Below are 144,179 nucleotides of genomic sequence, written 5' to 3'. Positions count from 1 at the left end.
AAGATCCATCTTCATTTCCGGTCATTTCCAGACAATCTTCAAAACTCCCAGTTAAATATATGTTTTACGATGGGCTATCCTTATCACCTCTTCAGATTCCTTTTTAACTCCTAATTGGTAATTTCTAGGTTCATTCATTTATCAACCTTAATTTCTACTTTCATTAATTATCTACCAGCCAAGTTTATTTAGAAAATACAAGCAAGTTTTTGCCATAGGTATTTGATGGTTAATGTCTCTTCGGAAATGCCAACTTTTTAAGTTCAATCCCCCATTTTGTCGATTCCCAGGTTTTTTGCAATCCTTTGCCATCCATGGGACATCTCCATGGAAGCTTGTAGAGTTTTCGGTTCAAAACAACACGGAGGTCAATTCTGTGAAGTTATCCCCTATCTCCCCCATCCCGTATTTGCAAACAAACTTGAAATTGACAACTTTAGAAATAATTTTCAATACCAAAAATTGAACTACTTCTATCGATTTTCGACAACTACTCTTTCCTCATGGTGCCTAGCTTTCCATTTTAGGAAGCTAGAAGATCGTCCGATAATTTATGAGTCTTCGAGCTTCCATTAAAGCTTAAACCTAAAATACAAGGTAGTCACTAAAGCTTACACCTAAGTGCAAAGTTACCATTAATGCTTAGCTTAAGAGTGCAAATCTACCTTTGAAACTTAACTTAATGATGCATAGATACTCTTAGCACTTAACCCTAATTGCGATGTTTCCATTAAAGCTTAAACCTAAAATACAAGGTAGTCACTAAAGCTTACATCTAAGTGCAAAGTTACCATTAAAGCTTAGCTTAGGAGAGAAAATCTACCTTTGAAGCTTAACTTTATGATGCATAGATACTCTTATCACTTGACCCTAATGCGAGGTTTCCATTAAAGCTTAAACCTAAAAATGTAAGGTAGTCACTAAAGCTTACATCTCATTGCAAAGTTACCATTAAAGCTTAGCTTATGAGTGCAAATCTACCTTTTAAGCTTAACTTAATGATGCATAGATACTCTTATCACTTAACTCTAATTGCGAAGTTTTCATTAAAGCTTAAACCTAAAAATGCAAGGTAGTCACTAAAGCTTACATCTAAGTGCAAAGTTACCATTAAAGCTTAACTTACGAGTGCAAATCTACCCTTGAAGCTTAACTTAATGATGCATAAGTACCATTAATACTTAACCCTAATTCCAAGGTTACCATTAAAGCGTAAACCTAAAATGATGCACATAAACCTTCCTAGTATTAAAACACATGGATTAATTAATCCTACTAGAAATGAATATTACCTCCTCTAAACAAGAGGGAAGTGGGGTTGAAGTCCTTCTTGAAGAGATGTGAGGCTCAAGGAGTTAGGAAAGGGATTTAGGATGAAGAGGAAGGAGAGAGGAGCTTCTTCACAAAACCCTCAAGGGTTTGGCCTTCAAGAGAGGGAGAGAGCAAGAGCAAGGTTTAATGGAAACCTTGATTTACTTAAGCATAATCTTGAGCATGGCAAGTATGCAAGTAGCTTAGCAAAATGCGTGTGTGTAAAATTACAAAGGAGAGGGGGTGCTTATATAGGAAATGGTGGGTATTCTTTTCTCAATTCCTATTGGAACCCAATTCTCCTCTCAATTGCTATTGGACCCCATTTCTCTTCTCAAATGCTATTGGACCCCAATTCTATTCTAATTCCTATTGGACCCCAATTCTCTTCTCAAATGCTATTAGACCCCAATTCTCTTCTTAATTCCTATTGGACCCCAATTTTTTTCTTAGTTCTTATCTCTTAACTTTATCTTTCAATCAAGTTAGTCCCTTTTTCTCCCAGATCCCGATCTAGATCAGTTCCCACGCGGATTTTGACAAAGAAGTATAAAAATAGCCTTAATCTTTTTGGAAAAATATAGGGATTATGTAATTTCTTATCCAAAATATCCTTGTCTTTTCATTCTGGAGTAAAGTCTCATTGTCCGCATGACTTCTTTGTCGGTCTTGCTTTTTCTAAATTATTTTCTAGGCTGAAAAAAGTTCTAAATGGCTCTAAGGTTTAGGGAGGGACCTTACAGGCTCCTCATAGGTCTTTTTTCAATATGCCCTCCTTCTTTTGCTTGGTCAAATCTTCACCCAACATGCTCTCTACTTCTACTAAATCCACACAGCAGACCAGAAATTGCATACCTTTGTTGGAATCAAGGGATTTGTGTGGTGACCCCCAAAAAATGTGTGTCACGCTTCATTAGGTCCTTATCACTCTCTTCCTCCTTTGTAATGGAAGAGCCTTCATCATTGGTTTCCTCTGACTCCTACTCATGATTGGTGCTCAAATCTTCTTTATCACCTCTTACCACATGATAAAAATTACTTTCTCTTGTCTTCAAATTAAGCACCACCTGCCTACCATTCTCTTTGTTGACAAAGTTAAAACTCCCCTTTCCCAATCTTGCTTAGCCCCAATTACAAGCAACCATGGCCTCCCCAAAATGATAGGGTAAGCATTCTCACCTGCTTTTATCCCAAAAAAAATAATAAGGCATTGAATTTTGCTCACCTTTAGCTTCACATCCTAATCCATCCCCAAACACCTCGCCTTGGCATCATTGGCCATTCTCATTCTCACATTGGACTTGACCACGACTTTGATGCTAATTTCCTTCATGTCAGCCTCTATTAGGAAACAAACTTGTTCCCCTCCATCAATGTACTCTTGCACTTACATTTTCTTCTCAATCAGAACATCCACAAGAGGAAGCACATTCTGTGGAATCCCTACACGTAGAGCTAGATTTTATATTGCATGCACATCACCTCAAACGTGTGGAAGCCTCATACTAAGACTCGTAGACCACTACCTCCTCAACTTGGGAATTAACATCAAAAACCAACCAAATATAATGTTAACCTTTTGGTTTTGGACATTACTCACCAGATCATACTCCGGATGACCTGGCCCAAGCTGAGAGTTTGACTCCTAAATCTTGTAAAAATGTATCCTCTTGCCTGTATTTGGTTGCTCTCTACCTTCATACACCTTCTCTTTGCCATTACGAGACCTTGTCTCTTGTTTAGTCTCTGTCTCCCTTTCTTCTTTGGCTGTCTTGTTAGCTAGAACATCCACATATTGCCCATCCACATCAGCAATATTAACTCTAGGAACTTCATCATTACCTGGCGAAGTGGGAGGTACCGGATTCTAAAGCTACAGTTTTCTCCCTCTGACCATTGGACTGCCCTTGTCCCCTACCTCTACCAAACAGTGGATAAATGCCTCCTCTTTCCCTTGGTGGATGTAGGCAATCTGGAGCATAATGCCCTTCTTCCACGTAGTTGTAACCTCAGCCATGCAACCACCTATAGCTCTACCACTACCTGCCCTTTGTCCATCACACATAAAACAAGCTCTTTCATTTGCTCAAAAAAATCTTGAACAATGCATACCCAATGTTGTGGAATAATTGCCATGAATCAATTCACTTGATTCTCTACTCAGACCTCATCTCTTGGACTCTGGAGCGGGCAAAGAGAGATAGCTTCATACCCTAGTGTTCCTTCCTCAATCTTCTTCTTGATTTTACTACTCTTTGCCCATGCAATTGCAATTGCAAAGTTTTAAATCTTGAAATCAACCTTTTCTCACACTTTGGGATGCAAACATGCTATGGATTTGTCCAGGTTGAAGTACTCTCCATTGGCCAATTTCATAACTGCTGCTCACTTTGCCCATCATTCTTCAAGGAGGTCAAGAAAAACACCAAACTATTCACTTATATCTTGCTTTAAAGCCTTCAATTTTACATCCATCTTGATAGGTGATACCTCCTTGCGGAAATCCAACAAGAAGCGGGCTTGCATGCCCGGCCATGCTTGCCTTGGTTCACTTTCTAAAGCATCAAACCATACTTTTGCTTTACCATGCAATGTAATTTTTTGCATCTTGCTATCTTCGTTTGGTATACATAGTGATGAAAACATATACAACTCAAAATTGGCCATCCATTCCTTCACATTCTCTTCACCGATAAAGATTGGCCCGTAGCTTCTACAATCACTCATTGTTGAAAACATCACCTCTTCAAACCAACTAATGAGCAATCAGATGCTCCTCAATGGGGCCACTAGAAGATGGAGAGGGAAAATGGGAACACACCCGATTGCCTCTTTATAGCCCAAGGCATTCACAACACCCCACCCCTTTCAAGACACCTTTAAAATGACACACTTCCAAAAAAATGGACACTTGGTAACATGCCAATGAACACACATACTTTGGTTGAAAAAAACACTCAATACACCATCCACACTGCTTTTATCTCACAAACCACCATCACACAAAATCTCTCTCTCTCTCTCTCTCTCTCTCTCTCTATATATATATATATATATAACACCAAGTCTAGCGCTTTAGGTATATGAGACCACAATTTATTTTATGCCATTACTCCAACAAGGACTATTAAAAAACCTATGAAGTGGAGGAGATATCAACAATCTCCATAGTTGGCAAATGCCCACAACCATAGACTTCAATAAAAGGCTAAAGAAATGCTAATCGATGCACACTTACACACTCTCATTCTCCTCTTAGATCATGATACAAACAAAGTACCCAAGCTAAATCATATTTCTTACATATTATTCATCTCTTATTAGTTGGATTGAGAGATATTTGGAAGGATAGCTCTATTACAGAATTCTATTGTTAATGTCACTTGAAATCCCATTAACAATCTCTTCTCATAAGTAATATTTGCCCCAAGAAAATATCTCACTACAAATTTTAAGATATACCTCTATATTTCTAATTAAGAGGTGTAGAACTTACAAAATAAGATAGCTTTAGTGCAAATACCTTCAAATATACTTGATTAACCTATTAAAAAATCCACATTTATGGTTAAGGAAAAAGCTATAACAGTTTGCACAAGGCATTATGTTGCTTCTTTCGCCTTTGTCACCGAAAAGTATTGACAGCTACCATTCAATACATGTTGTAAAAATATCAAGAAGATTGATATGGAGCATTGCAAGACTCCCAACATGACAGAAAGAAAACTAAAAAATTGAATATATGGGTTCATCATCTAGCCTTACCAATGGAATTTATGAGATCTTAACATTGTGGCTGAATGGATTAGTATTTCACTCAATTTATAGGGTAAATTGTTATTGTGTTAATGTTGAGATAGCAATTTTGGATCATCCATCAAGGTGACCACTAACAAATTATCAATCATAGGTTCAAATGGACCAACATGGACTTGAACTTGTTAAGTAGCTCATGATGAATACATAATTCTAATTTATCAAGAGAGTCTCAGCTTAAGATGGTGTTTGTATTATTGTGTGCTTCAATTTTTGCTTTGGACACCTCTAGAACAACATCCCCTTCTTGGTGAGATAGTAGAAACTTATGGTAAAATGAATTAATCTATGCCCATTGCTATTGGAAATAAGGTCAAGGAATTGACTCCTTGCAAATAATGAGTTGCATCTATGGATAAGGGTTGTTGTTTCAAATAATTTTTCTTGAGAATCATATAGCTTTAGACTTTTAGAGGTCATCAAAAGAGTGATCTTCCTATAAGGATTGGACTAATTCAAAGTGTGAATTTTCTCATGCACCTTTTGTTACCTTTAAAGAAGATATGCAGCTCCTTTACCCATTATTGGACTATGCTTGGCAGGTACAAATTCCAATGAAGCGCCTCTATTATATCTAAGGAATTGCACAAAATAATCTTAGATTTGGACCATTAGAAATCTTTATGGTTGGATGAGCTCACATTGGGATTTCTTGGAGGACTACAAGACTGAGCATTACTCATGATGGTTCATGCTTAGATAACACAAGTGTTGCCCTCTCCATGGCAAGCGGGACATTTGAAACCTTATCCTCAATAGAACACTTTGTGAGTCCTTCACTCATTGGAGGCCAATTACTCTTAGGACTAAGAGTTTCAAGCTTTTTTGAAAAAATATTGGTTAATGGCCATCATTTTAAAAAAAATCTTAAGACAATTTGTGTCTTTTGCAATATGTTTTTATCCTTGTTGGCAAATCGCTAATAACAAACCAATGCTAGCATAATAGGAAATTATTAAGACAATTTGCATCTTTTGCAGTATGTTTTTATCCTTTTTGGCAAATCACGAGCAACAAACCAATGTATTTTGGGATAGCATGTTTAAGTATATCTCACAAGATATTCTCATTTTTTGAGTCGATATCAAAAAAGCATTTGACTCTCGACATTTGGACCTTCATAGCTAACATTGTGGAAAAAACATTTGGTCCTCAATTGCAAAAGTGTAGTATACTAGGTTTCTTATTCCATTGTTTAAGAAGTGAGCTTTATGGTAAACTCACTCAAGCTAGGCCCCTAGGATTATTTATACACCATTATTTTCCTTAAAGTCATTGTTGCATGACATTGCTTCTCATCCTTTGTTGCTTTATATGGATTATGATTGATACAACTCGGCTACATGAGTGGTTTGAATAGTAAACATTTGGGGATCAAAAATATGATGAGAACGTTATCTCTATGTTGAGGAATAACCTATATGTGACTATGTAAGCATTGTTTTTTGTAACTCAAAGCTTATTGCCTTGAATGTGAAAAATTGGTACAATTGTATGATTCAATGTTTATGCCAAGAAGCCCAAAAGTAGCCCCTTTGATGTTGATGTAACATGAATGCATTGAGTGTTTATGCTTTTGTAGTTGGTTTAGCAGTGATTGAATGATGCATTTTTATCAGCTATTTTATGACATAGTTGTGTCTCATGCACGGTCACAGGTGCACCAATTATTTGTCTTATATACAACTATACAAGGTTTTCGGAAACTATGCCGGTTTTGGCATAGTTGCATCAGTAATATGTTATCAATAACTAGTACATGCATGACCACATCCTTTTTTTCTGTGTGTGAGTTTTTCAAGTCTTGAGCTTATTGCCTTCAATGGCAGATATTGACACATTCTTTTATGGCTTGATCCGAAAATGCAACCTACTGACATATTTGAGCATTCTTTTATGGCTTGATCCGAAAATGCAACCTATTGACATATTTGAGCATTTGGGGAATCTTGGCTTGGACAAATGCATCTTCTTGACAAGTGGAATGGGTGCTTTAGCCCATAGTCAATATTCTATTGTTGCTAGAAGCTTTCTACCTAGCTTTTGTGTGTAAGATTACAAATTGTACAGCATTTTTGTAGCATACCTGTGATTCTTGTTGTTACTATTCCATTGGTTACTTAGTCACATTGAAGCGTTATGTTGGCAGGCATCTTGGAAAACTATAGAAGATTGACATCATGAGAAGGATGTGTGGTCCCCCAAGAGTTGGTCTAACAGTAAGGTTTTGGCTTGTCAACCTACAAGTTGTGGGTTCAAATCCCCCATTAGGTTCCATCTAAAGGGACACCTTGTGCTCACTTAGTGTTCACATTGCTAGGGCTCTTGCCCTTGAATACTCAAGTGCATCCTCCTCCTTGGGTGGGTCACTCGAGGAGGAGATTTTTAGATTGCTGCTATGAGCTCTCTCTATTATTTCTAGTACATGTGGTGCATCAATTAGGTTTCATGGTGATGCCTATGCATGGCTCTTTGTTACCATATACATGAGGTAGTGATGTGTGTGAACACACTTAGGACTGCCGGGGTATTTTTTCCCTCACTAGGAGGTTTTTTTCCTCATGCATTGTATATACGCCCATCACTCTAGGGCTATCGTTTCTTTATATAGCACACTAAGTAATACACTCTTTGTTGTGTGCCTTGAGCTTCCTTTGTCTTCTCAAAGCTGTGTGTGTTTCCCTGCAACCCTAATTCCAACAATTGGTATCAAAGTAGGTTGCATATACGCCCATCACTCTAGGGCTATCTTATCTTTCTATAGCACACTAAGTACTACACTCTCTATTGTGTGCCTTGAGATTCCTTCATCTTCTCCAAGCTATGTGTGTTTGCAACCATAATTCCAAAAATTGGTATCAAATCAGGTTGCGTCCTCCCGGACTTAGTCGCCAGTAGCTCTAGCACACGCCTGCTCACTTTCTTTAATTTTTGTGAGCTTTGGCAAGCATCAGACGGGTGACAAATACTTTGGACTCATTTAAGGCTCCGCTACTCAAATTTTCATTTGGGCTCATTTTGGCCTCTGTTTCCACTACATGCAATACTACACAAGCTATTTCATCCTTTTGTGCAAAACTTGTATCAATGTCGTTTTCTGCATGATAGGTCTCTTACAGCTTCTACAGTTTCTGCTATATAGCACATGTTTTTCCCGCTTTGTTTCTTCTTTTTTCGGGTTTTCACATCAGGTGTAGAATTTGCTATGGCTAACAACAACACAGATGTGTTCAAGATGTTTGTTGTTGAGAATAGATTGGATGGGGACAATTACCCTATGTGGGCTTATATGATGCAGCATGTCCTTGTGTCAAAGGGCATTTGGAATATTGTGCAGGGAATTGATGTGCATCCTAGTTCTAAGGATGTAGGCGATGTTGAGGATACTGCAGGTTTTGCTGCAAGGATTGTTGCTATTAGGATTGTTTTGCATATGACTGAGCAAGCTTGTTGGGATAAAAGAGATGCACAGTCTTATGCATTGATTTTGTTTTTTGTAAAGCACACTATTACTCTTCAAATTCGTTTAGCAAAATCTACAAAACAGGCTTGGGAAATTATGGTTGGTCTTTATGCAAGTCGCAATATGGCTAAAATTGCATTGCTACATAAAGAGATGGAGTCAAAGATTATGCATGAGAAAGATGAGCTGAACACTTTCCTTGCCGTTGTCAAGGATATCAATAAGCAACTTATTTCTGCAGGCGAAGTCATTTTTGACAGTTTCCTTGTGCAAGCTATCCTTGATGCTTTGCCAAATTCTTAGCAAACTTTTGCTAGTACTTGGAGACTTATGACTCAAGGAAATCTAGAAGTTGTCAAGTTTGATGCATTATGCACATAGCTATTGCAACAGTCACTTTCCAAAAAAAAAATAGGGCTAAACAGCATGCAGTTGAATTTGCCTTTATTGCTACTCAAAGAGAAGGTGTGTTGGTTCCACTACAAGTACAGCTATTGTTGACTCTTCTATGAAAGGAGATTGTGATGCTGTTGTTGATGTAGAATGGGCCTTTAATGCAAAATGCACTTATGATCCTTATGTCCATGATGTATGTATGTCAGTTTTTATAGATGCTCATGTGTGGTACTTTGACAGTGGTGCTATGTTGGGGGTGCCATTGTAGCATAGCTCCAATGACCAATAATAATTGTCAATCCGGAGGGATGAGCTACCCAGCTAGAGCATGGAAACACTCACCAATTAGTGAGATAATCATGGCAACACAAACAATAACTCAATGAAGTGGGCTTCACAGTCTATGGAGGAGCTAAGCCACGATGTTTGGCAATCTCCACATTGACTTATCTCTCACTTGTTCCAGTAGCTTGAGGCTTTGCATCATCCTCAAATAGTCTTTGACTTTAGTCGGGCCATTTTTATGGGTTTATACAAGGTCAAGAACTTTCTTGTATTCATTGACATCTACATCTTGATACGCATATGTGAGCTTGGTCACATGCAATTTCTTGAACACTATTGGGTTGCCTGGATTTTGGCTTTGACTTGTGGAGATCAGCTGAAACTTTTGTCCTTGATGATCTTTATACAGGCATTGTGATGGGATCTAGGTCAATGGGAAACTTCCAACAACCATATAATCTTTCAATGGTTTTTGCTTTGAAGGGGTTTGTTGGCTAGAAGTTCTAGGGCTTCTAACTGGTGTAGCATTTTTTGGTTCTAGAGCTGAGCTTGATGGATTTGTAGCTCCCCCCTTCCTAGGGTGATCACTATAGCCTGCTTCATTATGAGGGTTCAAAAATGTTTGGCTCTAGTTTAGTCTCACCTTTTGGAATTGTGAAGGCACACTTTGGGTAGCATTGTTGAGGTTTGGCATTTGTAAACCATCTGCATAGTTTCCTATCTATCTCCGTGAAACATGACAAATTATTATCCAAGTTAAGTTGTAGATAGTTGTCTTCTCCTTGATATTGTCTATCCCATGGGTCTCCTATGATATGAGCTTATGTGGTTTCAGAACCCAAGGCATCATAGATTTTAGACTCTCACCTATATACATCTATTTTGATCAAAGTATATGCTCGTTTGATCACAACATCGAAGCTTGATTTCCGATGGAGAAGAGTTTGGCTCTAAACATATTTCTGGGTTCACTCGTGTAATGTCATTTAGCTCTAGAGAGGATGGGCTATAATAGATTCTATCCTCTGAAATGAACCATCATTTTTTATATATCACTAGGCACACTTCTATGATCTGGTATGTGGGCCGTTCAGACAATGGTTGATCCTTTTTGTACAATTTCCCTTTTCGGTCTACATAGTGTGCATATGAATTATGTGTACCATACAATGCTAAAAGCATTTGCTTTGATGTGTCCCTTAGACTTGTGAATAATTACACACTTATGACAATGGATGCAGAATCATTTGCAACCCTAACAGTATTTTCAACATTCGATGATATCTAGACTCTTTGACCAAATTCACGCAGAAGTTTGTTGTTCAAAGAATCAATTTTAAGCTTTTTAGGTGCCTGTGCATCTTAATGTTGATTTTGAACTTGCAGTGCTTTTATTGGTTCTTCTAATGGTAATGCATGAACATCTTATTGCACCAAAAGTGATGAGCTAGATGCACTCACATCGAGATTCGCATTTCCAATTTGCTCCATGGATGCTTTGATTTGAAATGGCCATGTCCCTGTTGATTGGGTTTCTTGGACAATATTCTGGAAAATTTCCACCTTTTCTTCCACAATCTAAGCAATACGCCATGACTGGTGGTATTTCAAATGGCTCTGTCATGTCAAGCTCTTGCAGAGGGGTTTCTGATTCTATATTGGCCAAGTTGTTGATATTGTCTTTGAGAACACTGAGCATCAAGCTATAGACTGCTCCGTTTTGACCTTTATATTGTCTTTGACCTAGTTCTCCAATCAGACTGGCTTCTACAGGTTGATATGTTGGATTTTCATTTCTGGCTCTTGACTACAGATCTGACCACTGTAATCCATGTACAATGATCCTTATTGCATATGCACCAACTGGATGGTTTGTTGGCTTGTGCAAACATTTGGATCTATTTTTTGCACTTCATCTTTGAGCTTGCAATACCTGACTCACTGAAATTTGTGAACATCTAGGGGGTTTCTAGATCAAGCTTTACTCTGATCAATAGTATCGTGGCTCCAATGTTGCATTTATTTCTCATAAGATACCTATGGCCTTCTGAATCTTCATATAAGGCTTTATTTCCATTGTAATCATATAGCTATAAATTATGCTCTATTGCATTTGTGCCTGTGTTGCCACTGCTATTGGCTTGCTCTGTTGTACTTAAACTCTCAACTCATTTTGATTCCATGTCGATTCATTTTGTAAAAACTGTCTCCTATCAGATTTTGACGTTGCTTAGCATATTAAGGACATTGAGATTGATATTGAGACTGTGAATGCTCAAATCTCCAAGATTTTGAGCGCAGAGGAGTTCATTGCAAAGCTGATGATGATGGATTTCAGAGGCACTTGATAGTTTATGCTTTGACTCTATTTACGATGACTGCAATAGGGCTTTCATTTTTCTCTTTATAAAAAATGATGTCCCAATACGATTGGACGCACTTGAGCATGAAAGCGGGCACGCGAGATCCGGTATTGAACCCGGGTGCCTGTGAATAGAATCATGGCATGTCATCATAATCGTCCCTCCATTAGCACTTTCTCCTTTAGTGCTCTACATTTTGGACCTGTCAATCCCTTATCTTTGTCCCATTACAGGGACTTGTCCTTTTATCGGGGCCTTTATCCTAACTCTAGCTCAAATATGTTAGACTTGACTGCAGTCCTTTGAAATGATAAAAATATGTGCTTGTACTAGCCTAATCTACAATCTACTGTAATTTGTGTCTTTGTTCGTCCAATTCTCGACCCAACTTGCAACGCAATTACTTGTACTTGCTAATTTGTGGTCGGCACGGTAACTTCTAGCTTCCGACGTTCTTTGACTGAACTGTGGGAACAATGTCCAAAACTAAGCTAGAACCGTGATACTCTTGGTTGAAATGATTAAGCCCCAGTTTGCAAGGGTTTTCCCTAATTTTAGGTTAATTTTTAGACTTTGACGAGATTTACGACTCAAATTTTTGCCATTTTTTGTCCAAAATAGGCTAATCTCAACCCCGGTTCGCAATTTTGTGTGTGAATAATGCCTAACGGCCAAAATTTTATGCAAGATTCAATTTGAAATTGAGTTTTCATGTGCATGTTTCCTAGCCATTCGGCTTCTGAAGCAACTTTGATTTTTTTATAAATTTTCAAGTTTCTAGACCGGCTCACTGCTTGCTCCGCTTAGTTTTTTGCATTTTTTGTTATTTCTAGCTTTTTGGCTTTTTGCTCGATTTGTTTCTTTCGCTTTTGCGGAGCACGAATTTTTTCTAGCGATGTTTTTTGCTTTCTTCGCACCTCTTTCGACTCTTTCTCTTTTATTTTTATTTTATTATTATTACTATTATTAAATTTTTTGGATGTATTTTTTAAAAGTTTTGATTTTTTGATATTTTTATGATTTTTACTAGTTTTTTTTTTAAGGATTTTATTTGTAATCTTAATGAATTTTTATGAGAGTTTTATGAATTTTTTTCATTTTTGTGATTTATCTTGTAAATTTTTGAATTTTTTGTGAGATTTTAGGTTTTTTATCTTTTATGAATTTTAAAACTTTTTTTCTTACTTTTTTAAAATTTTTGTGTGACATTTTTTATGTTTTATGAATTTTAAAATCCCTTTTTTTTAAATTTTAATTGCTCTCTTTGATTTTTAAAGGTTTTTGTCCCTTTTTAAAAAAAAGACAAATTTTAAAAAATAAAATAAAAATTAAATTTGAAATAATAAAAACATTAAAACAAACCTTCTACCCCTACTCACTTGACGATGATAGCGATAATGAAGACGGTCAGTGCCGATTTCGGGCGTGAGCAGCATGAAGGATGTGGCGCGCAAAGGTCTGCATGTTGCAGCAGAGAAAATGGGACAGAATAGAGGGAGTCGTCAGCCCTGTAGCGCATAGCCGAGAAGGAAGGGAGGGAGAGAGTGCCTGTGGTGTGTGTGTGTGTGTGTGTGTGTGTGTGTGTGTGTGTGTGTGTGTGTGTGTGAGAGAGAGAGAGAGAGAGAGAGAGAGAGAGAGAGAGAGAGAGAGAGAGAGAGAGAGAGAGCAGCATTGTAGCGCGCCGTTGAACGTGTGTGTGTGTGTGAGAGAGAGAGAGAGAGAGGGCGGCGGGACCTACCACAGAGGAGAGAGAATTAAGGGGTGTGGGGCTTCAGTCAGCACACAAATCGGAGTAGCTCAGTCATAAGAGGAGGCGAGGGCAGCGAAAGTCTTAGAGAGAGAGTATCCTGAGCGTGCGAGGCGAGGACTCAGAGAGAGAGAAATTTGGCACTGTCAAAGAGAGAGAGAGAGAGAGAGAGAGAGAGAGAGAGAGAGAGAGAGAGAGAGAGAGAGAGAGAGAGAGAGGAGTTATTGGTGTGTGTGTGTGTGTGTGTGTGTGTGTGTGTGTGTGTGTGTGTGTGTGTGTGTTTCTAGCTTTTGGAGCCTCATAGTGCTTTGTATCCTTTATTTTTATGGGTTTTCCTCGCTTTGAGGTTTCCCACTTGTAAATAATCAAAGCAGATTTACAAAAAAAAAAAAAGTGTGTACGTGTGTGTGTGTGTGTGTGTGTGTGTGTTGGTGGGGATTTGAGGAGAGAGCACGATGAACGTGGGTCTTATTGGACACACACACACACACACACACACACACACACACAGAAGAGAGAAGAAAAGCCGTTGTGGTGCGCTGTCGTCCAGGATCAGAGAGAGAGAGAGAGAGAGAGAGAGAGAGAGAGAGAGAGAGAGAGAGAGAAAGAAGCCCTTTGTGCCAGTGGGCAAAGAGAGAGAAAGAAAGAGATTAATTGACCTTCTAAAGCGCCTAAAAGGCAGCAAGAGAGAGAAAGAGGGAGCAAGTGAGAGAGTATCTTTGGCGGAGAGAGAATAGGGAAGAGAGAGAGTAAGGTGGGGTGAGAGAGAAAGTGCAATGGAGGAGAGATACTATCTTTAGCACGCCCAAGATGGGCAGGGGAGAAGGATTGTTTTTATTTTCACAAATCTCTAATGAAGCATGACCACAACACAAATCAACGATCAAATATGCAAAATCATTAATGCACACATTGATTTTTAGGTGCACACACAAGGGTTAAATTAAGCGTACACACACTCAGTTAGAATGCACACACACTTGATTTTAGTGAACACACTTGCAATTGACCAAAGCATGCAATTAGGAAAATTAACAATGCACATTAGCACATGAAACCATCAATTTGCACATTCAATTCTATAATCATTTTGGCATTACGACAGCATGCAAACTTGCAAAATCAAAAGTTCCAATTCACAAATTGACAATGGTTAGGCATACCAAACAAATGTTGAGTCCATAAGCACCATCCAATTACAAATTACACAATGTGTAGGCCGATTTCATCATGCTCCAAATCCCTAAACTTGCGTTCCAAAATCAACAAATCATAAGCAATTAGCACAAACTGGCAATGTTAGAATGCAATTCAAGCCTCTAATTAGGCAAATCTCAAAGCATAAGCACAAATTGTTATTCCAATTAGTAGAAAATAAGTGTGTAAGTTAGCAAAAATTAGTAAAATTAGCAAGGTAATATCAAATTAAGGAAAAATGAACACATTTCTTCATGTGCACACATCCAAAATCCACAAAACCATAAACACACAAGGAGAATTAGTGAAGAAATTAGTGAGAAAACTATTCGAGTATGCCAAAATATACTAGCGTAGGCCATCGCTCCCCGAGAACGACGCCAAACGTTGGGGGTGCTATCGTAGCATAGCTCCAATGACCAACAATAATTGTCAATCTGGAGGGATGAGCTACCCGGCTAGGGCATGGAAACACTCACCAATTAGTGAGCTAATTATGGCAACACGAACGATAACTCGATGAATTGGGCTTCACGACCTATGAAGGAGCTAAACCCCACTGTCTGGCAATCTCCACATCCACTTCTCTCCACCTCAGAAAAACCCAATCACACATACTAACGATTGCAAGACGCACACATTTTTAATCCTATCATACAACACACTAATCACAAGCACGCACACACACACATAGATCTATCGAGCATCTGCACTCCAATCAAACCTACATGCCCACACAAAGATTAGAGGGCAATCACACAAGATTAGAGCGGGATTAACTTCTAATTAGTTACTATCTAGCTAATCAAAGCATCATTAGCAATCACAAGAAGTATGAGAGAGGCATAGTGAAAGATAATTAAGCCTTGATTAGTGTTAATCAAGTCATATGAGCAAGGACTCCATAGCCACACGGGTCCTCATGAGGTCTCACCAAAGAGTGGTCTCAACAAATGAGGCTAACAACCCTAATTTCATTCACACTACTGCCTTATATACCTAGGGTAAAAATATGCAATATCTAGGCGCCCCAAGGCCTTTAGGGCTCCACATATTACTGAATTTGCAACCTAGGCACACAAACTGACCGATTCTTTATAGCTTGGAACTCCCATTGAGCCCATAGTACATTAAACAGATTACAATGGCTTGAAATAAATCGGGAATTTACAATACATGGCCATTTTGGAAAATGTAAAAAATGTGTAGTTCCAATATTCACTGCTTCTTTGTATTCATCCTCGATATGCATTTGTACGTCTTTGGTCTATAGCAGGTTCTGTTAACTGACGTCGGCTCAATTAACATGCTACAAAGCACATTACCTCTCATCGTGACTTGTTTACCTCTATCGAGGATGTCCCTCATGGGAATTTAGTCACTTGTGCCAACAATGTCTCTTATCCGGTTAAGGGAGTTGAAAAGATTGTGCTTACTACTGCTAATGGCAATTCTATCACACTTGTTGATGCATTGTATGTACACGGGATCAAGAAGAATATTTTGTTTGTATTTGCACTTGCTAGACTTGGTCTTGTAGTCAAATTTTTGGATAACAGATGTACATTACATGATCTCAAATTTGGTGATGAAATTGTTGTATCTGGCATTTTATGTTGTGGGTTGTATAAGGTCACTTTGTAAGACAAGTGTGGCTAGAATTTTGCAAATGTTGTTGTGGATTCGAACGTTGTTTCAGATGCAAAATTTTCTCATGCACGTTTTGGGTATCTAAATTTTGTCAGTTTGCTGCGTTTGCAAAAATTTGATATGGTTGCTTCTTTGCCACCTCTTGAAGCACTTGTCAAACATGTTTGTGAAGGCTGTATTTTGGGTAAGATACAACATTCAAAGTTTCCAAAGGATGTCTCAATGAGGGACACATTCAGGTTGCAGCTTGTGCATAGTGATGTTTGTGGACCCATGCAAACTCCGTCCTTTGGCAGTTACCTGTACTTTGTGACTTTCATTGATGGTTGAAAATGTTTTGAAATGTACTATGGGCACCCTCCGTAAAGATCGAGGGGGGAGTATATGTCTCATGAATTTAATGCATTTTTGGCTAGTCGTGGGATAAAACACCATGTATAGTTCCCTATATACGGCTCAAAAAAATGGTGTTGCTGAGAGAAACAACATGTCACTTACAAAAATGGCACAATATATGGTCAAAAGTCAAGCTTTTTTGCATTTGTTTTGGCTTGAGGCCATCATGTGTGCCACTTGTGTACTTAACAGGTGTCCTAAAAAAGCTTTGCAGTCTATGACTCCATATGAAGCATGGCATGATAGAAAGCCTTCCACTGAGCACATGCGTGTTTTTGATTGTTTGGTATATGCTTTGGTGCCACAAATGCAGTGCAGAAAATATGATGACAAGGCTATCAAATATATTTTTGTTGGTTATAGTGTTGAAAGCAAAGATTACAAGTTGTATCATTTGCAAACAAAGCATATCTTGGTCTCACGAGATGTTGTGTTTGTGGAAGATTCTTTTCAACCCTTGTTGTCATGTATAGAGACAGTAATGTAAGAATACAGGACATTTATGACACTTTGTTGCCTCTTTTCAGTGGTGGAATTTTGAATGTAAATTCCAATGAGGCAAATGTATAGCCTATGGGGGGTTTTGAAAATATTACAGATCAGCCTATTACTGATGCAAATGTACATGATGTACTTGATGAGGAAAGGGTTGAGAATGACTATGCTAGAGGTATGCCAAAATGGCTGGTGCATACTTTGTGTGACAATAAATTGGATGCACTTTTGTCTAGGCATACTCGTTTAGATTCTTGCCATGCATCTTATACATCAGATTGTTATGCTTTGGTTGTGTCTAGCTTATGTGATGTTAAGGAACCTTAGTCTTTTGATGAAGCACAAAATTCAAAAAATTGGATGCCACCATGCAATTAGAATATGATTCACTTATAGAAATGACACATGGACTTTATGTGATTTTCCTCCTGGCATAAAGGCCATTGGTACAAAGTGGGTTTACAAGTTGAAACGCAAGCGGATAGTGAGATTGATTGCTATAAGGCTCGACTTGTTGCAAGGGGTTATGCATATCAAGAAGGCATAGTTTACGAAGAGACTTTAGCTCCCTCTTGTCATATGACTACTGTGCATTTTCTATGTGTTGAGACGGTCTGGGACGGGCAACAAGACAAGCGACCTCTAAACACTCCTCAAGGCTCTTGTGCTGCTCACTTGGGGCTGGGGCGACTACAAGCACACAAGAAGACAACAAACCCACAGCCAATCCAACAAAAGAAAGGGGCACCACCTAGTTATGGATGTGATCTAGGATACAAATAGTATGTAGCCCAATGTGCAAAGAGAAGAATGACAAATTGCCACACAAACACAATCCTTCACAACCGTAGGGATTTGAAAGAGAGTAAGGTAGAAAGTACAAATAAACTTGAACAACTAGATCCTAGCATAAAATATTAGATGCTTCCAAGCTTAGAAATATTAGAGAGACAACACAAGGCTTGATCTTATTGCCATTTTACCATTTTATTAGGGTTATAGGAGCCCTCTCACCTTATCACCCTCTTACAATTAGTCATAGGCAAACAATTCAACAAGCCCCTTAAAACCACCAAGCATGAAAGCATACAAATAATCTTGAGGACAAGTTCACCTTATACAAGCCATTGAGCCAAATTGTTGAGTTGATTTTTGAGAGAAGAGGCCTAGCCGTTGTACAAATTGCACCCCAAACTACCAATCTTATTTATGAGCAAGTGGAAGCTACAAATGTGATGGAGAGTAGGACATCACTCAATTCCTCTCAATAGCCTCAAACCATCTCTATGCACATATGAGTATAATGTGATAGAGAGCTCTCAAAGCTTACAATTTCCTCACACAACTAGGGTTGGAGAGTGCTATGTTATGTGTGCAATTTCTCTTACAAAGAAGAGAAGGGCTCTATTTATAGGTTTTTGGAAGCCTCAAACGTAATCGATTTTATTAAGAGTAACATGGATTATGAAAAAAAAAATTATTTCAAATGAGAGTGGGTCTCTTTTTCCTTTGAGTCACATGAATGTGGACTCAAGGAGAGAGAATTATTGAGGTTGAAAGAAGAGAGGTTTGAGTGAATTATTTGGAAGTGCCTACTTTAGTGGATAGTAGAGCATACAACAAGGTTAGTGGTTAGTGTTAGTGATCACTGAAAAGTTAGTGGTATAACTTACAATGGGTAGAATGATTTTGATGGTTAAAGGAGATGATGAATGAAGTGGGGATCCTTAAGATGGTGAAGCCTTGAAGAATCTTGGACTTACCTTGTGTAGATTGTCAAGAATGACTGTTAATCTTCTTCTTATTCTCTTCTTTTCTTTACACCTTCGTTTTCGATGTCAATCACCAATTATAAAAATGATGATTCGGTGACAAGATTTCCCAATTTTGTAGAGGTTAATCATGTTCTACATGCTAAATTTTATGTACATACAGAAGAGGTAAGATGAATTATGAGTTAGAGGTAATAGAGAGAGACATAGATAGGGTGTATATACATGTAGAGTTCATATGGGAGCTAATGGAGGTGAAAGAGGAGGTTAGTGGTGAAGAGGGTGAAAGAAATCATGAAAGTTGCACGTTTGAGTGAGAGATGGAGAGGAATGAGTGTGTGTGTGTGTGTGTGTGTGTGTGTGTGTGTGTGTGTGTGTGTGTGTGTGTGTGTGTGTGTGTGTGTGTGTGTGTGTGTGTGTGTGTGTGTGTGTGTGTAGAAGTGTGAAGGGAGGTGAGAGAAGACTAGGGTGACTTGTGAGAAAAAGTGGACAGACTGGGGTCCACCATAAAATTCATATCTCACTGATGGTACCTCCAAAGTTATGCAAAAAATTGAGGTGATTATTGCGCTTGTGAGATACATTTTGAGAGTTGGTCACTTCTTCAAATTCAGAGCAGAGATAGACACCAAAAAATATCACCAAAAAGCCTATTTTTTATGCCTGTAAAAGTCTTTTAGTGGCCCCCTCCTTTGTTGAATTTGCACAGTGCATCCAAGAGTAAGCCCCTCCTTTGTCATATCATGATTCAAAGAATCCAAGTTATCTTTACACATGCATGGAGGAGGATATTGGTGAATAAAAAAATATATACATGGTGGGACTAGTGTGTGGACTATTCACGGATTTTAGCTTAATGAGTACATCGCGTTAGAATAATGAGTACATAATGAAAAAATATAGATATGAAAAAAGATATTGGAATCATATGATATGGTCCCTCTTTTGTATTATTTTGGGTGAAAGAGGAAAAGTATGCACGTAAATGAGACTTATATAATAAATATGACTAAGGGAGTAGGAGCTGATTTTTTGTTTTCACAAGGGTGAGGATAAAAATGTGGAGGTGATTTGTATAAAAAATATATATGTTTATGAAATTAGATAATTTACACATTGGCAACAAAAATATACTTATGGTGGAAGAGGATGAAAGAAGGCATACATAGCCTAATAAAACACACACCTAGGTATAAATATTTAAATAAAACACCAAAATAATTATTTAAAAATCCCTATATTTAGGCTCTATATACAATAAAATATTTACACACAAAGAGGCCATAATATACTTTTCTTTTTTGTTTTATTTATTTTTTTGGCTCAATTAGCCCAGTGACTAGCTAATTGAGGGTTTTTAAGGAGATATGGAAAAAGTTTCCTAATTCACACGTCTATGTATAGTGAAAGGGTGAGGATAACCACAGTGTTTGAGTGATTTGATAGCGTGAGGTAGCTCACTATGGCAATTTTGAATAGCCGAAAAATGGCTATCATTAGCCCTCCCCCAGGATGATGGTATATTCATGTACCATCATAAAGCATCTTTTCCAAAGAGAGTGCTTTTGAGTCCTTGACAAGATTGTCATTGTTTGGCCCCTTGGCACTTTGGCTCAAGTTACACTCATGCTTCATGCAACAAAACTTACATGAGATAGTTACCTTTTGACAGATCTTTGGTAGATCCTTTGGTAGAAGGCGACTCAAATAAGGCTTTAGCCCCGATACCCATTTACCTAAGATAGGATGCTCCTTGCCATCTAAATCCATGATCTAATAGTAACACTTATGTGCCAACATAGGACAACTTTGCAGATATTTTCACAAAGGCATTGTCACGTGAGAAGTTCAAAGCTTTTTGCAAATCTTTGGCCTTATTCCCCTTGGTGTATTGATCATGTCCTCAGGGCATGGCACTTCCCTATACTCTATGTGCTAGCTCTCATTCACTGCATCACTCCCAGGGGGAATTTGTTACCATATACATGTGTTAGTGATGTGTGTGAACACAATTAGGACTGTCGGGCCATTTTCTCCCTCAATAGGAGGTTATTTCCCTCATGCATTATATACGCCCATCACTCTAGGGCTATCTTATCTTTCCATAGCACACTAAATACACTCTCTATTGTGTGCCTTGAGGTTCCTTTGTCTTCTCCAAGCTGTGTGTGTTTCCCTACAACCCTAGTTCCAACACTCTTGCTCGATGGTACGTGACTCTTGCCTGACCATGTTTCATGACTAATATTTTGAAGGCATAAGCACCTCCCCTTGTATGCCCTCGAGTGTGTGTTAAAAAAAAGGGATTTGTGTCTTTTAGCAATGGAAAAATGTTAGTACTCCAAAACACCATGGAAATTTCAATGTGGCTGGCAAATGCTGTGGACAAAAATCTCGTCTTGGCTTGGGTAGCACAGACCTAGAAGCACAAATCTACGTCCAATGAAGCCACCAATGGTCACTGCACTTGTCATTGAATGGTATAGAGCAATAACACCTCTAATCAAAGCTTGAAAAACCCCATCAGAAGTAGTGTGCCCTCCAAGAAGTCTCAGTCATTTCAAAGTAGTTTTAAAGATTTTTTCCATATCCTTGTATCTCAAGACAGATTGGTCAAATCACGATTGGATCTCGCATGAATAAATACAATAGAAATTTGTGATTAACATATGCACACTATGTGAGTAGCTTCAAATCATGCCACTAGTTAGTGATTTTATCATGGGAATCCAACTTACAACCACAAAGCCAACCCATCAAAAGTAGTGTTCCCTCCAAGAAGTCTCAGTCATTTCAAAGTAGTTTTAAAGATTTTTTCCATATCCTTGTATCTCAAGACAGATTGGCCAAATCACAAATGGAGCTAGCATGCATAAATACAATAGAAATTTGTGATTAACATATGCACATTATGTGAATAGCTTCAAATCATGCCACTAGTTAGTGATTTTATCATGGGAATCCAACTTAGAGCCACAAAGCCAATGCTTTGTGACATTTCGCACATGATTTTACAAGCCTCTGTGCAAATACCATTTCAACTTTTCTTTTATGCAAGCTAGCCACATAGAATGTCCCACACATAATTCTCCATGTGAATTCTCCCCATGACTATGATCCCCTTCATATCCATCTTCTTCGTCACACGGTCTCTTCATCTTTTATACCGTCTCCCATGTCTATCATGCCCCTGCAGTGTCATTCATCATATCAATCATGCTTACTACAATCTACATCATCATCTTTTCTACAAATTTTGCGTTAGGCAAGGTGGTTTGAAAGCGCTTGTACCGCTACGCATACCAAGAAATTTTCCAATGGGAACGCATGAATAGTGACCAAAGATTTGCAAGTCACACGGTCTCTTCATCTTTTATACCGTCTCCCATGTCTATCATGCCCCTGCAGTGTCATTCATCATATCAATCATGCTTACTACAATCTACATCATCATCTTTTCTACAAATTTTGCGTTAGGCAAGGTGGTTTGAAAGCGCTTGTACCGCTACGCATACCAAGAAATTTTCCAATGGGAACGCATGAATAGTGACCAAATATTTGCAAGTCACATTACCAATATTTTTTTTAAAGTAATAAAATTAATGGTATATCAAATATACACTTTAGCATCGGTAGCTTGCAAAATTCTACAAAGTAATAAAAATAATGATCCATCAAATCTACATTTTAGCATGGGTACGCTTGCAAAAAGCTACACCAAATAATAAATTTATTTGCACATGAGATGTAAAGACAAGAGAAAACATTGACGATATTATTGGCTTTAGAGATTTATAATGATTGAGGACTTCTCCATACTACTTTGAGCACCTTTGAAAAAATCTATTTGCAATGGTTCGGCAAATCAGTCCGCCTACCTTCTTTGTCACATTCACAAACGGTGACCGCAGTTAAAAACCATTGCAAGAGGTACTCAAAAGCTTGTCTAAAACCAACTTATAAAGCAAGACAAGCCACTACATTTACATGACCTTATAAGAGGAGATCATGTTACATGTGCTAGATACTATAATCCTAGAATACCATGCTTAAGAAAATTACTAAAGCGAACATTGCATTTATATGGCCACATTTAGGATTTCTTCTTTGTCACAAAGTGCTAATCACGTGGTACTGAACTAGACCATGGGTTGCTTTTTGGGTAAAATATGCACCTATTTACAATGGAGAAAACAAAGAATAAATCACTAATTTTTATTGACATTTACTTATCTTGTGACAAAAGAAACATTCTTGAGCATCTGAAGTCTATTCAAACACATCTTCACACACACATTAGAGAGGGGGAATGGGGAACACACCTAGAACACACACAAATGCCTCTCTATAGCTCAGGGTATTCACAACACCCCTATCCTCTTAAAAAAACCTTCAAAAGATACAATGCTCGTATCATCATTTCTGACACACACCACATCTCAATTTCACTCTCTTTGCACAACAAAGAGGTCCACGGGAACACACCTCTATCAACACCGACACATACACAAAGAGCAAGAGAAAAGATAGGGGAAGGGGAAAACAAAGCCAAAAACGGGGAGGAATGGCTTGATATTTCTTATCATAGCATCCTTACAACCATCACAATGCCTAATGGCAAGCATGCACAAAAACCGCCCTTAAGACTCTTCACTTGGCTCTCATAGGTCACAAACTATGCAAAAAGCCCCAAAAAAAGACTACAAAAAACCGTTTTAAAGGGGGCCTATGCCCGTTTTTGAAGCTTTGATTTCATTGAACCCTTTGGACTCTTTATTTTGTAACTTAGACAAGCTTGGAGGCCTTCATAAATCCACCCTTCAACTCTCTCTCTCTCTCTCTCTCTCTCTCTCTCTCTCTCTCTACCACGCTCCCATGAGCTCGAGGACGAGGGGGCATTGCACTAATGCTAGTGCCTCCTATACCTTAACCTTAAAAGGGGGTCCTTAGGAGTCCCCATCAAGAGAATACACCCTTACGGGCCTATCTGCCACATCAACACCACCATCAAAGCCGCCAACACCATCAACATCTGCACACTTCACCATCTCGTGCCTGCTACCGTTGCACATGGGCCAAAGGCCGCTCACATAGCACCACCGTGAGGAGAACAATGGACCACACCTCTCATGTGATGTCCTTAGAGGGGGCATTCATGCACTATATATGCCCCAACCCCCATCTCCTAAAATTTTCCTATGGGTTCATTGAATTCCATATGACGTGCCACGGTGATCCAACCCCTTGAAACCCCAAAACTCCCCACAGCATGGCTTTTAAAATAACCCTTTTTTGCACCACTTTGGAATTTCCACCATTTAATGAATGTGACCCTTATGTGCAAGCCCTACAAATCGATCAAAACATCACCATGTTGTCTCCAAATGCCAAGGTTCTTGGTGCATTTTGGTTTTCCCAAGATCATCAATCGAGGCCACAAAAAATGCAAAAAGTTATTTGGCAGCTTTCCTCTGGCAACAAGACACTACTTCCACCTGGCATATCTTGGCAATCACATCTCCAATTGACAATCCGTTGATCTTGTCAAATTCACACAGTATGCCCTATCTTTTGGATCTTTGGCAAGGCTAAGCGACCTTTAGATGACATGCCTACCGATGTGGTCAACTTGGTCCATAACTGGCCCTCGACAAATCTTCTATTGACCATAACTTTTCCATCCAAGCTTCTTTTCATCATCTAGGAAGATCAACATGCTCCACAACTTGAGCACTTTATGTCTATTGACTCACACTAGCTCTAGCCACCTATCTCCACTCCCTTGTCCGTCGAGAATCTACCATGCATTCCATATTTGAACTGCTATATCTTTTACACCGTAGCTCCGATTGAGGAGCCGTCTAGACCAACTTCTAGGGCATCTTGAGCACTACATTCCAAGGCATCATTCTAGCACTTTGGACACTTTTCCTTGTCAACCTAATTGGTCCCTTTTGGAGCCTTTTGGCGTAGAAAACCGCATCAAGCATACATCCCAACCACCACTTGTCTGTTGAGGGCCTTCACATTTGCTTTAACACTATGGCATGCACCTGTATGCACACCTAGCACTACTTGGAACCACGTCTAGCCTCGACCAATTTTGGTTGCACCATCATTGCCCTCCCTCATTGAAAATTCATCTTTAATCAAAAACATATTTAAGAACTTAAAAACTGCCACACCAAGATGACAGCCAAACATTCGTGGAAAACCACAACCATATGTACAGGATATGTACAAGCTTCATCTCCTCCGTACACTTTCTCTTTTAAATGGGTTACCCACCCCCTTTGCTACAATCTAATACACATCCAGCACTAGAACTCTGTCAAAATATATCTTGAGCCACACACCATTCACCATGTGCCTAAGAAGCTTACATTTGCTCTCACCAATTGATAGGTCCCATTAAGAAATTCCTTATGTATCTTATACAAACATGTCCACTTCTTCTTGAGATTCTTCTGAAAAGTAAAATCCAAGTAGCGTTCGTACTTCATCACCAGGTCTCCCTCCTGTATCTTTTTGTCCAGCAGACTTTGATTGACCTTTGCAATCCGCAGTTCTCTCACTGCTTCACATAGTAGTCTTATTTTGCCTCTCTATCCATTTGCAAAGCTTCAATACTAACAATTGATCTTGAAAAACCTCCTGTTGAGTGGAATTGAGGTTCCGTATACCCTTCAAAGCACCTAGTTGTGCATGCATTGGCAGCACTGCCTCATTACCATAGACCAACCCGAAAAGAGTAAAATTGGTAGCCACCTTACAAGATGTCCAATGCGCTCATAATGACTTCTCTAGATTCATCTCCCACCATGTCTCCTACTTATATACGTACTTTGTCAGCATTCTAATGATCTGTCCATTGGCACTCTCCATTAGACTATTGCATTGGGAATGATAGGGTGAAGAAAATCGATGGCTAGTGCTATATATAAGCCCATAACATCCACATATACCATGCTACTGGTTTGCCTCTTGGTTTTTTCTCTCTTGACATGCTTAAATTGGACCTCTTCAACTTCAACACCTTCTTAATGGCAAAAAACCAATGCTTCAAGGAATCCCATTTTACATGCCATTAGCCTAACAATTGCTTAATGGCCAACAATGCATCACTTTTCACCACCAACTTGGAAATAAATTTCATGCACTACTTCAAACCTAAATGAAGGGCAAGGTATTCCACCTCATTGTTGGTGTGAAAATCATCTAGATCATAGGCCTTCAAAAAGATGATTGTGCCATGTGGGTCCTATATCACCACACCACCTCCTGACTTTTGTATCACCCTCCTATATGCGCCATCAAACCACATGATAAACTCTCCTTCCAAGTCTGGCCCCTCATGGGCTTCATATCACACCACCCTTGGATAAACTGGCAAATCAAAAACCAAGTGATACTGACTAGTGTGGTTAATCTTAAACTCGAAAAACTCTTGCAGCTCCAACGGCCACTTGATTATCCATTTCCCTAGCTTCAAATGCAGCATCACTTTAGGCAATAGATTGTTATCCATCAACAAATAAAACGTTTGCACAACACTTTGAACTTCCTACAAGCAAAAAAAAATGCCATCACCCACTGCTCCGCTTTGGTATAGGTCGTGTCCCTGGGACTTACCGGCCTACTTTCAAAGTAGATAGGCTTATAGCTTCTCCCTACTTTTCATAGCAACACTGCTCCAATAGCCACCATACCCACCATTATGGAAATGTAGAAATCATCCTCTTGTTTGGGAGGACACACCATTGGTAAATGACACAAGATTTCTTTCACCCTATCAAAGGCCTTTGGAGCTTCTTCATCCCACTTGAAACCGTGCACCTGCTAAGCCGTCTTCTGAAGAGGATATACATACTATGACAACATCCAAAAAAACTATGATAAATACTTTAGCTTATGTACAAATGACGCCAAACCTTGAGCATTTGAGGGAGGCTCCATCAAGACTAGAGCATTGACTTTCTTCGGATTAGCTAATTTCATTTTTCGACACCACATGACCCAATAACTACGCTCAAGGTTGTGCTAGCTTGCACTTCTTAGGGTTTAGTTGACCACCCTCTTCATCAAGCCTTTGAAAACAAAATTGCAACTTTGACAGGTGCTCCACCCTAGAGCTATAGCAATTGATATCATCCATAAACACCAATGGACAATTTTAACTAGCGAAGAGAATTTGAACAAGTGGATTGTGGACTTTGAAGCTATGGGTCTATTTATAATGGCAAAGAGAATGTGTGCATCTATTCGGACAAATACTATATGGTACGCACCCAATTTTATGGCACAGTTACTAAACCTCGGTTCCCATGGTTCTCCTCATGAACAGTATCTAGGGGACTCTGAGGTTGGGTAGGAATCACCAATTCATAGACCGATACACCTTGCCCAATTTTCTTCTTGATCTTCTTGCACTTTGCATATGTAATCACCATTGTATCATTGTAATGTTTTGGGCTTTCAAAGTCAAACTTTTCCCTCACTTTAGGATGCACGCACACCATGAACTTGTCCAACTTGAAGTAGTCGTCATTAGCCAACTGCAGGGTTGCCGCTAATTTTGCCCAACATGCTTCAAAACGTTCTAAAAATAGAATGAAATATTCACTTACATCTTGCCTGAGAGTTCAAAGCTTCACATCCATCTCGACTGGGGACGCCTCTTACAAAAACTGTGAAAAATTTGCAATAGTAGAGTCAGCCACCAGGCAAGCCTCGGCTCACCTTTCAAAGCTTTGTACAACACTTTAGCTCTACTATACATCAACAGCAGAAAGGTATGCATCTTGTTGTCCTTGTTTGGCATACGCAGCAATAGCATATACAGGTGAAAGTCCACAATTCACTCATCCGAATTCTCTTTGCCATTGAAAATTGACGCATAGCTTCGTGATGCCATGTCCACGAGTATAAAAGCCTGCACCTTCACTCCAAACTAGGAGCACCAAAAGATGGAGAGGGGGAATGGGGAACACCCATCACGCACACAAATAACTCTCTATAGCTTATGGTATTCACAAAACCCCTATCCTCTCAGAAACACCTTTAAAAGATACAACACACACTAGCAGAGCACCACCTGCACACCTCTCAATCCACACACACTTAGCAAGACCGCCATTCAACACAAACACATCATGTTTTCTCATTTCATCACTTCCAACACACACCACATCTCAAATTTACTCTCTTTGCACCACCAAATGGTCCGTCGGCACACACATGTCGTCCGAACCAGCACATACACAAAGAGCAAGAGAAAAGAGAGGGGAAGGGGAAAACGGTGCCAAAACGGGGGGAAATGTCTTGATATTGCTTAGCATAGAATCCTTACAACCATCACAACACCTATATGGAAAGAATCCACAAAAACCGCCCTTAAGGCTCTTCACTTGGCTCTCACAGGTCACAAATTGTGCAAAAGGCCCAAAAAGGACTACAAAAAAGTGTTTTATAGGGGGCCACTACCCATTTTTGGCGACTTTGATTTCATTGAACCCTTTGAACTCTTCATTTAGCAATTTAGAGAAGCTTAGAGGCCTTCTTGAATCGACCCCTCAACTCTCCCTTTCTGCCACACTCCCATGAGCTCGAGGGGCGGGGGGGGGGGGTGGGGGGGGGGGGGGGGGGTCTTAGGTGATCTCGTCGAGAGAATACACCCTTACGGGAATGTTTTCCATGTCAGCACCACCATCTGAGCCACCAATGGCACCAACACCTGCACAGTCCGTCATCGCGCGTGTCAAGAGTGTCCATGAGTGAAAGGCCGTTCACACACCACCACCACTAGGAGAACTATGGGGACGCCATCGCTCAAAGATCCAAGAGGCCAGGCCTCTCATATGATGGCCTTAGAGGGGGCTCTCATGTGCTATCTATACCCCAACCCCCATCTCCTGAACTTCACATGTGGGTTCATTAAACACCACATGGCATGCCACAGTGATCCAACCCCTTGAAACCCCAAAACTTCCAACACCATGCCTTTTAAAATAACCCTTTTTTGTACCACTTTGGCATTTCCATCATTTAATGCGTGTGAGCATAATGCCCGAGCCGTAAAAACCAGTCAAAACTTTGCTATGTTAACTCCAAATCCCAAGGCCCTTGCCACATTTCCGCTTTCCCAAGATCGCCAATTGAGGTCGCAAAAACGGTAAAAATTTATATGGCAACAACACCTTACTTCCACCTGCCATATCTTGGCAACCGCATCTCTGATTGATGATCTATCAATCCTCTCAGCTTCACACAGTATGCCCTATCTTTTAGATCTTTGGCAAGGCTAAGATGCCCTCATATGGCACACCTACCGATGTGGTCAACTTGGCCCATAACTGACCCGACAAATCTTCTATTGGAAATAGCTTTCCTATTTGAGCTCCTATTGATCATCTAGGAATACCGGCATGCTCCACAATTTGAGCACTTCATGTCTATTGACTCACACTAGCACTAGCCACATGTCTCCACTCGCTTGTTCGTCGGGAATCTGCCATGCATTCCCTATTTGAAATGCCATATCTTTCACACCGTAGCTCCAATTGAGGAGCCATCTAGACTGGCTTCTAGAGCATCTTGATCACTACATTCCAAGGCATCATTCCAACACTTTGGGCTTTTTCCTTTGTCAACCTGAATGGCCCCTTTTGGGGGCCTTCTAGACTAGAAACCGTATCAAGCATACATTCCAACCACCACTTGCCTACCCAAGGCCTTCACATTTGCTTTAACACTTTTTCATACACTTGTATGCACCCTCAGCATTGCTTGGCACCACTTTCAGCCCCAGCCAACTTTGGTCGCACCAACACATGTAAAAAACATAATAGAAAAAAATGCAGATTTAAGTTCTCAAAGCCACCATTTCAAGGGATTACAATCCTTCAGCCATTAGAAAATCCAAATTCAACTGATATTGAGAATGCAAAAAACATTTTTAACTTTTTGGAGACAAGTGAAGAAAGTGGTGCACGACTTCAATTTGAAGGCTTTATTAGAAATATGCACATCATATGCAAGAAGCATATACTAGAGAAATCATAACAACCATCAAATATCTAGTATTATTTCAAAAAGAAATATACAAAACATTGGAGCAAATGCTTTTACAAAGCATGTTATCAATATTTGGGAAGCAAATATTGACTCTCAAATCATTTTAGAGCCTTAAGCAGCAGTGTTATATTGTACATCTTATCTAGCAAAAATTGACAACAACTTAACAAAAAAACTCCAACAAATTCTCAAGCATACAAAATAAAGCAACTCAAGCATAGTTTCTTGTATCATGCAATTAGGATTGGCATTATTAAACGCACAACAAATGTCTGCTCAACAAGTATTTAATACTTTCTTTGCCTCTCTTTCATAATTCATGATAGTTTCAATTTATCAATACATCAATGAGAGAACCAATTATAGAAAAGTAAAAAAGAAGACTTTCACATTTAGAAAAGTGTACACTAGTTGACATTGCTGCAGAATATGATTGCATCAAAAACTTTGCAAAGCTGGAAAAATCAAAAGTCATTAGAACAAATAAATATAACAAAAAACATGACCCTAAGAACTTCCACACAGTACACTTCTTTTACATGTACCTTTTCGAGGGAGCGAAGAAAACTTTCTACAAAAATTCTCAAATTGGAGAGATGCATTTCAAGTAGAAAGAGACCAAATCAAAGAGAACTATGACAAGTACAACTACAAAGAAAATGAAACAATTAACGAACAATTTTCTAACATTGACCAACTAGCTTCTGACGTAGATAAATACAGTTTAAACGATAATGAGATGGAATTGACAAGAACTACATCAATGTCACAGATGCAACAAAAATTGAGCCATACAACATGGCCCTCGATATTGCTTAAAAAAGACACATCAACACTCAACAATTCCAATATACTCAAAAACTAACATAAATCTTGAAACAAATGGACCCTACAATAAAATAAACAACTTCAACATGTTGTTAAGTATGGAGCCTAATTTAACCCTTGTAATTTTCAGTATTAAAAATGCACATTTGTAAGGCCTCTGTTATGAGGAGAAGCCATTGTGCATGAAGATAAATCACTCGCCGAAAACCAAAATTTTCACAGCTAGTCGACTTTGAGCTTCGCTCGAGACTGGCTTTGTTGGAACTTTACAGTCGGATGGGGCCGAAAAGTGGTCAAAAGACAGCCAATCGGTTGGCCAATTGTTGATAGTCAGTGGCCGATGTCCGGTGGGCATAATTCTTTGGCGGTGGCCAAATTCAGTGGCCAGTGGCCAATGTCAAATCGGACTTGTCTTCTCAAGGGCGGCCACACATGGGCACATGGGAGAATTCAACTTGAACTTGTCTACACAAGGGCGGCCACACACGGCGGCCTCTCATGAGAGAGAGTAGCCCTTTTGGCCTGTAGAAGGAGGCCTTTTCTACACACAAAACCGGACTGAAGAGGTGAAGCATTGTGGTGCATTGTGAAGTTGATGCAACAAGGTGTGTGTGAGGTGGTGAGAGTGAAGCAAGGCGGGAGCTCCAAAAGGGTATAGTCCGTTTGTAATTTAATTCTTGTTTGAAGCACTAAATACATTGAGTGGCTGCTTTCCCGTGGACGTAGCCCACAATGGGTGAACCACGTGTATGCTCTCTCTCTCTCTCTCTCTCTCTCTCTCTCTCTCTCTCTCTCTCTCTCGTGTGTGAAAATTATCTCTCTCCATTAAGTAATCTACTTGATTATCTACTTATCTATGTCCTATTTTAACAACTGGTATCAGAGCAAGGTTTTCTCGTAGCTAAATTATCTCAAGTAAAGGATTCTTTGAATTGAGTGGGAGTAACGGCAGAGGAAGAGAAGCTCAAGATCGAGAGAAAGATGCAGATTGAAGACTATCTCTACCCGAAGGATCTCTATTTGCCACTAGGCGGTCTTGCAAAGAAGCCCGCAACAATAACAGATGGAGCATGGATTGTCCTTGATCGAAAGGCATTAGGACAATCCGGCTAAGCTTGGCGTCAATGGTGTCCTTCAACATTTTAGAGGTGAGGACCACGGAGGACTTGATGAGGTCACTTGATGGTCTCTACCAAAAACCATAGGCATCAAATAAAGTATTTCTCATAAAGCACTAGTTCAATCTAAAGATGGCAAAGAATGGTTCAGTTACAGAACACCTAAATGACTTAAATATCAATATAAGTCAACTTCAATCGGTAAATATCAATTTTGATGACAAAGTGCGAGCTCTCCTTATACTATCGTCTCTACTGGATAGTTGGGATAGCCTTGTGATGGTTGTAAGTAACTCTATCTCTGCCACAAATACTCTTAAGTTTGATGATATTGTGGGTGTTCTCCTAAGCGAGGAAATGCAAAGGAGAAGCACATGTGAATCATCAAGTGCTACACTATCAGTGGAAACAAGAGGAAGGCCTAAGGAGAGGTTCAAAAACCAAAAGGATCATGATTACTCAAGAGGGAACAAGTTACACACAAAGTCAATTCTTGAATGTTGGAACTACCACAATAAAGGCCATGTCAAGAAGGATTGATGATCTAAGAAGAAGAAGGAGTCAGAGTCTCAAGACAACAAGCCAACATTGGAGGCCAATGTGGCAAGTAAAGTGGAGCAAGATGCACTAATTCTCTCATTAAACAATGTGTTTAATTCCTAGATAGTAGGTTCCAGGGCTTCATTCCATGCGACACCGCACAAAAGCAGTGTTTCCAAGATTACACCAAAGGTAATTTTGGGTATGTATACTTAGGAGATGATGAATCTTGTGAAATTGTCGACAAAGGTACTGTTTGTGTCAAAATTGCTAATGGAAATGAATGGAAGCTTAAAGATGTTAGGCATGTTCCTTCTCTTTGCAAAAATATGATCTCTACAGGACAATTGGATGATGAAGGTCACAACATTGCATTTGGAAACAAACGGTGGAAGATTCCAAAGGGATCTTTTGTGGTTGCCAAAGGAGAAAAGTTTGGTACACTTTACTTGTGTACTGTCAGCACACAATCTTCAACTTGTGCAATAGCTACAGAAGTCGACAGTGCCGTGTAGCACTACAGGCTTGAGCATATGACTGCCCAAGGAATGCAAATCCTTCAATCAAAGAAGCTTCTACCAGGTTTGAAAGAAGTGAACTTAGAGTTCTTTGAAGATTGTTTTTATGGTAAACAAAAGAGGGTAAAATTTCTAAAAGCAAGAAATGAAAGAAAAATAAAAAACTTGAATTGGTTCATTCTTATGTTTGCGGTCCTGCAAGTACACCATTCCTTCGTGGCTCATTGTACTATGTAACATTCATAGACAATGCAACTAGAAAAACATGGCTTTATGTCATGAAGAATAAATCCGATGTGTTTTCCATATTTCAAAGGTGGAAAGTCTTTGTGGAGAATGAATTAGGTACCAAGGTTAAATGCCTCAAATTTTACAATGGAGGCGAATATTGCAGCCAAGATTTTGCGCTAGCAATGGAATTTGGAGGCAAAGGACAATCCAAGGACAACTCAACAAAATGGAATTTTTGAAAGGATAAACAAAAAAATCATGGAGCGAGCACGAAGCATGCGGCTACATGCAGGCTTAATGCTTGAGTTTTGGGTAGAAGCAGTAAGTACGTATGTGTACTTGATCAACCGGTCACCCTCAACGGCATTGGATGGCGGAGTTCTAGAGGACGCATAGACCGTGAATTATTCATTTCTCAAAGTGTTTGGGTATGAGGATTTCATGCACATAGATAGAATCCTAAGGTCAAAGCTAGATGCAAAGTCCAAAGTGTTTCTTCATTGGCTATGGAGAAGGTGACTATGGATATCGCCTATGGAATCATGAAGATGGTAAAATCTTTAGCAGTAGGGATGTAATGTTCAATGAACAAAATTGTCTGTGGAATCATGAAGATGGTAAAATCTTTAGGAGTAGGGATATAATGTTCAACTAACAAAATAGATTACTTGGAAAAAAAACAAACAAAAGAAACAAGTGATGAGTACAGGGAGCTTGAGGACGGTGAAGACTCAAGGAATACAAACGGTGACAACGTGCAACAACGTCAACCAAATGAGGAGTTTCAACCTATTCCCCGAAGATCTACAAGAGCAAGTAGACCTCCAGAAATGTTTGTTTCTTCCTTCATCCATCTCTTGGTCACAGATTTTGGAGAGCTGAAATCATACAATGAAGCTATGCAACACGAATCCAAAGACGAATGGGTGAAAAGCATGCAAGTGGAGATGGACTCATTACATTGCAACCAAACATGGGAGTTGGTTGAGTTGCCTAAAGGTAAGCGGGCACTTCAGAAAATGGGTGTACAAGCTAAAGGAAGAAGAAGGTGGGAAGAAAAGGTACAAGTCCGGGCTTGTGGTAAAAGGGTTTTCTCCTATTGTAAAAATAAACTCAATTAGGCTTTTTTTAATCCTTGTGGATGCTCATGATTTAAATCTTGAGCAAATGGATGTAAATACGGGATTCCCTCATGGTGACTTAAAGGAGGAAATTTACATGATTCAACCAAAGGGGTATGAAGTAAAAGGTAAGGAGAACATGGTTTGCAGATTAAAGAAGAGCTTCTATGGTTTAAAGCAAGCATCAAGACAGTGGTACTTGAAGTTCGATCAATGGATGTTGGATCATGGATTCACAGATGCAACTCAGATCACTATGTCTACACAAAGAATTTGGGAAATGGGAAGTTCATCATCCTAATGTTGTATGTTGATGACATGTTGATTGCGAGTGCTAACATGCAAGACATCAAAGACCTAAAAGAGGAGCTATCTAAATCTTTTTCAATGAAAGATTTAGGTGTTGCAGAGAAGATACTTGGTATGAAGATATCAAGGGACTGGATGAAGAAGACAATAAATCTATCTCAAGAGGATTACATCAAGAAGGTACTAGAAAGGTTTGCAATGCAAAATGCAAAAGCATTTTTACACCTTTGGCTGGTCACTTTAAAGTAACCAAGGATTTGTGTCCAAGTACACAAGAGGAGATAGCCTGTATGTCTAAAGTTCCATATGATGTAGTGGTATGTTCTCTTATGTATGGACAAGGCCAAACATTGTACATGTAGTGGGAGTTGTAAGTAGGTTCATGGACAATCCAAGTAAAGAACACTTGCAAGCTGTGAAGTGGATACTTACTATCTAAAAGGGACAACAACAAATGATTTGTATTTTGGAGGTACTAACATTTTCTTGCAAGGAAATGTTGATGCAAATATGGCAGGTGACAAAGATACTCGAAGGAGCACTACTAGATATGTCTTCACAATTGTACGCACAATAGTAAGTTGGGCTTCAAATCTACAGAAAGTGGTCCCACTTTCTACCACAAAAGCAGAGTATGTAGCAATGATAGAGGCAAGCAAAGAAATTATGTGGCTTCACAGATTCTTAGAAGAACTTAAATACAGGAAAGACAATTGTGTCTTGTATAGTGATAGCCAAAGCGCTATCCATCCAACAAAGAATTCAGCCTTTCATTCAAGAAAAAATCACATTGAGGTGAGATATCACTTCATACGCACTCTTTTGGAAGAGGGACAGCTAAAGCTAGGAAAGGTGCATACAAGTCAAAATCGTGCAGACATGTTTACAAAGGTGATCGACAAGGAGAAGTTGAGATTTTCCTCATCTTTAATAGGCATTCAAGGATAAGAAGCCAGGATGGAAAGCAGTCACACACTTGGTTTGAAGATCAGTCTCCAAGTGGCTGATTGTTAAGTATGGATCCTGATTTAACCCTTGTAATTTTCAGTATTAAATACGCACATTTGTAAGGCCCCCGTTATGAGGAGAAGCCATCGTGCATGAAGAAAAACCACTCGCCAAAAACAAAGATTTTCACGAGCCAGTTTTGAGCTTTGCTCAAGACTGGCTTCGCCACGATTAGTATGGCCGGAGGGCGGTCGAAAAGTGGTCGGAAAACGGCTGGCCGATTGGTCGGTTGGCGAGTGATGATTGGTAGTCAATGGCCGATAGCCGGTGGGCGAAAGTCTTTGGCGGTGGCCGATTTCAAATCAGACTTTTCTTCTCAAGGGCGGGCACACATGGGCGCATGGGGAGAATTCAACTCGAACTTGTCTACACAAGGGCAGCTACACACAGCTTCCTCTCATGAGAGAGAGCATCCCTTTTGGCCTATAAAAGGAGGCCTTTTCTACACACAAAAATGGATTGAAGAGGTGAAGCATTGTGGTGCATTGTGAAGTTGATGCAACAAGGTGTGTGTGAGGTGGTGAGAGTGAACCAAGGTGGGAGCTCCAAAAGGGTATAATCCCTTTGTAATTTACTTCTTGTTTGAAGTATTAAATCCATTGAGTGGCTGATTTCCCATGGACGTAGCCCACATTGGGTGAACCATGTATATTTTGCTCTCTCTCTCTCTCTCTCTCTCTCTCTCTCTCTCTCTCTCTCTCTCTCTCGTGTGAAAATTAACTCTCCATTAAGTAATCTACTCAATTATCTACTTAGCTATGTCCTATTTCCTAACACATGCAACAACGAGCTTTCTTTGATGATGTTCTACACAAAATATAGTATGAGCCACAAGTGCGGCTCTTTGCTTTCATAACTAGAGGAGCTGGAACAGGTAAAATAGTTCTCTTGAAAGCTATTGCAGAACAACTTGCTAGAAGTGTGTGATTCACTAAAACCAAAGATCTTGAAGCTAGCTTACACTGGAAAATCAACATACAATGTCGATGGAACAACAATACATTCAGCTCTACATATACCAATAAATCAAAAAACATTATTGCAAATTTTAGATACGCAACTAGATATCCTTTCAAAAATGTATAATGAGCTAAGAGTAGTCATAACAATTGCAAGCCATTTTGGAGGTTTACATATACTGTGTTATGGAGATCTTTATCAACTACCTCCAACAAGAGACAAGCGGATTAATGCGAATGTCGATCCTCTCAATAAAATTATTTGGCAAACGTACTTCAAGCAATATGAACTAGCACAAGTAATGCGCCAAAACAATTATTCCATTGACATAAAAAACAGAGTTAGAAAAAATGAACAAACAAAAATTCACATTCAAACATTGAACAATGAATGCTTAAAGGAAATCTTTTCTTGACACACACAAACACCTCATTTATTCTATTCTCAGAAAAAGATATCTAAACACAATAGCAATGTTTTTGAAACCATGAAAGGGCCAACGCACATATGAAATAAATTAATGATCTCCCAATTACATTAGATTTAATTTAAAACGACACAAACAAAACAGCTGGTTTACAACAAGTCCTAAAGATCAAACCTCTTATGCTAGTTGAATTATGTGTAGGAAGCTATGACATAAAAGATGAACTTGTGAATGGAGCAGATGGCTACTTTTAAACCATAATCACTTATAAGAGTAATAAAATCATGTAGACTGAATTTTCTAGCAAAAGAACAGGACAAGAAACACGTCTAAGACACAAATTATTTATATAGCTCATACATAAAAACCACATAGACATATATATTTCCGAGTAAAAGAAGAATTTTCTAGCAAAAGAACAGGACAAGAAACACGTCTAAGACACAAATTATTTATATAGCTCATACATAAAAACCACATAGACATATATATTTCCAGTAAAAAAAGAATCTCAAGTAACTAAAAATACAAGTAAAAAAACATACAGAACTCAGTTCCCATTCAACAAGCCTTTGCACGAACCATACACCATTCTCAAGGACTTTTATTCCATTCAATGGCATTCTCGGATCTAAGCACAGTTTGACGTATACTACACTTTTGAGTTCAAATGAAATAAACTTATTTTTACTGGTTTGTTTAGAGAAATCAAATTCTATAGTCGATGATTTTGTAAGAGAAGAACACTGTGGACTTGTTTCAATGGCCCAATGGACATTTTCAATCCCATATTTTAACTATAGAAATGAAAACACCATCAAAATCTTCACATCAAATCTCAGATTGCTACCTAAATATTGAGGACTTAAAGTTGCATTCACTTGATGTGGCTTTTCTTCAATAAGTGAACACATATTCCACACTATCAATAGGCTTTCAAAAAAATTAAAGCAATCTCAACACAGAGCAAACATAACACAACCATTTTATATTACTCTTTACTAAATGTTACCACACCAAAAACTCATGCACCAATATACTATGATATGATTGAATTTACATTGTACATCAACAACTCTAGGCCTCTACAATTGATTACATTATATCGGTTTCCAACAAGTAACAATATTCAACCATTCTTCAATGACCTAGAAAAAGTTTTAGAAATGAAAATTAGCCAAAACATGCTTATTATTATTGGTGACTTTAACATTGACATGCTCACACTATCTTGGCCGCAACTACATTTACAACAAATGATGAAAAAACATAGCCTACCCTTTGCAAACACACTTTTCACAACAGCAAATAAAACTTTACTTGATCACATTTTGACCAATAAAACCCTGGTCGACATTGTTGTAAACTATATTCAATATGTTGATCAGATCATGATGTTGTACTTGTTTCTGTAAAAACATAATACTTAGCTAAAAAAGACGAGAATAAAACTTGTATAGAATCCAATAGTGATTCCTTAGTTCACTAAAACGTCTGCTTTCAAAGCAATAAATGCTTAGTGATGCTCGTGTACTTATGGATCCTACCAATGAAACTAAGATGGACACTCAAAAGTCTAGAGAAATTTGTAAAACTTGTACTGCACCTTTAGAGAACTTGAAGAACAATACTATTGGTCCCTCAACACAACCATTTTCATATTGGATGTCCAAAACTGCAGTTCTTTAGCTCAATATCAAAGCTCAGAGTACATTGATATGTTACCATATACATGTGGTAGTGATGTGTGTGAACACACTAGGACCGCCGGGGCATTTTTTCCCTCTTTAGGATGTTTTTTTCCCCCGTGCATTGTATATACGGCCATCACTCTAGGGCTATCCATCTTTCCATTACACACTAAGTAACAAACTCTCTATTGTGTGCCTTGAGCTTCCTTCGTCTTCTCCAAGCTGTGTGCATTTCTATGCAACCCTAATTCCAACAATTGGTATCAAAGCAGGTTGCGTCCTCCCGAGCTTAGTCACCAGCTCCTCCAGCACACGCCTGCTCACTTTCTCCGATTTCAGTGATCTTTGGCAAGAGTTTGCAGGTCGACAAAAATTTCGGGTGAGCTCGTTGAGCTTAGTCTGCTTAGACTTTTTATTCGGGCTCATTTCGGCCTCCGTTTCCACTACAGACAGTACTGCACATGCTATTTTGTCATTTTGTGCAAAATTTTTGTCAGTGCCATTTTTTGCATAACAGGTGCCTTACAGTCTTCTACATTTTGTGCTATATAGCATGTGTTGTTCTCGCTTTGTTTCTCCTCTTTTTGGGCAGTTTTCACATCAAGTGCAGCATTTACCATGGTTGACAACAACACAGATGTGTTCAAGGTGTTTGCTGCTGAGGCCAGGTTGGATGGGGGCAATTACCCTATGTGGGCTTACATGATGAAACATGTTCTTGTGTCAAAGGGCATCTGGAATATTGTGTAGGGCATTGATGTACGTCCTGGTTCTGAGGATGCAGGCGATGTTGAGGAATTTGCAGGTCTTGCTGCAAGGATTGCTGCTATTAGAGTTGTTTTGCCTACGACAGAACAATCTCGTTGGGATGTAAAGGATGCGCAGGCTCTTGCATTGATTGTGTTGTCTGTGAAGCGCACCATTGTTCCTTACATTCATTCAGGAAAATCTGCAAAACAGGCTTGGGATATATTGGCTGGTCTTTATGCAAGTTGCAATGAGGCTAAAAATGCTTTGCTGCGTAAAGAACTGGAGTCGAAGATTAGGCATGAGGAAGATGACATAGACACTTTGCTTGCTGGTGTCAAGGATATCAATGAGCAACTTATTTCCACAGGTGAAGTCATTTCAAACAGTTCCCTTGTGCAGACTGTTCTTGATGCCTTACCAGATTCATACCAGACTTTTGCTAGTACTTGGAGACTGGTGACCCAAGGAAATCCTGAAGTTGTCAAAATTGATGCATTATACACATTGTTGTTGCAAGAGTCAATTTCCAAAAAAAAAACAAGAATAGGCAGCGTGCAGTTGAACAGGCTTTTATTGCTTCTCAAAGAAAGGGTGGTAACAGCAATGCAGCCACCTCTTATGCTTCTGCTGCGAGTGGCAAAACTTCTGTTCCTAATGCTTCTACTGGCAGCAATTCGTCTGGAAATTTTGGTGATAAGGGCAAAAAGAAGATGCGTTGCCATTATTAAAGCTAATGATCACTTGATCACACAAAGCACATTGTATGTAAAGCGTGAGGGTGATGTACTTCTCATTGTGGTTCTTTATGTTGATGATTTGTTGATCACTGGACCAAATGAGAGACATATTGTTGAATTTAAGGCTGATTTGAATGCTACTTTCAAGATGAAAGATTTGGGGTTGTTGCATCATTACTTGGGTATACAGTTTAAGCAGTGTGATGGTGGTATTCCCTTGTGTCAGTTAAGTTACATAGAGACATTGCTATGTAAGTTTGGACTTGAGGATTGCAAACCTATTGCCACTCCCATGAAAACACGTATGAAGTTGAGTCTACATGATGCTGGTGATCCTGCTGATGTCACTCTTTACCAAACTGTTGTTGGCTACCTCATTTATGTAAGCAACACGAGGCCAGATATTCAGTTTGCAGTCTCACAGGTCAGCAGATTTATGCATAGCCCAGGGTCTAAGCATTGGTAGGCTGTCAAGAGGATTTTTCGCTACCTTAGTGGCACTTTACATCTTGGCTTGTTTTATCCCAAGGGGGGGATCATTGCCGCTAGACTTACATGCTTTTTCGGACTCAGATTGGGCTGGTTGTTTTGACACGCGAGTGTCCACATGTGGTTTTTCTTTCATGCTTGGCAGTTCATGTATATCATGGTTGAGCAAGAAGCAACCTATTGTGGCCACTTCGAGTTGTGAGGCTGAGTACAGGGTAGTATTCACAGCTATGGTTGAGTGTGTATGGCTCAGACGCCTTGGTTGATTTAGGTGTTGGACAGGACACTGCCAACACTATCTACACTGACAGTAAGAGCGCATTGGCAGTTGCGAGGAACCCAGTTTTTCATGCTCGCAGAAAGCACATTGAGGTGCATTACCACTATGTCAGCGAGAGGCTCTCAGCATGAGAGATCGGCTTGGCCTATGTGCCAACACATGACAACCTTGCAGATCTTTTCACAAAGGCATTGTCTCGTGAGAAGCTCGAAGCTTTTCGCAAAGCTTTAGGCTTACTCCCCTTTGTGGACTGATCATGTCCTTAGGGCATGGCACTTGCCTTTACTCATGTGCCAGCTCTCGTTCACCGCATCACTCTAGGGGGGATTTGTTACCATATACATGTGGTAGTGATGTGTGTGAACACACTAGGATCACGGAGGCATTCTTTCCCTCTTTAGGAGGTTTTCCCCGTGCACTGTATATACACCCATCACTCTAGGGCTATCCATCTTTCCATTACACACTAAGTAACACACTCTCTATTGTGTGCCTTGAGCTTCCTTCGTCTTCTTTAAGCTGTGTGCGTTTCTCTGCAACCCTAATTCCAACATGATCAAGGAGTAAGTAGCGCACTCTCATTTTGCAAAGATAGCAATAGTCTAGTGACATGTGGCCTTAATGGTGCTCGTACCTGCTATATGAAGGTTCTATATACAAGAGTGCTTTGCACAAAAGATTCATTTTTTAGGCTCTTGCAAGACGTTCCTCTATATGGCATGAAAGTTTTTAAGCAATCAGCTTCTCTTCATCGTGTAGCATACATAACCCCTGGTATCCAAGTACCTATTATTCCTCAAATAATGGCGTTTAAGCTTTATGTGCTTTGGAGTGACTTTGTTCTCATAGTGCTCTTCCCAATGTTCAAAAAGTCTTTATCAAGCTCATAATGTAACATTGTCTCAACCTAATCATCAAGCAAAAAACCAGAGATAGAAATTGAAGTAAAAGAAAGGAAGCTATCTAATTCTTTAGCATTCGACGTTGGTGCTCAATATCTACCTAAGTAAAATAGAGAAAAATTTCCTTCATAGAGCATGTCTTCGGATTGTGGCCCATGTATACCAATAGAATCAAAGGAGATTAAGTATATCAATCATGGTGCTCTATCTTCATATGCCCAGCAATGCCTACAACATGTATTTCATTATTGTGCAACTGCCCATTTGAATCTTCTATTTGTAGTAGAGAAAACTTCCACCCAATGTTGTTTGTGATTCAAGTAGACAATGAGTAAGAGATCTTTTGTCATTGTGGTGCATTCTAAAGAACTTGTCAATGTTCCTTCACGTATATTTCTTTAAGGTTCAGAACCGCTGATAACTTGAAAGCTATCCTATTTTGAAGCCAACTCAATTTGAGGTAAACTAAGTTTCGTGATTTCTTTGGTCTTTTTTTATGTGAGACATGTAGGTTCATTCTATTGAAAGAGATTTTTTCTTCAGTTCTTTTTAGTTTATCTCTACAAGATGTTTCAAATTAGTTTTATAAGAATAGCAATCTTCTTTCTCGGATATATTTTTTAAGATAATGGAAAGCAAAACTTTTCTTACCTTCCTTATTTAATTCTCTTGTAGAGAATTTGAGTACCACCATTCTCCACCTGGAAAATAGACTACAAAAAGGTAGCTATATGCCAAATGAACATGGGCATGGAAGCTACAACCTAAATTGAACATGGACATGGAAACTACAGTTTCAAAATTGTAAAAGGTAATGTAAGAGAGAAACAATGTGTGTGTGTGTGTGTGTGTGTGTGTGTGTGTGTGTGTGTGTGTGTGTGTGTGTGTGTGTGTGTGTGTGTGTGTGTGTGTGTGTGAGTGTGAGAGAGAGAGAGAGAGAGAGAGAGAGAGAGAGACAAAGACAGAGAGCGTCAGGTATGCAAGTGGATGGTGACATGAAACAACATCTTCCAAAGAAGAAATCAACTCTGCATATTTGCGACCATGGAAATATACACAAGGAAACACTTGACAAACAAGTATAATCATTGAGGTGCAAAATATCAATCCAGTCATTCCTCTCAAATTAACATTGAGGTCTTTTAAAGATGTCTCCCGTCAATTCAATTTAAGAGGCGGTCACTATTGTAGCAAGGAGTCATGTAGACAAAAAAACCATGGATTCATTAATTGGGAGAGAAAGCAAGCAACTCACACGCAAGTATATGACAAACTTTCTTTGCTACTAGTATATGACACAATATATGTTACGTACAAAAAGCCAACAAAGCATTTCGCTAGACATGTAGAAAAAGAGTATCAATCATATTTGTGGACACTTCCAATCATATGTTCCAAAAGTACCATGAAACCAAGGTCTTCCCACTTTCTATTTAGCTATATTGTAGCACTCCTCTTAACTTTTACTATGATTTTTTTGGGGCTTATTAATGCAGGTGGGAGAAACGCAACTATCTAGAGGTCAAAAAATAGTGGTTGAAATTGTCCCCCTTAAACAAACATCGAGTTCTTTCAAGAGCTTCTTTCTCCATTCCAATTTGAAAGATGGTTGCTATCGTGGACAAGAGTGACACAACAAAAAGTGCTAGGATGTCATTGGTCAATATCGTCTATGATTCCCATTTTTATTTTTTAAATGCAACTCAAAGACAAGCCTTTTGAAAGCTTTTCCTCGCAACCGACAAAGAACACTATGTATATCACACATACAAAGCCAACAAGCGTTTTGCTAGAAGGTGCAAAAAAACTCTACATGTTAATATGAGCAACTTATTTATTGTTGTTTTTGTAGAACTTTCCATGCCGATATTTCTTTTAACTTTTAACAAAATTCACTCGTTTCTCATTGGTGCAGGTGGAAGAAAAAGCGAGCTATCTGGAGGTCAAAAAAGGAAAAGAGAAATTTTAAGAGCTATTAAAGCAAGCAAGGCAACTGGTACTCCACGGGTAATTACATTTCTAACATGAGTATTCTATAGTTCACATTGCATGTATAAATTATAATTGACATAGTTTTTGGTGCTACCAAAGACATTGTTGTTTGTAACAATTCAACTTCTTATAAAAAAAGGTGGCTATATGTGTGTAACTACATGCAGTACGTGTCCAGAAGAAGACAACTCTAAGCCTTTGCCCTTTGAACAAGCCAAAAACATTGATGTATATATATATTTAGCCGCCAAGGCCAGTCATCCTATAGAAGCCTTGTTTGCTAAAAGCATAATTTCCGATGGGCAATGTAGATGTTGTAGACATTCTGAAAAGACTAATGTGGGATTGCACAAGGGGTTGCAAATAGCTTGACCTTTTCTTGGAGCCACAAGAATAGAGAGATCAAGAGAGAGCCTTCAATCCTCCAATGGCCACTTTTGAGCAAGTGGATTGTCCTTTCTTAAGAAATTTGTTTCAAATTTGCTAGTTTTGGTCTCCTCTACTTGGTTGGGCATCTACATCATTACCATGGACTACTCATGGTAACTAGGGCACTTCCAACCTCATTGTCAATTGTAAAACTCCTCTTTGTGGTTAGCAACATATGGGACTTCTTCGGCCGCACATTAATTACAAAAGATGGTGTTTGACCTGTGTGTTTGATCCATGTTCCTTTTCCTTGAGGCCTTGCACAGGTTTTTAAGTGTACTTATTTTCACCATATCTTTACTAATTGGGTTTTAACTTGCTCATGGAATTTCCAAGGATCAACTCCAATGGCATATCATAGGGTCTTTCCAGCCCTAGTTAATGAACATTGTTTTCTTACTTTTTAGAGAGAGAGAGAGAGAGAGAGAGAGAGAGCTGTAGTAACATCTCAAGGCCAACTATGAGACGGAATGTACATGTGTGCATCCTCTAAACATCCAAAAAAAGGGACAAGACCGCTAAAAATAAACATGCAACAAACTAAAATGGACTGATGTGGTGGTGTGTATACATGTGTATGAGGGATAAGGGGCATGGAACTCTGACTCTTATGGATGTGAAACTATATGCGCAAGGGTATACAACCATGATATGCAAAACATTAGCTAGCTCCATCCAGTACCAAACCGGGGATGTAGTATGTATGGGTTGTGCATAAGTGGGTGGGTAAATTGGGGTTTGGGGGGGGGGGGGGGGGGGGGGGGGGGGGGGGGGGGGAAGTCCACAAGATTCTGCTCATTTGTTTATGGGAATCTCAAACCATCGAAACTCGTGTATAGATAAGCCATCACTCATCAAACCCCAATAAAAAACACACGATACAATATGAAAATCAATGCACCGGTTCCCCTATCAATGAATACCTTGAATCAAAAAATATAACAAATATCAAGTCCTCCATGTTCTCTGGCATAAGCTAACAACACTTATTGCAAAGAATTTTGAGAAAGAAACCCACCAAGAAATCGCAGCCGTGTCCAAGTCAAAAATCTGCATGAATTTGGGCAAGACCTGGCATATTGTGAATGTGTACATCTTTGCCTTTGTCGCCAGCATTAGAGCAATGGGAGTTAGACCCTATGGGTTTCATGATAGGGGATCTCAACAATGCATGGCCCCTCAGCAAATCAGCTTCACTATCCTTATACATCTCCTCCATACATTGAGTGCTTACATCTGACACACCATCATTCTCCTTCAATTCAACCTGTGGAGATGCTAGAATATCAAATTGTTGCGAACTAACTTGGCGTGCAATACTCTGCTGCGCCTGCTTTTGTTGCTGCTGTTGATAAAGTTGCCTCAATCTGTGCAATTCATTCTTCAAGGCTTCATTGTGGGCTGAAATAGTAAATATGTGACATGTCTTACTTCAAATGTAATGTGTAATGTAATAAGGCAAGACACTGAGGACTTTGATGTAACAGATGACATCATGAAATACAAACATCATTTTTACCGTGTGTGTGTGTGTGTGTGTGTGTGTGTGTGTGTGTGTACATTCATAATTTGTAATGTGTGATATAGAATGCCTTCGTAACAAATGAAGCAAGACACTGAGAACTTTCAGGAGGTTCACCGGCTATCTTATATGCTAATGAAATAGAAACAATCATTTTTACCAGATATATCTACGTGTGTGTGTGTGTGTGTGTGTGTGTGTGTGTGTGTGTCTTCAAAATAGCGATATTCCTTTGTCAGTCTGAAAAAAAACAGAATTGGTGGAAAATACCCACAGCGATGAGCATCAAAGAAATCAAGAAAGCAGTTGGACAAATGGAAGCGTAGGGCCTCAGAGATATTGGTGGATAAAACCATCATCAAGCGACCAAGGAGGCCATCAAGAGTAGCAAATATCATCAGATTTATGCATCACAGACCCAGGCCCTTCACGCAAAGCACAACCGGAGACCCCAATCAAGAAAGCTTGCAATATTTAGAAACATATATATATATATATATATGATAGAGAGAGAGAGAGAGAGAGAGAGAGAGAGAGAGAGAGAGAGAGAGAGAGAGGCATCCTATAAGAGGACAAACACAAAGAGTGCTACCCGTCGTGCAAAATCAAGTGCACATCACAAAAAATTACCATACAAAAGAAAATGAATACAACTAAGATAACTAATCAGAGCTTAATGCATTGCTATAACTTAAGCTATTACAATGATTAGGGTGTTCTCGAAGTCCGATCGTCTTCGAAAAAGCGATATTCCTTTCTCGTACTGGGAAAAAAAGAAATTGATAGCATCAAAGAAATCAAGAAAGCAATTGGACATAAGGAAGGGTAGGGCCTCAGAGGCCTAATACCCCCAGGAGGTTCGGGGACGCAAGGGGACCGCTGTACATGTGATCTGGCGCATTTTCAGGGCTGAAAACAGAGAATTCAGCGTGCTGCAGATTCTCGCCAGGTTTTGCAAAGTGCCCGTATGCGTCGGGAAAGTCAGTCAATGCGTGGGAATACTGACTGTGAAGGGTTCTAGTACAATTATGCTGCCGAAATCGGGCTGGGACAGTGGAAATTCAGCCGAGTTTGTGCGGGGCAGCTTGTAGGGAACCACAGCGTTTATTCCCTCTTTTGAACAATAAAGAAATACCGAAAGGGGCGCCTAAGTTAGGGGCTAATCTGGTGTCCGTCTACTCATACAGGTGCAATCTAGCAGCCTGTATCCCTCTCCCCTTTGTTGTGTCTTGAAAGTATAGGTAAAATAGACGACTAATAATGGGTGAAAGCTAAATCAAGGTTTGAAGTAAAGTCTACCGCCCTTTTTGGATTGAACAGGCCGGTTTCATGGTTCCATCGACGGGATTAAATCACTTTTTCCCATAGAAGTGAGCCTTGGTCAGTTTTGGGCTTGAAGACACAGGGGATCATAGACCAAACACAGGGAATTGCAATTATGGCTGACAGACCAGATGATGTGACTGAAGAGGTTTCCTCTTCACAGGGTCGACAGACGCATGAAGTGGGTGAGTCCTCAAGACCACCACAGACAGATGACGATATATTCAGGACCCAATTGGCTACTGCTATGGCTATGTTCACACAAGTAATGCAGAACCCGAGGTTTTTAGCCTTTCTGCAACCTCCTGTTCCGTCTCAGCAAGTTGGGTCACTGGATCATATTCAAAAGCCTGTTAAGGCTCGAGCACAGGTGATTCATACCGCACAGTCAATGGAAACACTTGTACACTTGACGGAGAACATGCAGTCTCCACAACCTATGCCTAAAGTGCAAGAACAGGTGGCTGAGATGCCAGTCTTTCAAGCTGTACCAGTTCAGCCCGCCACCTTTCAACAGCCTATAGCTGGTTCTAATGGACAGGGAAGCAACCTACAGGCTATGCAACAGGTCTTCCCACTACCTTCAGTACACCCTGGCTATTTTGGAGGTGGATCGGTATTCCAGAGCATGGCTGGTCATGCACCTGGAAATCAGTTTTACACGCCAGGAACAGTGTTCGGGAGTGCTCAAACGATGATGCCTAACCCCATGTACAGTGTCATGGGTATGCAACCAGGGTTTCAGAGCACTCAGGGCCAATTTGGGATGCCACAGGCAAATTTTGGTATGGCTGGAATTACAAATCAGCAGCCAAATATGGCATTTCCAAGTCAAGTTAATAGCGGCCAAGGAACACAGATGAACCCTAATAGTGTTCCCATGTTTCAGTCACTTCCATATGACAATTTAACGCCGCTGGAGAGGCCAACTCCATACAAAGAAGGTGGCAAAGGTGTGTCATTCACGACCTTTACAGGGATGATGACAGGAAGAAGGCTCTCTCATTCCTCCAGCAGTTTGACAAGGCCTATGCAGGGGGAAACTTTACAGAGGCTTCAAAGGTCCGCAAGGCAGCCACTTTCTTGACAAGGAATGCGGGACAATGGTGGACAACTTTATTGCTTCAAGGGCAAGCTCCGTCCACATGGATTTACTTCAAGCAGATTTTTGCAGCAGCATGGTTATCTGATGACTTTGAAGCAGATGTCATGACAGAATGGCACCAGCTAAATGCTGCCACTTGCAGAAATCTGGATGATTACAATCGAAAGTTTTGGAAAGCTCTACTTCCAGTAACTTCCTATAGGTTTGTGCCATTGACAGAACAGATTGAAAAATACTGTTGTGGCCTACCTAAAGGATTGAGAAAGTACTGTACGAAGACAAAAGTCACTACTTTGACGCAGCTCATCGAGGTAGCAAACACTGGTAATGGTTTGCTCAAGGGAGAAGATTGTGAATTTAACACTGGCGTCAAGGCAGGATCAGGCAAGAAAAATTCAGCCAAGAAGCACGTTCCCAATGAGGCTCCTAAAGGGACTCAGGAGTCAGCCAACGCAGGGAAAGATAAAGCTACGGCTGAATCAGAAAAGGGACCAACGAAGAAATGGAAAAGACGTTTTCCTCGCAAGTCTGAAGAGCAAAAGAAGGTCCTGAGGACAGAGAACAAATGCTTTATATGTGAGCAGCCTAGCCACATTGCTTACAACTGTCCTACAAAGAAAAGGCCAGCTGATTCTGAAGACAAGGAGGACAGGAAAGGAAAGAAGCCCATGGCTGGTCTAGTGCCAGATATGGTGGGCGACAAGCCAAATTCAGATGCAAGTGAGCTTTGCAGAGCATGGGGAAAGGTCAGGGATCAAACAGTGCTTATCTTCTTTGATCCAGGTGCCAAAGCCAACTTCATTTCCCCAGAATTGGCTTCAAAGTTGGGAATCAGACCTGAAGAGATGGGGTATACAGCAGAGGCAGGTTTGGCATGTCCTGGCCATACAGAGGCTGTGACACCCATCATTGGAAAGTTGCGTCTACATATCCAGTCCTATGTAGATGCTGAAGAATTTTACATAATGCCACTGGACGGATGTGATGTGTTGTTAGGTATTCCTTGGTTGTTTCGTGTACAGGGAATCATGGATGCCTACAACAAAAAGATCACTGTACAGAGCAAGGGAAAGACTCACATTCTGGATGTAAAGCTTAAAGGGGAGTCTATTCCTACTGTATCAGCTGCTACTATTACTTCTGTAATGAAAAAGCATCTTTCTGCGTACTTGGTTTTTGCACGTGAAGTGTCAGATTGTGATGAATCAAATTTATCTGTGCTAGATAAAGAAAGGTCAATGTTTTTACAACAGTATAGTGACTGTTTTTCCGATTCATTACCGTCTCAATTACCGCCAGAGAGACCCGAGGACCATGCGATAGATTTGGTGCCAGGCAGTAGCCCACCAAATAAGCCTCCGTACAGGGTTAGTGCGGCTCCACAGAAAGAGATAATGGGCCAAGTACAGGAGCTGTTAGAAAAGGGGTTGATTCAGCCCAGTTCATCTCCATTCTGTTCTCCAGTGTTGTTGGTGCAGAAAAAGGATGGCTCATGGCGTATGTGCATCGACTACCGTGCACTAAACAAGAATACCATCAAGAATAGGTTCCCTATACCTAGAATTGATGATATTATGGACAAATTAGAAGGAGCAGCTATGTTTAGCAGGATAGATCTAAAGAGTGGGTACCATCAGATCCGCATTAGATCAGAGGATGTGCACAAGACTGCTTTTAGAACGACGTTTGGCCTTTACGAATTTTTAGTGATGCCCTTTGGTCTCACAAATGCTCTTGCTACGTTCAATAGGATGATGGACAGAATTTTCCGTCCACACAAGCAGTTTGTTGGTACATTCTTTGATGACATGATAGTCTACTCAAAGAATGAAGAGGAGCATAGGCATCACTTGGCCATTGTGTTCAAAGAGCTACGCAGTCATAGATTGCTCATCAATGCAAAGAAAAGTGAGTTTTTTCTAGAAGAGATTCACTTTCTGGGACACATTGTCTCAAAGGATGGTGTCAGAATGGATCCTGCAAAAGTTGAAGCGATCAAGTCATGGCCAAATTTGAAGACGGTGCATGATGTCCGAAGCTTTTTGGGACTATGCTCCTATTACATAAGGTTTATCCGAAATTTCGTTGAGATTGCTTCACCTTTACATGCTCTTCAAAAGAAGGCAGTCACTTTTAGATGGACACAGAAAGAGATTTCAGCTTTTAATCTCTTAAAAGAAAAGATGACTTCAGATCCAGTCATTGTGTTGCCAGATCTTAGGAAGTCATTTGTGGTCCAGTGTGATGCCTGCGGTAGTAGCATTGGTGCAGTGCTAATGCAAGATGGCAGGGTAGTAGCCTATGAGAGCAGAATTTTGCAAGGGCCAGAGATGACCATGCAGGTCTATGAGAAAGAGTTACTCGTTGTGATTCATGCGCTCTTAAGTTGGACACTACCTGCTAGGTGCAGACTTTGTTGTCCAAACGGACCATCAGACCTTGCGATACTTCTTGACACAAACAAAGTTATCTGAAAAGCATATGCGATGGGCAAATATCTTGTCCATGTTCCATTTTCAGATTGTGCATGTGGAAGGCAAGAAGAACGTTGTGGCTGATGCCTTGTCAAGGAAGCCACAAATTTCAGCTGTGTCGATTCCTTATCATCATGAACTTGATGATATGAGAGAACAGTATGCAAATGATGAAGATTTTGCAAGGGTCTTCGAGCAACTAATGGATGGACAACGTCATGAACACTATCTTCTTAAAGACGGGTTCATGATGATGCATGGCAGATTGTGTGTCACAAAGCCATTGCGACGCAAAGTTATGGAAGAGAGTCGTGTCCCACCGAATGCAAGGCATCGTGGCATCGATGCTACAGTTAAAGCGGTTGAGACATTCTTCTATTGGCCTACATTGAGAAGGGATGTGGATGCCTTTGTGCGAGAATGCCTAATATGCCAAAAGGTCAAGTTTGACAAGCAAAAGGCACCAGGGTTATTGCAACCACTACCTATTCCAGATAAACCATGGGAAAGTATTGCTATGGATTTTATCTTTGATCTTCCGAGAACGCAGACAGGAAACGATGGTATTTGGACCATTATTTGCAGATTCAGCAAACAGGCTCATTTTATTCCTGTCAGGACGAAGATAAAGCCAGATCAGATGGCACGCTTGTTTATGAGCAATATTTTCAAGTATCATGGCATGCCACAGTCGATTGTTAGCGACCGTGATCCACGCATGACAAGTTTGTTCTGGAGAGGCTTGTTTGAGAATATGGGCACCATGCTCAAATTCTCTTCGTCATTTCATCCTCAAACAGATGGGCAGTCAGAAGAGGCAAATTCTACTGTCCTAGATCTGCTGAAGTGCTATGTGTCAGAGCATAAAAGAAAGTGGGAGCAGTATTTGCCATTGGTGGAGTATGCATACAATAATACAGTGCATTCATCAACTGGCAAGGCACCCTTTGAGATAGTTGAAGGTGGCAAGAAAGTTCCTCCCATATTGCATACAAAGGACAAGATATTTGAAGCAGATAAGTATGTTCAGGACATGGATGAAATGTACAAGAAGGTCAAAGTGGCCTTAGAAAGGACTCAGGCAAAGCAAAAGAAAGCAGCTGATCGTCACCGCCGTGAAGTGGTATATTCACTTAGTGATTGGGTGCTTTTACGCTTTGAAAAGGCAAGGTTAAAGAAGATGAAGGGCAAGGAAAGACTGTTTCCAAAGCTCAGCATGCGTTACTATGGGCCTTTTCAAGTGTGCGACATAATCAGTGATGTTGCATATAGGCTGAAATTGCCTGACAGTTGGAAGATTCACAATGCGTTTCATGTGAGTCTTCTCAGACCCTATGTGGGTGATGTGCCAGAAGATATGCCAGCTGAAGATCAGCCGAAAGTCGAGGAACTTGACGAGATCTTGGTCCCGGAACAGATTTTGGCACACAAAGAAAGGAAAGTGAAAGGCAAGGTTGCTAGGCGTTACTTGGTAAAGTTCAGAAACTATCCACCAATGGATACTAAGTGGATGGAAGAAGGTGAACTTGCAGAATCACCAACTGTGTTATCACTTTACCTGGAAGCCTTCGATTTGCAACCTACCTTGACCCCTTGAGTTTCAAAGCTACATGGATTGTCAGTGTGACAATGGCTTCTGAAACAAATGATGTACATGGTATTTAAAGTGAGCTCAAATGAAATACCTGTTACATGAATGTTAGAGCTGTACAGATTGTCAGTTTGGCAATTGCTCTTATGGAATGTCCAAAAGTTTGGTTAGTGCTATAGAAGTGAGTATTTCTTGTCAGTTTGTCAAGGATACAGTGATTACTTCTATTCAAGAGTACATGTGTAACTGCATTCTTAAACTGTCGGTTTGGGTATGCTCGAAAGTGTTACGGGATCCAACGTGTACTATAAGACAGTGGCAAAATGTGCAGCTACCATTTTGTCATTGGAAACTTAGTGACTCAAAGCAATGGCAGAGCGCCAAGCTACCACTATGTCATTGGGACAGGGTTCACACCCAGGCAATACATGAGTCGACGAGGTGTTGAATACACCAAGGTTGACAATGAGCATGTATGTGTCGTATATGTGTCGACAGGTGTTAAATACATCAGTGTTGACAGTAAGCATGTACGACATAGATGCAAACGAGGACGTTTGAGATTTCAAGAGGGGGGTATGTCACCAGCGTGTGACTACTATCTATCCTTTTTGTTGATTTCTTTCTTATTATCTATTTACTTTCACTTTTTGGAAACACCCCTCGGGAAATCTAACTGCCCTGCATTGCATAGCTAGTGTGGAACTGTCCAGAGGGAGTCCAGGCCTGAGGGCAAGAGAGCACTAAGGTTGGACAAGGACTATGGTTAGCCAAGTGGGGTCATTGACTAGCCAAAGTGGAATCCTTTGCTACAGAGGCTACATTTCAATTCTGGGTGTGGCCGCAGTGTACAAAGAGGGTCGGATGACCTAGAAAGATACAATGGCAATATCTCCTAAAATTTAGAGAACTGCTATTTTGGGACCTAAAAATGTGTTGACGTCATTACCTCCGGAATGACAAGGGGAACATTTTCTTACTCTGCCGTGAAGTCAATTGGGCAACCGGTTGGGAGATTTTTAGGCGGCAACCCCGAGACGGGAAAATGCTTGTAAATGTGCCAAGTGGCACATTCTGGTGCACTTGCCTCATGCAACAAGAAGTGGCGCTGAATTTAGCAGGGGGAGAGCCTCATTTTTCAGATTTGTCACAAGTTAAGAGCTATGGAGTGCTTGCTTTCCCTCCTATGTACAGTGCGGTGCCAGGAGTGATGCCCTGCACGCTACGCATTGCCCTCTCTCTCCCCTTTGGCAATATGTTATGCCCCTCTAGTGGGCTCTTCATTTGACCAATGTACAGTTGTGTGGGTTCATGCGCGATTGCCGAGGCAAGAGCCTCTTGCACAGGTACTGGATTAGCTAGCGGCTAATCCCCCGCAGGTACAAGTGAATTCGGAGAGGTTTCACGCTAGAAATCTCATCCGATTCAAAGGGCAAGTAGCCCTACAGGTGCGGGAGCTCGAGGACTTGCTACGGATGCGACCGGCACGCGAAACGGAGCCCGAAACAGTAAATTACAGCCTGCTGTGTATTTTTGCAGGTTTTGGCCCTAAACGGACCCTAATACCCCCAGGAGGTTCGGGGACGCAAGGGGACCGCTGTACAGGTGATCTGGCGCATTTTCAGGGCTGAAAACAGAGAATTCAGCGTGCTGCAGATTCTCGCCAGGTTTTGCAAAGTGCCCGTATGCGTCGGGAAAGTCAGTCAATGCGTGGGAATACTGATTGTGAAGGGTTCTAGTACAGTTATGCTGCCGAAATCGGGCTGGAACAGTGGAAATTCAGCCGAGTTTGTGCGGGGCAGCTTGTAGGGAACCACAGCGTTTATTCCCTCTTTTGAACAATAAAGAAATACCGAAAGGAGCGCCTAAGTTAGGGGCCAATCTGGTGTCCGTCTACTCATACAGGTGCAATCTAGCAGCCCGTATCCTTCTCCCCTTTGTTGTGTCTTGAAAGTACAGGTAAAATAGACGACTAATAATGGGTGAAAGCTAAATCAAGGTTTGAAGTAAAGTCTACCGCCCTTTTTGGATTGAACAGGCCGGTTTCAATCACTCATTCCCAATAAAACCTAAAGACTTTTGGCCTTGAGCGCACTTTACAATCGGGCAGTGCCTGTCCAAAAAGCCTTACCTGGCAACCGCCGCAACCGCCGTGTGGTCAACAAAAAAAAACACAAAAGAGTGGTCTCCCTAGCTCCGGCCCTTACCTCAAGTGACACGGGATCCCAATCATGGGATCAAGGCCTCTAGGGTAAAATCAAGAGCGCTCACATATCTCGTCCCTAGAAAGGATAAAAAATAACATCGGGATCCTATGAGCACATCATACAAAACTACCATACAAAAGCAATTAAATACACAAGTTCAATCATCTTCAAAATAGCACTATTCCTATGTAGATTTGGAAAAAAATAGAATTGGTGGAAAATACCCACGGCGATAAGCATCAAAGAAATCAAGAAAACAGTTTGACATATGGAAGGGTAGGGCCTCAGAGATCTTGGTGGATAAAATCATCATCAAGCGGCCAAGGAGGCCGTCAAAAGTAGCAAATATCATCAGATTTATGATTCACAGGCCTGGGCCCCTTCGCACAAAGCACAAGCAGAGACCCCAATCACGAAAGCCTCTAATATTTACAAACAAACACACGAGACACACACACAGAGCCATCATGTAAGAGGAGGGGAACAGGGTGCGTAGCCTCAGAAGCACCTAAACAAGGAAGAGGCAACTTCATGGACGACCATCTCTGATGACACACACCATTGTTGCCTTGCTCACGGGGTCACTCATTACCAATAAAACTTATAGACTATTGGCCTTGAGCGCACTTCACATTCAGGCGGTGCCTGTCCAAATAGCTTTAGCGGGCGGCCGCCGTAGCCACCATGTGGTCAGCCAAAAAAAAAAAAGCAAAAGTGCTCTACGTCGCTCCGACCCTTAGCTTTAAGTGTCACGGGGTCCCAACCATGGGATCAAGGCCTCTTGTGCAAAATCAAGGGCAGTCACGGATCTCGTCCGTCGACAGGTAAAAACTAACCTACCGATCCTAAGTGCACATCATACAAAAATACCATACAAAAGCAATTAAATACAACTAAGATCGTTAAACAAGGCTTAATGCATTGATATAACTTAAGCATCTCAAATAATGATTTCATTGATTAGGGTGTTCTCGAAGTCCGATCGTCTTCAAAATAGGAATAATCCTTTCTCGTTGTGGGAAAAAACAGACTTGCTGGAAAATACCCACAACGATAAGCATCAACGAAATCTAAAAAGCAATTGGACATAAGGAAGCCTAGGGCCTAAGAGATCTTGGTGAATAAAACCATCATCAAGCGGCAAAGGAGGCCGTCAAGAGTAGCAAATGTCATAAAAATTTATGCATCACAGGCCCGGGCCCCTTCACACAAAGCACAAGTAGAGACCTCCCAACCATGGGATCAAGGCCTCTTGTGCAAAATCAAAGGCGCTCACAGATCTCGTCCCTCGACGGGTAAAATTAACCTAGAGATCCTAAGTGCACATCAAACAAAAATCAAAGGCATTCACAGATCTCGTCCCTCGACGGGTAAAAATTAACCTAGCGATCCTAAGTGCACATCAAACAAAAATACCATACAAAAGGAATTAAATACAACTAAGATAGTTAATCAGAGCTTAATGAATTGCTATAACGTAAGCATCTAAAATAATGATTTCAACGAATAGGGTGTTCAATCGTCTTCAAAATAGCGTTATTCCTTTCTTATTCTGGAAATAAACAGAATTGATGGAAAATACCCACAGCGACAAGCATCAAAGAAACCAAGAAAGCAGTTGGACGTAAGGAAGGGTAGGGCCTCAGAGATCTTGGTGGATAAAACCATCATCAAGCGGCCAAGGCGGCCGTCAAGAGTAACAAATATCATCAGATTTATGCATCACAGGCCCGGGCCCCTTCAAACAAAGCACAAGCAAAGACCCCAATCAAGAAAGCCTGCAATATTTACATACAAACACACACACACACACACACACACACACACACAGGCATCCTGTAAGAGTAGGGGAAAAGGGTACGTAGCCTCATAAAAGCCCGAACAAGGAAGAGGCATCTTCATGGACGACCATCTCTGATGGCAAACACCATTGTCCCCCTCCTCACAGCATCACTCATTCCCAATAAAACTTAAAGACTTTTGGCCTTGAGCGCATTTCACATTCAGGGCGTGCCTGTCGAAATAGCTTTAGCGGGCGACCGCTGTAGCCGCCGTGTGATCAGCTAAAAAACACCAAGAGTGCTCTTCGTCGCTCCGGCCCTTAGCTTTAAGTGTCAAGGGGTCCCAACCATGGGATCAAGGCCTCTTGTCAGGGCCTCAGAGATCTTGGTGCATAAAACCATCATCAAGTAGCCAAGGAGGCAGTCAAGAGTAGCAAAAATCATCAGATTTATGCATCACAGGCCCGGGCACTTTCACACAAAGCACAAGCAAAGACCCCAATCAAGAAAGCCTGCAATATTTACAAGCAAACACACACACACACACAAACACACAGGAATCCTATAGGAAGAGGAGAATAGGGTGCGTAGAATCAAAAGCATCCGAACAAGAAAGAGGCATCTACCTGGAGGACCATCTGTGATGACACACACCATTGTTGACTTCCTCACGGGCTAACTCATTACCAATAAAAATTCAAGACTTTTGGCCTTGAGCGCACTTCACATTTAGGCGGTGCCTGTCCAAATAGCTTTAGGGGACGGCCGCCGTAGCCACGGTGTGGTCAGCAAAAAAACACCAAGAGTGCTCTTCGTCGCTCCGGCCCTTAGCTTTAAGTGTCACGGGGTCCCAACCATGGGATCAAGGCCTCTTGTGCAAATGCAAGGGCGCTCACGGATCTCGTCCATCGAAAGGGTAAAAACTAACCTCACGATCCTAAGTACACATCATACAAAAATACTAAAAAAAAGCAATTGAATATAGCTAAGATAGTTAATCAAGGATTCATGCATTGCTATGAATTAAGCATCTAAGATAATGATTCAATGATTAGGGTGTTCTCAAAGTCCGATCCTCTTCAAAATAGCGATATTTGTTTCTCGTTTTGGACAAAAACAGAATTGGTGGAAAATACCCACAGCGATAAGCATCAAAGAAATCAAGAAAGCACTTGGACATAAGGAAGGGTAGGGCCTCATAGATATTGGTGGATAAAACCATCATCAAGCGGCCAAGGAGGCTGTCAAGAGTAGCAAATATCATCAAATTTATGCATCACAGGCCTGGACCCCTTCACACACAAAGCACAAGCAAAGACCCCAATCAAGAAAGCCTGCAATATTTACACACACACACACAGGCATCCTGTAAGAGGAGGGGAATAGGGTGCATAGCCTCAGAAGCACCCGAACACAAAAGAGGCATCTTCATGGACGACCATCTCTTATGACACACACCATTGTTGCCTTCCACACGAGCTCACTTATTCCCAATAAAACTTAAATACTTTTGCCCTTGAGCGCACTTCACATGCAGGCGGTGCCTATCCAAATAGCTTTAGGCGGCGGCCGCCGCACCCAGTGTGTGGCCAGCAAAAAAACACCAAGAGTGCTCTCCGTAGCTTCGACCCTTAGCTTTAAGTGACACGCGGTCCCAGCCATGGGATCAAGGCCTCTTGTGCAAAATTAAGCGCGCTCACAAATCTTGTGTGTCGAAAGGGTAAAAACTAACCTCGGGATCCTATGTGCACATCATACAAAAATACCATACGAAAGCAATTGTATACAGCTAAGATAGTTAATCACAGTTTAATGCATTGCTAAAACTTAAGCATCTGAAATAACGAATACAATCATCAGGACGTTCTTGAAGTTCAATAATCTTCAAAATAGCGATATTCCTTTGTCGGTTTGGAAAAAAATAGAATTAATGGCAAATACCCACAGCGATAAGCATCAAAGAAATCAAGAAAGCACTTGGACATAAGGAAGGGTAGGGCCTCAAAGATATTGGTGGATAAAACCATCATCAAGCGACCAAGGAGGCCGTCAAGAGTAGCAAATATCATCAGATTTATGCATCACAAGCTTGGGCGTCTTCACACAAAGCACAAGCAGAGACCCAAATCAAGAAAGCCTGTAATATTCACACACAAACATAGAGCCATCGTGTAGGAGGAGGGGTGTCACAAAGTGATGACGTGGCGGACAACAAAAACCCTAAAATTCTTGCAAACCCTAATTTCCGAAAATCGCGGAGACTTTTTTAAAAAAAGAAAAAAATTTATAATGACGAGCGACGCGAATCTTGCTTTTTCTCTACGCCATGAGAAAGAGAGAGAACTGTTTTTTTTTTTTTTTAAGAGACTCTAAAAGAGAGAGAACTGATGCTTTTTATTTTTAAAAGCTTTTGGGGCTCTGCTTTTGGGCATCCCTTGTAACCTTTAAATTAGTGGTGAGGGCCTCACTTCTCAGAGCATCTGGACGCAGAGTCTGAGAGTGAAACCCTAGCCACTCTCTTGTACTTTGATCTGATTAATATAAAAAGAAATACCGACATGGGCGCCAGTCTTTGGGGCCAATATCTCTAGGCACATAACTCCGTCGGGCCAATGCAAATCTATTGTGATCTGTGAATTGTTTTGAAGTGGTTATTTGGTGCTGTCGCGGTTGATTCTTGACTTGGAGTGTCCAAGTCTGTTACAGTGGTATCAGAGCACGGCCGATTTCTCTTCTACGGGAAATCTAATCCCCGAATTTTTTTCCCCGCGGCACCTATGGCTTCAGGCAATGATCAATCGACTCCCTATGCATCTGGAGATGCGGGCAGGGATCACAACGAATATTCCGGTAGAGAGTATGGCCCGCCTTGGCCTACTTAGGCGGAGTGGCGAGAGATGGAGCGTCGCTAGTTGATCGGCGATGCAACAAAGATGATGCTCAATTTTGCCAAGGACCCGAAGATGGCAAAATATATGAACCAGACCTCTTTGGAAGAGGTACAAATGGAGTGGCAGAGAACCACAATACCACTCCCGAAACCCGCTCTCAAGAAACCTTCTGCCTCCAAGAAAATATACAGAGAAGGAACTGGAGAACGTAGTTGATGCACGGATTGCTCAGCTTTTTGACGCGCAAAAGAAAGCCAAAAAGCACGGCAAAAAGCAGAAGAAAAGCACTAACTTTCCAGGTTATTTGGGTCGTCAGTCTACTTTTGACAAGGCAAAGAAACGGAAGAAGCGTGTTCGATTTGAAGGAGTACCCAGTTCTTTTTCTTCTTCTTCGGACAGTTCTTCTAGCTCCTCGGATTCGAGCGAAGAAGACAGAAAAAGCAAAAAGCGAAACAAGACACAAAGCTTCGGAAAGGGCAAGAAAAAAGGCAAAGAAGGCTACATCTCGCCCAAAGACTGACAGTTCTACTGAGGACTCATCTACAGACAGCTCAGATTTCGATGACGGAAAGTTTTATGCGAACAAGAAGAATTTTTACAAAGCTAACCAGTATGACTTTCTCGAAGATAAAAGCAAGAAAGTCCGAGAGTTTAAGGAAGGTGGCCACTCGATCAAGTTTGATACTTTTTCAAGATACTCACATGCTTCGAAGGCTTTGTCTTTTATACAGCAGTTTGACATCGCTTTCGTGGGAGGACGCTATTCAGAGCACTCCAAGATTCGGAGAGCTGCCTCTTACTTTAAGAGGAATGCTCGTACTTGGTGGTCCACACTTCTTTTCAACAAGACTGCACCAGTTAAATGGCTGAAATTTAAGAAGCTTTTTATTTCTTCTTGGTTGACGCAAGAATATGAACGAGATATACGAGCTGCTTGGAACCATCTTCGGATGACCAAGAAAGATACAATCAATGCTTATTGTGAAAGATTCTGGAACTCTTTTCTACCCGCCCCTTCATTCAAGAAGATCTCGTTCAGAGAACAGATTGACCGGTTTACCTTGGGTCTACCTACAGAGATCCGAGATCACTGCTTGGAACAGAAGTCAGCTTCTATTCAGGAGTTGATAAGTCATGCGAAGCGGGGCTTTGCCATTCACTCTGGCAGTCTGACCTACCCCACAGATGAGGCCATGACACAACGAGCCAAACAGACTTCTGGGAATGAAAGTAGAAAGAAAAAGAGCAACCCAGAGAAAAAGGATGCACGACCCAGGCTTACTCCTGAGGAGAGAGCTCGCTTCATCAGAGAGGGGAAGTGCTTTGGATGCGGTGAACATGGACATATCTCCGCGAAGTGCCTTAAAAGGCACAGAAAGAACAGCATGATAAAGACGACGACAAGCCTGAGAGTTCGAGAGCAACTGAGGAACGTGGCAGAAAAGGCAGATAGAAAAACAGAACTGGTACCACATGGCGTGGGACCTGCACCAAATCTAATGAATGAAAGTACAAACTTTGCCGCTTTTGGGGCAAAGTGAAGGATCAGGAAGCTCTTTTGAAGGAGCCAAGGCCAACTTCTTTTCACTTGGAATTGGCGGCTCGATTTGGAAATTACGCCCGACAGACTGACGCCACAGGCAGAGGTAGTTCGATTGGCACCCGGATAGGATGTTGCCATTACACCGAGCATTGGCAAACTTCGTTTGCAATGACAGGGGTGTTCAAGGCACGCGAGTGACGTTCTACTCAGGATCCCTTGGTACCACAAGAACTACGCCGTGATTGACTACCGGGCCGAGAAAGCGACTTTGATAAATGAAGGGCTTAGAGATTGTACTTTTGATGAACTTCAGTTTCTTACTCATTCTTTTGGGAGAGAACTGAACGCTGGATAAAGGTTGAATATGTTTTGACCTGATCAAAAGAACCCCAAGATTTTTCTCCACACTCATGCCGATTGCTTTTGAGAGGGCTTGAAGATCAAACCATTGATCTGATACGTGGAAGCACGCCACTGAATCGGCCACCTTACTGTGTGAGCCGAGTACAGAATGAAAAGATTATGAACCCAGTGAAAGACCTCTTGGAAAAGGGTCTTGTCCAGCCTAGTACTTCACCGTATTGCTCTCCAGTGTTGTTGGTTTTGAAGAAAGACGGATCTTGGAGAATGTGTATCGATTATAACACTCTCAACGAAATCACCATCAAGAACAGATTTCCGATTCCTAGGATCAACGATATACTCGACAAGTTATAGGGATCCTCGTGCTTTAGCAGGATTGACTTGAAGAGTGGATATCATCACATCAGGATAGCACCAGGAGATGTCCACAAGACAGCTTTTCAGACGACTTTTGGGTTATTTGAGTTTTTGGTGATGCCTTTTGGCTTAACCAATGCTCCTGCGACATTTAACCGGATGATGGATAGGATTTTTCGAGAGTACAGTCTATTTGTTGACACTTTCTTTGACGACATCATTGTTTTCTCCAAGAATGAGGCAGAACACAGAGATCATCTGCTTCAAGTCTTTCAGGCATTACGAGATCACAAGTTAGTGATTAATGCAAAGAAAAGTGAATTTTTCCTACCAAAGATACACTTTTTGGGACACATTGTGTCAACAACAGGAGTGCAAATGGATCCGACCAAGATAGAGACTATCCGTGATTGGCCCAACTTGAGGAATGTCCATGAAGTTGTAGCTTCTTGGGACTGTGTTCGTACTACATGCGGTTCATACGAAAGTTTGCAGAGGTTGCTTCCCCTTTGCATACCTTGACACAGAAAGGAGTACCTTCTTCGTGGGGACCCACAGAGGTGACTGCCTTTTGGACATTGAAAGAGAAATTGACTACGGGACCTATTTTGACTTTGCCGGACTTGCAGAAGTCATTTGAAGTATATTGTGATGCTTGTGATCGTAGTCTGGGTACGGTCTTGATGCAAGAAGGCCATGTCATAGCTTACGAGAGCCGTTTGTTCTCTAGGCCGGAGATGACAGCACAGATTTATGAGAAAGAGCTTTTGGCGGTTATCCATGCTCTTACTCAGTGGCGGCATTACCTACTCGGAGCGGATTTTACTGTCTTTACAGACCATCAGAGTTTGCGCTAGTTCTTGTCACAGAAGCAGCTTTCGGAAAAGCAAATGCGGTGGGTGAACATCTTGTCACGGTTCCACTTCCAGATTGTCCATGTGCAGGGACAAAAGAATGTGGTGGCAGATGCTTTGTCTCGAAAACCGTTGGTTCTGGCTGTTTCCGCGATACATCATAGGAGCTTCGAGGATATGGTCGATCAGAATGCCACAGATACAGATTTTGCAGATATTTTCACACGGATACGGGATGGGGAGACAGTAGCTGGATACTCCCTTCGGGAAGGCTACTTGATGAAAAAGACTATGTTGTGCGTTACACAACCGTTGAGGGATAAGGTTATGACTGAATGCCACTGTCCACCTTTTACAGGTCACCGCGGCATTGCTACCACCATGAAGGGGTAGAGAGATACTTCTTTGGACCGAGACTCAAAAAGGACGTGGAAGAGTTGTGCACAGTTGCTTGGTATGCCAGAAGGTCAAGTTTGACAGGCATAAGGCACAGGGATTGTTACAGCCTTTACCCATACCCACCCACCCCTGGGAAAGTATTGCAATGGATTTCATTTTTGATCTCCCAAGAACACAAAATGATCACGATGATTTTCCGATTACATGGCACGTCTGAGACGATTGTCTCAGACAGAGACCCCAGATTTATGAGTTTGTTTTGGAAGGCAATTTGGGAGAACATTGGCACGCGGTTGCAGCTCTCGTCATTGTTCCACTTGCAGACTGACGGGCAATTTGAGATTGCCAATTCAGTGATTTTAGATTTATTGAAGTCTTGTATCTCGGATCAGAAGACTCAATGGGAAAAGAACTTATCTTTAATGGAATTTGCCTACAAAAACACGATACACTCTTCGACGGGGAAGACGCCATGTGAGATTGTTGAAAGTGCTGCAAAGGTTCCATCCTTCCTAAGCACGAAGATTAGATATTTGAAGCGGATGAATATTCACGAGATTTGGATACAGCTTTTGCCAAGGTTCGCGAGACTTTGCAGGAGTCTCAAGAACGACAGAAAAAGGCAGCGGATCGCCATCGTCGCGACTTGACATTGAAGGAGGATGATTGGATGCTCTTACGTTTTGAGAAGCACGCCTACGAAAGAAAAGGGAAAGGAGAGGCTTTTTCCAAAGCTTAGTATGCGATACTACGGACCTTTCCAGATCACTAACAAGATAAATGATGTCTCCTTCCGATTGAAACTGCCAGATACTTGGAGGATTCATAATGCATTGCATGTGAGTCTCTTGAACCCTGTTAAGGGTGATGTGCCTTATGATGGGGAGCCTGATGAGCAACCCGAAGTGGAAGAAAACGAGGAGATCCTTGTTCCTGAACAGATTTTGGCACATAACGATACGAAGAAAGGTAAAGTCCAAAGGCGGTTCTTGGTTTAGTTCAAGAACTTTCCTGCATTTGATGCGAAGTGGATGGAGGAGGACCTAGAAAATACTCCTCGGATTGTGAAACTTTACCTCGATGTTTTGGTTTAGCATAGTCTACTTCAAACGGAAACCAGAAACTCAGCTTGGCAGAAGATCTGGTGCAGTGGGATACACAAGAGGGGAGTTACTCCGCTCCTTTGTCAACAGATGCTTCGATTTTGATACTAAAGTCACTGATGTCTCTTTGAGCTTAGGGATACTGAGAGCTGACAGTATTCTGCTGGATGCCTTTATGAAATGGAATTCCTGATAATGATACTGATTTGTTCTTGACTTCTTTTGAGTGCAGGAACTGATAGCCGAAATGACTACAGCATTTTGGTCTGATTGATCTCGAATAAACATGGTTGCAATAGGGGTTAGTCAATCGGACATCGATGAGGTCCCGATTGGACCTAGATGTGATTGCTAGCTACATTGCCGATAAATCATGGTCTAAGATCCAAATGAATGTTGAATGTCATCTGATGTCCTGTGATGTGACTGTCGATTTTGTACATGTGCTAGATGTGTTATCCTAGTACGTAGGTACTAACAATCAATGTCTACTAAGACGGTTTATGGCTTTTGTCGATTTTGCAAGCGTAATCGCGGTCGATTACAATGCTTTCAAGAGGGGGGTATGTCACAAAGTGATGACGTGGCAGACAGCAAAAACCCTAATTTCTGCCAAAAACCCTAATTTCTGGAAATCGCGGAAGCTTTTTTTTTTTAAAGAAAAAAAAATTATAATGACGAGCCACGCAAATCTTGCTTTTTCTCTACGCCATGAGAAAGAGAGAGAACTTGCTTTTTTATAAAAAAAAGAGACTCTCTAAGATGGAGAGAGAACTGATGCTTTTTATTTTGAAAAGCTTTTGGGGCTCTGCTTTTGGGCATCCCTTGTAACCTTTAAATTAGTGGTGAGGGCCTCACTTCTCAGAGCTTCTGGACGCACAGTCTGAGAGTGAAACCCTAGCCACTCTCTTGTACTTTGATCTGATTAATATAAAAAGAAATACCGAAAGGGGCACCAGTCTTTGGGGCCAACATCTCTAGGCACAGAACTCCGCCGGGCCAATGCAAATCTATTGTAATCTGTGAATTGTTTTGAAGTGGTTATTTGGTGTTGTCGCGGTTGATTCTTGACTTGGAGTGTCCAAGTCTGTTACAAGGGGAATAGGGTGCATAGCCTCAGAAGCACCTGAACAAGAAAGAGGCATCTTCATGGACGACCATCTCATATGACACACACCATTGTTGCCTTCCTCACGGGCATACTCATTGCCAACAAAACTTAAAGACTATTGGCCTTGAGCCCACTTCACATTCACGCGGTGCCTGTCCAAATAGCTTTCGCAGGCGGCCGCCGTAGCCACCATGTGCTCAACAAAAAAACAACAAAAGTGCTCTACAACGCTCCGGCCCGTATCTTTTAGTGTCACGGGGTCCCAAACATGGGATCAAGGCCTCTTGTGCAAAATCAAGGGCGCTCACAGATCTCATCCATCGACGAGTAAAAACTAACCTCGCGATCGTAAGTGCACATCATACAAAAATACCATACAAAAGTAATTAAATACAACTAAGATAGTTAAACAACGATTAATGCATTGATATAACTTAAGCATCTAAAATAATGATTTCATTGATTAGGGTGTTCTCCAAGTCCGATCGTCTTCAAACTAGCAATATTCCTTTCTCGTTGTGGAAAAAAGAGAATCAGTGGAAAATACCCACAACGATAAGCATCAAAGAAATCAAAAAAGCAGTTGGACATGAGGAAGGGGAGGGCCTCAAAGATCTTGCTGGATAAAACCATCATCAAGCGGCCAAGGAGGCAATCAAGTGTAGCAAACATCATCAAATTTATGCATCACAAGCCCAGGCCCCTTCACACAAAGCACAAGCACAGACCCCAATCAAGAAAGCCTGCAATATTTACAAGCGAACACACACACACACACACACACACACACACAGAGGAATCCTATAAGAGGAGGGGAATAGGGTCCGTAGAATTCAAAGCACCCGAACAAGGAAGAGGCATCTTCACGGACGACCATCTCTGATGACACACACCATTGTTGCCTTCCTCACGCGATCACTCATTCCAAATAAAACTTAAAGACTTTTGGCCTTGAGCAAACTTCACATTCAGGGCGTGCCTGCCGAAATAGCTTTAGCGGGCAGTCATCGTAGCCACGGTGTGATCCGCAAAAAAACACCAAGAGTGCTCTTGGTCGCTCCAGCCCTTAGCTTCAAGTGTCCGGGGGTCCCAACCATAGGATCAAGGCCTCTTGAGAAAAATCAAGGGCACTCACAGATCTCGTCCGTCGACCAGTAAAAACTAACCTAGCCATCCTAAGTACACATCATACAAAAATACCATACAAAAGCAATTAAATACAACTAAGATAGTTAATCAGAGCTTAATGCAGTGTTATAACTTAAACATCTAAAATAATGATTTCAATGATTAGGTTGTTCTCGAAGTCCGATCGTCTTCAAAATAACGATATTCCTTTCTCGTTCTAGATAAAAATAGAATTGGTGGAAAATACCCACAAAGACAAGCATCAAAGAAATGAGGAAAGCACTTGGACATAAGGAAGGGTAGGGCCTCAGAGGTCTTGGTGGATAAAATCATCATCAAGCGGCCAAGGAGACAGTCAAGAGTAGCAAATATCATCAGATTTATGCATCACAGGCACAGGCCCTTCACACAAACCACAAGCAGAGACCCCAATCAAGAAAACCTGCAATATTCACAAGCACACACACACACACACACACAAGAATCCTATTAGAGGAGGGGAATAGGGTGCGTAGAATCAAAAGCACCCAAACAAGGAAGAGGCATCTTCATGGACCACCATCTCTGATGACTCACACCATTGTTGCCTTCCTCACAAGATCACTCATTCCCAATAAAACTTAAAAACTTTTGGCCTTGAGCGCACTTCACATTCAGGGCGTGCCTGTCGAAATAGCTTTATCGGACAACCGCCGTAGCAACCGTGTGATCAGCAAAAAAACCCCAAGAGTGCTCTTCGTCCCTCTGGCCCTTGGCTTTAAGTGTCAGGAGGTCCCAACCATGGGATCAAGGTCTCTTGTGCAAAATCAAGGGCGTTCACAGATCTCGTCCATCGACGGGTAAAAACTAACCTAGCGATCCTAAGTGCACATCATACAAAAATACAACACAAAAGCAATTAAATACAACTAAGATAGTTAATCAAAGCTTAATGCATTGCTATAACTTAAGCATCTCAAACAATGATTTCAACCAATAGGGTGTTCTCGAAGTCCGATCGTCTTCAAAATAGCATGAGTCATTTCTCGTTCTAAAAAAAAACAGAATTGGTGGAAAATACCCATAGCGACAAGCATCAAAGAAATCAGGAAAGCAGTTGGACATAAGGAAAGGTAGGGCCTCAGAGATCTTGGTGGATAAAAGCATCATCAAGCTGCCAAGGAAGCCGTCAAGAGTAGCAAATATCATCAGATTTATGCATCACAGGCCCGAGCCCTTTCACACAAAGCACAAGAAGAGACCCCAATCAAGAAAGCCCGCAATATTTACAAACAAACACACACACACACACACAAAGGCATCCTGTAAGAGGAGGGGAATAGGGTACGTAGCCTCAGAAGCACACGAACAAAGAAGAGGCATCTTCATGGAGGACCATCTTTGATGACACACACCATTGTTGCCTTCCTCAAAGGATCATTCATTCCCAATAAAAATTAAAATCTTTTGGCCTTGACCACAATTCACATTCAGGGCGTGCCTATCGAAATAGCTGTAGCGGGCGGCCGTCGTAGCCAACGTGTGATCAGCAAAAAAACAACAAGAGTGCTCTTCGTCGCTCCGGCACTTACCTTTAAGTGTCAGGCGGTCCCAACCATGGGATCAAGGCCTCTTGTGCAAAATCAACGACGCTCATGGATCTCGTCCGTCGACGAGTAAAAACTAACCTAACGATCCTAAGTGCACATCATACAAAAATTCCATACAAAAGCAATTAAATACAACTAAGATAGTTAACCAAAGCTTAATGCATTACTATAACTTAAGCATCTAAAACAATGATTTCAATGAATAGGGTGTTCTCGAAGTCCGATCGTCTTCAAAATAGCGTTAGTCCTTTCTCGTTCTAGAAAAAAAACAGAATTCATGAAAACTAACCACAGCGACAAGCATCAAAGAAATCAGGAAAGCAGTTGAACATAAGAATGGATAGGTCCTCAGAGATCTTGGTGGATAAAACTATCATCAAGCAGCCAGGGAGGCCGTCAAGAGTAGCAAAAATCATCAGGTTTATGCATCACAAGGCCAGGCCCCTTCACACAAAGCACAAGCAAGACCCCAATCACGAACGCCTGCAATATTTACAAACAAACACACACACACAAACACATAAACACACACACACACACACACACACACACACACACACAGAGGCGTCGTGTAAGAGGAGGGGAATAGGATACGTAGCCTCAAAAGCATGCGAACAAGGAAGAGGCATCTTCATGGACGACCATCTCTGATGACACACACCATTGTTGCCTTCCTCACGAGATCATTCATTCCCAATAAAACTTAAAAAACTTTTGGCCTTGAGCGCACTTCACATTCAAGGCGTGCCTGTCGAAATAGCTTTAGCGGGCAACCGCCGTAGCCACCGTGTGATCAGCATAAAAACACAAGGAGTGCTCTTCGTCGCTCCGGCGCTTAGCTTTATGTGTAAGGAGGTCCCAACCATGGGATCAAGGCCTCTTGTACAAAATCAAGGGCGCTCACAAATCTCATCCGTCGACAAGTAAAAACTAACCTAGTGATCCTAAGTGCACATCATACAAAAATACCATACAAAAGCAATTAAATACAACTAAGATAGTTAATCAGAGCTTAATGCATTGCTATAGCTTAAGCATATGAAACAATGATTTCAACGAATAGGGTGTTCTCGAAGTCCGATCGTCTTCAAAATAGCGTGAGTCCTTTCTCGTTCTAGAAAAAAACTAAATTGGTGGAAAAGAGCCACAACGACAAGCATCAAAGAAATCAGGAAAGCAGTTGAACATAAGGAAGGGTATGGCCTCAGAGATCTTGGTGGATAAAACCATCATCAAGCGGCCAAGAAGGCCGTCAAGAGTAGCAAATATCATCAGATTTATGCATCACAGGGCCGGGACCTTTTACACAAAAGACAAGCAAAGACCCAAATCAAGAAAGCCTGCAATATTACACACAAACACACACACACAAAGGCATCCTGTAAGAGGAGGGGAATAGGGTACGTAGCGTCACAAGCACCCGAACAAGGAAGAGGCATCTTCATGGACGACCATCTCTGATGACACACACCATTGTTGCCTTCCTCACAGGATCACTAATTCCCAATAAAACTTAAAACCTTTTGGCCTTGGAACGCATTTCACATTCAAGGCATGCCTGTCGAAATAGCTTTAGCAGGCAGCCGCCGTAGCCACTGTGTGATCAACAAAAAAACACCAAGAGTGCTCTTCGTCGCTCCGGCCCTTAGCTTTAAGTGTCAAGGGGTCCCAACCATGGGATCAAGGCGTCTTGTGCAAAATCAAGGGCGCTCACAGATCTCGTCCGTCGACGGGTACAAACTAACCTATCAATCCTAAGAGCACATCATACAAAAATACCATACAACAGCAATTAAATACAACTAAGATAGTTAATGAGAGCTTAATTTATTGCTATAACTTAAGCATCTCAAACAATGATTTCAATGAATAGGGTGTTCTCAAAGTCTGATCGTCTTCAAAATAGCATTAGTCCTTTCTCATTCTAAAAAAAAACAAAATTGGTCGAAAATACCCACAACGACAAGCATCAAAGAAATCAGGAAAGCAGTTGGACATAAGGAAAGGTAGGGCCTCACAGATCTTGGTGGATAAAACAATCATCAAGCGGCCAAGTAGGCCGTCAAGAGTAGCAAATATCATCAGATTTATGCATCACAAGCCCGGACCCCTTTACACAGAGCACAAACAGAGACCCCAATCAAGAAAGCCTGCAATATTTACAAACAAACACAAACACACAAACACATAAACACACACACACACACACACACACACACAGGCATCCTGTAAGAGGAGGGGAATAGGGTACGTAGCCTCAGAAGCGTCCGAACAAGGAAGAGGCATCTTCATGGAAGACCATCTTTGATGACACACACCATTGTTGCCTTCCTCACAAAATCATTCATTCCCAATAAAACTTAAAAAACTTTTGGCCTTGAGCGCACTTCACATTCAGGGCATGCCTGTCTCAGAGATCTTGGTGGATAAAACCATCATCAAGCGACCAAGGAGGCAGTCGAGAGTAGAAAATATCATCAGATTTATGCATCACAGGCCCGAGCCCCTTCACAGAAAGCACAAGCAAAGAACCCAATGAAGAAAGCCTACAATATTGACAAACAAACACACGCACACACAAACACACACATACACACACTTGAACGAGGTGAATAGGGTACGTAACCTCAAAACGCCCGAACATGGAAGAGGCATTTTCATGGACGACCATCTTTGATGACACACACCATTGTTGCCTTCCTCACGAGATCACTCATTCCCAATAAAACTTAAAAAAACTCTTGGCCTTGAGCGCACTTAACATTCAAGGCGTGCCTGTCGAAATAGCTTACGCGGGCATCCGTCGTAGCCACCGTGTGATCAGCAAAAAAACAGCAACAGTGCTCTTCGTCGCTCCGACGGTCCCAACCATGGGATCAAGGCCTCTTGTGCAAAATCAACGGCGCTCACAGATCTCGTCCATCGACGAGTAAAAACAAACCTAACGATCCTAAGTGCACATCATACAAAAATACCATACAAAAGCAATTAAATACAACTAAGATAGTTAATGAGAGCTTAATGCATTGCTATAACCTAAGTATTTAAAACAATGATAACAACGAATAGGGTGTTCTCGAAGTCCGATCGTCCTCAAATAGCGTTAGTCCTTTCTCGTTCTGGAAAATAATAGAATTGGTGGATAACACCCACAACAAAAAGCATCAAAGAAATCAGGAAAGCAGTTGGACATAAGGAAGGGTAGGGCCTCAGAGATCTTGGTGGATAAAACCATCATCAAGCGGCCAAGGAGGCCGTCACAAGTAGCAAATATCATCAGAATTATGCATCACAGGCCCGGGACCCTTCACACAAAGCACAAGCAGAGACCCCAATGAAGAAAGCCTACAATATATACAAACTAACACACACACACACACACAAACACACACGCACACACACACACACATAGAGGCACCTTGGCAGAGGAGGGGAATAGGGTACGTAGCCTCAGAAGCGCGCGAGCAAGGAAGAGGCATCTTCACGGACGACCATCTCTGATGACACACCATTGTTGCGTTCCTCATGGGATCACTCCTTCCCAATAAAACTTAAAAACTTTCTCGTTCTAGAAAAAAACAGAATTGATGGAAAATAAGCACAGCGACAAGCATCAAAGAAATCAGGCAAGCAGTTGGAAATAAGAAAGGGTAGGGCCTCAGAGATCTTGGTGGATAAAACTATCATCAAGCGGCCAAGGAGGCCGTCAAGGGTAGCAAATATCATCAGATTTATGCATCACTGGCCCGGGCCCCTCTCACACAAAGCACAAGCAGAGACCCCAATCACGAAGGCTTGAAATATTTCCAAACACACACACACACACACACACACACACACACACAAACACGCACACACACACAGAGGCATCCTGTAAGAGGAGGGGAATAGGGTACGTAGCCTCAGAAGCGCGCGAACAAGGAATAGGCATCTTCATGGACGACCATCTCTGATGACACACACCATTGTTGCCTTCCTCACGGGATCACTCATTCCAAATAAAACTTAAATACTTTTGGCCTTGAGCGAAGTTCACATTCAAGGCGTGCCTGTCGAAATAGCCTTAGCGGGCGGCCGCCGTAGCCACCGTGTGATCAGCAAAAACACACCAAGAGTGCTCTTCCTGGCTCCGGCCCTCAGCTTTACGTGTTAGGGGTTCCCAACCATGGGATCAAGGCCTCTTGTGCAAAATAAAGGGCGCTGACAGATCTCGTTTATCGTCGGGTAAAAACTAAACTAGCGATCCTAAGTACACGTCATACAAAAATACCATACAAAAGCAATTATATACAACTAAGATAGTTAATCAAAGCTTAATGCATCGCTATAACTTAAGCATCTGAAATAATGATTTCAATGATTAGGGTGTTCTCGAAGTCCGATCGCCTTCAAAATAGCGATATTGCTATCTCGTTCTCGAAAAAAATAGAATTTGAAGAAAATACACACAACGACAAGCATCAAAGAAATCAAGAAAGCACTTGGACAAAAGGAAGGGTAGGACCTCAGAGATCTTGGCAGATAAAACCATCATCAAGCGGGCCAAGAAGGCGTCAAGAGTAGCAAATATCATCAGATTTATGCATCACAGGCTTGGGCCCCTTCACACAAAGCGCAAGCAGAGACCCCAATGAAGAAAGCCTATAATATTTACAAACAAACACACGCGCAAACACATAGGCATCCTGGGAGAGGAGGGGAATAGGATACGTAGCCTAAGAAGCGCGCGAACAAGGAAGAGGCATCTTCATGGACGACCATCTCTGATGAGATACAGCCATTGTTGCCTTCCTCACGAGATCACTCCTCCCAATAAAACTTAAAGACTTTTGACCTTGAGCGCACTTCACATTCAAGGCGTGCGTGTAAAAATAGCTTTAGCAGGCGGCCGGCAAAGCCACTGAGTGATCAGCAAAAAAACACCAAGAGTGCTCTTCGTCGCTCCGGCCCTTAGCTTTAAGTGTCATGGGGTCCCAACCATGGGATCAACTTTCAAGGCCTCTTTTGCAAAATCAAGGGCGCTCACAGAGCGTCCATCGACGGGTAAAAACTAACCTAGCGATCCTAAGTGCACATCATACAAAAATACCTACAAAAGCAATTAAATAAGCAAAGATATTTAATCAGAGCTTAATGCATTGCTATAACTTAAGCATCTAAAACAATGATGTCAACGAATAGGGTGTTCTCGAAGTTCGATCGTCTTCAAAATAGCGTTAGTCCTTTCTCGTTCTGGAAAAAAACAGAATTGATGGAAAATAACCACAACAACAAGCATCAAAGCAATCTGGAAAGCAGTTCGACAGAAGAAAGGGTAGGCGCTCAGAGATCTTGGTGGATAAAACCATCATCAAGCGACCAAGGACGCCGTCAAGAGTGGCAAATATCATAGACTTATGCATCACAGGCCCGGGCCCCTTCACACAAAGCACAAGCACAGACCCCAATCATGAAAGCCTGCAATATTTACAAACCAACACAAACACACACACACAGAGGCATCCTGTAAGAGGAGGGGAATAGGGTACATAGCCTCAGAAGCGCGAGAACAAGGAAGGGCATCTTCATGGACGACCATCTCTGGTGACACACACCATTGTTGCGTTCCTCACGGGATCACTCATTCCCAATAAAACTTAAAAACTTTTGGCCTTGAGCGCACTTCACATTCAGGGCGTCCCTGTCGACATAGCTTTAGCAGGCAGCCGCCGTAGCCACTGTGTAATCAGCAAAAAAAACACCAAGAGTGCTCTTCGTCGCTCAGGCCCTTAGCTTTAAGTGTCAAGGGGTCCCAACAATGGGATCAAGGCCTCTTGTGCAAAATCAAGGGCGCTCACAGATCTCGTCCGTCAACCGGTAAAAACTAACCTAGCAATCCTAAGTGCACATCATACAAAAATACCATACAAAACCAATTAAATATAACTAAGATAGTTAATCAAAGCTTAATGCACTGCTATAACTTAAGCATCTAAAACAATGATTTCAACGAATAGGGTGTTCTCGACGTCCGGTCGTCTTCAAAATAGCGTTAGTCCTTTCTCGTTCTGGAAAAATATAGAATTGATGTAAAATACCACAGCCATAAGCATTAAAAAAAATCAGGAAAGCACTTGGACATAAGGAAGGGTAGGGCCTCAAAGATCTTGGTGGATAAAACCATCATCAAGCTTCCAAGGAGACAGTCACGAGTAGCAAATATACCCAGATTTATGCATCACAGGCCCGGGCTCCTTCACACAAAGCACAAGCAGAGACCCCAATCAACAAAGCCCGCAATATTTACAAACAAACACACACACACACACACACACACACACAAAGGCATCCTGTAAGAGGAGGGGAATAGGGTACGTAGCCTCAGAAGCGCACGAACAAGGAAGAGGCATCTTCATGGAGGACCATCTTTGATGAGACACACCATTGTTGCCTTCCTCACGAGATCATTCATTCCCAATAAAACTTAAAAACTTTTAGCCTTGAGCGCACTTCACATTCAGGGCATGCCTGTCGAAATAGCTTTAGCGGGTGGCCGTCGTAGCCACCGTGTGATCAGCAAAAAGACAGCAAGAGTGCTCTTCCTCGCTCCGGCCCTTACCTTTAAGTGTCAGGCGGTCCCAACCATGGGATCAAGGCCTCTTGTGCAAAATCAAGTGCGCTCACAGATCTCGTCCGTCGTCGAGTAAAAACTAACCTAACGATCCTGAGTGCATATCATACAAAAATACAATACAAAGGCCATTAAATACAACTAAGATAGTTAATGAGAGCTTAATGCATTGCCATAACTTAAGCATCTAAAACAATGATTTCAACGAATAGGATGTTCTCGAAGTCCGATCCTCTTCAAAATAGCGTTAGTCCTTTCTCGTTCTAGAAATAAAACAGAATTGATGAAAATAACCACAATGACAAGCATCAGATAAATCAGGAAAGCAATTGGACATAAGAACGGGTAGGGCCTCAGAGATCTTGGTGGATAAAACCATCATCAAGCGGCCAAGGAGGCCGTCAAGAGTAGCAAATATCATCAGATTTATGCATCACAGGCCCGAGCCCCTTCACACAAAGCACAAGCAGAGACCCCAATCACGAAAGCCTGCAATATTTACAAACCAACACACACACACAAACACACACAGAGGCATGCTGTAAGAGGAGGGGAATAGGGTACTTAGCCTAAGAAGCGTGCAAACAAGGAAGAAGCATCTTCATGGACGACCATCTCTGATGACACATACCAACACATGCAATATTTACAAACCAACACACACACACAAACACACACAGAGGCATGCTGTAAGAGGAGGGGAATAGGGTACTTAGCCTATATTACTATCTCGTTCTCGAAAAAAGTAGTATTGGTGGAATATACCCACAGCGACAAGCATCAAAGAAATCAAGAAAGCACTTGGACATAACGAAGGGTAGGGCCTCAGAGATCTTGGTGGAAAAAACCATGATCAAGCGGCCAAGGAGGCCGTCAAGAGTAGCAAGTATTATCAAATTAATGCATCACAGGCCCGGGCCCGTTCACAAAAAGCACAAGCAGAGACCCCAATGAAGAAAGCCTACAATATTTACAAAGAAACACACACACAAACACAGAGGCATCCTGGAAGAGGAGGGGAATAGGGTACGTAGCCTCAAAAGCGCACGAACAAGGAAGAGGCATCTTCATGGACGACCATCTCTGATGACAGACAGCCATTGTTGCCTTCCTCACGGGATCGCTCCTTTCCAATAAAACTTAAAGACTTTTGACCTTGAGCGCACTTCACATTCAGGGTGTGCGTGTAGAAATAGCTTTAGCAGGAGGCCGGCAAAGCCACCGAGTTATCCGCAAAAAAACACCAAGAGTGCTCTTCGTCACTCCGGCCCTTAGCTTTAAGTGTCAGGGTTCCCCAACCATGGGATCAAGGCCTCTTGTGCAAAATCAAGGGCTCTCACAAATCTCGTCTATCGACAGGTAAAAATTAACCTTGCGATCCTAAGTGCACATCATACAAAAATACCATACAAAAGCAATAACATACAACTAAGATAGTTAATTACAGCTTAATGCATTGCTATAACTTAAGCATCTAAAACAATGATTTCAAAGAATAGGGTGTTCTCGAAGTCTGATCGTCTTCCAAATAACTTTAGTCCTTTCTCGTTCTCAAAAAGTAGAATTGGTGGAAAATATCCACAGCGACAAGCATCAAAGAAATCAAGAAAGAACTTGGACATAACGAAGGGTAGGCCCTCAGAGATCTTGTTGGATAAATCATCATCAAGCAGCCAAGGAGGCAGTCCAGTGTAGCAAACATCATCAAATTTATGCATCACAGGCCCACGCCCCTTCACACAAAGCACAAGCACAAACCCCAATCAAGACAACCTGCAATATTTACAACCGAACACACACACACACACACACACAAAGGAATCCTATAAGAGGAAGGGAATAGGGTGCGTAGAATCAAAAGCACCTGAACAAGGAAGACGCATCTTCATGGACAACCATCTCTGATGACACACACCATTGGTGCCTTCCTCATGGGATCACTCATTCCCAATAAAACTTAAAAACTTTTGGCCTTGAGCGCACTTCACATTCAGGGCGTGCCTATGGAACTAGCTTTAGCGGGCGGCCGTCGTAGACACCGGGTGATCAACAAAAAAACAGCAAGACTGCTCTTCGTTGCTCCGGCCCTTAGCTTTAAGTGTCAAGGGGTCCCAACCATGGTATCAAGGCCTCTTCTGCAAAATTAACAGCGCTCACAGATCTCGTCCGTCGATGGGTAAAAACTTACCTAGCGATCCTAAGTGCACATCATACAAAAAGACCATGCAAAAGCAATTAAATACAACTAAGATAGTTAATCAAAGCTTAATGCATTGCTATAACTTAAGCATCTAAAACAATGATTTCAAGGAATATGGGTGTTCTCGAAGTCCGATCATCTTCAAAATAGCCTTAGTACTTTCTCGTTCTGGAAAAAAACAGAATTGGTGGAAAATACCCATAGCGACAACCATCAAAGAACTCGGGAAAGCAGTTGGACATAAGGAAGGGTAGGGCCTTAGAGATCTTGGTGGATAAAACCATCATCAAGCGGCCAAGGAGGCCGTCCAGAGTAGCAAATAACATCAGATTTATGCATCACAGGCCGGGGCCCCTTCACACAAAGCACAAGCAGAGACCCCAATCAAGAAAGCCTGCAATATTTACAAACAAACACACAAACACACACACACACACACACAGGCATCTTGTAAGAGGAGGGGAATAGGGTATGTCGCCTCAGAAGCGCTCGAACAAGGAAGAGGCATCTTCATGGACGACCATCTCTGATGACACACACCATTGTTGCCTTCCTGACGGGATCACTCATTCCCAATAAAACTTAAAACTTTTGGCCTTGAGCGCACTTCACATTCAGGGCGTGCCTGTCGAAATAGCTTTAGCGAGCAGCCACTGTGCGATCAACAAAAAAACACCAAGAGTGCTCTTCGTCCCTCCGGCGCCTAGCTTTATGTGTCAGGGGGTCCCAACCATGGGATCAAGGCCTCTTGTGCAAAATCAAGGGCGCTCACAGATCTCGTCCGTCGACGGGTAAAAACTAACCTAGCGATCCTAAGTGCACATTATACAAAAATACCATACAAAAGCAATTAAATACAACTAAGTTAGTTAATTAGAGCTTAATGCATTGCTATAACTTAAGCATCTAAAACAATGATTTCAACGAATAGGGTGTTCTCGAAGTCCGATCGTCTTCAAAATAGCGTTAGTCCTTTCTCGTTCTGGAAAAAAACAGAATTGGTGGAAAAGACCAATGGTGACGAGCATCAAAGAAATCAGAAAAGCAGTTGGACATTAGGAAGGGCAGGGCCTCAGAGATCTTGGTGGATAAAACCATCATCAAGCGGCCAAGAAGGCCGTCAAGAGCAGCAAATATCATCACATTTATGAATCACAGGCCCGGGCCCTTTTACACAAAGGACAAGCAGAGACCCCAATCAAGAAAGCCTGCAATATTTACAAATAAACACACACACAAACACACAGACAAAGGCATCCTGTAAGAGGAGGGGAATAGGGTACGTAGCGTCACAAGCGCCCGAACAAGGAAGAGGCATCTTCATGGACGACCATCTCTGATGACACACACCATTGTTGCCTTCCTCACGGGATCACTAATTCCCAATAAAACTTAAAAGCTTTTGGCCTTGAGCGCACTTCACATTCAAGGCGTGCCTGTCGAAATAGCTTTAGCGGGCAGCCGCCGTAGGCACTGTGTGATCAGCAAAAAAACACCAAGAGTGCTCTTCATCACTCTTGGCCCTTAGCTTTAAGTGTCAGGGGGTCCAAACCATCGCATCAAGGCATCTTGTGCAAAATCAAGGGCGCTCACAGATCTTGTCCGTGGACGGGTACAAACTAAAATATAAATCCTAAGTGCACATCATACAAAAATACCATACAAGAGAAATTAAATACAACTAAGATAGTTAATTAGAGCTCCCTGCATTGCTATAACTTAAGCATCTCAAAGAATGATTTCAACGAATAGGGTGTTCTCGAAGTCCGATCGTCTTCAAAATTGCGTCAGTCCTTTCTCATTCTAAAAAAAACAAAATTGGTGGAAAATACCCACAACGACAAGCATCACAGAAATCAAGAAAGCAGTTGGACATAAGAAAAGGTAGGGCCTCAGAGATCTTGGTGGATGAAACCATCGTCAAGCGGCCAAGGAGGCCGTCAAGAGTAGCAAATATCATCAGAATTTATGCATCACAGGCCCGGCTCCCTTCACACAAAGCACAAGCAAAGACCCCAATCAAGAAAGCCTGCAAGATTTACAAACAAACACACACACAAACACATAAACACACACACACACACACAGGATGCCTGCATCCTGTTTGAGGAGGGGAATAGGGTACGTAGCCTCAGAAGCGTCCGAACAAGGAAGAGGCATCTCCATGGACGACCATCTCTGATGACACACACCATTGTTGCCTTCCTCACGAGATCATTCATTCCCAATAAAACTTTAAAAACTTTTGACCTTGAGCACACTTCACATTCAGGGCGTGCCTGTCGAAATAGCTTTAGCGGGCAACCGCCGTAGCCACCGTGTGATCAGCAAAAAACACCAAGAGTGCTCTTCGTCGCTCCGGCGCTTAGCTTTATGTGTCAGGAGGTCCCAACCATGGGATCAGCGCCTCTTGTGCAAAATCAACGGCGCTCACAGATCTCATCCGTCGACGGGTAAAAACTATCCTAGCGATCCTAAGTGCACATCATACAAAAATACCATACAAAAGCAATTAAATACAACTAAGATAGTTAATCAAAGCTTAATGCATTGCTATAACTTAAAGCATCTAAAACAATGATTTCAACGAATAGGGTGTTCTCGAAGTCTAACCTCTTCAAAATAGCGTTAGTCCTTTCTCGTTCTGGAAAAAACCGATAGGTGGAAAAGACCCACAACGACAAGCATCAAAGAAATCAAGAAAGCAGTTGGACATAAGGAAGGGTATGGCCTCAGAGATCTTGGTGGATAAAACCATCATCAAGCGGCCAAGAAGGCGGTCAAGAGTAGCAAATATCATCAGATTTATGCATCACAGGCCCGGACCTTTGACACAAAAGACAAGCAGAGACCCCAATCAAGAAAGCCTGCAATATTTACAAACACACACACACACACACACACAAAAAGGCATCCTGTAAGAGGAGGGGAATAGGGTCCGTAGCGTCACAAGCGCCCGAACAAGGAAGAGGCATCTTCATGGACGACCATCTCTGATGACACACACCATTGTTGCCTTCTTCACGGGATCACTAATTCCCAATAAAACTTAAAAACTTTTGGCCTTGACCGCACTTCACCTTCAAGGCGTGCCGGTCGAGATAGCTTTAGCTGGCAACCGCCGTAGCCACTGTGTGATCAACAAAAAAACAACAAGAGAACTCTTCGTCGCTCCAGCCAACCATGGGATCAAGGCCTCTTGTGCAAAATCAAGGGCGCTCACAAATCACGTTCGTCGACGTGTACAAACTAACCTATCAATCCTAAGTGCACATCATACAAAAATACCATACAAGAGCAATTAAATACAACTAAGATAGTTAATGAGAGCTTAATGCATTGCCTATAACTTAAGCATCTCAAACAATGTCCAATCTCTTCAAAATAGCGATAGTCCTTTCTCATTCTAAAAAAAAACAAAATTGGTGGAAAATACCCACAGCAACAAGCATCAAAAAAATCACGAAAGAAGTTGGACATAAGGAAAGGTTGGGCCTCAGAGATCTTGGTGGATAAAACCATCATCAAGCGGCCAAGGAGGCCGTCAAGAGTAGCAAATATCATCAGATCTATGCATCACAGGCCCGGGCCCCTTTACACAAAGCACAAGCAAAGACCCCAATCAAGAAAGCCTACAATATTTACAAACAAACCCACACACACAAACACATAAACACACACACACACACACACACACACAGAGGCATCCTCGAAGAGGAGGCGAATAGGGTACGCAACCTCGGAAGCGCGCAAACAAGAAAGAGGCATCTTCATGGAAGACCATCTCTGAAGACACACACCATTGTTGCCTCCCACATGGGATCATTCATTCCCAATAAATCTTAAAAAACTTTAAGCCTTCAGCGCACTTCACATTCAGGGCATGCCTGTCGAAATGGCTTTAGCGGGCGGCCGCCGTAGCGATCGTGTGATCAGCAAAAAAACAGCAAGAGTGCTCTTTGTCGCTCCAGCCCTTAGCTCTAAGTGTCAGGAGATCCCAACCATGGGATCAAGGCCTCTTGTGCAAAATCAAGGGTGCTCACAGATCTCGTCCTTCGACGACTAAAAACTAACCTAGCGATCCTAAGTGCACATCATACAAAAATACCATACAAAAGCAATTAAATACAACTAAGATAATTAATCAGAGCTTAATGCATCGCTATAACTTAAGCATCTAAAACAATGATTCCAAGGAATAGTGTGGTCTCAAAGTCCGATCATCTTCAAAATACCGTTAGTCCTTTCTCGTTCTGGAAAATAACGGAATTGCTGGAAAATACCCACAGCACAGCAAAAGCATCAAAGGAATCAGGAAAGCAGTTGGACATAAGGAAGGGTAGGCCTCAGAGATCTTGGTGGATAAAACCATCATCAAGTGGTCAAGGAGGCCGTCGAGAGTAGCAAATATCATCAGATTTATGCATCACAGGCCCGGGCCCCTTCACAGAAAGCACAAGCAAAGAACCCAATGAAGAAAGCCAACAATATTTACAAACACACACACACACACACACAAAGAAACAAACACACACACACACAGGCATCTTGTTGAAGGAGGTGAATAGGGTACGTAGCCTCAAAAGCGCCCGAACATGGAAGAGGCATCTTCATGGACGACCATCTTTGATGACAGACACCATTGTTGCCTTCCTTACCAGATCACTCATTCCAATAAAACTTAAAAAAACTCTTGGCCTTACGCGCAGTTCACATTCAGCGCGTGCCTGTCGAAATAGCTTACGCGGGCGGCCGTCGTAGCCACCGTTTGATCTGCAAAAAAACAGCAAGAGTGCTCTTCGTCGCTCCGGCGGTCCCAACCATGGGATCAAGGCCTCGTGCAAAATCAAGGGCGCTCACAAATCTCGTCCGTCGACGAGTAAAAACTAACCTAACGATCCTAAGTGCACATCATACAAAAATACCATACAAAAGCAATTAAATACAACTAAGATAGTTAATGAGAGCTTAATGCATTGCTATAACCTAAGCATTTAAAACAATGATAAGAATGAATAGGGTGTTCTCGAAGTCCAATCGTCTTCAAATGGCGTTTCTCCTTTCTCGTTCTGGAAAATAATGGAATTGGAGGAAAGCAGTTGGACATAGGGAAGGGTAGGTCCTCAGAGATCTTGGTGGATAAAACCATCATCAAGCGGCCAAGGAGGCCGTCAAGAGTAGCAAATATCATCAGATTTATGCATCACAGGGCCGGGCCCCTTCACACAAAGCACAAGCAGAGACCCCAATGAAGAAAGCCTACAATATTTACAAACACACCCACACACACACAAGCATCCTAGAAGAGCAGGGGAATAGGGTACGCAGCCTCAGAAGCGCGCGAACAAGAAAGAGGCATCTTCATGGACGACCATCTCTGATGACACACACCATTGTTGCGTTCCTCATGGGATCACTCCTTCCCCATAAAATTTCAAAACTTTCTCGTTCTGGAAAAAAAAACAGAATTGATGGAAAATAACCACAGCAACAAGCAACAAAGAAATCAGGAAAGCAGTTGGACATAAGAAACGGTACGGCCTCAGAGATCTTGGTGGATAAAACTATCATCAAGCGGCCAAGGAGGCCGTCAAGAGTAGCAAATATCATCAGATTTATGCATCACAGTCCCGGGCACCTTCACACAAAGCACAAGCAGAGACCCCAATCACAAAAGCTTGCAATATTTACACACACACACACACACACACACACACACAAACAAACACATAAACACACACACAGAGACGTCCTCTAAGAGGAGGGGAATAGGGTACGTAGCCTCAGAAGCGTGCGAACAAGTAAGAGGCATCTTCATGGACCACCATCATTGATGACACACACCATTGTTGCCTTCCTCAAGGGATCAATCATTCCAAATAAAACTTAAAAACTTTTGGCCTTGAGCGAACTTCACATCCACGGCGTGCCTGTCGAAATAGCTTTAGCAAGCGGCCGCCGTAGCCACCGTGTGATCAGCTAAAAAACACCAATAATGCTCTTCCTCGCTCCGGCCCTCAGCTTTAAGTGTGAGGGGGTCCCAACCATGGGATCGAGGCCTATTGTGCAAAATCAAGGGCACTCACAGATCTCGTCCATCGACGGGTAAAAATCAACCTAGAATCCTAAGTACACATCATATAAAAGCAATTAAATACAACTAAGATAGTTAATCAGAGCTTAATGCATTGCTATAACATAAGCATCTAAAACAATGATTTCAATGATTAGGGTGTTCTCGAAGTCCGATCGCCTTCAAAATAACGATATTCCTATCTCGTTCTCGAAAAAAATAGAATTGATGGAAAATACCTACAGCGACAACCATCAAAGAAATAAAGAAAGCACTTGGACAAAAGGAAGCGTAGGGCCTCAGAGATCTTGGTGGATAAAACCATCATCAAGCGGCCAAGGAGGCCGTCAAGAGTAGCAAATATCATCAGATTTATGCATCACAGGCCCGGGCCCCTTCACACAAAGCACAAGCAGAGACCCCAATCACGAAAGCCTGCAATATTTACAAACCAACACAAACACGCACGCACACACAAAGGCATCCTCTAATACAGGAGGGGAATAGGGTACGTAGCCTCAGAAGCGCCCGAACAAGGAAGAGGCATCTTCTTGGACGACCATCTCTGATGACACACACCATTGTTGCCTTCTTCACGGGATCACTCATTCCAAATAAAACTTAAAAACTTTTGGCCTTGACCGAACTTCACATTCAGGGCGTGCCTGTCGAAATAGCTTTAGAGGGCAGCCGCCGTAGCCACTGTGTGATCAGCAAAAAAACACCAAGAGTGCTCCTTGTCACTCCGGCCCTTAGCTTTAAGTGTCTGGGGGTGCCAACCATCGGATCAAGGCATCTTGTGCAAAATCAAGGGCACTCACAGATCTCGTCCATCGACGGGTACAAACTAACATATAAATCATAAGTGCACATCATACAAAAATACCATACAAGAGCAATTAAATACAACTAAGATAGTTAATTAGAGCTTGATGCATTGCTATAACTTAAGCATCTCAAACAATGATTTCAACGAATAAGGTGTTCTCGAAGTCGGATCGTCCTCAAAATAGCGTTAGTCCTTTCTCATTCTAAAAGAAACAAAATTGGTGAAAAATACCCACAACGACAAGCATCAAAGAAATCACGAAAGCAGTTGGACATAAGGAAGGGTAGGGCCTCAGAGATCTTGGTGAATAAAACCATCAGCAAGCGGCCAAGGAGGCCGTCCAGAGTAGCAAATATAATCAGATTTATGCATCACAGGCCGGGGCCCCTTCACACAAAGCACAAGCAGAGACCCCAATGAAGAAAGCCTACAATATTTACAAACACACACAAAAACACACACACACACACACACACACAGGCATCCTCGAAGAGGAGGGAAATAGGGTAGGCAACCTCGGAAGCGTGCGAACAAGGAAGAGGCATGTTCATGGACGACCATCTCTGATGACACACGCCATTGTTGCGTTCCTCATGGGATCACCCCTTCCCCATAAAATTTCAAAACTTTCTCGTTCTAGAAAAAAAAACAGAATTGATGGAAAATAACCACAGCGACAAGCATCAAAGAAATCAGGAAAGCAATTGGAGATAAGAAAGGGTAGGGCCTCAGAGATCTTGGTGGATAAAACTATCATCAAGCGGCCAAGGAGGCCGTCAAGAGTAGCAAATATCATCAGATTTATGCATCACAGGCCCGGGCACCTTCACGCAAAGCACAAGCAGAGACCCCAATCACGAAAGATTGTAATATTTACAAACACACACACACACACACACACACAAACACATAAACACACACAACAGAGACCTCCTCTACGAGGAGGGGAATAGGGTACGTAGCCTGAGAAGCGTGCGAACAAGTAAGAGCCATGTTCATGGACGACCATCATTGATGACACACACCATTGTTGCCTTCCTCAAGGGATCAATCATTCCAAATAAAACTTAAAAAATTTTTGCCTTGAGCGAACTTCACATCCAGGGTGTGCTTGTCAAAATAGCTATAGCAAGCAACCATCGTGTGATCAGCAAAAAAAAACCAATAGTGCTCTTCCTCGCTGTGGCCCTCAGCTTTAAGTGTCAGGGGGTCCAAACCATGGGATCAAGGCCTCTTGTGCAAAATCAAGGGCACTCACAGATCTCGTCCATCGACGGGTAAAAACTAACCTAGAATACTAAGTACACATCATACAAAAATACCATACAAAAGCAATTAAATACAACTAAGATAGTTCATCAGAGCTTGATGCATTGCTATAACTTACGCATCTCAAATAATGATTTCAATGATTGGGGTGTTCTCGAAGTCCGATCGCCTTCAAAATAGCGATATTCCTATCTCGTTCTCGAAAAAAATAGAATTGGTGGAAAATACCCACAGCGACAAGCATCAAAGAAATGAAGAAAGCACTTGGACAAAAGGAAGGGTAGGGCCTCAGAGATCTTGGTGGATAAAACCATCATCAAGCGGCCTACGAGGCCGTCAAGAGTAGCAAATATCATCAGATTTATGCATCACAGGCCGGGGCCCCTTGACACAAAGCACAAGCAGAGACCCCAATCACGAAAGCCTGCAATATTTACAAACCAACACAAACACACACAGAGGCATCCTGTAAGACGAGGGGAATAGAGTACGTAGCCTCAGAAGCGCGCGAACAAGGAATAGGCATCTTCATGGACGACCATCTCTCATGACACACACCATTGTTGCCTCCCTCACGGGATCACTCATTCCAGATGAAGCTTAAAAACTTTTGGCCTTGACCGAACTTCACATTCAAGGCGTGCCTGTCAAAATAGCTTTAGCGGGCGGCCGCCGTAACCACCGTGTGATCAGCAAAAAAACACCAAGAGTGCTCTTCTTGGCTCCGGCCCTCGGCTTTACATGTCAGGGGGTCCCAACCATGGGATCAAGACCTCTTGTGGAAAATAAAGGGAGCTCACAGATCTCGTTTATCGTCGGGTAAAAACTAAACTAGCGATCCCAAGTACACATCATACAAAAATACCATACAAAAGCAATTAAATACAACTAAGATAGTAATTAGAGCTTAATGCATCGCTATAACTTAAGCATCTAAAATAATGATTTCAATGATTAGGGTGTTCTCGAAGTCCGATCGCCTTCAAAATAGCAATATTCCTATCTCGTTCTCGAAAAAAATAGAATTGGTGGAAAATACCCATAGCGACAAGCATCAAAGAAATCAAGAAAGCACTTGGACAAAAGGAAGGGTAGGGCCTCAGAGATCTTGTTGGATAAAACCATCATCAAGCGGCCAAGGAGGCCGTCAAGAGTAGCAAATATCATCAGATTTATGCATCACAGGCTTGGGCCCCTTCACAAAAAGAACAAGCAGAGACCCCAATGAAAAAAGCCTATAATATTTACAAACAAACAAACACACAAACACAGAGGCATCTTGGGAAAGGAGGGGAATAGGGTACGTAGCCTCAGAAGCGCGCGAACAACAAGCATCTTCATGGGCGACCATCTCTGATGACAGACAACCATTGTTGCCTTCCTCACGGGATCACTCCTTCCCAATAAAACTTAAAGACTTTTGACCTTGAGCGCACTTCACATTCAGGGCGTGCGTGTCGAAATAGCTTTAGCAGGCGGACGGCAAAGCCACCGAGTGATCAGCAAAAAAACACCAAGAGTGCTCTTCGTCGCTCCGGCCCTTAGCTTTAAGTGTCATGGGGTCCCAACCATGGGATCAAGGCCTCTTTTGCAAAATCAAGGGCGCTCACAGAGCTCGTCCGTCGACGGGTAAAAACTAACCTAGCGATCCTAAGTGCACATCATACAAAAATACCATACAAAAGCAATCAAATAAGCTAATATATTTAATCAAAGCTTAATGCATTGCTATAACTTAAGCATCTAAAACAATGATTTCAACAAATAGGGTGTTCTCGAAGTCCGATCGTCTTCAAAATAGCGATAGTCCTTTCTTGTTCTCGAAAAAAACAAAATTGGTGGAAAATAACCACAGCCACAAGCATCAAAGAAATAAGGAAAGCAGTTGGACAAAAGGAAGGGTAGGGCCTCAGAGATCTTGGTGGATAAAACCATCATCAAGCGGCCAACGAGGCCATCAAATATCATCAGATTTATGCATCAGAGGCCCGGGCCCCTTCACACAAAGCACAAGCAGAGACCCCAATCACGAAAGCCTGCAATATTTACAAACCAACACAAACACACACACAAAGGCATCATGTAAGAGGAGGGGAATAGGGTACGTAGCCTCAGAAGCGCGCGAACAAGGAAGAGGCATCTTCATGACGACCATCTCTGATGACACACACCATTGTTGCGTTCCTCACGGGATCACTCATTCCCAATAAAACTTAAAAACATTTGGGCTTGAGCGCACTTCACATTCGGGGCGTGCCTGTCGAAATAGCTTTAGCGGGCGGCCGTCGTAGCCACCGTGTGATCAGCAAAAAAACAGCAAGAATGCCCTTCGTCGATGCGGCCCTTAGCTTTAAGTGTTAGGGGTCCCAACCATGGGATCAAGCCCTCTTGTGCAAAATCAAGGGCGCTCACCAATCTCGTCCGTCGACGTGTAAGAACTAACATAGAGATCCTAAGTGCACATCATACAAAAATACCATACAAAAGCAACTAAATACAAACTAGGATAGTTAATCAGATCTTAATGCATTGCTATAACTTAAGCATCTAAAACAATGATTTCAACGAATCGGGTGTTCTCGAAGTCCGATCGTATTCAAAATAGCGTTAGTCCTTTCTCGTTCTGAAAAAAAACAGAATTGGTGGAAAATACCCAGAGCGACGAGCATCAAAGAAATTAGGAAAGCACTTGGACATAAGGAAGGATAGGGCCTCAGAGATATTGGTGGATAAAACCATCATCAAGCGGCCAAGGAGGACATCAAGAGTAGCAAATATCATCAGATTCATGCATCACAGGCCCGGGCCCCTTCACACAAAGCACAAGCAGAGACCCCAATCAAGAAAGCCTGCAATTTACAAACACACACACACACAGAGGCATCCTCTAAGAGGAGGGAATCAGGTACACAGCGCCCGAAGTTCGAACAAGGAAGAGGCATCTTCATGGACGACCATCTCTGATGACACACACCATTGTTGCCTTCCTCACGAGATCACTCATTCCCAATAAAACTCAAAGACTTTTGTCCTTGGGCGCACTTCACAATCAGGCTTGTTGGAATTCAGGTTGTAGAGAAACGCACACAGATTGGAGAAGACAAAGGAAGCTCAAGGCACTAGAGAGTGTATTACTAGGTGTGCAATGAAAAGATAGATAGCACAAGAGTGATAGGCGTATATACAATGCGCGGGGGAAAAAAAATTCTATAGAGGGAAAAAATGCCCCTGCGGTCCTAGTGTGTTCACACACATCACTACCACATGTATATGATAACAAATGCCCCGTGGACTCTGGAGTGATGCGGTGAACGAGAGCTAGCACATGAGTAAAGGGAAGTGCCATGCCTTGAGGACATGATCAATCCACAAAGGGGAGAAGCCTAAAGCTTTGCGGAAAGCTTCGAGCTTCTCACGAGACAATGCCTTTGTGAAAAGATCTGCAAGGTTGTCCTGTGTTGGCACATAAGCCAAGTTGATCTCTCCTGTTGAGAGCCTCTCCCTGACATAGTGGTAATGCACCTCAAATTGCTTTGTGCGAGCATGAAAAATTGGGTTCTTTGCTACTGCCAATGCGCTCTGACTGTCAGTGTAGATAGTGTTGGCAGTGTCCTGTCCAACACCCAAATCAGCCATAAGGCGTTTGAGCCATACACACTCAACCGTAGCTATGAAGACTGCCCTGGACTCAGTGTCACAACTGGAAGAGGCCACAGTAGGTTGCTTCTTGCTCAACCGTGATATAACTGCCAAGCATGAAACAAAAACCACTTGTGGACACTCGCGTGTCAACACAACCAACCCAATCTGAGTCCGAGAAAGCATGTAAGTCTGGTGGCAATGATCCCCTCTTAGGATAAAACAAGCCAAGATGTAAAGTGCCACTAAGGTAGCGAAAAATCCTCTTGACAGTCTGCCAATGCTTAGACCCTGGGGTATGCATAAATCTGTTGACATGTGAGACTGCAAATTGAATATCTGGCCTCGTGTTGCATACATAAATGAGGCATCGAAGAGCAGTTTGGTAAAGAGTGACATTAGCAGGATCACCAGCGTCATGAAGACTCAATTTCATACCTGTTTCCATGGGAGTGGCAATAGGTTTGCAATCCTCAAGTCGAAACTTACATAGCAATGTCTCTATGTAACTTTTCTGACACGAGGCAATACCACCATCACACTGCTTAAACTGTATACCCAAATAATGATGCAACAGCCCCAAATCTTTCATCTTGAAAGTAGCATTCAAATCAGCCTTAAATTCAGCAATGTCTTTCATTTGGTCCACTGATCAGCAAATCATCTACATAAAGAGCCACAATGAGAAGTCCATCACCCTCACGCTTTACATATAGTGTGCTTTCTGTTGGACTGTTACGAAAGCATTGTTTGACCAAATGCGTGTCACCTTTCTCATACCAAGCACGTGGAGATTGCTTCAACCCATACAAAACCTTCTTACATCTGCACACTTTGTCCTCTTGTTCTTTCTTGACAAAACCGCGAGGCTGCGTTACATAAACTTTCTCAAATATGTCACCATTCAAGAAAGAAATAACAATGTCTAATTGATGTATATCCCAACCAAAATGAGCTGCCAATGCACATAGAAAACGCACAGTAGTCATACGACAAGTGGGAGCAAAAGTCTCTTCATAATCTATGCCTTTTTCTGTGCATAACCCTTTGCAACAAGTCGAGCCTTATGGCGATCAATCTCACCATCCGGCCTGCATTTCAACTTGTAAACCCACTTCGTACCAATGGCCTTTTTGCCAGGAGGCAAATCACATAAAGTCCATGTGTCATTTTCTATAAGTGCATCATATTTTGATTACATGGCAGCCATTCAATTTTCTGAATTCTGTGCTTCATCAAAAGACAGAGGTTCCTCAACATGTAAGTTAGACACAGCCAAAGCATGACAATCTATTGCATAAGATGCATGGCTAGAGCATGAACGAGTACGACTAGACAAAGGTGCATCCAATTTACTGTCACGCAAAGTGTGCACCAGCCATTTTGGCATACCTCTAACCTGCTCATTTTCAGACCTTTCCTCATCAAGTACATCATGTACATCTGCATCAGTAATAGGCTGATCTATAACATTTTCGGAAACCCCCATAGGCTGTACATTTGCCTCATTGGAATTTACATTCGTATTTCCACCACTGAAAAGAGGCAACAAAGGGTCATAAATGTCCTGTGAGCTTACATTATTGTCTCTAGTACGTGACAGCAAGGGCTGAACAGAATCTTCCACAAACACTACAACCCGTGAAACCAAAATACGCTTTGTTTGCGGATGATACAACCTGTAACCTTTGCTTTCAGCACTATAACCAACAAAAATAAATTTGACAGCCTTATCATCCAATTTTCTGCGCTGTGTTTGTGGCACCAAAGCATATGCCAAACAACCAAAAACACGCATATGCTCAATAGAAGGCTTTCTATCTTGCCATGCTTCATATGGAGTAATAGACTGCAAACCTTTCGTAGGACACCTGTTTAGTACATAAGTGGCACACGTGATGGCCTCAAGCCAAAAAGAATGCGGCAAAGCTTGACTTTTGACCATACATCGTGCCATTTCCGTAAGTGACCTGTTTTTCCTCTCAACAACACCATTTTACTGAGGTGTATAAGGCACTGTACATTGGTGGTTTATCCCACGACTAGCCAGAAATGCATTGAATTCATGAGACATATACTCCCCTCCTCGATCGAAACAGAGGGTGCCCATAGTACATTTCGAGACATTTTCAACCATAACCACTTATTGTTTGAAGCACAATAAAACTTTGCACTTCGCTTTAAGCGGAAATACCCATGCATGCCTGGAGTAATCATCAATGATAGTCACGAAGTATAGGTAATTGCCCAAGGACGGAGTTTGCATGGGTCCACAAACATCACTATGCACAAGTTACAACCTGCATGTGGCCCTAGCTGAACCATCCTTTGGAAACTTAGAACGCTGCATTTTACCCAAAATACAGCCTTCATAAACATGTTTGATAGGTGCTTCAAGAGGCGGCAAAGAAGCAACTATATCAGATTTCTGCAAACGCAACAAATTGGTAAAATTCAGATGCCCAAAACGAACATTGACAAAGTTTTGCATCTGAAATAGCCCTTGAATCTGCAACTGCATTTGCAAAATTTTGTCCATTTGTCATACAAAGTGAGGTTATACAACCCACGGCACAAAAGGCCAAATGCAACAATTTCATCACCAAAACTAAGATCATGAACTGTACATCTGTCATCCACAAATTTTACTACAAGTCCAAGTCTGGTAAGTGCGGATACAGACAAAAGATTCTTCTTGATCCCAGGTACATAGAGTGTATCAACAAGTGAGAAAAAACTGCTATTTGCAACAGTAAGCACAATCTTTCTAACCCCCGGAACCGGATAAGAGGCATTGTTGGCACAAGTGACTAAATTCCCATGAGGGACAAACTCAAGAGAGGTGAACAATTCACGATGTGAGATAATGTGCTTTGTAGCACCGCTGTCGAAATACCACACATGTGAATCTGCAGCAACTGACAAGCATGCATCATGGACAACAGGATTGTAAGTGCACTCTGCACTAGAAGCCCATTTTGCATCAACATCAGCATCACAGTCTCCTTTTACAGAAGACTCAACAATGGCTGCATTTGTAGTGGAACTAGCATTTGCAGTGGAACCACCCTCTTTCTTCTTAGCCTTCAACTTAGGACACTGCTTGATCAAATGATCATTAGCTCTACAATAATGGCAACGCGTCTTCTTTTTGCCTTTAGCACCGGAATTTCCAAACGACTTGTTGCCAGCAGAAGCATTAGGAACAGAAGTTTTGCCACTCGCAGTAGAACCATATGAAGTGGCTGCCTTGCTGTTACCACCCTATCTTTGAGAAGCAATAAAAGCCTGTTCAATTACACGCTGCCTAGTCTTGTTTTTTCTGGAAAGTGACTCTTGCAACAGCAATGTGCATAATGCATCAAACTTGACAACTTCAGGATTTCCTTGGGTCATAAGTCTCCAAGTACTAGCAAAAGTCTGGTATGAATATGGTAAGGCATCAAGAACAGTTTGCACAAGGGAACTGTCTGAAATGACTTCACCTGCAGAAATAAGTTGCTCATTGATATCCTTGACACCAGCAAGCAAAGTGTCCATATCATCATAATCTTCGACTCCAGCTCTTTACGCAACGAAGCAATTTTAGCCTCATTGCGGCTTGCATAAAGACCTGCGAGAATATCCCAAGACTGTTTTGCAGATTTTGTTGAACGAATGTGAGGAACAATGGTGCGCTTCACAAACAACGCAATCAATGCATGAGCCTGCGCATCTTTTACATCCCAACGAGCTTGTTCTGCCATAGGCAAAACAACTCTATTAGCAGCAATCCTTGCAGCAAGACCTGCAACATCCTCACATCGCCTACATCCTCAGAATCAGGACATACACCAATGCCCTGCACAATATTCCAGACGCCCTTTGACACAAGAACGTGTTGCATCATATAAGCCCACATAGGGTAATTGTCCCCATCCAACCTGTCCTCAGCAGCAAACATCTTGAACCCATCTGTGTTGTTGTCAACCATGATAAATGTTGCACCTGATGTGAAAACTGCCCGAAAAGAGGAGAAACGGAACAAGAACAACACGTGCTATAAAGCACAAACCATAGAAGACTTTAAGGCACCTGTTATACAGAAAACGGCACTGACAGAAATTATACACAAAATGACGAAATTGCCTGTGCAGACTTGCTCGTAGAGGAAACGGAGGCCGAAATTTTTGTCGACCTACGAACGCTCGCCAAACCTCACTGAAATCGGAGAAAGTGAGCAGGCATGTGCTGGAGCAGCTGGCGACTAAGCCCGAGAGGATGCAACCTGCTCTGATACCAATTGTTGGAATTAGGGTTGCAGAGAAACGCACACAGCTTGGAGAAGACGAAGGAAGCTCAAGGCACACAATAGAGAGTGTATTACTAGGTGTGCAATGAAAAGATAGATAGCCCTAGAGTGATGGGCATACATACAATGCACGGGGGAAAAAACCTCCTAAAGAGGGAAAAAATGTCCTCACGGTTCTAGTGTGTTCACACACATCACTACCACATGTATATGGTAACAAGGCTCCATTCTCTGAAGGTGATCTGGTATTTGCAAGCTCTGGCTTGATGCCATGGTCCGCACAAAACGGAATGAAAGCATTGGAGGTAAACTCCGTGCCTTTGTCCGAACGAATAGTCTTCAATACTTGATTGCTTTCCTTCTCCACAAGAGAACGCCAATTGTTGAAGAGGCCAAATGCCTAGTACTTGTGCTATAAAAAGTATACCCAAGTTAAGCGGCTGAAATCATCCACCAGCAACATGAAATAGAGAGCCTTGCCGAGGGAATGGGTCTGCATAGGTCCACAAAGATCCGTGTAAACCAACTCCAAAACGGCAATGGATCAGCGTGTAGCAAGCCCTGAATAGATTCTTCTCACGAATGCATGTAATGCATTTTCCATGCTTACTCCCAACATCCGGTAAGCATGTAAGCATTTGCTCACGAAAGCAAGCCGAAGAGCATCATTGTTCAAATGACCAAATCTTAATGCCAAAGATCACCTACAGGTATCTGTGTCGCTGAGGAAAGAGCATGGAGCCTGTATAGTCCGTTCTCCATTGAGCCCCCTCTGACCTCCTTTCCGGATTGCCGATCCCGAATAAATATCGCATCCTCTATAAGAATCACCTCCATACCACGCTTGCACACCTCGTGCACAAACGTAAGATGAAATCCAAGCTTCGGAGTATATACTACCTTGGAGGTATGCATACCTCCTGTGCCATCACATATCAACTCCATAGATCCCTCGCTGTGAATAGTATTTATCTCCAATGAAGATGGTACCACACTGTCGTCGCATATTGCAAAAGATCTTCCGAAGATGTGTCATGTGCTGAGGCACCACTATCCATAATCCAATTACGATCATCTCGACCCGCCAAAGTCGACGCAACCTTCGATGTCCTTAGAGCAAAGTTACCAGGGAACGCCCCCTAGCCCCTATTCCGACGTTTTGGGGGGCAACTTCCGTTCGGAACGTTCCGGAACGTATGGACGTTCCGGGTGGCTAGTGCAAACCGGAACGACCGTTCCGAAACATTCCGAAACGCCCCTGGAACGGCCAACGGCTACAAACAAATTTGGCAAAAATTGAAAAAATTAAAGTAAATGTTTGGGCTTCTTTTTGAAGTGTGCAAGGCCTCAAGGACTCATAAGATGCACCCCCCTCCCCCTTTCTCTCCCTAAGCTAATCCTCAAGGCTCAAGCTCCCTCCCTCTCACACTCTCAAGATCTCTCCCTCTTAAGACCCTCACACTCTCAAGGCTCAAGGCTTCAAGCCCTCAAGATCTCTTCCTCTCCCTCTCGCTCTCTAGAGTCTCTCTCTCTCTCTCTCTCTCTCTCTCTCTCTCTCTCTCTCTCTCTCTCTCTCTCATCATCATCTAGTCATAGTAAGGTTGAATGGTCTTCAAAACGAGTTTTTTGTGAGTATCAGAGTCAAGGGACTCTAATACTCCTGGTATTTAAACACAAGGAGCTAAAAAATGCACTGTTTGGGTGTTTTTTATACCTCCCGTTCCGCGCCATTCGCGTTCCAGACCCCTAGCCGTTCCCCCGTTCCGCAGGGATCCCGTCGTCGTTCCCGTTCTCGGGTAACTATGCCTTAGAGAGTCCTGTGAGGGGAGAATCTCCAAATGAACAAAGGTTGGTGACTACACCACAACCGCCAAAGAAGTTGAAGCATCTCCAACTCGCTTTGGACACTTCCTCCAATAATGTCCCTTCTCACTACAACTATTGCAATGCCGTTCTGCCTTTAAGGCGTCCCGTTCAGCATCAATCTTGTTCGTCTTTGGTGTTGTTGCTTTTCTTCTTACCCTTCTGCTTCTTGCTGTTGTTCGAGAATCGGTCAAGGCTTCGAAGCCTGACTTCTTCCCCATATTGAACGGCTCCTTCTGTCCAATACCTCGTCCCAAGAGAATATTCAGTCGGCCACTCCTAATCAAGGAACAAAAGAAGTTGGTGTACACCGAAGAGGCAAGTGGGCCAAAAGCTGGATGGCCATAATCTCCGAACCAGTAAGCTTTCCCATATGAAGTATCTCTTGTTGAAGCTCCTACATCTTGATCTCGCATGGAAGAGTGCTTCGCATTCAAGGTTCTCAACTGCACCTCGAGGGCTATTCGCTTCATTAGAGAGACTCGATCATAAAGTAAAGAAAGCTAATCCCAAATAAACTTCACATCTTTCATCAATCATATGTGGCTAATAATTGAAGGTGTGTTGTTGAGATAATGAAAGAACGAATTCGAGCATTGACATGCTCCCAAAACTTCGCTCCCGCAAGGTCCTTTGGCTTTTAAAAGTTGCTCGAGACACAACCTCCAAGCTTGTAAGAGTCAAAGACCGCCATCAAGGTAGCTTTCCAGAAGGCATAGTTGTCTCTACTCAATTGCCGATCCGAGGGAAAGGTAGGGAGGGTAGGTATATTGATTGGTTGATCACCTACGCCGGAGTAGAGCTAGGACCAGTCTCCCCATTCCTCGTTGACGGGTGGTTCACCACCACCGCCGTTAGCATCCCCATGATGTACTTCTTCATCACAGACTAAATTCACGTCGGAATCATCACTCCTCTCCATGGTGTTGGAGAACTTGGGCATGCGACGAGGCTAGGTCAAGGTAGAAGTGAGAAAATCTGCAAATCTGCCCACTATACAACCAAAATCAGCCCCAAATGAGTGGAAAACACAGAAAAACTGCAAACTATCTCTTTTCGTCAAGAAATTCAGCAACAAAAATTCGCACAATTCACTGATCCGATTCAAGAGCGCGCTGTGGCTCTGATACCATGTCAAAGGTGCAATAGAAAAGAGTGAATCATGTGATAAAGTTGTCTGCAACCAAGAGCAAACCTCCTCCCCGTACCAAGCAGCCAATAGTTCTCGGATCTATCGCGATGAATCTCCTCATCGTCAAGCTCCTAGCACATACCGCCCACCGAACAGGCACGGGAACTCACCACAAGCAATGCTACACCGAGAGGATGTGCACACGGCAAGGGAGAGGGAGCGGGGGAGCACTAGTAGGGGAGAGAGAGATCGCTAGAGAAAACATTGGAGAGAAAGAGAGAGAGAGAGAGTGTCACGTGACACATCCAACCCTACGTGTCCGTGGACAAGCTACAGGACGACAAGGGTTCAGTCACTCCAGTCAGTCTAGATTAGAAGTGATCTAGCACTTTTCTGAGTCTATTCGTAGACCGTGCATGCCCAATCACTTAGTACAGATACATATCCTCTGGTTGCACACAGCATGATCATAAGCATTCCCATCAGAATCATTCAGGGGAATTTTCCAGTGCATTTAGCCTATTTTCCCTATTTTTGACATTTTTCACTTATTATTTTTAAGTGACTTTTATTGGAAAGTAGGTAGGGCAAATTGAGTAAATTTGTGTATAAGCAAACCTAGACTAGCACTAATTGGCAGAAGAGGCAACAGGAGCCAAGCTCCACAGGCAACTTCTCAGCCAGAAGATCATCGCCAGCAAAAGCTTCAGCAAACCTAGCGTTTTTTCCAACCTAGCCTTTCCAAATTTGCACAATGAACCATGGCGATTTTCAGCAATGAAGAACTGCAGATTCAGCCCTAAAAGACCAACAGTTTCAGCCCTAAAGAACATCAGTTTTCAGCCCTAAGACCTGCAGAATTTCAGCGACAAAGATCAGCAGAATCAGCCCCAAAACCAGCGTTTTTGGATTTGTAGCAGATTTCAGCCCATAGCGTTTTGGACAGCAGATAAAAGATTGCAGATTTCAGCCCTTAGGTCGGTGTCACCATCCCCGTCGTCATCGTCAACATAGCTTAGACTTCCATCAATCACATGCATTCACTTTGTACCAGATTGTGCAATCATAAGTACAACACTCTCGCCGACGAGAGTGGGGCCTTCGGAGGAGGGTTTTACGTCTCTAGTGTCGTATTCTCTTCTCTCTCTATCTCTCAGTCTCATACACTTTCACGCATAGTGTCCATTCACTTGTTTGTGATCATTGCACTCTCATTAAGAACGGAAGGCTCTCCCTTCCATAAGAACAAAAGGAACCTTGAGCACAGTTCGGAGCACTCATCTTGAGCAAAGTTCAAACATTCATTCCGCTGCACCAACATTGGCATCAGAGCTTTGGCAGTGTATACCAGTGTTCTGTATCACTCAAGGAAAGAACCACAAGAATCACAAGAATTCTTTTTGCTTGTTGCGGTCGCACGAACCCAAGTTCGCTTGGCCGTGTCGATTCCTAATCGTGTTTTTGAAGAGTGACAGGAATCCCAAGAAAGAAGTGCTTGTCCAGCCTCCCCTTGTGCCTCTTTTCACTCATTGAGAGCGGACCATGCACTTGGCGGCCGGCCAATCGACGTGAGGTGGGAAAAAGCAACCTTGGTGTGAGCGCAAGGCCGCCGAGGGGTGCGCTCACGGAAAAGAGAAGAACTCGGGTGAAGAGAAGATCCTTCTCAAACACGATTTGCAAGCGAAAGAAAACCTCAAGAACCTCAAGAACCCCAAGACTCTCAAGACCCAAGAACCCAAGACTCTCAAGAACCCAAGTTCCTCGTGAACTTAAGAACCAAAGATCATAGTGCATGGTCCTCACCCGAAGCGGAATGGATACTTCGCATACAGGTGATGAGCATGGGAGTGGCGAAGAAGAGCTTTCCCCACCAGGAGACTTTCTCGACCCTCCCCCTTCCCCATCTACGCCACGAGTTGTACCAAATTCTATGGAGGTGATGGTCAAGTCGATGATGGAGATGATGGCACAACTAGAAAGAAAAGCAGAACGACAAGAAGCCAAGGACCGCGAGCGCGAAGAACGAAAGGAAGCCAAGGACCGTGAGCGCGAAGAACGAAAGGAGGCCGAGGACCGTGAGCACGACGAACGAAACGAAAAAAATGCAATACAACAAGAAGCGACTCGCATTACCTTGGAACGCGAGCGCGAAGAACGCAACGAAAGGATTGCCATACACCAAGAAGCGACTCGCATTGCCTTGGAACGCGAGCGCGTTGAACGAAAAGAAAGGAAAGCACAAAGATGAGAAGAATCTGATGCAAGACGAGCGGCCTTGGAGGCCAAGCGTGAGGCTCAAAGAGAACTACGCACTCAAGAATTGGTTCGACAAGTACTTGCCTCGAAGTCCGAACCAACCAAAGATCGTGGGAGTTACTCAAGTGACGCAAGCCACGATGCGGATTCCAACAACCCAGTCACAGAGAAGTTGACTTTCAGTAAGTATGATGGTAAGATGGATGATACGGTTATTCATTCTTGGTTGCATCAATTTAATGCTTATTTTGCGACAACTAAGACAAGAAATAGCAAAGTTTTGACGGCAACCATGTACCTTGCCGGTGATGGCATCAATTGGTACCACGCATGGCAAGAGGCAAAGTTAGCCGTGCACCTAGAGGAAGCCGACGAATTCAAGGCTCAAGCCCCTTTCCTTCAATTGGGCTGATTTCCAAGACAAGCTCAAGGCGCCGTTTATGCCACCTCAGTACCTCGCACAATTTAAGGACGATTGGCGCGCTCTTAAGCAAAGTGGTATGCCGGTTATGTCTTTTTCTGATCGTGTTTTGCAGCTAGGTACTCAATTACGCAAGTCGGATGATGAGCGCAAGGAGGCATTCCTTTATAAATTGGACGAGTATATCAAGTACGATGTCGAGGTGCTCAATCCAATCGATCTCAACAAGGCGGTAGCGATTGCTCTAGCACATGAGATGAAGCACAACAAGGGAAAGCCTAAGGAGAACAAGACTTCCACAAGTACCTCGCAGACTTCTCAAAACCCTCAGAACGGTAAGAACGGTAAGAATGGTAAGAACAGTAACTCTTCTAACTCTTCTAACTCTTCTAACCAATCTTCCAACAGTCTCTCAGAAAAGAATTCATGAACCTAAGGGTAAGGCTAACACAATTACTAAACCTAAGCTCACTCCAGATGAAAAGGTAGCACAAGGAATTGTAGGAGGATACATCACGTCAGAAGAGCAAAGCACTTATTCTAAGGAAGGTCGTTGTTTTCATTGTCACATTAAGGGTCACATAAAAAGAACATGTCCTAAGCTTGAATCGAATGAATTTAAAGAATCCACAGAACCCACGTCCTCTATCAATGCAATTACTGATAACACGAGTGTGCCCCAAGTTTCTCTTGACCCTCCCATTGATGATTCTCTCATTAAATGTTATGGTCATATGTCGGGACAGCCTTTTGTCATATTGTTTGACCCAGGTAGTATGCATGATGTGATCAATCCCTCTCTTGTTGAGAAAGCCGGCCTAGAAGTTAGTCGGAAATCTCCTCTCGAGGTCTCTAGCTTTGTTCCCGGTATGGACTCTCTCATCACGCAAGAGTGTCTTGGTGTGTTGTTTTCAATTCAACAAGCTACTTTCCGTAGAAGATTTTTTGTCTCTCCTCTCTCAGGTTGTGATATGATTTTGGGCATTCGACGGTTTCGTGATCTTAACCCTCTCATTGATTGGGAGGCTAACACTTTCACTCTCAATGTCAAAAGTGATTCTCCCATTGTCATTTGTGGAGAGTAAATTGTTCATTCTCCCTCTCTCATTGCTAATATGCAGGACAAGATTGAACGGATTCAAGAGAAGGAGACTCTCTCAGTCTCTTCTTCTCCAAAGCATAACACACAAGATTTGAATGATGATAAGCATGATGATTTGCATGATAATTTGGATGACAATGACAAGCATGATGATTTGCATGATCAAGATGTGATTTCTAACAAGCATGATGAGTTGCATGAAGATGATGTGATTGTTCACAAGGATGATGAGTTAGTTGATACTTTCTCTAGTGAAGCTAACCTCATCGCAGAGACAATCAATCACAAAGACCCGATCTTGGCTCTCGAGCCTAGGTCCAAAGCACCTCTTCAGGAAGAACCGATCTTGGCTCTCGAGCCTAGGTCTCAAGAACCCTTACAGGAAGTACTATGTGTTCGCATGATTCATACGCACGCATTTTTCGAGTGTTTCATTTGTGATCGTTTCGTGTATTTTCGTTAGCGTCTTTATGTGATCCCTTTTCCTAGGCATGACATATTGTACGTTGAGCAGGTTTCACTCATGAATGAGCACAAACGTATGTGGATTGTTTATGAAAAGCTCAAAAGTATGCATTCAAGGAAGTCACATTTCATGTCTCTTCCTTGCATGACACATTTGTAGAACGAGCACATGAAAGTATGAGCACCAAGCATGGGCATTTCCGTTGTGAATTGCCACACTTGATTGCTCTAGATCATAAGAGAAAGATTTGATCTCATTGTTTTCGTGTGTGTGGTGAACGGTTTGGCACTCCTTCTCCTTGTTCATCTACATTGCATGCACAATCTTTGAAGAAGACAAGATTTTTTCCACTCACTTTACATAGAATAGGTATGTTCTTGTTTGTGTTGGAAATGATTTCATGAATTTCAGCCATAGAGATTCTTGAAGAAGAAAGAAGCATGACTCTCGACGAAATTGAAGCATCGAAGGAGCCACAGAAGACTTTGTGTCGCTTTCGGCGCGGCCCAAAGAAGCAAGCGTTACAGACCTTTATGAAGTTCAAGTACCACACGACCCACATATCAGAGTGGGCCGGCGAAGAGTCCCTTCCAGGATTCCAGTTGCTATTGACGATCTCCCTCGACGCCATACAGTTCGCTACCAGTACCTCACTTTGAAAAGGAGGGGATGTCACGTGACACATCCAACCCTATGTGTCCGTGGACAAGCTACAGCATGACAAGGGTTCAGTCAGTCCAATCAGTTTAGATTAGAAGTGATCTGGCACTTTTGTGAGTATTCTTAGACTGTGCATGCCCAGTCACTTAGTATAGATGCATATCCTCTGGTTGCACACAGCATGATCATAAGCATTCCCATCAAAATCCATCAGAATCCTTCAGGGGAATTTTCCAGTGCATTTAGCCTATTTTCCCTATTTTTGACATTTTTCACTTATTATTTTTAAGTGACTTTTGTTGGAAAGTAGATAGGGCAAATTGAGTAAGTTTGTATATAAGCAAACCTAGACTAGCACTAATTGGCAGAAGAGGCAACAGGAGCCAAGCTCCATAGGCAACTTCTCAAGCAAGACCCTTGTGGACTTTCCTCCAAGCAAAGACATCATCCCCTAGCTTCCCTTCCCTAGCGTTTTTGCATCAGATACTCATCGCCATCCACAGCCTCAGCCTAGCGTTTTCAGCAAGAAGATCATCGCCAGCAAAGGCTTCAGCAAACCTAGCGTTTTTCCAACCTAGCGTTTCCAAATTTGCACAATGAACCATGGCGATTTTCAGCAATGAAGAACTGCAGATTCAGCCCTTAAAGACCAACAGTTTCAGCCCTAAAGAACATCAGTTTTCAGCCCTAAGACCTGCAGAATTTCAGCGACAAAGATCAGCAAAATCAGCCCCAAAACCAGCGTTTTTGGATTTGTAGCAGATTTCAGCCCATAGCGTTTTTGGACAGCAGATAAAAGATTGCAGATTTCAGCCCTTAGGTCGGTGTCGCCATCCCCGTCGACATAGCCTAGACTTCCATCAGTCACATGCATTCACTTTGTACAAGATTGTGCAATCATAAGTAGACCACTCTCGCCGACGAGAGTGGGGCCTTCGGAGGAGGGTTTTACGTCTCTGGTGTCGTATTCTCTTCTCTCTCTATCTCTCACTCTCCTACACTTTCACGCACAATGTCCATTCACTTGTTTGTGATCATTGCACTCTCTCATTAAGAACAGAAGGCTCCCCCTTCCATAAGAACAAAAGGAACCTTGAGCACAGTTCGGAGCACTCATCTTGAGCAAAGTTCAAACAGTCATTCCACTGCACCTAACAGAGAGAGAGAGAGAGAGAGAGAGAGAGATGGTGGACAAAAAAACACTAGAGAGAGGTGAAGCCACACACACAAAACGATTGCAATGAAAAACGCTAGAGAGAGTGTGTGCCCAAACGTTGGAGCTCTGCAATGATCCCAACATATGCCAAAAGTATAAGGGGGGGTGCATATATAGGCAGATCCTACCTACTGCAAAACTCCAGGATCCTGATAAATGCTAATAAATATGTAAACTTGCTGAAAGCGGCCTGACACGCATATTTAGTAACGAATCCCTAGGAACGGGGTCCCGAATCATGCGAGCCTACCGGGTGAGTGACGCCGTAGAGTGCATCGCTAAGAACAGGTACGTCTACCTCAGATCCGGCCAGGCACAGCCACAAAACTGTCTCACTCCCTAATCTGCTCCTAGGAGATACTTGCGCCACCACCGACAAACAGGAATCTGAACTCTAACACATGGCTCTCTGTGCCATGTGGACATGTTTCATCGGCTTCTAGAGCCAATTTTCTAGTTTTGGAACCCTCTCACATAAATGATTTGTATACACATTTTGACAAATGTTGTTACACTACGGTGGGTATCTGGCGTGACGTGCATATAGATTTGGTTAGAGAAATCCCATTCCCCACGTCAATGGAATTCCAACAGTTTCACCCAAAAACTAACCCCCATTGGATTTATAATCCCTCAACCCTGCCTATAAAGGGAACCCATCAATCCATCGATTGGCAAAAAGTGAAGAGAGTTGGAGAGCCCAACATTTTGCAAGAGCATTGGCGTTTTGCAAAATTCAGCCCAACGCCAGCATTTTTGCAAAGCTTGGCCAGCGTTTTGCAGACTTCACATTGTAACGTTTTCGTCCGAGTTACGACCAGTTAATATTGTGCTAATTCTTTCTATCTTTTGTGGTGCGTATGCCCTATCAACTACCTCATTTTTGTGCTAATTTTTTCGATTTAATGCTTCTTTTAGTGCTAGGCTTCATTATGGCTGAGTCTACCCTTGATCTCCGGAGTCATGACAGAAACTAAGTACGCTGAACTTTGTGTTGATGTATGCTCGTGTGTGTGTGTGTGTGTGTGTGTGTTGTGTTTGGGAGCATATGTTAGTACCTAGTTCTACACCCACTATTGGGCACTGACAACGTTAGTTGGGATGTCGTGGTATTTAGTCAATACTATGCATGATGGAGCTGATGGTTATATTGTCTTGTGGGTGACTACCATGGGTCTATACCTTGCACTTTCCTTGAAGGGTGAGTCTGGGCTTATCTTGGATTCATCAAGGTATATTTTTTAGTCGTATAGCGGACATGCAGACTTCACATTGTGACGTTTTCGTCCGAGTTACAACCAGTTGATATTGTGCTAATTCTTTCTATCTTTTGTGGTGCGTATGCTCTATCAACTACCTCATTTTTGTGCTAATTTTTTTGATTTAATGCTTCTTTTAGTGCTAGGCTTCATTATGGCTGAGTCTGCCCTTGATCTCCGGAGTCATGACAAAAACTAAGTACGCTGAACTTTGTGTTGATGTATGCTCGTGTGTGTGTGTGTGTGTGTGTGTGTGTGTGTGTGTGTGTGTGTGTTGTGTTTGGGAGCATATGTTAGTACCTAGTTCTACACCCACTATTGGGCACTGACAACGTTAGTTGGGATGTCGTGGTATTTAGTCAATACTATGCATGACGGAGCTGATGGTTATATTGTCTTTTGGGTGACTACCATGGGTCTATACCTTGCACTTTCCTTGAAGGGTGAGTCTAGGCTTATCCTGGATTCATCTAGGTATGACATGCAGACTTCACATTGTGACGTTTTCGTCCGAGTTACGACCAGTTGATATTGTGCTAATTCTTTCTATCTTTTGTGGTGCGTATGCTCTATCAACTACCTCATTTTTGTGCTAATTTTTTTGATTTAATGCTTCTTTTAGTGCTAGGCTTCATTATGGCTGAGTCTGCCCTTGATCTCCGGAGTCATGACAAAAACTAAGTACGCTGAACTTTGTGTTGATGTATGCTCGTGTGTGTGTGTGTGTGTGTGTGTGTGTGTGTGTTGTGTTTGGGAGCATATGTTAGTACCTAGTTCTACACCCACTATTGGGCACTGACGACGTTAGTGGGGATGTCGTGGTATTTAGTCAATACTATGCGTGATGGAGCTAATGGTTATATTGTCCTGTGGGTGACTACCATGGGTCTATACCTTGCACTTTCCTTGAAGGGTGAGTCTGGGCTTATCCTGGATTCATCAAGGTATATATAGCGTTTTGCAGATTCAGCCTAGGGCTATCTTCCAGACCTGCAGATCAACCCTAGCGTTTTCAGATTTCAGCCCTCCCCTCGCCGGAACCAGCTCATATTTGCAATCACTAGCCTCTAAGTTGCAGTCCAGTAATTCAGCAGCCCATTGAGCCTCTCCTCGGCCATTCCCTCACCGCATCGAGTGCTCCCATTGCTGTCCATCATCGGCATCGTCGAGATCTGCGTTTTCAACCCTTCATTCCTCTCACATCGGGAGTGCAAATCAACCCTAGATCTACCCCTTGGTGTCCATCAGCAACCCCACATCGAGAAGGATCCAAAGGTGCATCCAATCAGCCCAAAGGTGCCTCATCTCAAGGACTTACCGCAGTGACATTCACCAATTTGAATCAGTAGAGTCTACACTTGAGGTATCACATGTGTGTACATTCCATTTGCGCAATCAAAAGAAAATACCGCATCGGCAATGGTGTGTCGTTGAGAGTGTTGGTTAGATCCCCATCGGGTCTCTCTCTCTCTCTCTCTCTCTCTCTCTCTCTCTCTCTCTCTCTCTCTCTCTCTCTCTTCGAGGAAAGTAAAAGGAACCATCATTCAAGCTAAAAGCAATCACTAACACAAGGAAAAGAAATAAAAGATTTGTGAAAGTGTAAAACCTAGATCTTCACCATTTCAATTCCACTGCACTGGACACTGGAGGTGCTCCCCCTCCCCTATGTAGAGGTCCTTCCAACATGACTAACCCACTCATAAAACCCCACAACCCAAAATGTAGGAGAAAATGGAGAGTGACGATAGAAAATAGGGCATCCACTACAAAAGGCCAGTAACAGAAAACAGATAATACCTAGTAAATCCCCCTAATGTCAAGAACCTCATAGCCACACAAGGCTGGGCATTTTAATAAAGAAGCCCTCTCACTAGATCTAGATGGGGAACATAGGAAATAGCATCCAAAAGTCTAACAAAGTAGTCCTCTTTTTATGGTCATTGGGCTGCCGTGTATCGCGTAGAGTAGGATCACTTAGGAGCTGCACATGTGTATGTGTACATGATTTGCAACAGAATGTGTGATTGCAACAAAAAGTAACACAATCGGTACAAAACAATAGATTACGATAGATTTATCAGCATAGAAGTGTCAGGCGTACCATCCTTGAACAGCTTTTCTTGTGCCAATGCAGCTATTCTTTGCTTCATAGCGCTATTGTCAACGTTAAGAAGAATTCGGTGTCTATCGAGATAGGTGACTTGAGGTGACAATGCAGAAACTTCTTCCTGCCACGAAAAACTAGATTTAATGTCTAAGAAGTCAAATCTTTCAGCTTCTCAGAAACATAGATTAAAAAACACACCAAACTAAACAAGTGTGACCAAAGCATTTGCTTACCTGCAACACATTGACTGTTCTTTCTAATTCAGAGATGTATTGGAGCTTTCGAACCCGTGAGCGCTGAGCAGACTGCCGATTAGCCAGGATCCTGAAGTGAGCATTTATAATCAGCAAAATAAATAAAAGCAAACTCTGCTCAATTGACCACAAAGGTTATATACACCTACACCAGCAGCGACACAAGACAGCAGATTCTATCATTCTCAGAAAAAAAAATTCCAGTCAAGTATACATGACAAGAATCCAAAATTCAAACACAATTCTGAGTACAAAACCAAAGTGCCACACTCTAACAGAAAATCTAATCTTGTCTCAACAAAAACGAAAAATAGGAAATTTTCCTCAACAGACAAAAGATGCCCAATAAACCTTTAAAGGATAATAAAATCATCCTTGCTATACACCCATGTCAGCCCATAAGCAAGGGCCTCCAACCCTTTGCACGAGAGCCTCTCACCTCTTAGCTCGCTTTGGATCGAGGGTTGCATCTGTCAGGTTTGATGGCTCTGGTTGACCCCCATGCAGAGATGTCTGCTCAGATTTAAAAGCACTTTGCACTTCACTATCATTTCCGGATTGTCCCACACCACGGGCTCTTTTATCATCCATTGAGCTAGCATTTCCACTATCCTGGTCAGAGGGAGCAGATGACGTCTCTATTGGCGCTCTCCTCTCTACTTGATGCCCCGCATTTGAATGTGCAATCCCATTTTGATACTTTTGCAATGACCCACTTTCTGCGACTTTTGACATGAAAGGTTCCTCGTCGAGTTTGTCAAGTGCTCTAGATCCTCTTGAAAACCGAGGATCCATACCCACAGCGTCTAACTCCTCCTCTTCAGTAATGCCATGAATGCGCACATGCTGCAAGGGGCCATCCAAGAAAGCCATTGAATCACTAGAAGATCGCCTATGTGTACTTCGCACAGGTGGTACGTCGGAGGTGTCATTCAAAAGATCATCGACCCAAGCAGGTGTCTGTGGGAGGAAGCTTGTCGAGGGCGTGCGTTGATGGTGCCTTCTATTTGTACCAGGCTGTGGGAGTTTGGGCCAATTTGAGAAAAAGCTGTTGTTTTCCTGGTTAGTTGATTGGCCTCCTGAAAACAGAGGACTCCTTGGAGGCAGGAATGCTTGTGATGCAGCAAATGACCAATCTACAGATGCACCCTCCATGCCGCCCCTCTCATTGGCCATAGATCGGCCCAGCCCTCTGTCTCATTACAATGCACAAGAGTAACAGGGGGAAAGGTAAGTTGCATCACCATATGATTAGGACAGAGATTAGTGCTTTCAAAAATTAAAGAGAGACAAGAAGAGAGCGAGAGAGAGAGAAGGTTTGTTTGAATCCAAAAACAAAGTATGAAAAACGCAGAGAGACCCATAGGCTGCAACATTTTGAAGTGACCTTTGAAGTACCATAATACAGCAAAGATGTGACTCTAACAGGGAGCTACCTCTATGAAAAGAGTGAGTTCTTATGGGCCAAGCAATAAGAGACAAATCAGAAACCAATGCAGAGAAGGAAAGATCCTCTTGGGCATGCTCGGAAGCTACTATGTTATGAATCTACCACAATGAAGAAAAGAGATCTTCATATGCATGTACAGAAGCTACTATGTTATGAAGCTAGCCTACTGCGGAAAGAGATAACTCTCTAATATGTATGCCAAGGTAATGTACTTGGAAGGGACTAGCACTAAATGAGTAAAATTTACAGAGAGTTCATTGAGAGAGAGATTTACCTTCTACAATGGTTGATCTTTCTCTGCTCCTTTAATTCTGGTTTCCGCCTTGATTTTATCTTCCTGTTAATGGACCGCTATGGTTTTGTTGCTGCACTTTTCTGTTGATGGAGCTTGGATTTTTCCTTCTTTATCTTTACAATGCACTATGGAGGAGAGAGCTATTTTTAGGTGAAGAGGGGATGTAGTCGGGGTGTGTGATGGACGAAGAAGAGAAACAGAACAGAGCAATTTACCCGCAGATGAAAAAGCTGTATGGCAAAGGTACATTTTGCGTAGAAAGCTTGAAATGAAGAGGACCCATGGGGGTTGGATAAGCAGTAAATGCAGATTCACCGAGCAATGTGGGATATTTAGAGAGGAGGGTTCTCTAGTTAAGCAAAGAAACAGGGAGTTGGGTTCTCCTAGGCCTGTCAAATAGGACTAGGCACAGCAGGGAGAAAAAATGCAAAATGGATTTTGTGATGTGATTTGCATATTACACTTGTTGGTAGGGCCTCTCTCTATATGAAAGCCCAAATAGCATGAGCTCACAAATAATGGGTAATTATCTGGATTTCTGCTTGTTCAGCGAGATGGGTGAAAGACAGAGACTTAAGGGGCAAGGCAAATATGAGAGCAGCAGCAAACAACGTTGTACTGAATCGAAGTAGGGGCGCTCTCTCTCTCTCTCTCTCTCTCTGGGCGGTTCGTTAGGTGCTGTATTGAGAGAGACAGAGTTAGTTGTAACTGCTCAAGGGGTGGGAGAGACAGCTGCTTCGCTTGTGTGCGATCCAGCTAACGAGGCGCTTTGGCTATGGCAGCCTTTACTCTCTCTCCCCCCCGCCCCTCCAAACCCCCCGGAGTCGCCCCTCTCTCACACACAACAATTTCAACGTCGCTACTCTTCTGTGCGACCCTCTCTCGTCAAAGCCCCGAGCCTCCTCCACCCTCTCATTTAGGTCTAAGTGACACGAGGTGGGACTCCTGGGATCTACGGCAAAGGCGACTTATCGGCCGGGCGCATAATATGGGCCGTCAGATCCACGGCAGGTTTTTGATCGTGCAAAGACGCATTAATTTCAACAACGCACGGCAGCGTAGGTGGTAAGAGCTCGAGGCTGTGGAGGGGGAGGTTGTGGATTCAAGGGGTCGACATGATGCGACGCAAGGAACCCTAAAATTTTTATTTACATTGGGGAAGATCAACGGTTGATCCATCTCCAGTTGTCCATCCCTCTACTTTTGCCCGTGTCCTTTATCGACGAGGCTCCGCCCTCCCCGGATCTTCATTTCCCAAACAAAACAATCTGGCAAGAAAAGCAAAAAGCTGGAAAAAAATTTATCGCACGATCAAATTATCCACGTGGCGTCGGTAAAGTTTGCCACATGTCACACTTGCATATATCCCTACCAAGCATTGTGATGTGAAATTGTGAACCCTCACCTAGGCACGTCACAACTCACATCTTTATTAGTTGGGGTGGCTCTCGGCTCCCCCATAGGCGGTGCGTCGGTGACTTGCAACTTCGTTACCGCCACCTACATTGAGTTTCTACCTTTACAACCACTACAATCCGATTACCATCGTTATCTTCATACTGTCTAGTTTCATTCTCTGTACTACTGCAGCTTCGCATTGCATAGACTGCTTATTCATGGGGATATGGAGCCTGTGTGTTGCCTGCAATCGGGCCCATTGAAATTCACAGGCCCTCCAAGGTAGTGGGGCTATGGAGGAGCCCTCTAAGCACTAGCACGCATAGACTAACAACTTGACAGCATAGTGATCACCCATTGGTGAGGAGCCAAGGAGAACTAAGTAGTGGCCATGGGCTTATCCGAGCGACGATGGACCCATGGGCTAGAACTTGAGGCACGAGAGCTTAAGTTAGTGTGCAAACAATGAGCAATGGTTTCCAAGCTTAGTCACAATGTATATAGAGCACCCACACAAGAATCACCTCTCTCTCTCTCTCTCTCAAAGATCAATGAGGTCTCTTGGGATTGTTCCTACAACACTAGAACTTCTCTTCTCTTTTTCTCTTGAGGAATTCACTAAGGGTCACTCACGATATGGTAACATGGGAGTGTAAGGGAGGGGATTTAAAAAGGGGAGGAAGGGTGCATTTCACAAAGAATGGTCCTATATGTAGGTGTAAAAAAGGATTTTTCTTCTTCTTCTTTGTTGCTAGATGCCAATGAAAAGCTACTAAAGCGGCTACATCATTTTTACGGCTCTTTTTTTTTTTACAGGATTATAGCTTTGTATTATTTGGCATTGACTGTGATATTTTATTGTTGCATTGCAATGATGAGCTCCCTAGTAAGTCTAGGTTACCTTAGTAAGTTTTGAGCCTAGGTCACTAATAAATTTAGCCCTAGGTATAAATGCCAATTTTAGAGTTGGATAAAGGTCTAAAATGAGTTTTTGAGACAACGGAGAGAATTGATATGTTGTAGAATGATGTGTGAGTCTATTGGAGCTTCTTTCATAATTTATAATCATCATGGCCTTCTCAATCCATTATATTTCCTTTTCATTGATTTTCTCACAATTGTTTGTGATTAAGCTATGATTAACTCTCCTTCTAAAATTAATAAGTAGAGTAGTGATTGTTTCTTTCGAAACAATCAATACTCTCCTTCTAAAATTAATAAGTAGAGTAGTGATTGTTTCTTTCGAAATCCGATTCCATACTTGGAGTCGTGGGTTTAAGTAGGTGCTTATGCACTTGCTTGAATTCGAAATCTATATTCGATCGGATTTGGTTGCTTCTCCCAAATCATGGTTTGTGATAGTCTCAAATTTGAGTAGGAGTTCTCATTTGTTAGCTTGTGGTTTGCTCTGATTGTATCTTGAGTTTGGTTGCATTCCAGATTCGTTTGGTCAAGGTTTGTGTCACAAACAGCTAGTGGATAAGGTTATTGGGTTCTTATATTTGGCCTATGTTTTGCATTGCATTGAGTTGGGGATCATCCATAATGCTTCCTCGTAGTCTTAGAAGATTGCCATACCTCTGAGCACTAGTCAAGTCAGTGCCCTCCCCATATTGATATATTTATGTTAGTTTGAGAGCAAATTGTGCTTCATTGGCCTCCTCGTGGCATATCCACTAATCTTGGCATCATTGCAGGGGATCTTAGGAAAAAACATCCTTGTTGTAGAAAAAGACAATCGACAGTTTGATTTAGAGTTGGGTTCATTCATTTTTTGGATTATGATTAGTTAGAGCGATGGGATGGGGAATTCTAGCAACTCTTGGTAGCCAGGGAGTAGGGAAGCTCACGGAGGGCCCTTAGGTAGAGTAGGATTGCAATATGAGTGCTTTTGGTACAAGTTGTACATATAGTCATCACAAGGCAAGCCGTGTGAAATGAAAACGCGCTTTGTATCATGTATTTCGGTCTTTCAAGTTCTTTGGTTCATTAGGAGTATGAGTAACTATAGAACATCTAGGGATACTTAGGGATTCACAACAAAATTTTGATCCAAAAAAGTGCTCATGGGACTCAAAGCCATAATTGAAACAACTTGATCCAGTTAGTATTCAGGGGTTTGATTTTGAAACCAAACACTCCAAAGTGATGGAGCGGAGGTGGAGTGTGCAAGAGAGAGAAGGAGAAGGGGGAAGGAAAGAATAGTACACAGGTTCTTTGGTGGAGCATGAGAGAGTGAAGACACTCTCTCCTCCTTATTATCTTTTATGAACTAAAGAATAAGTGGGCGGTCGCCCGCCCGTGGCCATAACCGGCCACGGGCCTGAAACCCAACAATCTCCCACTTGAAGGCCAATGTGGCCCAAGTGGCTAAAGAATGTGTGGGTTACTATGTACAAATGTACAAAACCGTGAAGCATGATTATTGCTTCACCCTACGCCCATCATCTCTATGCAATGTGTGAACCACTATGAGGCTAGGCTCTTTGTTAGAGCATCCGCTGGGTTTTCATATGTGTGAACTTTGACTCACTCAATATGTTTGCTAGCTAAAATATCCTGTACCACATGATACATGACCTCTATGTGTTTCGACTTGGAGTGAAATACGGTGGGGTTCTTTGCTAACACAATCGCACTCTGACTATCACAATGTAGCACTGGAGTCTGCTGTATACCAAAATCTCCCATAGACGAGATAACCACACAACTTCCTTACTGGAACTAGAAACTGCAACATACTTTGCCTCAGTGGTGGAAGACGAAGTGCAATTCTGGATACATGATCTCCAAGAAACTGTTGCTCCAGCGAATAAGAAAACATAGCTAGATGTGGATCGCCCAGTGTCCACACAACCTGCATAATCTGAATCAGTGTATCCAACTATGGATGCATCACTATTCCCAAAGCGTAAGCACTTGCTAGCTGAGCCCTTGACGTATCTCAAGATGTGCTTCACTGCTTCCCAATGCTTTTTGCCTGGATTTGCCATAAAGACTCCCTATGGGCCATGCCCACTGCATATGCAATGTCTGGTCGTGTGCTAACCATGGCAAGCATAAGACTGCCAACTACCAAAGAATACGGCATTGTTGCCATCTTTGCCTTTTCAGCATCCGATTTGGGACAATCATGCTTGCTAAGTTTTTCATATGCAACCATAGGGGTACTCAATGCTTTCCCCCCTTGCATATTAAAATGTTGCAAGACCTTGTGGACACTCCTGTGAAAGTTCAAGTATATCACGTTTGCGATCTCTCTTGATACGCATACCAAGAAAGTGATGTGCATCACCCAAATATTTCATAGAAAACTGCTAGCTTAAGGCATCCTTGAGAAGTGAAATCTCATCTTTTGACTTCCCTTCTATGAGCATATCATCCACATACAAAATCAGAATGATGAGAGAACGATCGTTCAACCTCTTTGTGTACAAGCAGTGATCCTCTTGGCTCCATACGTAACCTTGGGACTGAATGTACTTATCAAACTTGATGTACCATTGTCGTGAGCCTTGCTTTAATCCATATAAAACTTTCTTGAGTCTACACACCAGTTCTTCCCATGTTGGCTTCTCGGGCTTTATCGCAAAACCCTCTGGCTGTTTCATTTAAACATCCTCTTCAAGATCCCCATGAAGAAACGTTGTCTTCACATCCATTTGGACCAATTCCAAGTCCTCGATGGCTACTAGACGAAGCACAAGATGCAATGTAGTCATCTTGACCACTGGAGAAAAGATTTCATCGAAATCCACGCCTTTCATTTACTTAAAACTTTAGCAACCAATTTTGCCTTATACTTGAGCTCGGGATCATCTATGATATACTTCTTCTTGTACAACCATTTGGTGCAGGCGAATGGTCTCCATAGCGCGCTCATTCAAGTCATCCCACTCATCATTAGTGTACGCATTCTCTCTTCTTGCACGCAAGGGTGCTATCAAACCTTTGTTGATCAAAACATCTTGCATATGATGCCACCAAATGACAAAGTTTGAGCCAGAAAAATTTTGATGTAGTATTCTCTCTCTCTCTCTCTCTCTCTCTCTCTCTCTCTCTCTCTCTCTCACACACACACACACACACACACACACACACACACACACACACACACAAACACACACACACACACACGCACTTGCTCACTCTCTCTTCATCTCTTTCTTTGTCTACACACACAAAGAGGGCTGAAATTCTCTCTCTCTCTCTCTCTCTCTCTCTCTCTCTCTCTCTCTCTCTCTCTCTCACACACACACACACACACACACACACACAAACACACACACACACACACGCACTTGCTCACTCTCTCTCACTCATCTCTTTCTCTGTCTACACACACAAAGAGGGCTGAAATTCTCTCTCTCTCTCTCTCTCTCTCTCTCTCTCTCTCTCTCTCTCTCATTTGTCTATCTCTCAAGCTCGGTCTCTCTCTAAATGCTGGTGTGTGAGCGGTCCAGAAATGGGAGAGGCGGGGGGGGGGTTTGTTGAGGCTTTTGGTGGGATGCAACTCTTGCACACACTATAGCGTGTTGAATTTAGAGAAAAAAATCGATTCTGTTGTTGCACTGACAAAACCTGCAAATTCTTACGAGTGTCGAGAATCTGCTGACGAGCGTCAACTGGGGTGTGTGTGTGTGTGTGTGTGTGTGTGTGTGTTCAATTGCGAGCAACAACTCCCCCTGCTCGTAATCCACTGCTCGAGTCTGCTCGATTTGCCCCTTTCGAATTAGTGCTGCCAATTAGCACCTTCATGTCCAAAATCAAAGTTATCAATTTTCATTCTACTCTCTTGGTTATTATCAACCAGGTTACTGATAGTGACCTCTCAGTGTTCTTTTATAGGTGCATGCTGCATTAGTTTAGGATAATCTGATTAAGTTAGGGCCCTAATTAGGAGAGACAAAGCAAGGAGACTGGTCCCAGATGGTTGACCCTTGCTTTGTTTTAGGAGAACTTTAAAATGATATCTCCTAGGTGGACCTTTGTATCACTTAGAGAGAGGTGGCAATATACAATTGGTTTTTTATACAAGGTTCTGGCTTGAAAACAGAAAAATAGATTACCCTACGGATGTTTACTGCGGAGATGCTGGTGAATGCGGGCTTTGCTAATGCTCCGTGTAGCGCGTTCGTCACTTTCGGGGCCGGCAGGGCATGCCTTCAGCGTCATTTCTTGATTCGTTGTCGCCATCGCATGATTTGGTCGTTCTTCTTTTTCGTTGTTTGAGCGTCGATGTTGAACTCCTTCGGTCTTTTCTTCTTGTGTGTGCGTATGGCGTGTGTGTGTTTGTTTGAATGGGCTCATGCGAGTGCGTATAGTGTATGTATGTGTATGTGCACATGCTCGTGAGTGTGTACGTGCGTGTAAGTGATTGTCTATGGTAAGAGAGAGAGGGACATCATTTACTGAAGAGAGAGAGAGAGAGAGAGAGAGAGAGAGAGAGAGAGAGAGATGGTGAGAAATGGATAGGGTTCTGTGAGGGTGAGTGTGTGTGAGTGTGTGTGTGTGTGTGTATGTGTTCGTATACGTGAGTGTGTGTGTGTGTGTGTGTGAGAGAGAGAGAGAGAGAGAGAGAGAGAGAGAGAGAGAGAGAGAGAGAGAGAGAGAGAGAGATGTAGTATGTGTATGTGTATGGCTGATGAGTGACTCTCGATGCTCCAAAATTGTAGTGATGAGAGTCGCAATGGAGAGCCCACACTTTGGCTGGGAGAGGAAAGTGTGTAGGTCTAAGTTATGGCTGAAAATGTAGGAGAAGCAAGTTCGGATGTGATCAAAAGCTGAGCACTCTAGTAGTGTGTGGTACTCAAACTCTCGAACTTGCAGTGAGCATAATGTGCACAATCGATTTGACTCTTCTCCATTGCCCCAACGCCCTATCTAGCATCGAAGGAAATGGGAGCTAAGCCGAATTGCTGCGATAGTGCGTATCGCGGACAAGGGAATAGGCTCAAGCATGTAAGTGTGAGTACGGTTTCCTCTCTCAGCGAAGAACATGGTTTTGTAGTTGGGGGCAATATAGGTGGTGTAATGTATGAAGCGTGACCCACCGGATTTCTCCCAAGCCGTAATACATTGGCGTTGTAGAAAAGCTTCATTCACTTGAGAGTCAATTGAAGCATCATGTAGCAAGTGTAATGCATCCCATCTCCCAAACCACTTCTTTATGTCTTGCATCCATCCCGTGCTCAAGATCTTGCTTTTATGCGTCTTTTGAACTTTTTTGCTTGCTTCCCATGCAATTGTAGGAAGTCGATGTGAGGGGTTTTGACGCATCTTTATCATGTACTCCACAACCCTTTCCATGCCCATAACCTCAATTGGAAGAGATCCCGACTCAAGAAGTAGGAGCATATATGGTGTTTGTGTCTTGACTTGGAGAAATTTTGTAAGAAAACGCTTTTGGACATTCTCAAACTCTTTCCAAGTAGACTTTGAGATGCTCCCACCCCACACTTCAACTCCATAAAGAAGAACCGGTGTCACCAATGCATCAAAAAGATACTTCTTGAGAACCCAACACTTGATGTTTCCCGCATTACACATGTTCTCAAATGCATAATATGCTCTCTTTCCCGCTTCCAAACGACGCATAGCACATTCATGCCACTTGTGATTGGATGGAACCTCAAGGCCAAGGTACTTAAAGCTCTCAACAACTTCAAGTGTCTTGTTGTTGTACACAATGCATGGCTTCTCCTTATGGTTGGTTTTCACAAGCATAACCTTTGTTTTGGATTCATTTACAATCAGCCCACTATGCAAGCAAAAGTTCTCAAGGACAACCATAAGCTTTTGTGCATCTTCTAAAGTGTGTGCTAGAAGCACTACATCATCCGCATACAACAAAAGCATGATTACCGCATTGCAAATAGTGACCTCTTCAATGCCTTCTTCTTGCATAAAGTCAAGTACCATTTGTTCCAATTGATCGATGCATAGACCAAAGAGAGTTGGTGACAATGGACATCCTTGTTTAACCCCAATAGTGCTTACAAAAATTTCTGAAATTTCTCTTCCCATGCGCAATTGACAAGTCACCTTCTCATAGATTCGAAAAACCGCAAGCATAAACTCACTTGGCACTTGGAGTTCTTCCATCCTTCTCCACAAATTGTTACGTGGAATCATATCAAAGGCTTTCTTAAAGTCCACAAAACAACAATACAATCGCTTGCCTTTCAACCGACTTTCCTCCATGAGAACACGAAGAGTGACAAGATAATCAATGGTGCTATGGCATCGACGAAAACCTGCTTGTCCCTTTGCACGCTTGTCATTCTCTTCAGCCCAATCACTCAATTTCATCTCCATTATGCACCCAAACAACTTTGTTATAAGAGACCCAATCATTATAGTCCGGTAGTTGCTTACATTCTTTACATCCACTCCTTTATGTAAAGGCTTAACCCAATTCATACTCCAATCATAAGGCATACCATGTTGAAGTGCAAGGTTGAACATATCACACATCCACTCATGGGTAAAATCTCCCGTCCATTTGATCATCTCCGGCTTGATACCTTGAAGATCTCCCGCTTTGCGAGTGGCCAACTTTTCAAGCCCACCACATACATCCTCAATAGTAAAAAAAGACGGCATACATGGGAGTGAACCATAAAATGGCATTTTTTCAGTATTTGCTTGCTCATATAATTGCCTACAATGTGTGTACATATCCACTAGACTCAAGTTACCAAAATTCGCAACCTGCTTGCCTCTCAAGTTTCTCCAAAATCTTCCACAAGCATGTGCCTTTTCTTGGACTTGAAATTCTTGTTGCTTTACTTCCCATCTTCTTCTCTTCTTTTGAATCAATGCCTTGTATGTATGCAAATGACTTTGATAGTTGTCTTTGTCCATAGTTGCATCAAGCTTTATCAAGGACTTTCGAGCATCTTGACATTCTTTATCAAACCACCTTTTGCGTGATCTATCTTTGTTGATACCATGGAGATGCTTTATGGCAAAGCATTCTTCCGCACAAGAACAAATAGCTTTCTTGAAAGCTTCCCATTTAGTTTCCAATGGTGCATCACATTGAAGCTTTGTCATCTATAATTTTTGCTCAACCATTTCAATGTACATTGGTGCCCGTTTGAAATCCATACATAGTGATAACTTCTCTTTCCTTTGGCTGAGATTATCATGCTTAGTTGCTTCTCCACATGAAAGGTCAATACATAAGGTGCGATGGTCGGATTCCAGGGTCCATTGACCAAACATAAAACTCTTTATGCGATACATGATGGCTTTAGAGAGTAGCATATAGTCAATCACACTATCCCCATTATGTCTCCTACATGTAAATCCATTGGTTCCACTCCACAAAGATACACCATTGGCAATGAGCATACCCGTGCTATTACACATGTGTAAAAGTAACTTTCCATAGTGATCCGGCTCTTTCTCATCCATTGAAGTACGATCATACAAGTGAACTTCCTCCAACTCCCTTGAAATGTATGGCATATCAAATTGTTGAGTATCATGTTGCAATGTTTTTGTGCGAGCATTCATATCCCCAAATACAATAACATCACCTTCACCTTTGAAATAAGCAATGTCCTCTTCCAAATCAGAAAATGGTTGATCTCTATCCATGCAAGCATAAAAGGGAGAATCATGATGAGGAATGTAGCAACCGGCTACAAAAATGGGTGCTCTTTTTGGTGTCATAATTTTCAGCCATACATAACGTTTGTACTTGTCATCTTTCAAAATTGATACAAAATCTTCCAATCCTTTCTTAACCATACATGCTAACCCTCCTTGTCCTCTTCGTTGCTTGAGATTCTTTGACCACATCAATGAATGTACATTGTAATCCTCCAAGCCGTTAATCCTTTGTGTATCATGCTCCCAAGTTTCAACAAGAAGTACAACATCGGCTTTGCTTGTTAGTTCATCAATGCCAACCCTCGCATTCCATGGGTATCCATTACAATTCCAAAAGCATATTTTCAATTGTAACTCGGTCTCATAGGTCACGCATCCCTATTTGCTTGAGAGACTTGCCTCCTCCTTGGGCACATTTTCTTCATGAGAGATCTCCTTGTTTTTATTATTCTTTTCCTCATATGCCTTGCGACGCATATTTTGTTGCTTAATAGTGCGATCTTCACATACAAAACATTTTGTATCCCTCAAATAGATCCAACTATTATCAAGGATAATCTTTCGCTTGGTCTCATCCGGCATGGTGCATACAATTGGCCGTTCTCCCGAGCGAAGAGCTCCTTGCTTCCCCACTCTTGCTTCCCCACTCTATGTGCTCCATAAACCATAACTCCGGACATGCCAAAGTGGGTTTTGAAGAAATCATCAATAACAATGGCAAGAGAAGGAGGTGTCTCTAACTTCTCTTCAGGAATTCCACGAATAACAATGTTCTTGGAACGTCGCTCCCGTTCCTTCAACTCCTCCACATCCACATTCTCAACATTCTTTGTTTGAACCATAGCTTGCATGGGTGAGGAATTAGAAACCACATTGCTACCACATACATCAGACCAAGACTTGTTTGTGCATACATTTTTCATGTCGCATTCATCCCGGCTCATACTGTCAAATTTCTCCTCTTTCAATACATGGTCATGCTCTACTTTGCTCATCCGCTCCTTCAAAGCATTCAAGTCCACAAGAGAGCGTTTACATTCCTTGACTTCCTCTTCAAGTTGCATCAAACGTGTTGTTTGCATCTCAAGTGTCCTCTTGAGATTCTCATTCTCAACCACAAGTACCCTTAGGGTGCCATTCTCCATTGCAAGTGCTCGTAAGTCTTCACCTTGTTTGTTTACGGTCTCTTGCAATGATACCAAGTACGCCATGATCATGGTTTCCGATGTCGTTGGTTGGGTGGTTGTGTTGCTATCTCCACACTTAGGAAATTTTGGATCATTTTCCACAATGGTTGTGGACCTTGTTGAAGAAGAAGAACCCTTGCGAGTGCCGGAAGACATTGTATGTAAAATAGGAGATGAGAATCAATTTTGTTGAACCTGTTCACTTCGGAAATGTTGCTATAGAAACTCCTTCCATAACTCTGAAAATTTCTGTCTTTACATCAATGCGTAGAGGACTTCGTGCTCTTCGATTGAGGCTATAGATCACCCAAATCGGAGTTCGGATGAAGAAGTTATGATCAAAAGAGTGGACTGTTGTCTATTAGGTCAAAAAACGGCTGCGTTTTTTTTTTTTGAGTGAGAGAGAGAGTGTGTGTGAGTGAACGAGGGAGGAGAGAGGGAGGGAGAGGGTGAGTGTGTGTGTGTGGAAAACGAAAGAGAGAGAGAGAGAGAGAGAGAGAGAGAGAGAGAGAGAGAGAGAGAGAGAGAGAGAGAGAGAGGCTTTTTTGCGCCCTGCATGGGCTGCCGATAATGGATGAGAGGTGACCTTATCTTGACTAGAGTGGCGCCATGTTGATGACGAGCGAGAGAGAGAGAGAGAACCTTGGCTGCTTGTGTGATCATGGAGGAGAGAGAGAGAGAGAGAGAGAGAGAGAGAGAGAGAGAGAGAGAGAGAGGTTGATAATGGAGGAGAGGGGAAGGGTGGTGCCAAGGGGAAGAGGGGGGGGGGGGGGGGGGGGCTCTGTTGACGATCGAGCATGGGGGGGAGAGAGTGGCTGCGGCGGCAACAGCTAAAAAAAAAGTTTTTAAATTTTTTTTGCTTATTACTAAGCTCCCTCTTTGAGGTTGGTTCTTGCGGCCATGGGTTTTCAAAACCGGCGATCATTAGCCCTCCCCTTCTGGCTAGAGGCATTCATGCCTCTAGCTCTGCTTCTGGTTCTCTAGGAGCGGACTTGGAGGGTTCTCCCTCCTCTGGAATATCTAGCATTAACTCTGGATCAAACCTTAAGAAGTACCTTTTTAGTCTCCATCCATTGACTCTGCTCTTGTGAATTCGACTATCTGCTTCCGTCAATTTGTAGCTGCCATTAACGTATTGCTTTTTGACGATGAATGGCCCTTCCCCTTTGGGCTGAAACTTCTTATCTTTCCTCTTGTCGAATCTGTTGTCGTATCTCAATACTAACATGCCTTTCTTAAGACCCTTTTCCTTAACCCCTTGATTGAATGTGAGTCGGTGTCGTTCTGCTTGCGTTGCATAGTAGTTGATAGCATCTTCTTTGTCTAATTGAAGCCTTTCTACATCCAAGATGTGGTTGTGGAGATGGGCAATTGGGCACTGTAGCTGACTAACCATGACTCGCAAGCTGGCTATATGCACCTCAATCGGTAGAATGGCCTCTTTTCCATATACTAGATGAAAAGGGATGAAACCTAGTGATGTTCGGAATATCATGCGGTAGGCCCAAAGAGTGGCCATGAGATGCTTATCCCAATCACTTGTGTGGTTATTCACCTACTTTGTGATGATCTTACATATCATGTTGTTTACCTTTTCCACTAGACCATTGCATTGTGGATAGTATGGAGTTGAGTGTCGGCGTGTGATACCTAGCTTTTTCATCAGTTCTCCCACCAAGTCGCCTCTGAAACCTGGCCCTCTATCAGATATTATCTCCAGAGGTGCGCCAAAGCGGCAACAAATGTGCTCAAATATAAACTTCGCCACTTCTTGGGCTGTAATGCATGTAGTGGTTGCTGCTTTCGCCCATCGGGTCATATAGTCTACACCAACTAGAATGTATAGTTTACCTAATTGGGCCCTTGGTAAAGGACCAATTGTATCTATTCTCCACTTCTCAAACGGGCCATATGAGATAATAGGAGTCTGTGGCTCATAGGTTAGTGTTCGATCATTGGATACTTGATAAGCTCTGCAGGTTTTACACCAATGATGCACATCCCTGTTCAGACTAGGCCAAGAGAATCCTGCCTGTAGAATCTTCCTACTAGTAATATCTAGGGCAAAGTGGCCGTCGCAAACACCATCATGGAAACTTGAGATTACCTCCGTGATTTCACTGGAGATTGGCACTCGCTTGAGAATCTAGCATAGCATGACTACCCTGAAAGAGAGGCAGCTTCAGTTTGATTGCTCCTACGGGAACATCTTGTATTCTTTCCTTGGCTAGAGCATCCGCTTCTTGATTTTCTACCCTAGGGACATGAAATAACTACGTTGCTTTGAACTTTCTTAAAAGATCCTTAACTTGGCGCAATTGGCCAAGAAAAACCTGATTTTTACAAATCCAAGTGCCATTTATCTGCTTTATTAAGAGCATAGCATCACCAAACACATCTAGGTGTTGAACCCCTTGCAAAACACATTGTTCTAATCCAAGAATTAAGGCCGCGTACTCTGCTTCGTTGTTGGAGTGGGAATGTAGCAGCTGCCCAACAGAGAATACCTTTTTCTTTTGCTCATTAAAAATGATGATGACTGCTGCAGTCTGGTCCGCTGTTCTTTTGTATGCTCCATCAAAGAAAAGATTAAGATTTTTCTAGCTTAGGAATTTTCACCATTGGTGTCACTCCTTTACCTTCTGTGTTGACCTTTAGCTTCTTCTTATAGTGACGATGAGTAAGAATACCTGCTAGACTGGCTCTGGTGGAGTTTTCACTTGCATAGTGTAATCAAACTCTTGTAATCTAACAAGCCGTTTAGAGATTCTAGATGAGACATCCATGTGTTGCATCACATATGAAAAGACCTCTTCCATTGTTACAATTACAAAGGGTCTAGGCAATAGATAAGAGCGGAACTTTGTAGTGGCAAACATCAATGCAAGCACCATGTGCTCTACCGTGGTGAATCCTTTTTCTGATGGGGTCATGACGCGACTAGAGAAGTAGGTAGGATGCATGAAAGAGGTTTTGGGGTCCTTCTGCATTAGTACGGCTCCAAGTGTATCACTCCCTACACTGGGGTTAACATAAAATGGCTCATCCCATCTAGGGGGTGCAATGGTGGGAAGTGTAGCTAGGATCTGTTTCACTTCGCTAAATTGTTGCTCATTTTCTTCACTCCATAGGAAGACATCTTTATGGGCGACTTGTTGTAGAGGGAGAACCACCTGAGAGAGCAAGTGGATGAACCAGCTCAAATACCTTACCTTCTGAAGGAAAGAGACCAATTGCTTAGCTATTTGTGGGCGATGACAAAGATACTAAAACTTGAATCTTGCTAGGGTCAGCCTCAATTCCTTTTGCTGAAAAATTACATGGCCAAGAAGAGTGACCTTGTTTTCACCAATGTGACACTTATCTACGTTAAGATGGCCACCTAGGGTTTGTAGCGTAGCCAGGCCATCATAGACCTTGCTCAAATGGAGGGAGCGAGAACTGTAGATGCATAAATCATCTATGAAAACTCGTATTGACTTACCAAAGTATGACTGGAAGACAAAAGTTACATAGTGTTGGAATGTGGCCGGAGCGTTGGTGAAGCCAAAGGACATCACCTTGTAAACAAACATCCCCATGCTGTTATGAAGGTTGTCTTTTTCTGGTCTTCTTCTGCAATGCTAATCTAGAAGTAGCCTGAGTAGCCATCACATACTGTGTAGCGCTCATGACCTGCTACCTCGTTGAGAATCTCGTCTTGGAATGGGAGGGGAAAATGACCCCTCTTTGTTGCTGCGTTCAGAGGTTTGTAGTCTACACAAACCCTCCACTTACTGTTCTTCTTTGGTGTGACTACCACTGGAGAAACCCACTCTGAGTCCTCGACGGGGTAAATGAAACCTGCCTGTAGCAAATTCCTTACCACTTTGAGCAATGCTTCTTGCTGAACTACCCCAAGCCTTCTGAGCTTTTGCACTACATGCTTACTTCCTTCCTTGAGTCTTATGCAGTGTTGCACCACCGTGATCCCTGTGATCTTTTCATAACCATCAATGAACAGTGTGGTGAAGGTACTTAGCATAGTGATGTATTCTTCTCTCTCTTCACTAGCTAACTCACTGGAGAGCATCCGATACAGCTTACTTGTATCCACCAAGGGTTGCGTACCTGATGGTCCCTCTTGGTTCTCTGGTGGTGTTTCAGATTGTGTCAATCTCTTTGGGTCTCTGAGGATGACTCCCATCACTTCGATGCTATTGTCGCTTTCTTTAGTTGTTGTCGTCTCTTCTCCTGAGGTGGTGGAAGAGTCCCAGGTGAATTCATCTTCCGATGCTTCCAAGATCATGTTGCGTTGCTTCCCAGTCTTCATGTCATAGAATATGGACTTTCCTTTAGCATCCTTTATTTGAATCATTCCGGTACTCCAATCCTGCTTAGCTTCCATAGCCATGCAAGAATGATAGGATTGCCCTCTCCTTTATGCGGCATGACAAAAATGTCTACCTCCACTTCTGTGTTGAATTCCTTCACTTTGACTGCATTCACAATGTCTACGCACTTCACTTTGACGTTATTTGCCAGTTTAGCACGACAGGGTGCCGGCCTACTTACCTCTAGAATTAGATGGTGCATCATTTTCTCACTCATGACACATATTTGTGCACCACCATCTATGTAGACGTTTGAGATACGTTGCCCCTTGGTGTGGACATCCATGAAAGGTAGGATGTTGTCAAGATTCCTCCCAGAGATATTCCCAGCTATGCTTGGTCTTGACTTTCTTGTACTTACCATCTTCGTCCATTGTCTCCTCATCCTTGGTGCAAGATGGAGTAATTAGGGCCAGGTTACCTTGGGACCCTGCATTAATACAACTTGAACTAGGTCATATGGTTTAGCATACTCACCAGTGAAAAATCCACAATGTCAATCTTCCACCGAGGCTTAGATGCATGCTTGCTAGACTCGCCTTTTCCTTTCATCTTCTCCTCCCTTTGAGAGGCCTCTTTGTGCCTGGCACGCTTCACTTCCATGGCATCCACTTCTTCTACTTTTCCTTTCCCTTTGTCCTTCTCTTTGACATGCTCTTCTACCTTTGCCTTCCCTTTAGCTTCAAGGCTGATGACACTTACTGCTTGGTTTCCAACAGGTGGTGGAGGTAGCGGTGGAATGAGAGGTTGCGGTGGTGGTGGTGGTTATACGGGTGGTCGAAGAATTTGGACCGGTGGAATCAGCTCTGGTTGCCTGGGTGGTGGTGGTCTCGCCTTGGTGGAGAGATCTGATTTTGTCTTCCTCAGTAAGAATGATAGCCTTGATTTTGCCTTCGCTTCCCTCTTCCTTGCTCCGGATTTTTGGCAGATGCACGCACTTGTTGCACCAAATGTACTGAAAGATTCTCTAGCTAGTTGGTGATTCGGTTGAGCAGGTCTTGTTGAGCTTCAGCCGGTTCTTGTGGCTGATTCCACTAGACGACTGTTGCAGGTGTGACTAGGTGTGGTCGGGCCCTTCTCGATTCCTCTTCCTCGGTAGTTCTGGCTTGTAGACACAACTTCTTATCTTTAAAGTGGGCTACTTCAACTGCTGCCTCATATGTAGCAAGAAACCTTCCCTTCACCTTCTCTTTAAGAATTGGCCATAAACCAGCCACAAACTGGTCTTTCTTTAGGAAATTGGGTGCCCCTTCACCCTCCCTCAACGATGCAACCCATCGTCCCCATAGATCCACAAACTTTGATTCGTATGCTGCATACTCAGCCATACTTCCTTGCTTGAACTCCATTAGCAATTGCCATAGCTTCTCGGATGTGGTGCCTTCTCCAAAACGCCTTAGGAATGCTGCTCTTAGCAGATCCCACCTCTCCTTGTGTTAAGTATGGAGCTTGATTTACCCTTGTAATTTTCTGTGGTAAAAGCGCACATTTGTAAGGCCCCCATTATGAGGAGAAGCCATCGTGCGTGAAGGAAAATCACTCACCGGAAACCAAAATTTTCACGGACAAGAATCAAGGGCAACTTTAAAGGCCTCGGGGGCGGAGGCCCCCCCGAGATTTTTTTTCGCCGGAATATTCTTTTTTGCCGGAATATTATGGCCGGACGGCGGCCGGAAAGTGGTCCGAAAACAACCGGTCGGTTGGCCGGTGGCCGGTAGTCAATGGCCGATGGCCGGTGGTCGGAAGTCAATGGCCGGTGGCCGGTGGTCGGAAGTCAATGGCCGGTGGCCGGTGGTTGAATTCAATGGCGGACTTGTCTTCTCAAGGGCGGCCACACATGGGCGAATTGGAGGGTCCGATTTGGACTTATTCGCACAAGGGCGGCTACACATGGCTGTCTCTCATAAGAGAGGGCAGCCCTTTTGGCCTATAAAAGGAGGCCATTTCTACACACATTTCATAGTGTGAAGTTGATGCAACAAGGTGAGTGTGAGGTGGTGAGAGTGAAGCAAGGCGGGAGCTCCATTAAGGGTATAATCCCTTTGTAAACTACTTCTTGTTTTGAAGTACTAAAGCCATTGAGTGGCTGCTTTCCCGTGGACGTAGCCCACATTGGGTGAACCACATATATCGTGTGTACTCTCTCTCTCTCTCTCTCTACTCTATAATCTCGTGTATATAAATCTGTCTCTCTCCATTAAGTAATCTACTCAATTATCTATTTAGCTACGTCTTATTTCCTGACAACTGGTATCAGAGCAAGGTTTGCTCGTAGCTAAATTATCTCAAGGAAAGGATTCCTTGAATTGAGTGGGAGTTATGGCGGAGGAAGGGAAGCTCAAGATTGAGAAGTTCAACGGCAAAAACTACCAGCATTGGAAGATGCAGATTGAAGACTATCTCTACCAGAAGGACCTCTATTTGCCACTAGGCGGTCTTGCGAAGAAGCCCGCAACAATGGCAGATGAAGCATGGATTGTCCTTGATCGAAAGGCACTGGGAACAATCCGGTTAAGCTTGGCGTCAACGGTGGCCTTCAATGTTTCGGAGATGAAGACCACGGAGGACTTCATGAAGTCACTTGACAACTTCTACGAGAAACCATCGGCATCCAATAAGGTATTTCTTATGAAGCGCTTGTTCAATCTAAAGATGGCAGAGAATGGTTCAGTTGCAGAACACCTAAATGACTTTAACACAAACATAAGTCAACTTCGATTAGTGAAAATCAATTTCGATGACGAAGTGCGAGCTCTCCTTATACTATCATCTCTACCGGATAGTTGGGACAGCCTTGTGATGGCTGTAAGTAATTCTATCTCTGGCACAAATACTCTTAAGTTTGATGATGTTGTGGGTGTTCTCCTAAGCGAGGAAATGCGAAGGAGAAGCACAGGAGAATCATCAAGTGCTGCACTATCAGTGGAAACAAGAGGAAGGCCTAAGGAGAGGTTCAAAAACCAAAAGGGTCGTGATTGCTCAAGATGGAGCAAGTCACGAACAAAGTCACTTCTTGAATGTTGGAACTGCGGCAAGAAGGGCCACGTCAAGAAGGATTGCTGGTCCAAGAAGAAGAAGGAGACAGAGTCTCAAGACAACAAGCCAACATCGGAGGCCAATGTGGCAGGTAAAGTAGAGCAAGATGCTCTAATTCTCTCATTAGAAAATGTGTCTAATTCCTGGATAGTAGATTTCGGGGCTTCATTCCATGCGACACCACACAAGCAACATTTCCAAGACTACACCAAAGGTAATTTTGGGTATGTATACTTGGGAGATGATGAAGCTTGTGAGATTGTCGGCAAAGGTACAGTTTCTGTCAAAACTGCTAACGGAAATGAATGGAAGCTTAAAGATGTTAGGCATGTTCCTTCTCTTCGCAAAAATTTGATCTCTACAGGACAATTAGACGATGAAGGTCACAACATTGCATTCGGAAACAAACGGTGGAAGATCTCAAAGGGATCTTTGGTGGTTGCCAAGGGTGAAAAAGTCGGTACACTTTACTTGTGTACTGTTAGCACGCAACCTTCAGCTTGTGCAGCAACTACAGAAGTTGACAGTGCGGTGTGGCACTACCGACTTGGGCATATGAGTGCCAAAGGAATGCAAATCCTTCAAACAAAGAATCTTCTACCAGGTTTGAAAGAAGTGGACTTAGAGTTCTGTGAAGATTCTGTTTATGGTAAACAAAAGAGGGTAAAATTTCAAAAATCAAGAAATGAAAGAAAAAATAAAAAACTTGAGTTGGTTCATTCTGATGTTTGGGGTCCTGCAAGTACACCATCACTTGGTGGCTCATTGTACTATGTAACATTCATAGACGATGCGACTAGAAAAACATGGGTTTATATCATGAAGAATAAATCCGATGTATTTTCCATATTTCAAAGGTGGAAAGCCTTTGTGGAGAATGAAACAGGTACCAAGGTTAAATGCCTCAGATCCGACAATGGAGGCGAATATTGCAGCCAAGCTTTTGAAAGCTTTTGTGCTAGCAATGGCATTCGGAGGCAAAGGACAACCCCAAGGACACCTCAACAAAATGGGATTTCGGAAAGGATGAACAGGACAATCATGGAACGAGCACGAAGCATGCGGCTACATGCAGGCCTATCGCTTGAGCTTTGGGCGGAAGCTGTAAGTACGTCTGTGTACTTAATCAATCGGTCACCCTCAACGGCTTTGGATGGAGGAGTTCCAGAAGAGGCATGGATAGGTAAACTGGTGAATTATGCATTTCTCAAAGTGTTTGGGTGTGAGGCTTTCATGCACATAGATAGAAGCCTAAGATCAAAGCTAGATGCAAAGTCCAAAAAGTGTTTCTTCATTGGCTATGGAGAAGGAGACTTTGGGTATCGCCTATGGAATCCTGAAGATGGTAAAATCTTAAGGAGTAGGGATGTAATTTTTAACGAACAAAATATGTACAAAGATTACTTGGAAAGAAAACAAACAAAAGAAACAGGTGATGAGTACATGGAGCTTGAGGACGGTGAAGACTCAAGGACTGCAAACGGTGACAATGTGCAACAACGTCAACCAAATGAGGAGCCTCAACCTATTCCCCGAAGATCTACAAGAGCAAGTAGACCTCGAGAAAGGTTTGTTCCTTCCTTCAACCATCTCTTGATCTCAGATTCTGGAGAGCCGGAATCATACGAAGAAGCTATGCAACATAAATCCAAAGAAGAATGGACGAAGAGCATGCAAGTGGAGATGGATTCACTACATCGCAACCAAACATGGGAGTTGGTTGAGTTGCCTAAAGGTAAGCGGGCACTTCAAAACAAATGGGTGTACAATCTAAAGGAAGAAGAAGGTGGGAAGAAAAGGTACAAGTCTAGGATTGTGGTAAAAGGTTTTTCTCAAAAGAAAGGTATTGACTTCAATGAAATATTTTCTCCTGTTGTAAAAATGAACTCAATTAGGCTTGTCTTAAGCCTTGTGGCTGCTCATGATCTAAATCTCGAGCAAATGGATGTAAATACGGCATTCCCTCACGGTGACTTAGAGGAGGAAATCTATATGCTTCAACCAAAGGGGTATGAAGTAAAAGGTAAGGAGAAAATGGTTTGTAGATTAAAGAAGAGCTTGTATGGTTTAAAGCAAGCATCAAGACAATGGTACTTGAAGTTTGATCGATGGATGTTGGATCATGGATTCACAAGATGCAACTCCGATCACTGCGTCTACACGAAGAATTTGGGAGATGGGAAATTCATCATCCTAATGTTGTATGTTGATGACATGTTGATTGCAAGTGCTAACATGCAGGACATCAAAGACCTAAAAGAGGAGCTGTCCAAATCTTTTTCAATGAAAGATTTAGGTGCTGCAAAGAGGATACTTGGTATGAAAATATCAAGGGACAGGACGAAGAAGACAATAAAGCTATCTCAAGAAGATTACATCAAGAAAGTATTAGAAAGGTTTGCAATGCAAAATGCAAAACCAGTTTCTACACCTTTGGCTGGTCATTTTAAACTAACAAAGGATATGTGTCCAAAGACACAAGAGGAGATAGCCTATATGTCTAAAGTTCCATATGCTGCAGCGGTAGGTTCTCTAATGTATGCTATGGTCTGGACAAGGCCAGACATTGCACATGCAGTGGGAGTTGTGAGTAGGTTCATGGACAACCCAGGTAAAGAGCATTGGCAAGCTGTGAAGTGGATACTTAGGTATCTAAAAGGGACAACAAAAAATGCTTTGTATTTTGGAGGAACTGATATTTTTCTAGAAGGGTATGCTGATGCAGATATGGCAGGTGACAAAGATACTCGAAGGAGCACTACTGGCTATGTGTTCACGGTTGGAGGCACAGCAGTAAGCTGGGCTTCAAAGCTGTAGAAAGTGGTTTCACTTTCTACCACGGAAGCAGAGTATGTAGCAATGACGGAGGCAAGCAAAGAAATTCTGTGGCTTCACAGATTCTTAGAAGAGCTTGGATTCAAACAAGACAATTGTGTCTTGTACAGTGATAGCCAAAGCGCTATCCATCTTGCGAAGAACTCAGCCTTTCATTCAAGGACAAAGCACATTGAGGTGAGATATCACTTCATACGCACTCTTTTGGAAGAGGGACAACTAAAGCTAGGAAAGGTGCATACAAGTGAAAATCCTGCAGACATGTTTACAAAGGTGGTCAACAAGGAGAAGTTGAGTTTTTGCTCATCTTCAATCGGCATTCAAGGATAAGAAGCCAGAATGGAAAGCAGTCACAGGTTTGGTTTGGAGATCAGTCTCCAAGTGGGAGATTGTTTAATATGGAGCTTGATTTACCCTTGTAATTTTCTGTGGTAAAAGCGCACATTTGTAAGGCCCCCATTATGAGGAGAAGCCATTGTGTGTGAAGGAAAATCACTCACCGGAAACCAAAAGTTTTACGGACAAGAATCAAGGGCAACTTTAAAGGCCTCGAGGGAGAAGGCCCCCGAGATTTTTTTTCGCCGGAATATTATGGCCGGACGGCGGCCGGAAAGTGGTCCGAAAACAATCGGTCGGTTGGCCGGTGGCCGGTAGTCAATGGCCGATGGCCGGTTGTCGGATGTCAATGGCCGGTGGCCGGTGGTCGGAAGTCAATGGCCGGTGGCCGGTGGCTGAATTCAATGGCCGGTGGCCGAATTCAAAAGCGGACTTGTCTTCTCAAGGGCGGCCACACATGGGCGAATTGGAGGGTCCGATTTGGACTTATTCGCACAAGGGCGGCTACACATGGCTGTCTCTCATAAGAGAGGGCAGCCCTTTTGGCCTATAAAAGGAGGCCATTTCTACACACATTTCATAGTGTGAAGTTGATGCAACAAGGTGAGTGTGAGGTGGTGAGAGTGAAGCAAGGCGGGAGCTCCATTAATGGTATAATCCCTTTGTAAACTACTTCTTGTTTTGAAGTACTAAAGCCATTGAGTGGCTGCTTTCCCGTGGACGTAGCCCACATTGGGTGAACCACATATATCGTGTGTACTCTCTCTCTCTCTCTCTCTACTCTATAATCTCGTGTATATAAATCTGTCTCTCTCCATTAAGTAATCTACTCAATTATCTATTTAGCTACGTCTTATTTCCTAACACCTTGGTGGCTGGCACCAAGGCATTGTACCATGATCTTGCTTCTACTTTCATTAGCAACAGAAAAATACGCAGACGTGAAGCAATGTCATCCCTTCCAGAGATGACACATGCTATTTCAAGATTATTCAAGAAATTTGAAGCATCTTACCCCACCTTACCCGTGAAGGTTGGGAAGGAAACGTTTGCCATTGCAAAAAAAACAAGATTTCTTTCAAACTTATTTTTCTCTTAAACACAAATGACTTAGCGGCTTATAGCGGCTTTCTTACAAGGCTGGGTGGATAGATTAGAACAGGATGAAAATAGAAACATTGAAGGAGTGATGGTAATCTAACAAGGGGAGGATAATGGGGTTTGGGGAGCTAAGGATCTCTCCTAGCACCGCAACACCAAACAGATACACAATCTTTTGTTGATAGAAATCTTCCTATCTACATATATATTTACGTGCACGTGTTGCAAAAACCTAAACAGAAAAACGATTGGTCCGTTATCCATGATGCACAGAGTGTAGAGTACTTACTTACACCCTTGCCATGCCGGTGTTGACAAGTCGGCACATCCACAGGAAGTCATCTCCCTTCATAGGCTCCACCTTCATTGCTCAGCACGTACGAAGTGATGGCGACGCGTTTGACCACTCCTAGCCTTTTAGCTAGTAGCAGCTGCAAGTAGTTATTGTAGTCCGCTCATTGCATGAACTCCACACCATTTAGTTGTAACTCGTCTCCGGCCCACTGGGTTTCACCCGTGGTAGACAGTTTCTTCAGGATGAGTTGTACGGGGAGAGGAGGAAGGCCCTCTACCCACCCTCCAAAACAGTGAGGACAATAGCCAAACCACTCCTCTCTAGGGCATGGAAACCTCCTTACCAGCTCTGCTTTGGGGTTGTCGAAGTGAACCGACGGTCGTGCGAATCGATGGGCAATCTTCTGTTGTTTTGCTTTCGATGACCTTCTTTTTGGCAGCCTAGGCATGATTTTGCTTTCCAAACTCGAAGCACTCGCGTGGCCAGATGTTTCTTCTTCCTTGGGGGTCATGTGATTTAGAATTGGCCTAGCCCTCCCTTTCGTTTGGCACAAGCAGCCCCTTTCGGCCACTTAGGAGCAGAGGCTATACCTTTACTTGCAGATTCCTTGGGGAAGAGAGGCCTTATCGACCTTTTTCCTTCCTTGATATGGATGACCTCTTTGCGGTGGACGTCGATGTAGAGGATTTTTGCTTCTTCTTTACCTCCGTTGACGACACTCATTGATAGAGTGCGGTGGGCGATGGCAATGAGGGCAACTTGCAACCCTCCCTTGGGTGGCTCGTGATTTGTGGTTAGAGTGAGAGATGTGAGACGAAGGACTTACTTCTTGGATGTTGACGACGGTGTATTCTGACAGCAGCACTTCGATGAAGGTGGTCACAGCTTCTTCAATTTCTTCCTCCTTTGTTTCCCAATTGAGAATTCCCCCAGTCATTCGTCCACGATCGATGACGTGCATCGTTTTTAGCATTGTAAACTGATGTTTTTTGAGAAGCCCTCCTTTGTGGGGGCACCGAATGACAAGCGCAAGCCCAAAATGGACCCCGACGGCCTCTACGCTAGGGTCATGCACGCCGAACTTGTCATGGGAAGTGAACAGGGGGCACCACCTAGATTTGAGCGGCTAGGACGCAGATATTAGTGATTTAAAATAACACTAATACTGCACACCATAGAGAGAGAGAGAGAGAGAGAGAGAGAGAGAGAGAGAGAGAGAGAGAGAGAGAGAGAGAGAGAGAGAGAGAGAGAGAGAGAGAAGATGTGAGGGTAATTTTGATTCAAAGTGGTATTTACAGAAAACTCAGTTTCGGCGAGATGGAGACCGTGGTGACACACACACACACACACACACACACACACACACACACACACACACAGAGAGAGAGAGAGAGAGAGAGAGAGAGAGAGAGAGAGAGAGAGAGAGAGAGAGAGAGAGAGAGAGAGAGAGAGAGAGAGAGAGAGAGAGAGAGAGAGAGAGAGAGAGAGAGCTTATAGTGCGTTCTCTAGGGAAAATTCCATATACACGAAGATTCTACTCTTGTGTGTGGTGACCCTTGGAGTCAGGGTGTGTGCATGGCTTCATTCTCTAGTGCTGACTCCCAAGCGCTACCCTTGATAGTGACCTCTCAGTGTTCTTTTATAGGTGTAGGCTGCAATAGTTTAGGATAATTTGATTAAGTAGGGCCCTAATCAGGAGTGACAAAGCAAGGAGCCAAGTTCCAGATGGTTGACCCTTGCTTTGTTTTAGGAGAACTTTAAAATGATATCTCCTAGGTGGGCCTTTGTGACCATCACTTAGAGAGAGGTGTCAATATACAATTGGTTTTTTATACAAGGTTCTGGCTTGAAAACGGAAAAATAGATTACCCTACGGATGTTTACTGTGGAGATGCATTGTGAACGAGATGTCGGTGAATGCTGGCTTTGCTGGTACGTCGGTGTAGCACGTTCGTCACTTTTGGGGCCGGTCGGGGCATGCCTTTGGCATCATTTCTTGATTCGTTGTCGCCATCACGTGATTTGGTCGTTCTTCTTTTTCGTTGTTTGGGCGTCGATGTTGAACTCCTTCGGTCTTTTATTCTTGTGTGTGTGTGTATGGCGTGCATGTGTTTGTTTGGATGGGCTCGTGCGAGTGCGTATAGCGTACGTATGTGTGTATGTGCGTGCTCCTGAGTGCTTTGTGTTCGTATACGTGAGTGTGTGTGTGGGGGGGAACGAGAGAGACAGAGAGATACTTTTTTAGATGTTGGCGGCACAGAAACGAGGAAGAGAAAGAGGGAGGCTGAACGAAGGGGAGAGAGAGAGAGAGAGAGAGAGAGAGAGAGAGAGAGAGAGAGAGAGAGAGAGAGAGAGAGAGAGAGAGAGAGAGAGAGAGAGAGAGAGAGAGAGAGAGAGAGAGAGAGGAAGGGTGGTGCCAAAGGGGGGAAGGGGGGGGGGGGGGGGGGCCCCTCTGTTGAGGACTCGAGCATGGGGGGGAGAGAGCGGCGGCAATAACAACTTTAAATAAATGGTTTTTTTTTTTGCTTATTACTAAGCTCCCCCTTAGGGGTTGGTTCTCGCAACCATGGGTTTGCAAAGCCGGCCATCAGTGACATACAATTACGCACAAGCATTACTAAGAGCATAAGGAACAATTTGATCCAATCATACTGTCAGAGCCCAGATGGCTCAAATTGTAATATGAGGAATACAAACATCTTGCATAGTTATGCATACCCATGTGATACTCACTGCCTATAAATCACAACCATGTCATTGAACATATGAGCATCAAACCGCTAATCAGAGTGCATCATAAGTGTTTCAGTGTTAAAGTGCTTTGGACACACACATCATATCCATTAGGACACCAAACTAAAGGGATCGACACTATATATAATTAGCGATCAAAACATACCAAATTCTTGGCCCTATGTGTAAGGCCAAGGGCAACAAACCCAGGGGGGTCATGGACCTAGGCCAAGGGCCAGCTACCTAAGTGTGGAAAGGGGAATACCAAATATAGAGGGCCAAGGGCCTATTTAATGGGTGGTTGGATAGAGGCATTCTCACGGAAATCTTGTATTGGAACATTCTAAAAGTCTCAAGACTGGTTCAATTATGAAGTTATTTCCTTGGTAAAAGGGTCCATTCAAAATTATACATGAATTGGTATAATTGCTGGATTTCATTAGGAGGAGAAGGGGGTCTAGAAGGGCCTCTTTAATTGCCATTTTAAGGGAGTCAAAATTTTAAGATCAACAAAACAATCAAAAGACAGCTTTTGAATTCAAACAGGCAAAACAACTAGTTTATTTGGATTCAAAATTTTCCCCCAAAATGAAATTTAAAATCTAGTAGGTAAAACCATATCATGTAGCATATTTATGGAAAGATCTTGGTGCGTAGATCACAAATCTATAATCTCCACTGAAATTAGAGATCGTATATAGGAGTTATGGAAGTTTTTTATTTTAAAAAAAAAATCATAAAAATGTCCACCTTCTTTTTGGGAGAAAAATTGCATCCTTTGACCACTCTTACACAACTCTTATACACCCACCATTCTTGCACACATAGTGTACACCTATTTGTCAAAATGTAAATCACCTCCATAACCTCATGGCAAATAAAGAGGCCCTCCTAGACCCCGTCCTCTTTCTAATGACCGTCCTCTTCATAAGTTCATCTGGTCTTTCATGTTAGTCAATTGAGGAAATGGCTAGGCACGATGCTAACGTTGTGGACACAAACATTTGGATTGATTTTATCAAACCACTAAGTTTTACCTCATGAATCAAAATGTAGAATATTCTACATTCTCATGTATTACGTACAAGGCATCATGAATGCCATCAAGCTTTGGCTAAGTGGAAAGACATACCTGAAGAAGGTTTCACTTGCGAGAATTAGTGTGATAAAAAAGAGTCTTCCTACTTTTGCTTTTGCAGACAAACTCTTCTGAAAGGGGGAGTAGTGTCAAGATATGGGTCATGGCAAAAGGGTTGCATGGGTAAGCACCCTAGGGCAAGGCCCTACCAAGTGTATGACATGTATGCTAGGGGACATCTATAAGGATGCAAGATTGGGTGGTTAGATGCATGAACATACCCAAGAGCTAACATTAACACACATGTTTATAGATTAACCAAGAATCCAACCTCGTACTTGATAGATTTGGTTCTTGTCTTGATTCGGGAAAACTTCAACCACACTCTTATCTAAGCATCAAGAGTGTATTGCCTCCATGGGCTTGTTGGATCCCCTCAAAGCTTCAAAACCTGTCCACGCCACAAATAACTTGTAGTATGCTTTCAAATGAGACACCCTTACACTATTGACACTCTCTTGATTCTAATGGATGACCTTATGGCTCCAGAAGTGCTTTCAATTACTTCAACATTTCAACAGCATATGGAACTAGCGTACGCTATACAAGTGGCCTAAAATTTGGTTCTATTAAAATCCAATCTATAAAGTACACTCTTGTATGTTTAGTCTATGTACACTAATTCTCAATTGAATGATATCACCTGCAAAAGTTGGTCAAATGTTGTTCTATGGTCGTCTTTTTCAAGATATTGTTTGCAACAAGAAAGGGAGTTTCAAGGGGGAAAATGAGGTCCAAGCTTCACCAAATCTAAATGACTATGATCAACAAGTCAAATGCTAGCTATTTGTACGCTTCATTGTCAAGGATGGTGTGTTAGGTAGAGGCGGTGTGCCTCACCGTGCTTTGCTTGTGCCTGTCAGCCAGTGTCCAACCGCCCACATCTATCTCCTTATTCTTTATACATACAAAGAATAGGAGCTCTCACTCAGATTCTCACATTGTGCTCATACAGTGAGATTTGGGAGCTCCACCCACATCCTGTGTCGTGCTCTCTCTCTCTCTCTCTCTCTCTCTCTCTCTCTCTCTCTCTCTCTCTCTCTCTCTCTCTCCCCTTTGCACTCTCTGCACACGTGCACCGCATTCGTGCACTCACAATTGGTATCAAAGCTTTGGCTTCGCGACAAATGGAGAAGTGAGCTTTCGGCTATGGTGATCTCGCTTTCGGTGGAAGCTTGAGATCGATAACCACCATATCTATGCTCATGGAATCTTGAGGGACATTCCCAAGGCTTGAGAGAAGGGTGTATTGCAAGTGCATATGATTTTTTGCACCCATACTTGTAGGAAGAATGTAGATTTTCATTTTTGTAGGTCATTTTTAGGGCTCCAAAACATTGTTTTTTGCATAATTTTCGCATACGGAATGCGATTATGCAAGATTAGGGTGTAACCTGGGGTTTTGGCATGCTCTGGAGGCAATGGTGATGTCCATTAGAATTGATTTTGACCTTTAAAATTTATGCAACAACAGCTGTTTATTGTGTATCGAGGATTCCACACATGGTTTGCTCTCGGATGTGAGAGTGGTATTCGTTGTAAGTTTGCTCACATGTGGGAGGATACGATGTATACCTCATGTGGTTTGATGCTCAGGGAGACTCATGTGATTGCGGTTTGAGCTCGACAATGTATGCCTCGAGCATGTTTCTTGGCAGTCACAGGTAGAGCAGCTATTCGTGTACTAGATTTGCAGATGTTTGCAGTGATGTATTCAAAGTGTGGAGATTGGTACATGGATTCGGAGTGCGGTTTGATGCGCTTTGGTTGCTCATTGTTTTGAGCATGCAGTCACTTTGGTTACTGTTTTGTAGCCATTTTGCTGACAAAAATATGGTGAAATTTTCCCAACAGTTTTATGCGCATCGTTGGTGCGATCGAGATTGCGATTGCTTGTAGCACTCAGGATTTGTGTGCAGTGTTTTCCCTTTTGGGTGGTGCATCACGAGCGTGTTTTGCTTTGCATTTTTGGTCTTGAGGTATGAGTGCTCGGCCATTTGGAGCTTCCAATTTTGACTCCCAGCTACAGGTTGAGTCTAGTACTCCCACAGGTGTTGCCATTTGCAGTTGAGGACATCTTCTCTAGTGTTTTGGCTTGCATACCGATTTCGACACAGCAGGTGTCTTGAGCTTTTGCTTTGTGTATGCTTTTGTGGGATAGTGGCTGAAGTTTACTTGTCATAGTTTGTGATGGAGCTTAGCTCTCACTTTTGACAAGTTTTGTTAGTTTGGACACAGTTTGGTGTTCTTGTACCCACTCTCGTAGGACTGAGTTGTGTATGCTACGATTTTCTGGCACATTGTTCATTCATTCACACATTTTGGCAGCAGTTTTTCACTCACATATGCATGTCATTTGTGGTGCCGTTGAGTGATACTCCGGCTAGAGCAGTTTGGCTTCGTGTATGACTTTCTGAGGTGATTCCGGACGAGTACATTTTCGGATTGGCCATTTGGGCATTTGTTGTTGTCTCCATTACGATTTACTATTGAGTTTTGCTCCAGTTACAGAGGAGACTCTCCCAAAATTTTCCAGAAATGTATGCCTATTGCAGAGGCTAGTGAGCTTGACCGTTTGCTCACCTTCTTTGCTTGAGATAGTGTTTGCTCTCGGGTGGGAGAGTCTTGTGATCTCGAGCATTGTTTGCCATAGTTTTGGCATGGATATAGAGATGCTTCATAAAAGAGGTGGTTGTCGTTTACGATCGTAACTGACATGTTGGCACTGCAGCCACGATGGGCATATTAGGCATCGTTGCTTCAGCATATGAGGCAACAAAAGAGGTAGATGCGTGGTGCTACTATGAGGACAAATGCTAGAGAGTATGCATGTGACAGGCATGTCACTTTTGAGTCTAGCTTGCCTTCAGACTACTTTGTGTCTTGCGATAGCACATTGTCTACGTGTTTTCTACTAGATGAGCATGCAATTTTTCACGTGACGGCACATCATGATTTGTTTTGCTCTTTCTCTAGTGGGAGACTTGGTTGTGTGCAGTTTGCTAATGGTTCAACATATGACATAGAGGGTGTTGGAGATGTACGCATGTCTTTACCTAGTGGTGCATTGCTTACGCTACGAGATGTACGTTATGTACCGGGACTCAGTCAGAGTCTCATTTCAGTGCGTCAGTTGGAGAGTAGTGGATATTGTGTACTGCTTGGAGAGTAGTCATTTCAGATGCATAAGGGATCACTTGTGATAGCCAAAGGTGCTAGGAGTGGTCTGGTATACCCTTTGCATATTTCTGACACACGAGGCGGCAGCCATGTTTGGAGCAAGAGACGAGGCGTGTCTCTTTTGCGGATGTGCTGCATGGAGAGAAGGTTGTGCATTTGTCTTGTGGTGACGTTCACGCAGACAGTGGTATCTCTGGGGATGCACAACTTTGTTATTCATCAATTGAGGTGACATCAATTGAGCCAGAGACCGATGCATTGTTCTATGATGTGTGTGATACGTTTGAGGGCGACAGTGTCCTTCAAACAATTGTGTGTGATTGCAGTGGTGCTGATTTTTTGATTTTGCAGGCATTCTTAGCAGATATGCCTTTGCCAGACGATGTTGACATGGTGATGCATAGTCAGGTGGTTCCTGATGAGGATGCACATGGCACTGAGGTTGCTGACAGGGATAGGTTGGCACACATAGTGCATGTTTCATCGGCTTTTGGGTCTCTCATGTCTGACCTTTTGGTCTCGAGAACTGATCTTGCCTATGCGGTTGGTGCATTTGCAATGGGAGTTGTCAGTCGTGCGATGACTGACACTGGCATTGTGCATTGTGGAGCCATGCATGTCATCACTCGATACTTGCATCAAGTCTCATCATAGCTCTAGCCCTCGTGGTATGCACGTTGCATCTACACAAGAGCAGTTACAGAGTGAGCGAGTGGGCATAGGTTGAGAGCCGTCTTCTCTCACCTCTTGTATATAATAATTGTAGGCTAGTCTTCTTGCCACTTATCGGCACACAGCCTTTAGTGGGAGAATGTTAGGTAAAGGCGGTTTGCCTCACCGTGCTTTGCCCGTGTCTGTTGGCCAGTGTCCTATCGCCCACATTTTCTCCTTATTCTTGATACATACAAAGAATAAGGAGCTCTCACACATTCTCACATGGTGCTCATAGAGTGAGAATTGGGAGCTCCACCCACATCCTGTGTACTCTCTCTCTCTCTCTCTCTCTCTCTCTCTCTCTCCGCACACGCATCACATTTGCACACTCATATGGTGGTTAGGATGAGCACAAATCGTGATTCATGCCACATAGTATGAGGACCCAGGGACTGCTATGAGAATACCTATGCCTAACCACGCTTTAAATATGCCCTTGGCCCTTTGTATTATGTATTCCCATGTCCACCCCTGTACCTCTGAAACTACCACTCCTAGAGACATAACCAATGCTGCAACTAAGCAGAAAATCTTTTATAGTTGGAATCTTATTCACAACTAAGTCATGATATAATCTGCTTCCTCCATGAACCAAGGAGAAAGATGTCAAATACTCCCAAAGAAAAATAGGCATACTATATTTTCTCAAGTGTTGACACAAGAGATTAGCTGTGTGGAGGCTCTCTTAATTTATTCATGTCGTCCCATGAATCAGTTACGTGAGATCTAGGCCATGCCTACTTGCTACCGATAGAAATTGGCAATGGGATTGGTTGCACCTTATGCATAGGCCAATGATGTGAAGTGCTCACCGATGTCTACATATACAACGATCGAAAGCCCATCTACCAGCCTCAAATCTTCGTGGACAGAGTAACTGATGTTATTGTGGAAGTGTAAACAATTATGGAGTGGACATAGTACCATCTTATTTGCATGCCATGCATGCATATCAGAGAAATAGATTGATAATCCCTTGGCTTCAGTGATAGTCTCAAAACTGTGAGCTATTGCTATAATACATGCCTTACACGATCACACGGGCATGGATACATCACAATGCATCATTGTCAAACAAAAACTGTGCGCTTATATCCACTTAGTACAAAATATGCGTACCATTATCCTTGAATGGATAGTACTGGGTCACAGGATAGAAGCCTTGCTTTGCCTGAAGGTTGGCAAAGCACTTTGCTTTGCACATTAGAGAAGTCTTTTGCAAATGAAAGATTAAATTGTAGAAAAAACATGTATAACTTAAAATGTACTAACCTTATTGGATTTCTGAGAGCGGTTGGCTTCGCTTGAAGCTGGCTATATACTGAGAAATTTAGAGCTATTGGATGTACCCAAATGATGCCATCGTGGCTTGGGCATACCAACCTCCAAGGGAAAATCAAATAGACACGGTGCCAAGTTTCCCGAAATCCGTATGGTAATAACATATTCCAAACTTTGAAAACTTCTATGCAAGATGCCTTGAATTGAAGCCTAGCTCACATAAATTCAGCAAAAATATGAGACAGAACACAACCTGAGTGCTCATAGCTGGGTGCTCACATATGTCAAAGTAGAAGAAAGTCGACCTTGTCAAAATTTCATAAAGAACCGGCCTCTTTGAATCTTGTAGCTGATTGAGAACTATGAGATTTCCCAATATTGATAGAGATAGCCTCTACAACTTAGCTATCAGTTGTGATCTATTACCAAACACTACTTGATCGAAGCAACATTTGCTTGTCAAGTTGGCATTGCAAAAATTCATGGAAAAGTGAATAAGTTCAAAATTAATACTTAAAGTTAAACCTACTTATCGACTGCTTGTGGCATCAAAAGTCATAGCATCCCGTAGTATGTTGGTCGACATTGGAGTCGGCTCATAGTTATAGACATCCATGTGTGTCCCATGTGCTTCATGTATGGATGTTGCCTGCACTCTAGCAAGCTGTAAATGCTTTGGAGGAACCATGTCCCCAATGCATAAATATAGGTAGGGAGCTGTGCTCCTAAAAGCCTTGCTTTTCCCTTTCGCTCAACAGCACAAGAGGATACACTAAGGAGATACTGGCTGATGTAACACACGAGCCAATTTTGAGTATTGGTATACGGAGCCTTGCTCCTGTAATGCATCTTAAGGAAGCTGCATATCAAATAGAGTTAAAAGAAAATTAACCCTAGTTATTATCGATCTTGTCAAGAAATATGCCATACTGGAAGCATAACAATTCTGACAGTTATTGCAGAAGGAAAACATACCTGAGGTGCCCAATAATTCCTGCTACTTGAACAACAAAGAGTAATGATTCCCAACCACTGACACCTCTCACATCAAGTGTAACAAAGGCTGATCCGCCTTGAAAGGTACAAGATCTTCCCTCCTTGAGAGCGATGCTGATAAAAACTTTGGCGCTAGAAACCCTTGTTGGAGAGCTTGCTTGCATTAAAGGATCTTGTTCATTTAAGTGGTTTGCATAGTAGCTTAAACAATTGCCTTTATAGGCCATCAAAAACACAAAGCTTGCTTGATTGTGATCTACAAACCTAGCTTTGATATTTGCTAATAGTGTATTTACCAAAAATTTAGTGCTTATGGTAATTTCTACAAGCCTTGCTTGTGCTTGTAGTACTAAAATTGCACGTATGAAAAAAATTGCGCACGCGTTGCATGCCATAGTTATCGAGCACATTCTCAATAAACATGAAAATCGATTGCGTACCTCATGACGTACTCATGCCGATTTGCCTTGCGATCATATTAATCGGACAAATTTCAATGAAGAAGAAATCGATAATTTTTGCCGGGCCGCTTGTCCTCGGCCTTCGGCACCGATGCAAAAATACCAAATTCAACGACCTTCCCTTGGTCAAGTTTGAGTCATGCGAAGGCCAAATTTCCACTTTGTAGAGAGATGTACGGTACTTTGATTATTGGTAGTTTTTTTTTAAATTTACAAAAAATCAATTGACTGGTTTTCCCTTGGACGCCTCAACAAAATCGTCTATTCCTGATTGCTTGAAATCCAAACTGAGCGTCAACCAAGGAGGAGAAGCAAGTAGAGAAGTTGTGGGAGGGGGGGGGGGGCGCGTGGGCCCCTCCCTTGACTTTGAATTTTTTGCCCTAACCACCTTTAAATCGTGTGATGGCGAGCAGCAGAGCAGCGAGAGAAAGAGAGAGAGATCGTGTCTTCTCTTGCTTCTCGGCCCTTGGCCATATGATGTAAAGAGCTCCCCATTGCAGCGTGACCTTGTCGGACTTTACAACGTGCGATTTGGTGGAGGTGGAGCTCGTCACCCTCCTCGGCACAAGCCCCCTTGCACATGGTCGTTCTTTGGCCTCATCCTCCACGCCGGTCAAGATGCCTCTCCATGGCTCCTCTTGCTTGCATCAGCATGCAAAAGCATGCAAGGGGTGAGTCCACGACCTCTAGGCCCAAAAATAAATTGCTCTGATAGCAGTATCAACTTATAGTCTAATAAGTGCTCTTCTTTGGTGGCATTGTAGACCAAAATTCCATCAAGGAAAACAATGAAAAATTTCCTTGAATATGGTTTTAGAGTATCATGCATCATAGTTGTGAAAGTGACAAGAGAATCAATTAACCCACAGGAATAATCAAGAACTTATAATGCCCAAATCTTGCACAAAAAGAAATTTTTGGAATATTTGCTAATTATATATGTACTTGATGATACCAACATTCCAATTGGCAAGTTTCCATCCTACTTTGTTGGCTTTTGTGAGGCTTTTGGTTGAGTAAGCCTATAAGGACTCTTACCTACTACCGAGCACTAAAATCAATGCCATATTGCATTGAATGTTGTGGTGGTAATCCTAGAGCCAAATCTTTAGAGAAAATATCATAGTATTTTGGATATGGTTGTTGGAGTTGATGTATAGCTTGCTTAGAATTTGTTGCTTAGTGTGTTTGTTAAAAGCCATAGAGAGAGAGTGTGTCGTTGAGAAATTTCCTTGATCGATAGAAACTTTATCATTATCATGTAAAGTAAAAACAATAAAAGAGCATGACACAATGAGTAACACAAAAAGGCTTCTTGCATTTCATTGTTGTCATACAACTTTGAAAGAGACTAAGTTACATCCTTATCTTCTAGCAACAAAACATGCTCCTTGAGACTCATCCACCATTTGTAGGCATTGTCTTTAGGAGAAAGAATTGTCTCTACCCCTTTCTCATCATATGTCGGAGTTAGTGAATATTACTCAACTTATGGGAAAAAGTATTCACAGAATCCTTATTCCACTCATGCTCTTTCCCCTTCTAGATTGAAGACATCATTTTCTTAAGCTTATTGCCACCATTAGTGGAAGAAGAGGGAGGTAAGTTTTCATGTCATGCATCAACAACAAGTGGGATGCCTTGCCCACCCAAGGTAGTTGAAACTCCTTGAGGACCAAGGACTGAAGGTGGTGCTATTGCACCATGTGATGCCATATTATTCATGAATTGGTTAAGCAGTGCAGTTAGTGTAGTAACATTAGCACTAAGTTGTGCAAAATTATGCTCAAAAGTGCTTTGCTTAGCTAAGAGTTGTTTGAGTTCATTTTTATCAACCAAACCATCGTTGCTTTCCATGGTTGCCCCTCTTTGAGGTTTCTCATAGAAACATTGTTAGGTTGTTGAATTGATTGGCAAGTGGTTAGGTCATGCTCAAAATCAAATGCATGCCCATCAAGAAGGTCTTGTTCCCCATAATTGATCTAGTGCAATGCTTGCTGCATAGAAGGGGGCACTCCACTCTTTTCTCAATAGATTGAGTGATGTAAGAACAAACATAGTAGTCACAAACATGTTGAAATTTCTTGGAAAATAAATTTATCCCAATTTAGCAAATGGGGCAATACGAGAAAGTCATAATTATGTTGGGGCGTCACGGTGTAGCATAATTTAGTCACTGTCACATTAATTGTCGAGATACTAGCCAATTAGTCAATTTTTACTGTAATAATTCATTGGTAAGTGAAAGAGTTGACTATCAAAAGCTGTGCCATGTTTTTAGAACAGAGTGGAGTCTTTCCCAAAAGTTTGCAGCTAATTCAGGCTGAGAGGGGATGCTACCTGCTGCCTTGGGGCACACTCTTGCCTCACCCTGCAGCTATAAATTGGCATAGAGAGCTCAATTTTCAGTGCCGATAGTTGCATCTACTACCACACGGTGATACCTACGTATTATATGAAGTGGTGTAAGATCTCCATCACCACCTCCATAAGATATTCTCTATCTTTCACCGGAAGAAGAAGAAGAAGAAGAAGAGCACACTCTCTCTACTTGCTTACTATCTTCTTTTCGTTTTTTACGGTATGCACTTTCTTTAACAACTTTGTGGTGAAAATCTCTACATACCTCTCATCATCCCTATCTTGCGGCAAAGCAAGAAGCCTTTGGACAACTCATAATCACTCCTAAAGCCTGAGGATGCTCCATGTTTGCTTCATCATACTTAGCACGCTGATTTATACACACGATGTGTTTATGGTCGGTGTGTACTCAAAAAGCGCTTTTCCTTTCACGTACATAGGTCGTAGGAACACTGTTTTGATCATAAATCTCAAACCGCTATGAATCAAGTCAAGTTATGGTCAAAAAGCAGCTTGTTGTTCACTGCACAATCAAAATTTTGGACCCCAGGCTCCTTGGAGAATCACTATATAGACTCATCAGATGAGGAAACCCACTTAGAAAAATCAAAATTTTGAAAAACTTGTTGATAAATGTATTTAAGTCTTTGAGGTCACTTCGTGAGTGCAAGTTATTAATCGTTCCTTGTACAGGGTTACCTACATGTGTAGGGGTGCTACCAGGGGGAGTACCATATGACATTGTGAGTTAGATGAGTTGTTCATATATGTTTTATGGTTTTGTTTTGATGATTTGATTTTAGATGTTTGATGTCCATAAACTTATACTGGGGTATATGATTAGTCATCGTGCAAATATGAGTAAGGTGACTTTCTTTTTGTGCTAACATTTGTTGCATGTGTTTCATATGGGCAAAGTGATGTGATAATGTGTTAGTCTATATTATGGGGCCAATCTTGATGCATTGGTTTAAGGTCAAATAATTTCATTTGCGTGTTATGCATGCACCTGAAAAAGGCAAAAGGTTGTTTTCTGCACGTATTTGATGTTATAATTTATGGTTGATCAAAGTGACGGGGCTGTTTTCATCATGATTATGTTGAT

The 144,179-nt window shown here is 42.4% G+C and overlaps 1 protein-coding gene, 25 non-coding genes and 1 pseudogene across 26 annotated transcripts; all 27 read right to left on the bottom strand.

The window, feature by feature from the left end:
- Positions 1-45,198: 45,198 nt before the first annotated feature.
- LOC147434347 (basic leucine zipper 61-like) lies at positions 45,199-107,875 on the bottom strand. The gene is made up of 5 exons (XM_086490857.1): positions 107,007-107,875; positions 105,722-106,474; positions 105,262-105,352; positions 105,023-105,149; positions 45,199-45,695 (listed from the first exon to the last, which is right to left on the bottom strand). Exons 2-5 carry the CDS (start codon positions 106,456-106,458, stop codon positions 45,337-45,339), a joined length of 1,314 nt encoding a protein of 437 aa, XP_086346983.1. The 5' UTR covers positions 106,459-106,474; positions 107,007-107,875; the 3' UTR covers positions 45,199-45,336.
- LOC147434373 (small nucleolar RNA SNORD24) lies at positions 46,143-46,235 on the bottom strand. Its single transcript, XR_015185433.1, has one exon. It is a non-coding gene; the product is annotated as a small nucleolar RNA SNORD24 (small nucleolar RNA).
- LOC147434372 (small nucleolar RNA SNORD24) lies at positions 54,797-54,889 on the bottom strand. The gene has a single exon (XR_015185432.1). It is a non-coding gene; the product is annotated as a small nucleolar RNA SNORD24 (small nucleolar RNA).
- On the bottom strand, positions 56,155-56,247 carry LOC147434371 (small nucleolar RNA SNORD24). Its single transcript, XR_015185424.1, has one exon. It is a non-coding gene; the product is annotated as a small nucleolar RNA SNORD24 (small nucleolar RNA).
- Positions 66,350-66,442, bottom strand: LOC147434370 (small nucleolar RNA SNORD24). The gene has a single exon (XR_015185439.1). It is a non-coding gene; the product is annotated as a small nucleolar RNA SNORD24 (small nucleolar RNA).
- Positions 67,163-67,255, bottom strand: LOC147434369 (small nucleolar RNA SNORD24). The gene has a single exon (XR_015185414.1). It is a non-coding gene; the product is annotated as a small nucleolar RNA SNORD24 (small nucleolar RNA).
- On the bottom strand, positions 68,836-68,929 carry LOC147434368 (small nucleolar RNA SNORD24). The gene has a single exon (XR_015185426.1). It is a non-coding gene; the product is annotated as a small nucleolar RNA SNORD24 (small nucleolar RNA).
- On the bottom strand, positions 69,646-69,738 carry LOC147434367 (small nucleolar RNA SNORD24). The gene has a single exon (XR_015185440.1). It is a non-coding gene; the product is annotated as a small nucleolar RNA SNORD24 (small nucleolar RNA).
- On the bottom strand, positions 70,841-70,933 carry LOC147434366 (small nucleolar RNA SNORD24). The gene has a single exon (XR_015185429.1). It is a non-coding gene; the product is annotated as a small nucleolar RNA SNORD24 (small nucleolar RNA).
- Positions 71,290-71,382, bottom strand: LOC147434365 (small nucleolar RNA SNORD24). The gene has a single exon (XR_015185419.1). It is a non-coding gene; the product is annotated as a small nucleolar RNA SNORD24 (small nucleolar RNA).
- Positions 73,769-73,861, bottom strand: LOC147434364 (small nucleolar RNA SNORD24). The gene has a single exon (XR_015185435.1). It is a non-coding gene; the product is annotated as a small nucleolar RNA SNORD24 (small nucleolar RNA).
- Positions 74,595-74,687, bottom strand: LOC147434363 (small nucleolar RNA SNORD24). Its single transcript, XR_015185418.1, has one exon. It is a non-coding gene; the product is annotated as a small nucleolar RNA SNORD24 (small nucleolar RNA).
- On the bottom strand, positions 75,067-75,159 carry LOC147434362 (small nucleolar RNA SNORD24). Its single transcript, XR_015185436.1, has one exon. It is a non-coding gene; the product is annotated as a small nucleolar RNA SNORD24 (small nucleolar RNA).
- On the bottom strand, positions 76,700-76,792 carry LOC147434361 (small nucleolar RNA SNORD24). The gene has a single exon (XR_015185431.1). It is a non-coding gene; the product is annotated as a small nucleolar RNA SNORD24 (small nucleolar RNA).
- Positions 77,514-77,606, bottom strand: LOC147434360 (small nucleolar RNA SNORD24). The gene has a single exon (XR_015185428.1). It is a non-coding gene; the product is annotated as a small nucleolar RNA SNORD24 (small nucleolar RNA).
- Positions 78,334-78,427, bottom strand: LOC147434359 (small nucleolar RNA SNORD24). The gene has a single exon (XR_015185430.1). It is a non-coding gene; the product is annotated as a small nucleolar RNA SNORD24 (small nucleolar RNA).
- On the bottom strand, positions 79,174-79,266 carry LOC147434358 (small nucleolar RNA SNORD24). The gene has a single exon (XR_015185421.1). It is a non-coding gene; the product is annotated as a small nucleolar RNA SNORD24 (small nucleolar RNA).
- LOC147434357 (small nucleolar RNA SNORD24) lies at positions 79,938-80,030 on the bottom strand. The gene has a single exon (XR_015185420.1). It is a non-coding gene; the product is annotated as a small nucleolar RNA SNORD24 (small nucleolar RNA).
- Positions 80,788-80,880, bottom strand: LOC147434356 (small nucleolar RNA SNORD24). The gene has a single exon (XR_015185422.1). It is a non-coding gene; the product is annotated as a small nucleolar RNA SNORD24 (small nucleolar RNA).
- On the bottom strand, positions 81,565-81,657 carry LOC147434355 (small nucleolar RNA SNORD24). The gene has a single exon (XR_015185437.1). It is a non-coding gene; the product is annotated as a small nucleolar RNA SNORD24 (small nucleolar RNA).
- Positions 81,984-82,076, bottom strand: LOC147434354 (small nucleolar RNA SNORD24). The gene has a single exon (XR_015185438.1). It is a non-coding gene; the product is annotated as a small nucleolar RNA SNORD24 (small nucleolar RNA).
- Positions 82,814-82,906, bottom strand: LOC147434353 (small nucleolar RNA SNORD24). The gene has a single exon (XR_015185417.1). It is a non-coding gene; the product is annotated as a small nucleolar RNA SNORD24 (small nucleolar RNA).
- LOC147434352 (small nucleolar RNA SNORD24) lies at positions 83,635-83,727 on the bottom strand. Its single transcript, XR_015185425.1, has one exon. It is a non-coding gene; the product is annotated as a small nucleolar RNA SNORD24 (small nucleolar RNA).
- LOC147434351 (small nucleolar RNA SNORD24) lies at positions 84,072-84,164 on the bottom strand. Its single transcript, XR_015185415.1, has one exon. It is a non-coding gene; the product is annotated as a small nucleolar RNA SNORD24 (small nucleolar RNA).
- Positions 84,901-84,993, bottom strand: LOC147434350 (small nucleolar RNA SNORD24). The gene has a single exon (XR_015185416.1). It is a non-coding gene; the product is annotated as a small nucleolar RNA SNORD24 (small nucleolar RNA).
- On the bottom strand, positions 86,522-86,605 carry LOC147434349 (small nucleolar RNA SNORD24; annotated as a pseudogene).
- On the bottom strand, positions 87,326-87,418 carry LOC147434348 (small nucleolar RNA SNORD24). Its single transcript, XR_015185427.1, has one exon. It is a non-coding gene; the product is annotated as a small nucleolar RNA SNORD24 (small nucleolar RNA).
- Positions 107,876-144,179: the final 36,304 nt, after the last annotated feature.

Source organism: Adiantum capillus-veneris, chromosome 19, assembly GCF_014529385.1.
Source record: "Adiantum capillus-veneris isolate H3 chromosome 19, ASM1452938v2, whole genome shotgun sequence".
NCBI classification, from domain to species: domain Eukaryota; kingdom Viridiplantae; phylum Streptophyta; class Polypodiopsida; order Polypodiales; family Pteridaceae; genus Adiantum; species Adiantum capillus-veneris.
The sequence above is the reverse complement of the archived record's forward strand: the minus strand, read 5'-3'. Positions and strand labels throughout refer to the sequence as shown.

Coding starts and splice junctions, on each gene's coding strand:
- LOC147434347 (XM_086490857.1), bottom strand. CDS start 106,458: ATGGCCAATGAGAGGGGCGGCATGGAGGGTGCATCTGTAGATTGGTCA. Junction 105,353..105,721: donor GATCCAAAGCGAGCTAAGAG/GTGAGAGGCTCT, acceptor TGCTCACTTCAG/GATCCTGGCTAATCGGCAGT. Junction 45,696..105,022: donor AGAAAAGCTGTTCAAGGATG/GTACGCCTGACA, acceptor TTACTATTTCAG/CCCACAATGAAGCCTTGAAG.